General features: G+C 40.9%; 2 protein-coding genes, 1 long non-coding RNA gene and 3 pseudogenes across 4 annotated transcripts; 3 read left to right on the top strand and 3 right to left on the bottom strand.

Annotated features, from left to right (window-relative positions):
- The window catches only part of LOC121396574, a 21,335-nt pseudogene extending 9,471 nt beyond the window's left edge, over positions 1-11,864 (top strand).
- Positions 11,865-55,063: 43,199 nt separating this feature from the next.
- LOC121396573 lies at positions 55,064-74,940 on the bottom strand (annotated as a pseudogene).
- On the top strand, positions 69,543-69,714 carry LOC121396676 (annotated as a pseudogene).
- Positions 74,941-92,172: 17,232 nt separating the features above from the next.
- LOC398692 (uncharacterized) lies at positions 92,173-112,254 on the top strand. 2 transcript variants are annotated; one of them, XM_041570439.1, is made up of 11 exons: positions 92,173-92,326; positions 93,291-93,491; positions 94,547-94,674; positions 96,392-96,501; positions 96,629-96,825; positions 97,271-97,513; positions 100,220-100,503; positions 102,691-102,903; positions 108,675-108,777; positions 108,985-109,178; positions 111,983-112,244. In XM_041570439.1, the coding sequence occupies exons 2-11, from the start codon at positions 93,299-93,301 to the stop codon at positions 112,079-112,081; spliced, it is 1,764 nt and encodes a 587-aa protein (XP_041426373.1). In that variant the 5' UTR covers positions 92,173-92,326; positions 93,291-93,298; the 3' UTR covers positions 112,082-112,244.
- Positions 112,255-117,252: 4,998 nt separating this feature from the next.
- LOC121396169 lies at positions 117,253-121,913 on the bottom strand. The gene is made up of 2 exons (XR_005962871.1): positions 121,845-121,913; positions 117,253-117,824 (listed from the first exon to the last, which is right to left on the bottom strand). It is a non-coding gene; the product is annotated as an uncharacterized LOC121396169 (long non-coding RNA).
- A 12,920-nt stretch (positions 121,914-134,833) lies between these two features.
- LOC108705874 (fish-egg lectin) lies at positions 134,834-139,426 on the bottom strand. Its single transcript, XM_041571656.1, has 4 exons — positions 139,308-139,426; positions 137,228-137,455; positions 136,308-136,641; positions 134,834-135,414 (listed from the first exon to the last, which is right to left on the bottom strand). Exons 1-4 carry the CDS (start codon positions 139,354-139,356, stop codon positions 135,246-135,248), a joined length of 780 nt encoding a protein of 259 aa, XP_041427590.1. The 5' UTR covers positions 139,357-139,426; the 3' UTR covers positions 134,834-135,245.
- Positions 139,427-144,179: the final 4,753 nt, after the last annotated feature.

Genomic DNA, 144,179 nt, shown 5'->3' with positions numbered 1-144,179 from the left:
AAATGATCAAACAGCAAAAAATCAAGATAATCTGACAGAAGCCGAACAGCAAGACTGATTAATAATCAGAATATACAGACTGCACTGGGGTCCTGTTGTTGTCATGTAATCTAATGTGGTTTTTAAATAGTTTTTGTATTGTTTAATACAAACTTTCTCCAACTCTGCAGCAAAATAATCCTCCAAATAGAATCCCAGTTTATCTGTTTAATCTGGCTCCATAAATCTTTGTCCCTGCAGTGGAGAGTTGGAAACAGTAACAGGGATGAAAAGGCAAAAATAAAATCCAATACAAATCTCTACACAGTTGCCGACTGCTCTACAGGAAACAAATAAAAGCTGCTTGAGTTCTGCATGGCTGGGAATGTAAGACGGGGGCTTCCCCCTGCTGTTCATAAGTATGATTGTTTCCCTGCAGAGCAGTTAGGGGACTGTCTTGACAATTCCTATCCACAGCAGTAAATAAAGGGAGAATTTCACTGCATGACATCAGGGTTTCTTTTAAAAACGGCATACATTTTTAATTGAAGTATATTGGCACATAGGTAAAAATGGGATTTTATTTTTTTGCCTTTACATGACCTTTAAAAGGATTAAAAAAAGCTGCATGAAAAGTTAAAATAAATTGTCAATCCTACCAAGGTGTAATATGGGGTCCAAAATCAGTACAGGACACCACAAAATATATAGAAGCCGAGCATAATTTAGTGGAGGGTACAGGCAAATGGTGAGTGTGATAGTGTCACTATATACATCAACGATTGGAAATAACTACACAAACTTAAATCTAAAAATTAAATGTAATTTGAAAAAAAATTAAAAATGTTTTTTGAAAATGTAATTTAAAAAAAAAAATTTAAAGTCTGAGGTATATTTAGCCTTCCCCTGGTTTCCTAGAAACCTGTTTTTTAATTCTGTCTCCAGTGTCTAGTACCACGTAGTACCTCTGTAAGGATATTGTGGTGACATACTTCTTTCGTCTGTTAGTATCACAGGGTTTATCCTTCATTTAGTTTAAGGACTGTGCTCCAAGTGCCCAAGGGATTATATGTTAGTAGGAGCTATATTTTTTCCCTTTTTTATTTATGTTAGGGAATTTGGATAGGGAATAGAGTGCTGAATTAGACTTTTCCAGATTTGCGTGCAAGCCTCAGAAGCAAGGCTGAATTTGAGAATTTAAGAAACATTGACCTATGCATTTACCAAACAGAAAGTAAAATTAAAATTAAAGAATGTCTTTAGGGCTGACACTTTCAGGATATTTGTTACTCTGATTGAGTTATTAATTTGAATTAAAACAAACACCTATGACTGTGAGTAAAAATATATTCCCTGAGCTGTTAACTTTTATCGCAGTGCAACAAATGCACAAAGAGTTCCGACATTTTTGTAATCCCTCCTTATTTCAAATAATAGTCTTCTTTTCACACAGGAACTATTAGATGGAAAATGAAGGAATTTTCCGCACTTAATGAGAGCAAATCTACGAGCGTTGTCAAATTATCATTCAGGCAAATTAAGTGCAGCTCTGGACCAAAGAATATCCAGGGAGAGTTTTAAAACCTGGAGGACACATATTGTTTTTGGAAGAGAAGAGGACAATTATGGCAAAGTTTTGAACAGCCCACAGAAAGGCCTAAAGGTACTAAATATGAATATTAAAATAAAGCATTAGATAGAACAGGTCATGTAACACCTGCAGTCAATATTTCCTGTTAAAAGTCTTGTGGGCAACTTTTTTATTTGTCTCAGCGACTTTTTGTCAAAAGCATTAAAGTCAATAGGCGCTTTTTCTCATGGCGACTTTTTGTCTCTGCAACAATTTTGTCTTAGCGACTTTTTCTCGGTCGTCCCTAGGCACCCACAGGGCACTCGGGGTTAATACACCATTCCCTTTAGGAGGCAGGATGGAACTAAACTTTTGATCCCTCTGGGGGATCCTCCTCTTCCTTGTATTGAACCCCGCCTACTTCAGTTTTTTTTCCATCCTGCAAGGAGGTAGGATGTGTGGGAGCAGTGGCTCCCATTAATTTTATTTTTATTTAAATTGGTTTTGGAAATTATCACAGGAGTTATCCATCAGGTAAAAAAGGGGTAAGTTTCAGCGCTCCCGCTGGTTGATTTGTCAATTTTTGACATAGAGGCAAGCTTGCAGCGCTGCCTAGTTGCGTTACAATCACATTGTCAAGGCAAGCTTCAGCGCTGCAAGTGCGGTTTAGGCGAAAGGCATGCCTTAACGCTGCCGGAACGCCGTCGCTCATAGAGAAGCCGATTCAGCCAGCATTACACTGAAGTCAAATCTCGTGCAAGCCACACGTCGCGCACTTCCGGCCCGCCATTTTGGATGCGCATATGGGTAGCAGGGAGTGATATACCTAGCCCCCGCGGCCATTATCCGCTACAGCACTGCAGGGGTGACGCGTCGGAGATTAAGGGAACCAAATTCAATAACGGCTATTATCAGTTACTACTGGTACGGGCTTATATTTTCTCCTTTTATCTGGTGCTACCCTTTCTCTCTCTCTTTCATTGGCACCCCATAGCCTAACATGGTGTCTGACCTTAATAAAGCAAACTTATCTATACAAGATAAGATAGACACTCAGTCAGGCTCAGATACAGCCCTCAGTATCTGTGAAAAGAGACATAAGGATAAAGAAGTACAACAATTACCAGAAAAAACGCAAGCCACAGAAGTGAGAGCTGATTTCAGCAGCACCTTCTGTTTCACAAATTGCAGATTGGTTTCAGCCATTTCATGCATCATTGTTGACGTAATGTCATCTGCTATTGAAAAGATAGCAGCTAACCAGATATCTCAAACTCCACAAGTAGTGGCTTCAAAACCCACCTCAAGCAGAGGTGGATTTGGCATTCCTCAGAGGAAGAAGGGGTAATTCCTGAGGACGATTCAGACTGGGAAGATGAGGAGCACACTAATCCACAACTAGAAAGCTCCCACAAATCAAATCAGAACTATTCACTCACTGTTAGCAGACATGTTCCATACTCTAGGCATTCAAGAGGAACACAAAGAATCCAACAAGCTGGATAAACTGTTTAGCCCCACTATAAGGAAACAAAGATTTTTTCCCTATACATGAGACAGTGCAGGAGGTCATTAATAAGGAATGGAAGCTCCCGACCGCAGGGCAGTCAAAGATAAGAGAATGGATATACTGTATCCTTTCAGCCAAGCTCATAGAGATAAATGGGAAACAATACCCAAGGTTGACGCCCCGATAGCTAGATTTTGGTCTAAACGTACGACTATACCTTTAGAAGACGGAACAGCGTTCAGAGATCCATGGACAGGAAGGCGGAAAATTCTTTTAAAAGCTGTTTTGCCTCATCTACAGCGGCATTTAAACCGTTCAATCGCAGCAGCATGTGTTGCGCGAACTATGACCCTGTGGCTAGAAGAAGCGTTATCAGGCTGTTCTGAGATTCATTTGACATGCTAGTCCCTCTCTCAAAGGGTGCTTAATGCGGCACACTTTTTATGCGATGCCTCTATGGACACCCTTCAATTACAAGCCAGGGCCTCTGCATTTCAGTAGGTGTAGAAGAGCACTTTGGCTCAAATCTTGGGAGTGCGGATCCAGCCTCCAAGAAAAATTTAGTTACTCTGCCATTTTTTAGGGCTTCACTCTTCGGGCCGGAACTACTGTAGATACTTTGATTAATAAGATCACGGGAGGAAAAAGCAACTTTTTACCACAAGAAAAAAAATCTAAACCTCTCAAACACACAGTCAAGAAGGCCATTTCGTCAACGAATTTTGGGAGACCTTCCCGCAGCATTCAGACAACAACCCTACTCTAACCAAAAAGGTAAATTTCGTCCCTTCCAAAAAAACCCTCCTGGAACTTTCAGAGGCGCAATACCGACGGGTGCAACAGACAAGACCGAGACGCATGAAGGGGGGAGCTCCCCCGATCTTACGGGGGCGATAGGGGCGCGCCTCTTAAAGTTCAGGGAAACCTGGCTACCACAACTTCGACACCTGGGTTCTCAACATAGTTTCAAGGGGCTACAGGCTAAATTTCACAGGTACCCCCAAACCCGATTCATTCGTTAAAAACCCTGCGACCCCTACAAACAAAAAGAGAGCTTTAATCCCGGGGCAATCCAAAACTATGCTCAAAGCCAAGTCGATAATAACCGTTCCCACAGATCAACGGGGGCTAGGGTTTTATTCAAACTGTTTCTAAATACCCAAAAAGATGGTTCACAACGTCCTGTATCAGATCTAAATTTCTCAACAAGTTTCTCTTGTCCTTCATTCAAAATGAATCTCTGAGATCCGTGATCGAAAAGGGTGGAAAAAGGAGATTTTCACGACCATTAAGATCTAAAGGACGCTTATTTTCCCACGTCCAATTCACGTGGGAACCCCTCAAAGTTTCACGCTTTGCAGTTCAGGTATCCACTACCAGTTTCAAGCTCGTTCCCCTTTGGGCTCGCCAACGGCACGCCAGAGTTTTCACGAACTTTTTGGCAGCTCTGGTGCCACCTTAAGACACTGATATTGTGTGCTGCCATACCTAGACGATTTTGCAAAATTCGGGCACCTACATACACAACGGCCTTCAGCCCAAAAAACCTTGCAAAGAAGTTTTAGAATTTTCAGGGCTGGAAGTTTCCACTTGTTCAAAAAGTATTTTAAATTTCCCAACTCAGCCATCATTTTTCCCTTGGGATCCAAACTTCGACTCTGGGCAGCAAAGGTTTTTCTGACGTCAAAAGCAATCAAACTTCAGGCTGCGGCAAACCCAGGCAATATCCAAAGGTCAATCTCGGCAGGGAGCTGCATGCGGTTTTACTAGGATCTAGGGACCTCAGCCATAGAGGTCGTACCTTTTGCTAAAAGCCCACAATTGAGAAACCTCCAGCTGGGATTTTCTCCAAAAATGGGGGGAGGAGATTAAAAACAATTTGGACTATTAATTTTTCAAATCAGAGGAAACCCAAAAATTTTCTTTTTCGGGGTGGATTAAAATAGAAAAAAAATCAAGAAAGGAAAACCTATGTTCCATTGCCAACTGGGCAATCCTCACCCAGACGCAGTCTCTACAGGCTGGGGGCGGGGGGTATTCGACCACAGGTCTGTACAAGGTCGGTGGTCACAGAAGGAACCCTCACTCCACATAAACGTACTGGAACTAACGGGCGGTTTACTGGCGTTAAGACACTGGTCGGATCTTCATGGGGGGATACCCAGTAAAAGTCAGGTCAAAACAACGCTAAAACAACGGTGGCGTATAAAAACCACAGGGAGGCACTCCAGCAGGGGCGATGGAAGGAAGTGTCCGCTCCTAAAAAATGGGCGGAAGACAATTTCCGGTGCAGACTAGCGGCCGTGTAATTCCGGGCCCATTAAATTTGGGGGAAAGGGCAGACTTTTTAAAGGGGCCGGGAAACCACTCTCGATCCGGGAGAAGTGGGGCACTGCACACGGAAGGTTTTTTCAGCAACTTACGGTCAAGTGGGGGAACCCCACAGGTGGACCGGGAGGGCCAAATTCAATCACGAATTTCCCGGGATTATTTTTCCAGAGTATCACGACCCAAATGCTTGGTCAGTGGATGCAATGACGTAGATTGGGATTTTTTCAACTGGCTACATTTTTCCAAACCCATACAATAAATCCAGCCCTTTTTTCTCCGTCGTCTGTGTCTGTTTCGAACAACAGCAATAGTGATCGCACCCTTTTGGCCCAGGAGGGCTTGGTTTTCAGATCTAAAGAGAAATTTCAATTGCTCAAAACCCCTGGCCACTTCCCTCAACGGCCAGAATTGCTGCAACAGGGCCCCCGTTTTGGGAAACCCCTCGTTGGACAGATTTTCCTGACGGCGATGGCTATTGAAAGCTCCCATAGGAAGGGAAGGGGTTCTCAGACAAGGTCACCACCACCCTGTTTAGGACGCAAACCAACAAACTCACAACCGCCATAGGTCATTACATTGACTTTGGGTAAACAAAACGCTCTGATTTTTCACCCTGCACGGTTCCCCTAATCCTGGATTCCCTTTAGGATGGGATGGATAGGGGGATTTGGGGGTCCCAAATTTGTTAGGTTCCCGATTCAAACATTTCGTGTCTTCACTTCACTAGCATCGTTTCCTTTATTCAGGGCTTTTATCCAAACCGCCATCATATCAGGCCTCCATATGAAAAAATTCTCACCCCTGGGAAATTTGGAAAAATTTAACTCCAAGTCTGCGGGTCGGGCCCCTTTCGCCATGCTTTTGTAGATATAATTTTTTACTTGGAAAGGGTTTCCCTTTTTGGGGGGCTATTCTCGGGGAGACGAGTTTCGGGGGGATTGGGCTCTTTGCTGTAAAACCCCCTTTCTGCATTTTTCCACGAGGGCAAAGTGTATTTCGAAATCCCATCTTCCCCAGCAAGGTGCTTCCCCAAATTCCCTCAACCAGGAAAATTTTCCTTCCCCCTTTCTGCCCAAACCCAACCCTCTGAGCTGAAGAGACGTTACAAAAACGCTAGTGTGGTTTGGGCGCTTTAAAATTCATTTTCATAGGGGGAAAGCGTTTAGGAAGACAGACCTCTTTTTTTCTTGTCCACAAGGGAGAAAGGGGAAACGGCTTCCAAGATGTTTATTGCTAATGGATTAAAAACTTAATTCGGAATTTTCAAGCTCAAGGCTACCCCGCCTTTTTAAAAAGGTTTAGCCATTCAAAGGGGCATTGGGTTCAAGGGTTTTATAATCAAACTTCCATGGATCAGATTTTTTAAAAGGGGGGGTACCTGGGCGTCTTACACACATTTACGAAGTTTTATAAGTTCAACGTTTTGCTTCCCGGGGGGCAAAATTTTGGCAGAAAAGTTCTCAACCCCGTAGTTTAAAAAAAGGTCTTTTTGCACATGTAGTTTCCTTTCCACCTTAATTTTTTTTTTAGTCTCCCTTTTTTACTTTCTTCCCCCCCCTTTTACTTAGCTTTGGGCCCCACCCCGTGCCTGTCCTAGGGGCGGCCGAAAAAAGAATTTTTTTCATACTTACCCCCGGGGTAATCTTTCCCGGGGGGGCCCCTATAGGCAGCACAGGGAGTTTTCCCCCCTATTTTTTTTGTTCCCATACTACTTTTAAACCCGTGCTAGGGGAAAATGGAGTAGGGGGGGGTTAATAAAGGAAAAGGAGGCTCCCCCGAGGGATCAAAGTTTTGGGGTTTCCTCCTGCCCCCGGGGGTGATTACCCCACGATCCTGTGCGCCTATACGGGGCTGGGGGAAAGAGATTTATTTGGTAGTAGATACAATTCCCCTTTTGTCGAGGTTTAAATTTTCGGAGGGGGTTTCCAGGAAAAATTTTCCCCCCTTTAAACCGTATCTTTTTATTTCCCCCGGGTTTTGGGGCCTTTTAAAATTACAAGTTATTCTATAAATAAATTCAAATAACTACTTTTTTTATTTTCTTGGAAAACAGAGCCTTGAAGTACTACAGGAATTTATGAATAACCTGAAGGCAATTGAAGCTACCATCCTCCAAGCAGATGAGAGCCTAACAGCAAAGGAAAAACAGATTGCAGGTGCATAGAATAGGGCGGGAATAGTAGAGAAGGTAGTAGTTCAAGGAACTTACTCTTTATATGTATCTTGCCAGCTCAAAGTTATACTTCTGGATATGCTGCTGTATTTTTAGAGGGAGCCATGGGCAACTTGATGAGAGAAATGGCTGCGAGGGTGGTGCAGTTTCTTGATAAACTGATATTCATAATGATTTATATCCCCTTCAGAGAGTCAGGCTGAGGCAGAGGCAGCAAAAACGCAAAGTCAGATTCTTAAAAAGCATAAGAGGTCCCTACACAAAAGCCTGGCAAATCAGAAGAAGAGTTATGAGCTGCACAAGAAGATGCTAATAGAGAAGATGGAAAGTGATAGGCGCAACTTAATAGCAGAGAATGAGCGGGTGATCGACCAGAAGCTGCAGGTACAGTTAACCCGGTTACAGTCTGTTTGATGTGCTTAGAGCAAAGTTCTATTTGCTGTTACTTAGTTTACTCCTAATCTTTGTAATTATTTGTTTGAGTATGGCAAACTATGTATCTGGTACTATAAACATTTAATTATCATTATCCCATGGGATGAGGCAGGCTTGGTCAAAATGGTTTACAGGAATATGGAAAGAAATCATAGAGACGATGTAAAATAGCTACTTGTCTGGCTTCATTTCTCCTACAGAAATGAGCATTTGTAGCACTAGATGGGGTATTAATATAAAGGGGCAAAGACAAAGAAAAAGTTTTGGAAGGGTTCCTACCTGCTGATCTTTTATTTCCCTGACAAAAATAAGCATTGGTAGCTGAAGACATACAGTGCCACTTCCAATGCAGTGCTTCCATGGAGCCCTATTGCCTTTAAAGTAACACTGAGGCCAGCTATGGGCCCTCAATATGGGTCTGCTGGTTCATTTCCTGCTAGTCTTTCTTGTGTTCCTGCCTGTCTTGGTGATTTGACTTGCATTCTATTTCTGCTGTTATTGGTATTACACATGCCAAAGAATCACATGGCTAATGTTACTTAAGACAAAACCAAAGCTCAGGAGAGTAAAGGTGGTGTGCCTGGGCTGTGGGTCTGGTTCTCAGCTTCTTGGATGCCACCAGATCTTACTGCACAAAAATCCAGTTACTCCCACTAAGGCAAGTGAAGAACCCAATGTAAAAATGAAGAAGCTGATAAGGACAGAACTAAGCATTTCAGACGGAATGTGGCAGAACTATAAATCTCAGAAACTGACCAGATCAAAGCCAGGAGGAGATCAATACAAAGGAAAGGACCAGGGTGGGGTAGGAATCAGGAACCTAAGAAGCAGTAGCAGGCCTGGACTGGGAGTCAAAATAGGCCCTGCCATTCCAAGTGCACAGAAGCCCAAACAGCCTCCTTCTAGCCCACTAAATACTGACTTTCTATGGAACCATACAGCAGCCCCTCTGGCATTTGCCAGAACCCACAGATTGCCAGTCCAGGCCTGAGCAGTAGGATTCAGAGCACCAAGTAACAAGCTAACTTGGTCTACAATGGACAGTGAATGAACTCACAGCCTGTAATTGCCTGAAATGACCATTTTCTTGGGCACAAAATATGCAGGGAGGCAATGTTTGTGAAAAACAGTACTTCTAGTGAAAAAAAACAGTACTTCTAGTAAAAAACAGTTCTTCTATTGAAAAAAACAGTACTTCTAGTGAAAAAAAACAGTACTTCTAGTAAAAAACAGTACTTCTAGTGAAAAAAAAACAGTACTGTAATTGCCTGAAATTACCACTTTCTTGGGCACAGAATATGCAGGGAGGCGATGTCTGTACAATACTTCTAGTAAAAACAGTACTTCTAGTGAAAAAAAATAGTACTTCTAGTGGAAAAAAACAGTAGTTCTAGTGAAAAAAACAGTACTTCTAGCAAAAAACAGTAATTCTAGTGAAAACCAGTACTTCTGGTGAGAAAATAAGGAACTTCTGGTGAGAAAAACAGTACTTCTAGTGAAAAACAGTACTTCTAGTTAAAAAAAAAAAAATTTACTTCTAGTGAAAAACCAGTACTTCTAGTGAAAAACAGTACTTCCAATGAAAAAAAACAGTACTTCTGGTGAGAAAAAACCAGTACTTCTAGTGAAAAAAAACAGTACTTCTAGTGAAAAAAAGTACTTCTAGTGAAAAACAGTACTTCCAATGAAAAAAAACAGTACTTCTAGTGAAAAAAAAACAGTACTTCCAGTGAAAAAAACAGTACTTCTAGTGAAAAAAAACAGTACTTCTAGTAAAAAACAGTACTTCTAATGAAAAAAACTGTACTTCTAGTGAAAAAAAACAGAACAGTACTGTAATTGCCTGAAATTACCACTTTCTTGGGCACAGAATATGCAGGGAGGCGATGTCTGTACGATACTTCTAGTAAAAAAAAAAAACAGTACTAGTGGAAAAAACAGTACTTCTAGCAAAAAACAGTTCTTTTATTGAAAAAAACAGTACTTCTAGTGAAAAAAAACAGTACTTCTAGTAAAAAACACTTCTTCTATTGAAAAAAACAGTACTTCTTGTGAAAAAAACAGTACTTCTAGTGAAAAAACAGTACTTCTAGTAAAAAAACAGTTCTTCTATTGGAAAAAACAGTACTTCTAGTGAAAAAAAAACAGTACTTCTAGTAAAAAAACAGTTCTTCTATTGAAAAAAACAGTACTTCTAGTGAAAAAAACAGTACTTCTAGTAAAAAACAGTACTTCTAGTGAAAAAAAACAGTACTGTAATTGTCTGAAATTACCACTTTCTTGGGCACAGAATATGCAGGGAGGCGATGTCTGTACAATACTTCTAGTAAAAACAGTACTTCTAGTGAAAAAAATAGTACTTCTAGTGGAAAAAAACAGTACTTCTAGTGAAAACCAGTACTTCTGGTGAGAAAATAAGGAACTTCTGGTGAGAAAAACAGTACTTCTAGTGAAAAACAGTACTTCTAGTTAAAAAAAAAAAATACTTCTAGTGAGAAACCAGTACTTCTAGTGAAAAAAAGTACTTCTAGTGAAAAACAGTACTTCCAATGAAAAAAAACAGTACTTCTGGTGAGAAAAAAACAGTACTTCTAGTGAAAAAAAACAGCACTTCTAGTGATAAAACAGTACTTCTAGTGAAAAACAGTACTTCCAGTGAAAAAAACAGTACTTCTAGTGGAAAAAAAACAGTACTTCTAGTAAAAAACAGTACTTCTAGTGAAAAAAAAACAGAACAGTACTGTAATTGCCTGAAATTACCACTTTCTTGGGCACAGAATATGCAGGGAGGCGATGTCTGTACGATACTTCTAGTAAAAAAAAAACAGTACTTCTAGTGGAAAAAAACAGTACTTCTAGTGAAAAAAACAGTACTTCTAGCAAAAAACAGTACTTCTAGTGAAAACCAGTACTTCTGGTGAGAAAATAAGGAACTTCTGGTGAGAAAAACAGTACTTCTAGTGAAAAAAACAGTACTTCTAGTGAAAAAAAGTACTTCTAGTGAAAAACAGTACTTTCAGTGAAAAAAAAACAGTACTTCTAGTGAAAAAACAGTACTTCTAGTGAAAAACAGTACTTCTAGTGAAAAAACAACACTTCTAGTGAAAAAAACAGAACTTTTCCAATCAATGAAAACCAATCAGTGACTAGGGGGTCACATGGGTCATAACTGTTGCTTTTGAATCTGAGCAGAATGCTGAGGATCAATTGCAAACTCACTGAACAGTTATGTCCCATGTGGCCCCCCTTATAGTCACTGACTAACTCAGAGTTAGAGAACTGAAAAGCAGGAAGTAGTGTTCTGGCTATTATGTTACACATCCAGTCACTCCAGCCTTTATACATTACATTTTTGCCTAACTAACTATATTAGATACATTTTTTATTTTGCACAGCCTATCTATTTACCCAGTTTTTATTTTTACACTGAACTGTTCCTTAAAGGTGTTACTTGTGCAGAATTGGCACCAGGCCCATATCTGTAGATTCTTGTAGATACCAGAGAGGCTGCTGTAAGATGCCACAGACAGTTACTGTTGGGCCTTACTGTACTTGTAATGCCAGGGGTCTATTTTGAATCTCAATCCAGTCACGACTAATCTATTCTTAGAAATAAAATCTGGTTGGAAATCTAAAAGTCTTTATTTTTTATAATAATACATATCTTACCTTGTTCTTATCATCTTGTGTTTTGTCACGTCTGTTTCCAGGAACAAAGTGCCATGATAATTGCTGGATTTAAAAGCAATGTGGATGCTCTACAGAAAGAGATTAATGAGCTAAAGGAGAGAACCTGCATTTTATGCTCTGTGACAGATTCTGTTTCAGGTTAGGAGCATGCTCAGTAGGGCCTGAAGCTTCTGAGAAATGTATTACATGTTTAATAAAATATGTTTTTTGAAAGCTTTTGAAATATGTAATTATTTTTTGGTAATATCTCTCATCTTAATAATTGTTAACAAGTAAATCCCTACATCCAACATGGTTATTATATATTATATATAGAATTATAATAGTTCTGCAGACATTGACAATTTATTTACCCATGGAAAAGAATTCACTAACGAGAATTTTACTAACAAAAAAAGGAACAGTAATGTCCTGTTGTCCTGCCTTTTTTTTGATTTTTGTGCCCCTGATGAAGACCTCTATAGGTTGAAATGCGTTGGGCGACATGCTGTTGCCATGTGGGGTAACTAGCATGCAATAAAATTCGTTTTTTATTTAATTACAGAGTGTGCTTTCCTCTTTTTTTGATTTTCGTCCTGCACTGGTATAACTGGTGTATTTGCTTCAGAAACTCTACTAGTCATCCAAGCACAGGATACACAGTAGATAACAGATACGTACTACTATAGTTTATATAAACAAGCTGCTGTGTAGCCATGGGGGCAGCCATTCAAGCACAGGATACACAGTAGATAACAGATAAGTACTACTATAGTTTATATAAGCAAGCTGCCGTGTAGCCATGGGGGCAGCCATTCAAGCACAGGATACACAGTAGATAAAATATAAGTACTACTATAGTTTATATAAACAAGCTGCCGTGTAGCCATGGGGGCAGCCATTCAAGCACAGGATACACAGTAGATAACAGTTCTGAAGAATCCCATTGTATACTACAGTGCTTACTTATCTGTTATCTACTGTGTATCCTGTGCTTGAATGGCTGCCCCCATGGCTACACAGCAGCTTGTTTATATAAACTATAGTAGTACTTATCTGTTATCTACTGTGTATCCTGTGCTTGAATGGCTGCCACCATGGCTACACAGCAGCTTGTTTATATAAACTATAGTAGTGTTTCTGAAGCAAACATGCTAGTATTATCAGTGCAGTGCAACACTATATTATATTTTCATTACTTTAAAACACTTAATTTTTTGGTGTTACTGTTCCTTTTATTATAGATGCAACAGAATTTATCAGCTAGAATAACAATTAATAGCACTGTTTCAGTCATATAGCTGTTACATAATTACATAATTACATTATTAAATTGGGTTGAAAAAAGACAAAGTCAATCAAGTTCAACCCCTCCAAATGAAAACCCAGCCCCATACACACACCCCTCCCTACTTTTATATAAATTCTATATCCCCATATCTATACTAACTATAGAGTTTAGTATCACAATAGCCTTTGTATTATGTCTGTCCAAGAAATCATCCAAGTCCCTCTTATAGTCATTAACTGAATCAGCATCACAACACAACAACCTTGTCAGTCTCCCCTCATAATTTAAGTCTTCCCTCCCTCTAACCAGTTTAGTTGCACTTAGTCTCTGCACTCTCTCCAGCTCATTTATATCCCTCTTAAGGACTGGAGTCCAAAACTGCCCCCATACTCCAGATGAGGCCTCACCAGGGACCTATAAAGAGACAGAATTATGTTTTCATCCCTTGAGTTAATGCCCTTTTTTTATACAAGACAGAACTTTATTTGCTTTAGTAGCCACAGAATGACACTGCCCAGAATTAGACAACTTGTTATCTACAAAAAACCCAAGATCCTTTTCATTTAAAGGGATACTGTCATGAGAAAACATGTTTTTTCTAAATGAATCAGTTAATAGTGCTGCTCCGACAGAATTCTGCACTGAAATCCATTTGTCAAAAGAGCAAACATATTTTGTTATATTCAATTTTGAAATATGACAAGGGGCTAGACATATTGTCAGTTTCCCAGCTGCCCCCGGTCATGTGACTTGTGCTCTGCTAAACTTCAGTCACTCTTTACTGCTGTACTGCAAGTTGGAGTAATATCACCCCTCCCCCTTCCCCTCAGCAGCCAAACAAAAGAACAATGGGAAGGTAACCAGATAGCAGCTCCCTAACACAAGATAACAGCTGCCTGGTAGATCTAAGAACAACACTCAATAGTAAAAGTCAAGTTACATTGAGTAGGAGAAATAACAGCCTGCCAGAAAGTAGTTCCATCCTAAAGTGCAGGCATAAGTCACATGACCAGGGGCAGCTGGGAAACTGAAAATATGTCTAGCCCCATGTCAGATTTCAAAATTGAATATAAAAAAAATCTGTTTGCTCTTTTGAGAAATGGAATTCAGTGCAGAATTCTGCTGGAGCAGCACTATTAACTGATGTGTTTTGAAAAAAACATGTTTTCCCATGACAGTATCCCTTTAAGGAAACTCCCAACACACTGCCATTTAGTGTATAACTTGCATTTATATTATTTTTGCCAAAGTGCATAACCTGCATTTATCAACATTGAACCTCATTTTCCAGTTTGCTGCCCAGTTTCCCAAAAATGCAAAAATAGAAACAGTACTTTCAATGGCCACCTCCAGGTCATTAATAAACAAGTTGAAAAGCAAGGGACCTAGTACAGAGCCCTGCGGTACCCCACTACCTCACATTAGATTATAGTTTGTTTTGGCTTCATGATATTACACTGGAATCAAAAATGGGGATAAAGGACAGACTTGTTCAGTGCTGGGAAACTGGGCTTAATGTTTCCAAATCCAGTTGTAGGAACAACTTTTGTTTTAGGGTGGGCTCATGTCTAGGACATTAGAGGATCTCTTTTGTCTTTATTTTGCTTCCTTGGACATGTGTAATAATAAGTGGCCACTTCAAGCAGTTGCACCAACATCTCTAATAAAGACATAAATATGACTTATATGTACCCGCCCTATTCAAATTGACCTAAGCGTAAGAGTACTAACGAAGTTTCGGCAGATATAAGCGTTAGTGAAAGTTCGCTATGAAATGCTCACCAGCATTTGTCTGCTGAGAGGCAACTTTGAATTTTAGTGAATTAGCGTAGTGGTAACGAATTTGCACCCGGTGAAGTGGAGCAAATGTGGAGAACCCTTCTCAGGCGAAAATTTGGCCTTTAGTGAATTTGCCGCTTTGACAACTCAACCCACAGTCCCGGGTTTCTTGGTGAGATGTCCCGAGTTTCTCCTGCACTGACGCCAGAAAAAGATACAAAGTTTCTGAAACTTAATTAAAATAAAAGGCTTTTTGGCAGAGAACCCAGAACACTGAACAGCTGCACCTACTGTAGATACATTTGTAACAATTTAAAATAAGTGTAGCACACCCTTGAGTGTACTTTTGCTGTGTATTAAGGCTGTGTGTGACCAGGCTAACACTGCTTGTAGTGTGCCCCAGACCCCCAGTGTACCCGTGCAACTCCCTGCAACTCCCGGTACCTGGAGTAGATCAATGCAGCAGGATATTCAGCCAGACAGTTTCTTTGCAGTAAACTATAACTTGTTTATTAACAGAGAACAGGGGCAAGGTTGTAGTTCACAAGCACTTCGATGTTCACAGTAATTATAGAGTAGCTTCAAACAGTAGTATTCCCTCCAGGGAGGCAAGGTGCAGCAGATGGCTAATATTCAATATATATCAAAGTTACAGCAACAGTAGACTTGGGGAATAGTTACCACTCTCACTGGGCACTATCCCTTTGGTGAAGCACTAAGGCATGGGTTTCTCAGCCTGAGGTCTTGTATCTTGGCACCGGACTTGATCCTCACCTCACCCACTGTATTCAGCCTGGGATCTTGGGTCTTGGTATCCTATCTGGTCCTCAACTCACCCACTGTAGTCCCTGCACTAGTGGTTCAAATACCACGGGGTCCTAACCCCACTATTTCTCCTCGTTGGAGCCACATCTGCTCACTAGCTACCCTGTGCTGACTTTCACTCCTAGAGCGACTCTTACTGTAATACTATCACTATCTTACACTTAACTAACTTTCCTGGCAGACCTGGACCTGTAGTACCTCACACTGAGGCAAAGTCCCAGGACAGACCCAGACCGCATGGTGCTAAACCCTTTTATATTATCAAACAGTGCCATCTAGTGGACAATCCCCAGGTACTAGTGTGGACCCAGCTAGGGACATAGCTGCCTGAGTTAACTAAAGAACCCTTAGGTGTCCAAATACTAAAGAGGAATGCCTGAGATAAATACACCCAAATCTCAGGGTCTCTACATTCTCCCCCCACTTAGAAACGTCAACGTCCCCGTTGACAAACTAAACAGTTACTTTCAAGTGCACAATAAATCACATTTTAAACAACATTTACTATTTGTACATCACGCTTCAACAGCCTCTCCAGAGGACTGCCCATGGTACAATGGATCCTGTAAACAAAATATTGCAAACATGCATTTTTCCTGAGCACTGTATCAATACTTAAAATGCAACCTCATACTGGGTCCACGGCCGTGGCCCTAAATCCTATTACCTCGGGATTAACCCTTCTATTACCAACACTGTACTTAAATCATGTATTCACATTTCTTTTATTTATGCACTTAGGAGGGAAAAAGGGAATTGGGATTTTGGGACAAGTGTCCCTTAACTATTTACAGTCTCTGGGTTGTTTGCCAAAGTCCTCCTTCCAGGTGGGTGCGATTCACCCCTAGAGTGGCTAAAAATAAAGAACCCACTACAGAGTCCAACATGGTTTCAGTCATGCTGCAGGTCAAACCTGAGTCTCTGTTCTTTAAAAGTCCTGACTCCAGGGGAAGCCTCCCCAACTTGAAGTGTCTCAACCCAGAGGTTAATAACAAAAATACAGCTCCATTCCTTGAAGTCAATTGAAAATATGGTAAAGCAATAAACAAAATTCAACCAAAAGACCTCCAGTGGTCAACTTCAACTTAAGCTGGGGGTGGTTACTTCACCCTCCCCCCACAACAGAAAAACAGCACCCTCCTGGGTGTGGCTCCTAGCACGAGGCTACAAATGACAAGTCCCACAGATGCCGGCTTAAATCATGTAGGTGAACCGCATCTTAGTGTCCTCGTAACTTATATAATATTTTGGGTGCGGCTTCTCCACGGTGCCCCCTTCTGGAACTGGAACATCCACACTGAAATAACGTGGGGTAGGGTTTTTCTTCCCACAGCTGTGGACAGCATGGCGCCAAAATGGTGCGTCCCCACCACCACACATTCTCCAGAGACCGCACAAAGCTCCAGGCAGCTGCACGCCTGGCTTGATCAGGGTGGGAGAGAGTATTTCCAATTGTCTTTTCTTTTGCCACAATCTCCTCCACCACCCACTCATCCAGATTTTCCTCCACCTGCTCGTAACCCACAGCAGTGCGTAGGGCATATAATACCCCCATTTCCTGTACACACGGAAGTTTATGACCCGCTGTACCCGGGAAACCCTGCAGAAAATCTCAGGATTGGCTCGGCCGGGTACTACCCAGAAGTGTTTCTCTTCAGCCCGGGTAATTTTCTTAGGGGCCCAGAAACTATGGGGCAATTTGAACAGAGGCCGGTCGGTGGCTCCATCATCTTCCGCCTCATCCACTGTTCCCTCCATGCCGCTTGACGCACCCTGAGTGACCCCTCTGCTTGGCATATCTGCTCCCTTTGCGGGCCCATCCCTCTTTGCTGCTAGCCTCGGGGTATGGGGGGGGTCCTTCCCTCACGGGTGGCTCTTGGGGGCCCCGGCTGGGGATATTAACACTTACCCCCTCTGGGCGGTTGGAGCGGCGGGAAGGTGGGCGTTGTTCCTCGCGGGTGGCATCCTCCGCTTCCTGGGAACCTCTAGAGTGGATCTCCGGCTGAGGCACTTCCTCCGGTTTGCTTTTCACTGGCACCATAATGCTCTCCGCAGCCGCGGGCAGAACTGGTGCTGTTTCAGGTGGGACGGAGGCCTCCGTCACTGCACGAACATGCGGGGTGCTGCCCTCCAGGGGGGTCTCTTCCTCTGGACGGTCGGTGATCGTGAGGAGGGCGGTTCTCACTGCCAGCTCTCGGTGAGGGTTAGCCACCTCTGGATCTGTCGATTCGGACTGACTTGCACCCTCCGTAAAGTAGCGCTCCTCATTGGCCATGAGGGCGATCAGTCCTAGAACAGCCTGGGGTGATCCTTGAACTTTGTCATCCACATAAGGTCCAATCCAGCAGCTTTGCTGGCAATGTGGACATCGACCCCTAACATCATGGAAGGCTGGGTATGCTTCATGTCGACATCGGCCGCAGATGGGAACCATCACCGAATCACCCGAGTCGCTCACCTTTTGAGCAAACACTCCACCCCAGGTATAACGGTGGCTCGTGTCTTTCAGCACGCCAATCGACATCATTGCTGAGGTAGAGCGGAAGCTACCCTGGTCACTGTCAGACATACTGGACCCTTCTGATGCTTGTTGAAGTTTCAACTGCAAGGCTCGCTGCATACGTCTTCTCCTCTGGCCAGCTACTCTCGCACTCATTCGCAAAATGGCCGCCATGACGTCAGTATGGCAGGGGCTCCTCCCTGCTCCCTTTTGGCGCCGAATTCTGCACTTCTAATTGGCTGATGCCCCACCTCCTGGTGTCAGAGGAGGTTGGGCTAAACCGGGTGGTACTGCAGACAATTAGGGCCACGTCACTCACTCTTGTTTCGCGCCTTTCTCTGGCGCCAATTTACACGATCCTGATTGGTTCTCCCCACCAATCTGGAAAGGTGGGCACAAACTTTCCAGTCAGCCCTCTCCTTCAGGCAACAGTAAATTTAGGGCGGTCGGAACTCAGGCTGCTAGCTGCGCTAGGCCAAGATGCCTTTTTCCTCTCTGGTCCGGCACTGCAGCGCCTGTCACACTTTTCTCTCACAGCAATGAGTTCAATAAAAAGATCCCGGACGAGCCCCCAAATGTAGCACACCCTTGAGTGTACTTTTGCTGTGTATTAAGGCTGTGTGTGACCAGGCTAACACTGCTTGTAGTGTGCCCCAGACCCCCAGTGTACCCGTGCAACTCCCTGCAACTCCCGGTACCTGGAGTAGATCAATGCAGCAGGATATTCAGCCAGACAGTTTCTTTGCAGTAAACTATAACTTGTTTATTAACAGAGAACAGGGGCAAGGTTGTAGTTCACAAGCACTTCGATGTTCACAGTAATTATAGAGTAGCTTCAAACAGTAGTATTCCCTCCAGGGAGGCAAGGTGCAGCAGATGGCTAATATAATATCATAATATATATCAAAGTTACAGCAACAGTAGACTTGGGGAATAGTTACCACTCTCACTGGGCACTATCCCTTTGGTGAAGCACTAAGGCATGGGTTTCTCAGCCTGAGGTCTTGTATCTTGGCACCGTACTTGATCCTCACCTCACCCACTGTATTCAGCCCGGGATCTTGGGTCTTGGTATCCTATCTGGTCCTCAACTCACCCACTGTAGTCCCTGCACTAGTGGTTCAAATACCACGGGGTCCTAACCCCACTATTTCTCCTCGTTGGAGCCACATCTGCTCACTAGCTACCCTGTGCTGACTTTCACTCCTAGAGCGACTCTTACTGTAATACTATCACTATCTTACACTTAACTAACTGTCCTGGCAGACCTGGACCTGTAGTACCTCACACTGAGGCAAAGTCCCAGGACAGACCCAGACCGCATGGTGCTAAACCCTTTTATATTATCAAACAGTGCCATCTAGTGGACAATCCCCAGGTACTAGTGTGGACCCAGCTAGGGACATAGCTGCCTGAGTTAACTAAAGAACCCTTAGGTGTCCAAATACTAAAGAGGAATGCCTGAGATAAATACACCCAAATCTCAGGGTCTCTACATAAGCAAAAAAACAACTGTAACAATTTAAGATAAGCAGATTTCTTGGGAGAACCTTGACTCACAGCTTAAAGGGCAATTCACTTTCATTAGCAAAACATATAAAACATGAGCCTAAAACTCCCAGAAATGTGTTGGGCGAATTTCTCCTGTTTCCCTTGCTGAAAAATTCGCAAATTTCCAGCAAAATGATTCCAAACAAATATTTGTGAAGCTCAAATTTTGACGCCCGCGTCAATTCACGCCAATTTTGACGCCAGTGTTAAAGTCAGTGGGCATCCGAATAGTGTTGACGCGTGACGGTTTTGACGCAGGCGACTTTTTCACGCATCAAATTCGATGGGAGTTTCGGGAATTCATTTACCGGCTGCGAAATGCGGAAATACGGTCCTGCCACCTGCTGGGCAAACTTTGAACTGTAATCGTCCCAGGAAAAGGGACATAACTGTCTGGGTGAATCAAATGACCACTTATGTGTCCAAATACAGGGGAAACTGAGTAAAATATACCTAAACCTTAGGGTCTCTACATTTAATTCCAGTCTGAGGTGACAGGCATATTTATTTTCCCTGGATTCTGAACTTTCACTTTCATATCTAATTCCTGGTTTCCTGTAAATGACTTGCAGTTATGACAATTGTTGGGGTGGGGGAGACGGCTGCAGGGAAGAGACAAATAATAGATTGTTTAATGTATGGGAAACATAGAATTTAGCAGACAACAGACAACCACAACATTAAAGGGAAAGTATATGCACTTTTTTCAAAATTGTTGCAATAATTAGGACTGCAGAACCTTTATAATGAGCTTCTCTTTATCTAAAGTGAGAAAAGGCTGTAGCTGGGGAAGGGAGGGGTTTGTTTATGCAGATGCTTCTGCATATTTTTCAAGCTCCCAAAATGTCTAAAGGTTGACCTATTTTACCAATATTTATTGAAATTGTATATGAATTAGAGCCTCATGGGGCCCCTATGCCTCCTGGGTCCCCCTGCTGCTGTAGGGTCTGCTTCCTCTGTAGTTACACGCTTGGTCGGCTCTATGCCTGTTGCAATTATAGCTACCAGTTCAATTCAAACCAACGTTCGAAGAGTGTTGTAATAGTCGCTCGCGTCAAAACTATCACACATCAACAATATTCGGACACCCATTGACCTTAATGCGGGTGTCAAAATTTACGCAAATTGACACAGGTGTCAAAATTTGCGAATTTTTTCACAAGAAATTATAGAATTTTTTCGGCGAAACAGGACAAAGTCACCCATCACTGATAGAGACCACTGATTAACAGGTCCACTGTATTTAAAATTGGTGTTAAGACTGCATGACTGTTAGTGAGCCAATGAAACAGTTGTAGCAGCAACCGGCAGTACTAATGGGATGCTTCTCGGCAATACACCCCATACGCTTGAATCAGCCTCTCATCACCAGCCCAATGCCCTCCTAACTGATCACTGTCCCATTTTTGTGAGCGCTCCAATGCCCTGCCTATAGAAACTAAAAAGAAGATCGAGTGCGCCTCAAAAGTCACATGACTGTGGCCATCTGGGAAACTAACAACATGTCTAGCCCCATGTCAGATTTCAAAATAAAAGATGTGTTTACTCTTTTGAAAATTGTATTTCTGTGCAGAATTCTGCTGGAGCAGCACTATTCACTATTAAAAAAAACCACGTTTTCCCATGACAGTATCCCTTTAACATAGAAGGGTGAGTTTGGTTTATAAAGAAAGCTTTTTAATCGGGAGCAATTAGGCAAAAATTAGAACCCCCCCAAAAAAAGCTTTAACTACAGAAATGAATAATCTGACATATATTTTTATTTATAAGCAAAATACCATTATTTAGTACATTCAATCTTGCCTTCTTATTGATTTGATACATTAGCAATTTATAAGTTATAAAGATATGCTTTTATGTTTCAGATCATGTCATTCTTCAGCCTGGGAATTCAAATTTCCGCTTACTCTTGGCAGAGCTTATGATACCGTATAACACAGCCCTGTGCATTTTTTAAAAACGAAAGAAACCGCTTAGCTATAGGCAATCCATGATTAATGAGCCAATCAATAAGCTGAAAAGCTAATTTAACCAGCCAAATCAGCCAATCCAACAAAGCCCTAAACACCTTCACTAAAGTAGATTTGACACTCAGTGAGGAATTGTGGCTCTCAGCTTTTTCTATGTAATCGTCAAATTCCGGGACAAGCTCAAGAGATGTTTCCATCTCATTAGAGAGTTGAGTTTGAGCAAGTTCTGATTCTTCTTTAGTGGTTGGAAATGGCTTGTTTTCATATTCAAACTTCGCCTTGTTTTTGTCCGGATATTTCAGGTTTTCGGTTAGGAGTTTGAGATTTTCAGGGTCCAAATTTTTCTATTGAAAAAAAGGAAAGCAGAAACAGCATTATGAGCATCAATCAGCATGGCTTTATGAAGGATAGGTCATGTCAGACAAATGTGATTGCTTTTTATGCGTTTGATTCTGTGCCCCAAAAACGTCTGCTTTCTAAACTAAGGTCTGTTGGGCACATAGATAGGAAACTGGCTACAGGATCAGGTACAGAGGGTGGTTGTTAATGGCACATTCTCTACTTGGAGTAAGGTTCTTAGTGGGGTCCCTCCGGGCTCGGTATTGGGTCCACTTTTATTTAAGTTGTTCATTAATGACTTAGGGGAGGGTGTTGTAAGTAATGTATCAGTGTTTGCAGATGACACAAAATTATCCAGCCCAATTAATTCCATCCAGGATGTGGCACTTACAACAGGATCTTGACTAACTGGCAATCTGGGCAGCTAAGTGTCGTATTGAGATTCAATGTTGATAAATGTAACGTCATGCACCTGGGATGTAAGAATATCCACTTATACCCTTAAAGGATAAGTAAACCTTTAAAATAAGTGAATGTAAAATTGATGAGGGGGCTATGCTAAGCACTTTTGCAATTTACATCCATTATTTATTTTGTTTTTATTCCAAGATATTAAGGAATACATGTGCTGTTAATTTGAATGAATTTTGTTGCAACAGCGCCACCTGCTGGTCAGTTTCCCACCAGTCTGACCACCAAGTAGTCAAGGAAGTTGTCAGGAGAAAGAAAGAGGCTGCTCTGATGTTCTTCTGCTTAGGAAAGATTTGAGAAAGGTTTCTAATTGTTTTCCTAAGCAGAAGAATATCAGAGCAGCCTCTTTCTTTCTCCTGACAATTTCCTTGACTACGTGATGGTCAGAAAATGACCAGCAGGTGGCGCTGTTGTAATAAAATTCGATCATAATAACAGTACACGTATCCCTTAATATCTTGGAATAAAAAAATAAATAAATATGAATGTAAATTACAAAAGTGCTTAGAATAGCCCATTGTAAATTTTACACTCACTTATTTTAAAAGGTTTACTCCTTTAATGGGACTTCACTAGGCAAATCCATAATGGAAAAGGACCTTGGAGTCCTTGTAGATGATAAACTTGTCTGTAGCAAGCAATGCCAGTCAGCAGCATCAAGGGCAAATAAGGTCTTGAGTTGTATTAAATGGGGCATAGAGTCACGGGAGGAGGGGGTCCCACTGTATAGAGCACTGGTAAGGCCCCATCTAGAATATGCCGTACAGTTTTGGTCTCCATCACTCAAACAGGACATTATTGTATTAGAGAGGGGACAAAGAAGGGCAACTAAGCTGGTAAAGGGAAAATCTTAGCTATGAGGAAAGACTGGCCAAATTGGGGAGGTTCACGCTGGAGAAGAGGCGCTTAAGGGGAGATATGATAACTATGTAGAAATATCTAAGGGGATCATATAATAATCTCTCTAATGATTTATTTACCAGTAGGTCTTTCCAGCTGACACAAGGTCACCCATTCCGATTAGAAGAAAAGAGGTTCTGGCTAAATATTGGGAAGGGGTTTGTTACAGTGAGAGCTGTGAAGATGTGGAATTGTCTCCCTGAATCAGTGGTACAGGCTGATACATTAGATAGGTATAAGAAGGGGTTGGATGGTGTTTAGCAAGTGAGGGAATACAGGGATATGGGAGATAGCTCATAGTACAAGTTGATCCAGGGACTGGTCCCATTGCCATTTTGGAGTCAGGAATTAATTTTTCCCCCTCTGAGGCAAATTGGAGAGGCTTCAGATGGTTTTTTTTTGCCTTCCTCTGGATCAACTGGCAGTTAGGCAGGTTAAAAAAAGTAAAAAGGTTGAACTTGATGGACGTGTGTCTTTTTTCAACCTAACTTACTGTGTTTATGTTACTATGACAGAAGTCAGATACATGAATTAGAATTGTGTATAGAGGCTCAGAGTTGGCCAATGCCGGATTTACATAGCGGGCACTCCTAGGCCATTCCTAGGGTTTCCTATTCATGCAAATTTTCATCATTGGGACCGGAGCAATGGGGATTGGCACACAAGAAATTAAAAAACTATTTTATCTCCTGAGCATTCCCAGTGTTTCTGAACCAATAAGGGTGTGGTTGGGCAGCATGCCGCCCCCTAAAATCCTGCCGCCTTAGGTCCGGGCCTCAGTGGCGTAACTACCGGGGGAGCAGGGGGTGCAATTGGGCCATGGCCCGCACCCCCGCAGGGCCCCCCGGCAGTCACGCACCGTCTGGATTCTGCAGCTGCCGCACGGATGATGGTGGGGGCGGGGCCCGGCTTGCACCGCCCACACCAGGGCCCGCCCCCACCTAGTTCCATCACTGCCGGGCCTTGGTGGCCTTTCCACAAATCCAGGCCTGGAGTTGGCAGGTTTAGAAGGACATAGAAATAGTTTTCATGGCAAGAAAAGTACCAAGTAGATATTTGTTTGTTTAAAGGTGGCCATACACGAGCCAATAAAAGCTGCCGACAGACGGGCTTCCCCGATCGATATCTGGCAGGGTTAAAATTCCCACTGGATTGCGGACCATAGTCCTGCATCATGATCCAATCATTGGGCCCTAGGGTCTAGATCAGTATCGGGGAGAGATCCACTTGTTTGGCAGCATCACTGTCATGCCATCTTACTCACATCAGGGTACAACTCTGCCCAAAGTTGTATATAGAGGTTGGTCAGGGGGCTGTTGTAGGCACAGACCTGCAGATAGACATGAAAAGGAATAAATCTGCCCAGGAGTAGGAATGAGCAAATCTGTTTCGCTTCCATTCATCAAAATTTTTTTTATATGCACAACTTTTTAGTCCAAATGCATTAAAGTGAATGGGGCATCAAAAAATTTTCTGTCACAGCAATTTTTTCCACTGCAAGTTCTTGAAAAAATTTGCAGGTGGCGAAGTGTATAAATTCGGTGTGATCCATGCCTGGTGAATAAATTCGCCCATCACTACCCAGGAGTGTAGTGTATTATAATGTTGTACCCTTCAAAAGCGTTCCAGCACTAATTCAGGCTGAGAACAGAATTCCCTTTTAATAAAGGCACCAAATTATCTGGTTGCCAATATGCAGGCGCCATGTCAGACATTAAAGATTCACGATAGATTAAATAAAGTAGTGCATAGAGGATTTACCTTGTGTCGAGTACATAGTGAATAAAGTACCCCTATTTAGTGATGGGCGAATTTGGGGCGCTTCGGTTTGCCGAAAAATTTGCGAATTTCCGGCAAAATGGTGAAAAATTAGTGAAACGGCGCCGGCGTCTCGTTTTTGACGCCGGCGTCTGGTTTTTTTGCCGCCGGCAAATTCGCTGGCGAAAACGCATGTCCATTTTTTTGATGATGGCAAATTTTCACAGCGGTTTTGCGAATTTATTCGCTGGAGGCGAATCGCGGGAATTCACTGTGATTTGCGCCTGGAGAATAAATTCGCCCATCACTACCCCTATTGTAACATATAAGGATATTAAGTCACTGAGGAGTTCCATGACCATATAAAAATACGAGGCCGAAGGCTGAGTCATGGAACTCCGAGGTGACTTCTATTATCCTCATATTTTCCAACAAGGGGCACTTTATTTATTATAATACACAAGTTTTCCGTGAGTCATGTGACAAAAATGACATCACTAAGCTCAGTTTTTAACTGATGACATCACTAAGAGCCGTTTATAAGGATATAAATTACATGATAATTATGGCTTTTGTGTATTATATATTTATAAATGCCCCATTATCTTCTTATAGGGTGAGATACAATATATGGGGGAGATCAGTTTTTGATGCTTATACAACATGGTTCTGAAGTTCGATCAGATAATTAGTTTTAAAAGTAAGTATTTTATCATCAGAGCAGTCAGTGTGTTGTACTAAAAATAAAATACATACCAAATCATCGAAATTCTTCATCAGACTGAAAATCATTTTTACGCTTTGCCGTCAAAGACTGTTCCACCTACAAATGAAATAAGAAAAGGGCATATTTGATGTATGTGAACACGATTATAGGTGTGACTTACAGGTTATAAATAACACACGTTTCTTGCAAACATTCAAAATAAATAGAGGACATTTGATAATTCTAAAGAGAAAGATATGACCAAATTTTTTCCTGGATAATGGAATTCCCTATGAAGAAAGATGATTATACGTTGAATGCTGATGAGGATTTGTTTCCCTGGCATTTCTAGACCTGAATCCTCCTTCACTTCTTCCGGTCTCTTAATATTTACTCCACTTGGAATTTAAAGATGTATTTAAAAGGCATCAACAAGAAGGCTTTGTTATCAGTTTGTAGCAGGATTGTAAGAGACTAAAGTATAATAGATACCGGTAATTTGCAATTTGATCAGTAGGTGGCAGATATGGAGGTCAGAAGAACATCAGAGCAGCCTCTTTCTTTCTCCTGACAACTTCCTTGACTACTTGTTGGTCAGACTGGTGGGAAACTGACCAGCAGGTGGTGCTGTTGTAACAAAATTCATTTATATTAACAGTACTTGTATCCCTTAATATCTTGGAATGAAAAAAGAATAAATAATGAATGTAATTCACAAAAGTGCTTAGAATAGCACTCTCATCAATTTTAAAATCGCTTATTTTAAAGGTTTACTTATCATTTAAAATGCAGATTTATCAAGGGTCGATATTCGAGTTTATGGGATTTATATTAAACTCCCACAAACTTAAAATTCTGGAAAAAAACGACCAATTGAAATGTATTTCAAAAATCTAATTTTTTAAATTCGGGTGAGTAGGATTGACCTGCAAACTCGAACTGAATTCAAATCGAATTTGATCAAATTTGATTACAGTTTTTTCAAAAAAGATTTTTTTTCAAAGGCAATCAAATGACTCCAAATTGGTTCAAAGAGGTCCCCTATAAGCTAAAACAGCAATTTGGCAGGTTTTAGATGGTGAATAGTCGAATTCGAATTGTTAAAGAGACAGTACATGAAACATTTTGGAATTCGAATTTTTTTAAAACTCGAATCGAATGTGGACTATTCCGCAGTCGAATTACACTAAAATCAGATTGACCTTCGAATTTAAAATGTAAAATTTTCAATTCAAACCTTGATAAATCTGCCCCGAAGTATTGTGTAACCATGCCCTTATTTTATACTTTGGTCAAGATCCATGCTTTGGTCATGTTAGTTTTGGAGACTTTATTTGATGTTCCCATTTAGTGTAAAGAGTATCTCCCTTATGACAAGGGGTTAGTTGACATCTCTGCAAAGACAAAATGCGACAGCCAAAACCAAAAGGGTAAATAGTGGCCTATTTGGTGGCTTAATCCATTAGACAATGGATTAAGCTTGAAAAATATCACTCATTTCCAAATACATCCCATGGCTACTATAGGCATGATTTCTCCCTACTATACCTACTATACCACAGTAACAGTTCCTTCCCAGAGACTATTATCCCACTGTTACTATAGGCATTGATTTCTCCCTACTATACCTGCTATCCCACAGTCACACTCCCTTCCCAGAGGACTAATATCCACTATTACTATAGGCACCATCTCCCCTACTATACCTGCTATCCCACAGTCACACTCCCTTCCCAGAGACTATTATCCACTGTTACTATAGGCACCATCTCTCCTTACTATACCTGCTATCCCACAGTCACACTCCCTTCCCAGAGACTATTATCCACTGTTACTATAGGCACCATCTCTCCCTACTATACCTGCTATCCACAGTCACATTCCCTTCCCAGAGACTATTATCCACTGTTACTATAGGCACCATCTCTCCTACTATACCTGCTATCCACAGTCACACTCCCTTCCAGAGACTATTATCCCACTGTTACTATAGGGCACCATCTCTCCCTACTATACCTGCTATCCCACAGTCACACTCCCTTCCCAGAGGACTATTATCCACTGTACTATAGGCACCCTCTCTCCCTACTATACCTGCTATCCACAGTCACATTCCCTTCCCAGAGGACTATTATCCACGGTTACTATAGGCACCATCTCTCCCTACTATACCTGCTATCCCACAGTCACACTCCCTTCCCAGAGACTATTTCCCACTGTTACTATCCGGCACCATCTCTCCCTACTATACCTGCAGAGACTATTATCCACTGTTACATCATCTCTCCTACTATACCTGCTATCCCACAGTCACACTCCCTTCCCAGAGACTATTATCCACTGTTACTTATAGGCACCATCTCTCCCTACTTATACCTGCTATCCCACAGTCACACTCCCTTCCAGAGGACTATTATCCACTGTTACTATAGGCACCATCTCTCCCTACTATACCTGCTATCCCACAGTCACACTCCCTTCCCAGAGACTATTATCCCACTGTTACTATAGGCACCATCTCTCCCTACTATACCTGCTATCCCACAGTCACCAGCTCCCTTCCAGATACTATTATCCCACTGTTTACTATCAGGCACCATCTCTCCCCTACTATACCTGCTATCCCACAGTCACACTCCCTTCCCCCGAGACTATTACCACTGTTACTATAGGCACCATCTCTCCCTACTTAACCTGCTATCCCACAGTCACACTCCCTTCCCAGAGACTATTATCCACTGTTACTATAGGCACCATCTCTCCCTACTATTACCTGCTATCCCACAGTCACACTCCCTTCCCGAGAGAGTATTATCCACTGTTACTATAGGCCCCATCTCTCCCTACTATACCTGCTATCCCACAGTCACACTCCCTTCCCAGAGACTATTATCCACTGTTACTATAGGCACCATCTCTCCCTACTATACCTGTTATCCCACAGTCACACTCCCTTCCCAGAGACTATTATCCACTGTTACTATAGACACCATCTCTCCCTACTATACCTGCTATCCCACAGTCACACTCCCTTCCCAGAGACTATTATCCACTGTTACTATAGGCACCATCTCTCCCTACTATACCTGCTATCCCACAGTCACACTCCCTTCCCAGAGACTATTATCCACTGTTACTATAGGCACCATCTCTCCCTACTATACCTGCTATCCCACAGTCACACTCCCTTCCCAGAGACTATTATCCACTGTTACTATAGGCACCATCTCTCCCTACTATACCTGCTATCCCACAGTCACACTCCCTTCCCAGAGACTATTATCCACTGTTACTATAGGCACCATCTCTCCCTACTATACCTGCTATCCCACAGTCACACTCCCTTCCCAGAGACTATTATCCACTGTTACTATAGGCACCATCTCTCCCTACTATACCTGCTATCCCACAGTCACACTCCCTTCCCAGAGACTATTATCCACTGTTACTATAGACACCATCTCTCCCTACTATACCTGCTATCCCACCAGTCACACTACCTTCCCAGAGACTCTTATCCACTGTTAATATAGGCACCATCTCTCCCTACTATACCTGCTATCCCACAGTCACACTCCCTTCCCAGAGACTATTATCCCACTGTTACTATAGGCACCATCTCTCCCTACTATACCTGCTATCCCACAGTCACACTCCCTTCCCAGAGACTATTATCCACTGTTACTATAGACACCATCTCTCCCTTACTATACCTGCTATCCCACAGTCACACTACCTTCCCAGAGACTATTATCCACTGTTACTATAGGCACCATCTCTCCCTACTATACCTGCTATCCCACAGTCACACTCCCTTCCCAGAGACTATTATCCACTGTTACTATAGGCACCATCTCTCCCCTACTATACCTGCTATCCCACAGTCACACTCCCTTCCCAGAGACTATTATCCACTGTTACTATAGACACCATCTCTCCCTACTATACCTGCTATCCCACAGTCACACTCCCTTCCCAGAGACTATTATCCACTGTTACTATAGGCACATCTCTCCCTACTATACCTGCTATCCCACAGTCACACTCCCTTCCAGAGACTATTATCCACTGTTACTATAGACCACCATCTCTCCCTACTATACCTGCTATCCCACAGTCACACTCCCTTCCCAGAGACTATTATCCCACTGTTACTATAGGCACCATCTCTCCCTACATACCTGCTATCTCACAGTCACACTCCCTTCCCAGAGACTATTATCCACTGTTACTATAGACACCATCTCTCCCTACTATACCTGCTATCCCACAGTCACACTCCCTTCCCAGAGACTATTATCCACTGTTACTATAGGCACCATCTCTCCCTACTATACCTGCTATCCCACAGTCACACTCCCTTCCCAGATACTATTATCCCACTGTTACTATAGGCACCATCTCTCCCTACTATACCTGCTATCCCACAGTCACACTCCCTTCCCAGAGACTATTAACCACTGTTACTATAGGCACCATCTCTCCCTACTATACCTGCTATCCCACAGTCACACTCCCTTCCCAGAGACTATTATCCACTGTTACTATAGGCACCATCTCTCCCTACTATACCTGCTATCCCACAGTCACACTCCCTTCCGAGAGAGTATTATCCACTGTTACTATAGGCCCCATCTCTCCCTACTATACCTGCTATCCCACAGTCACACTCCCTTCCCAGAGACTATTATCCACTGTTACTATAGGCACCATCTCTCCCTACTATACCTGCTATCCCACAGTCACACTCCCTTCCCAGAGACTATTATCCACTGTTACTATAGACACCCATCTCTCCCTACTATACCTGCTATCCCACAGTCACACTACCTTCCCAGAGGCTATTATCCACTGTTAATATAGGCACCATCTCTCCCTACTATACCTGCTATCCCACAGTCACACTCCCTTCCCAGAGACTATTATCCCACTGTTACTATAGGCACCATCTCTCCCTACTATACCTACTATCCCACAGTCACACTCCCTTCCCAGAGACTATTATCCCACTGTTACTATAGGCACCATCTCTCACTACTATACCTGCTATCCCACAGTCACACTCCTTTTCCCAGAGACTATTATCCACTGTTCTATAGGCACCATCTCTCCCTACTATACCTGCTATCCCACAGTCACACTCCCTTCCCAGAGACTATTATCCACTGTTACTATAGGCACCATCTCTCCCTACTTATACCTGCTATCCACAGTCACACTCCCTTCCCAGAGACTATTATCCACTGTTTACTATAGGCACCATCTCTCCCTACTATACCTGCTATCCCACAGTCACACTCCCTTCCCAGAGACTATTATCCACTGTTACTATAGGCACCATCTCTCCCTACTATACCTGCTATCCCACAGTCACACTCCCTTCCCAGAGACTATTATCCACTGTTACTATAGGCACCATCTCTCCCTACTATACCTGCTATCCCACAGTCACACTCCCTTCCCAGAGACTATTATCCCACTTTTACTATAGGCACCATCTCTCCCTAATATACCTGCTATCCCACAGTCACACTCCCTTCCCAGAGACTATTATCCACTGTTACTATAGGCACCATCTCTCCCTACTATACCTGCTATCCCACAGTCACACTCCCTTCCCAGAGACTATTATCCACTGTTACTATAGGCACCATCTCTCCCTACTATACCTGCTATCCCACAGTCACACTCCCTTCCCAGAGACTATTATCCCACTTTTACTATAGGCACCATCTCTCCCTAATATACCTGCTATCCCACAGTTCACACTCCCTTCCCAGAGACTATTATCCACTGTTACTATAGGCAACCATCTCTCCCTACTATACCTGCTATCCCACAGTCACACTCCCTTCCCAGAGACTATTATCCCACTGTTACTATAGGCACCATCTCTCCCTACTATATCTGCTATTCCACAGTCACACTCCCTTCCCAGAGACTATTATCCACTGTTACTATAGGCACCATCTCTCCCTACTATACCTGCTATCCCACAGTCACACTCCCTTCCCAGAGACTATTATCCCACTGTTACTATAGGCACCATCTCGTGAGTAACATGTTCCTCTCCAACCCCTTGGATGTTGCTCCCAGTGGCCTCAAAGCAGGTGCTTATTTTCAAATTCCAGGCTTGGAGACAAGTTTTGGTTGTATAAAAACCAGGTGTACTGCCAAACAGTCTCCTGTAGGCCACATAGGGGCTACCAAATGGCCAATCACGGCACTTCAAGAACATTTTTCATACTTGTGTTGCTCCCCAACTCCTTTTACTTCTGAATGTTACTCACTGGTTCAAAAGGTTGGGGATCCCTGCCTTACACCATCATTTAGAAGTAAATACAGGTATAGAATCTGTTATCCAGACAGCTCAGAATTACAGAAAGGCTGGCTCCCATAGACAAACAAATAATCCCATTATAATCAAAAAATCCAAATTTTTAAAAGGATTTCCTTTTTCTCTAATAATAAAAGTATCTTGCAGAAAGATCAGATATCCAGAAAAACTCAGGTGCAGAGCATTCTGGATAACAGGTCCCATACCTGTACTGATAATCTGGAGAACCTATGAGAATCAGCTTTGGTGTTCAATGATTCCCTCAAATTGGCCAACTGACTAGCCTTTAACAGCCAGCCATCACTGTGCTCTTTGCTTTCCCCCTTTGCTCTCACATTCATTTCATTGTTCCCCAAATTTCTTTCCCAAGCGCCTTTTGTGCTCCCCCAGCAGTGTGTTCTAATATAGATTTGCAGAAAAGATTCACATAGACTGTTCACGCCACATTCATATAAAGGAGATGCACATTTCATTAAGCAGGAAATTCAAGATATAAAGCTAACCTGCTACTGGCATTGCTCTCCTATTAAACCGTTAATAATAGAGTTATAGCAATACTCTTTTTGAATTATCATACAGGGAACGGGAACTTCCAACCCTACTGCCTAAAGTCCCAGCAGCGAAGTTATGGGTTATTAAAGGGGAACTCCGGATTCCAAACCAAAATTTGATAAAAAGGCTCAGATAACACAACCCCTAATATACCCATCACAGTTATTGGTTTCTTCAAAAAGTATGAATAAATGGCATTTTCTATGCTGAAATCCAACTGTTTAACAGTTATTCTCTTTCTGTGTCATTTGAAATCCTGGCAGGGAAGGAGGGACTAAACACTGATGTTACAAATTTAACAGACAACATGCAGGAACTACATAACCCACAATGCATTGCACTGTGATGTTCTGTTCCTTATTGGAATCACATGTGCAGGGAATTGTGGGGTTTGGAGGATGCAGGCTGAGGACAGATGGCTGTTGATACAAAGTAACAGTAGTCAGACAGCTCAGCAAAGTAGTCAGACAGATCAGCAGGGGTTTAGGGAACTGTCAGAAGCCATTAAAAATCATGAAAAGTCTGCATATTTTTTTTTTTCAAAAAGCTTAAGTTGTTTTTGTGGAGTTCCCCTTTAATGTTATAGCCCATGTTAATGATCGGTCGTTCTTACTCCAGTCCATGGCACCCATCGACTAGGCAAAAGCTGTCCTATACATCTCTGCACTGATTAAGCCATGGAGGGGGTAGGGGCTAATGAGTGGGACACATGGATTTGGGATTGTGAACCTCTGCATTTATAATAAAAAAGAAAACCCTGTCATTGGATTTGAATCCAGGAAGGAGCAGCCTGATTTAGTGCAACATGCACTGAACCACCAACTGCTTCCCACAGATCACTGATCTCATAGCAAGGGGGCAGCTGGGGGATGCAGGGTTGGCTATTTTCCAACCAAATTGGGCTACTAATTTAGAGCCCAGGTGGGTTTGAAAGTACAAACTAGCCAAGGTACAGATTTGGGCTCCTTTTCAGGCCTTTGTTCTTTAGAAAGCCCTAATGTGCCAATCATGTGTCTCCCAATGCATGTTGGGTAATGTAGTTTTTATTTAACAATTTTCCAAGTTTAATGTAAGACTACAAATACCCAGCATGCAATGGGACAGACTTGTGTAGAAGTCGGGAGTCACCAGATTTTGGGCTCTGTATTCCAATCTCCCTTCCCTTTTAAACATTCTCACGTTTTCTAGTGATTTTCCTCAATTTCAGACAATTCTAAGGCAAAAATCCACTGGCCACCAAAATATCTAGAGGTTGAGCTGTTTTAACAATATTTATTGAAATTGTATATGAATTAGGCCTTATGGGGCCCTGAAACCTCCCAGGCCCCTAGTGACTGTCAGGACTGCCAGACGTACCCGGCCCAGAAGTATCCGCCAGCACTGTTTACATTCCCGGCGGTCACAGTGAAGATCCAAGATGGCGGCGCCCCTGCTGAACACATGGCTGCAGCGTCGCTGTATGATGATGTCATCACTGGTGCCGGGATCTCATCATAAAAGGGCGCCCAAAACACTGTGACGGCGCCCAAGAATAGGATTTGCTGCCATTAATCCTGGGTTCCTGTTTGTGTTTCCTGATTCCTGCTCCTGCCTTGGTTTTGACCCCCTGCCTGGACTCTTGTTATTTGATCCTGATCTGCCTGCCATTGAACTCTTGCCTGGACTTTGACCTTGATTCTGCTTAACCCTTTGGATACCGCGACCTTGCTCCCTCAAGAGGGCTTCCTCCTTGATCCAGACTACCTCCCTGGAGGGAGCTCCCGGCTCCCTGACATTATTCTTGGGCCATGGATCCCACTGAGGAAGCTCAGCCAGATTTCGGCAGGGCCTTTCGAGGTCTGCATACTCGCATGGAGGCGTACGAATCTCGGCAAAATGATGTTGGACGCACGCTGGAGGCGATTTTGGAAAAGTTGTCTATGCTGACGCCGACTACTCCAACGCCGACAACGCCCACGCTAGTTGCTGCCGACATGGCTACACAGTCCTCCACTTCTGGTCCACGTATTCCTGCACCGCCTCTCTACAGTGGCGACCCTCAAGCCTGTCGTGGTTTTGTGAATCAGTGCCAGATTCGGTTCGCCCTGCAACCTGCAGAATTTAACTCTGAGCGAGCAAAGGTTGGTTTCGTGATCACTCGTCTGGCAGGGAAAACGCTCGAATGGGCATCTCCGCACTGGGAGAAGGAGTCTCCTTTAATTGATGATTCCAAAGCCTTCCTTCAAGAATTCCGGACTGTGTTCGATGCTCCTGGTCGGGTGGCGACCGCTGCTTCTCGTCTGTTCCAGATCCGCCAAGGAAATCGCAGTGTTGCAGAATATGCCATTGAATTCCGTACTCTCGCTGCAGAGACTTGTTGGAACAATGATGCCTATCATGCTGCCTTCTACAATGGTCTCTCTATCCGCCTCAAAGATGACCTGGTCTCTCGTGAATTACCCACGCAGGTTGAAGACCTCATTGCTTTGTCTGTCAAGGTGGACACCCGTCAGAGAGAACATCAAGCTGATAGGGACCGAGTCAAGAAATTTCAACCCATGTTGGCTCCTCGCTTTCAAAGACCTCTATTACCTCCTACCCCCAGCAGCCTTCTGTTATTCCTCCGGAGGAACCTATGCAAGTCGGAAGAGCTTGTCTCTCTGAACAGGAGAAACTCCGGAGACGTACGGCTGGACTTTGTCTCTACTGTGGGGGTCAATCTCACTTTGCCAACGCCTGTCCTGTGAAGCTTCAGAGTTCCTCTCTTCAAGGTAACCTTGGAAAGACTCATGTAGGGGGCGTTACTCCCAAGTCACAAGAGAACTCTCACAGGTTTCTTCTGCCTTTACAGATCCGTCTGTCCACTAAGACCATTGTTGGCTCAGCTTTTATTGACTCTGGAGCTGCCGGAAATTTCATGGATGCTCTCTTTGCCAAGCATATGAATGTTCCCCTGTTTCCATTGACTCCTCCACTTCGAGTAACCGCCATTGATGACCGACCCCTTGAATCCGAGTTTACCTCTATGACGACTGGGGAATTGCCTGTGCAGGTTGGGACTTTACACAAAGAAAGTTATCGTTCCTGATTATTTCCTGTCCTTCTGTTCCAGTCGTCTTGGGGCTTCCCTGGTTACGCCTGCATAACCCTATCATTGATTGGTCCTCGGGGCAGGTTTCCCGTTGGAGTCCATACTGCCAACAGCATTGCCTTCCTGCTGAACCCATCCAGAGGGTGAATATTTCTACGTCAGATTTGAAGACGCTTCCCTCCTTCTACAAGGAATTCTCTGATGTCTTCTGTAAAAAGTCTGCAGAATTTATCCCTCCTCATCGTCACTACGATTGTCCAGTTGATCTCCTGCCTGGAACCATGCCTCCTAGAGGTCGCACTTATCCTCTCTCCCCAGCAGAGACCGCTTCCATGAAGGAATATATCCAAGAAAATCTCCAGCGGGGGTTTATTCGCCCTTCTACTTCTCCTGCAGGGGCTGGATTCTTCTTCGTGGGGAAAAAGGATGGAGGCCTACGTCCTTGTATTGACTACCGGGGTCTTAATAAAATCACCGTTAAGAACCGGTATCCTTTGCCTCTGATCGCAGAACTTTTTGACCAACTGAAGGGGGCTAAAATCTTCACTAAGTTGGATCTCCGTGGGGCGTATAACCTCATCCGCATCCGTGAAGGTGACGAATGGAAGACAGCATTCAACACTCGTGATGGGCACTATGAGTACCTCGTAATGCCCTTTGGTCTCTGCAATGCCCCCGCTGTCTTTCAAGAATTCGTGAACGACATTTTCCGGGATCTCTTGGGAAAGTTTGTGGTCGTGTACCTAGATGACATCCTGATTTTCTCCAAGGACCTTGCAAGCCATCGCTCCCAGGTGAAGGAAGTACTCTCTCGTTTGAGGAAGAACTCCTCTTTGCCAAACTGGAGAAATGTGTGTTTGAAGTGTCCAAGATTCCTTTTCTGGGCTATATCATCTCCCCAGAGGGTTTCGAGATGGATCCTGTGAAAGTGTCTGCAATCCAAGAGTGGCCCCTACCGCTGAGCATTAAAGCAATCCAGAGATTCATTGGTTTTGCCAATTACTACCGGCAATTCATTAAGGGGTTCTCTTCTCGCATTGCTCCTATCCTGGCCCTCATCCGAAAAGGGGGTAAACCCAGCTTGTGGCCCCCGTCTGCTATTGAAACCTTTCAATCCCTGAAGGATGCCTTCACTTCCGCTTTGGTTCTCCGCCATCCTGATCCGGAGTTACCTTTCTTCATCGAGGTGGATGCTTCTGAAGTTGGAGCTGGAGCTATCTTGTCCCAAAGACATCCCTCTGATGGAAAGTTGCACCCATGTGCATATTTCTCTAAGAAGTTCTCTCCTGCCGAACATAATTATGATGTAGGAAATCGAGAACTCCTGGCTGTCAAGCTTGCCTTAGAAGAGTGGCGTCACCTCCTCGAAGGTTCCTTGATCCCAGTCACGATCTACACAGATCATAAGAATCTTGAGTTCATTCAATCTCTCAAGAGGCTGAATCCCAGACAAGCAAGGTGGGCTCTCTTATTCTCTCGATTTAACTTTGTCTTGACTTATCGCCCTGGCTCCAAGAATCGGAAAGCCGATGCTCTGTCTCGAAGTTTCACTCCGGTGGATCGTACTCCTGAAAGACAAGAGCCAATTATTCCTCCTGTCAAGATCATCGCTTCTTTATACCCTCAATTTGCTGATCAAATTCTGGCTGGTCAATCTTCTGCTCCTCCTGATACTCCCATCGGAATGGCATTCGTACCTCCTGAACTTCATCTGCCTATCCTGCAACAGACTCATAGCTCCAAGCAAGTGGGACACCCTGGTCCTGCTAAGACTCTAGAACTTTTACGGCGTCTAGTCTGGTGGCCGACTATTCGTAAAGATGTCAAAGACTTTGTTGCTGCTTGTACCGTTTGTGCCACTTCCAAGCCTAGCCATTCTCGCCCTAGCGGGTTACTACAGCCTTTGCCTGTCCCCTCTCGTCCTTGGACGCATTTGGCAATGGACTTCATAGTCGAACTTCCTCCCTCCAGTGGGAACACCGTGATCTGGGTCGTCATAGATTGTTTTAGCAAGATGGCCCACTTCATCCCTTTACGGAAGCTTCCATCTGCAATGGAGTTGTCACAGTTGTTTATTCAATTCATTTTCCGCCTGCATGGCTTCCCGGCGGAGATTGTCTCTGACAGAGGTTCTCAGTTCACGGCGAAGTTTTGGCGTTCCTTATGCAAGGTCTTGGGTATTGCTCTCCAATTCTCCTCTGCCTATCATCCCCAAACGAATGGGGCAGCGGAGCGAGTGAATCAAGCCTTAGAACAATTCCTGAGAAATCATGTCTCCCTCTGCCAAGATGATTGGTCTGATCTTCTCCCGTGGGCGGAATTTGCTCATAACAACGCCTGTCATTCATCCACTGGAAGATCTCCATTCATGTCTGTGTATGGCCAACATCCTCAAGCCTTTCCGCAAGACTTTGTTTTGACTGATGTCCCAGCCGCTGATGACCATGCGGCCCATATGTCCGCTATTTGGGCTGCAACCAAGTCTAATTTGGAGAAGAGTGCTCTTGTGCACAAGACCTTCGCGGATCGGAGACGTAGGTCCTCTCCTCTCTTCAAGGTTGGTGATAAAGTTTGGCTTTCTTCCCGAAACATTCATCTGAAGGTGCCATCTCCCAAGTTGGGTCCGAAGTTTGTGGGTCCATTTCCCATCTTGGAGATTATCAATCCTGTGGCTGTCAGACTTCAGCTTCCCCCTGAGATGCGAATCCCCAACGTGTTTCATGTCTCCTTGGTGAAACCCGCTACCTCCAACCGCTTTTCTATTGACCAGTCTCCCCCTCCTACTATCTCTGTGGATGGTCAACAAGAATATGAGGTGGAAAAGATCCTTGACTCCAGAATCTCCAGGGGTTCTCTTCAGTACCTCATCAAGTGGAAGGGCTTTGGCCCTGAAGAATGCTCCTGGGAAGGACACTCTGATGTTCATGCTCCTCGTCTTGTGAGGGATTTCCACGCCAGGTTTCCCCAAAAGCCTTGTCCTGGTGGTCCAGAGGCCCCCCGTGGGGGAGGGGGTACTGTCAGGACTGCCAGACGTACCCGGCCCAGAAGTATCCGCCAGCACTGTTTACATTCCCGGCGGTCACAGTGAAGATCCAAGATGGCGGCGCCCATGCTGAACACATGGCTGCAGCGTCGCTGTATGATGATGTCATCACTGGTGCCGGGATCTCATCATAAAAGGGCGCCCAAAACACTGTGACGGCGCCCAAGAATAGGATTTGCTGCCATATCCTGATTCCTGCTCCTGCCTTGGTTTTGACCCCCTGCCTGGACTCTTGTTATTTGATCCTGATCTGCCTGCCATTGAACTCTTGCCTGGACTTTGACCTTGAGTCTGCTTAACCCTTTGGATACCGCGACCTTGCTCCCTCAAGAGGGCTTCCTCCTTGATCCAGACTACCTCCCTGGAGGGAGCTCCCGGCTCCCTGACAGTGACTGCCGAATCTGTCCCATGTTGCTTCATGGGAAAAATTTTAAAAAGGAGTATTTTAAATTAGGTTTTAGATTCTTTTCACTGCACAAATTGTGCTATTTTTAGGCTGGTTTTGAAATTTAGACCTGGAAACACTGGGGGGATGGGAACCCCAATTTAAAGGGGGGATGGGAACCCCAATTTAAAGGGGGGATGGGAACCCCAATTTAAAGAGGGGATGGGAACCCCAATTTAAAGGGGGGGATGGGAAACCCAATTTAAAGGGGGGATGGGAAACCCAATTTAAAGGGAGTTTTGGGGAAACTACCTCAAAAAAATAACAGTTAGTAGAAATCCCAGGAAGCTGCACACGGGGGAAGCGCTGGCAGTTAGTGGAATAAGGTGGCTCAGGGCAGGACGCGCCTCACAATTAAGCGGCAATACAAGTGAATCGTATTAAAGTTCTATTAGAGCTACAGACAGTCACGTGCCGCTCACTAAAGAGACTGAGGGCCCCGGTCCTACACTAGAGTCTTCCCTACAGGGAGCCACGCGCCGCCTCAGTCTCACCGCACTGACCGACAACGAGGAGCTCGCATTACGGCTTTACATCCGGGCAGCACGTGTCCTAACGCCCCACCGCTCGTATAAACGGTCGTAGCGTGCTCTCCTCCTCTCGCAGGGCCTAAAAGAATAGCTACCGACCCCGCTATGCCCGCGCCAACCCCAAAAACCCACAGTCCTTTCCGTAGAGAAGACGGCCATACCTTTGCGCTAGCTCGCAGTCAAGAGGAAAGGGGGGAACGGGGTTCTTCTTCTTCTTCTTCTTTGTTTTATTGGCGGGTTGCAACCAACTTTAATAGGTGCATATCGCCACCTACTGTACCGGGGTGTGTAATATCAGGGTTTCTTTATTCCTACTTCCTCAAAAAAAAAAAAAAACACTTTGTCCTGTTTCTAATCCTGTATTTTTAAGAAATACAAGTACTGCTCTACTACTTTCCCTTGTTTTCTCCCAAGTCCCTAGGATCCCTAGTAGACTCCATTCTCTTTCCAGTTCATACATTTTATCTTGTAATATCTTCCTCTCTGCATTATATTTTTTACACCATAAAATAACATGCTCAACATTTTCAGAGACATTGCATATATCACATTTATCTGTACTGCATTTTCCCATCTTGAAAAGTGTTGATTTAAGTCCAGTATGTCCTAGTCTAGTTCTTGTAATAATCACTTCTTCCCTTCTACTATTTCCATTAAAAGCTTTTACCTTTATTGACTTCTGTATATTATAGTAGTGTCTCCCTTTGCAATCTGTGTCCCATATCATTTGCCATGAGTTCTCTACTGCTGTTTTAATTATTGACTTGGCCTCGCCTTTCCCAAAGGGAATTTCCATTATTTCTTCATTCTTTAGTTTTAATGCTTTCTTAGCTATTGAATCTGCTTTCTCATAACCCTCCACGCCAACATGTGCCGGCACCCAACAAAACTGTATTAAAGTTCCAGCTTTTTGTATTCGTAGTAATGTCATTGATATTTCCTTCAACAAGTCATCTCTTTTTGTTTCACTAGCTGTCAGACTCCTAAGCGCTGCACTAGAGTCTGAGCATATGACTGCTCTCTCCGGTTTTATTTCTTCTATCCGCTGTAAACCTAATATTATGGCAACTATTTCTGCTGTGAATACTGACAATTTATTATTGATTCTTTTGTTTATGATTATATTGAATTCAGGTACAGTGGTGTGAAAAACTATTTGCCCCCTTCCTGATTTCTTATTCTTTTGCATGTTTGTCACACAAAATGTTTCTGATCATCAAACACATTTAACTATTAGTCAAAGATAACACAAGTAAACACAAAATGCAGTTTTTAAATGAAGGTTTTTATTATTTAGGGAGAAAAGAAATCCAAACCTGTGTGAAAAAGTAATTGCCCCCTGAACCTAATAACTGGTTGGGCCACCCTTAGCAGCAATAACTGCAATCAAGCGTTTGCGATAACTTGCAACGAGTCTTTTACAGCGCTCTGGAGGAATTTTGGCCCACTCATCTTTGCAGAATTGTTGTAATTCAGCTTTATTTGAGGGTTTTCTAGCATGAACTGCCTTTTTAAGGTCATGCCACAACATCTCAATAGGATTCAGGTCAGGACTTTGACTAGGCCACTCCAAAGTCTTCATTTTGTTTTTCTTCAGCCATTCAGAGGTGGATTTGCTGGTGTGTTTTGGGTCATTGTCCTGCTGCAGCACCCAAGATCGCTTCAGCTTGAGTTGACGAACAGATGGCTGGACATTCTCCCTCAGGATTTTTTGGTAGACAGTAGAATTCATGGTTCCATCTATCACAGCAAGTCTTCCAGGTCCTGAAGCAGCAAAACAACCCCAGACCATCACACTACCACCACCATATTTTACTGTTGGTATGATGTTCTTTTTCTGAAATGCTGTGTTACTTTTACGCCAGATGTAACGGGACGCGCACCTTCCAAAAAGTTCAACTTTTGTCTCGTCGGTCCACAAGGTATTTTCCCAAAAGTCTTGGCAATCATTGAGATGTTTTTTAGCAAAATTGAGACGAGCCTTAATGTTCTTTTTGCTTAAAAGTGGTTTGCGCCTTGGAAATCTGCCATGCAGGCCGTTTTTGCCCAGTCTCTTTCTTATGGTGGAGTTGTGAACACTGACCTTAATTGAGGCAAGTGAGGCCTGCAGTTCTTTAGATGTTGTCCTGGGGTCTTTTGTGGCCTCTCGGATGAGTTGTCTCTGCGCTCTTGGGGTAATTTTGGTCGGCCGGCCACTCCTGGGAACGTTCACCACTGTTCCATGTTTTTGCCATTTGTGGATAATGGCTCTCACTGTGGTTCGCTGGAGTCCCAAAGCTTTAGAAATGGCTTTATAACCTTTGAAATTGAACTCAGGTGAGATAAACCACAGTTAAGTTATTTTTTAACAAGGGGGGCAATCACTTTTTCACACAGGCCCATGTAGATTTGGAGTTTTTTTTCTCCCTTGATAACGTAAACCTTCATTTAAAAACTGCATTTTGTGTTCAATTATGTTATCTTTGACTAATAGTTAACGGTTTTTGATGAGCAGAAACATTTAAGTGTGACAAACATGCAAAAGAATAAGAAATCAGGAAGGGGGCAAATAGTTTTTCACACCACTGTATGTACACTCCGGCTCCAACAAGGTTGTTTTCTGGGTCTTTAGACCCATCAGTGAATACTTGCAAATAATTATAATATTTCTTTTTAACATACTCTGATACCAAATATCCAATATTATCTATATTATTTTCAATCCATTCTCTTTTTTGTTCTATAAGTTGTAAGTCTACATCCGGAACTGGCAATATCCATGGAGGTACATTACCCCATACAGTATTGGGTCCGATTTTTAACTTGTTTAGCCCATATTTTTCTGCTACCAAATTAATATTCCAACCAAATCCTGAGTTTTTTCTTTTTTGTGAGTATTCCCAGCAGTCTTCTATCACCTTCGTCGCGGGTTGCTCCTCTCCTGATCCCTTTAGCTTAACCCAGTATGATAATGCCAATTTTAATTGTCTCAGATGCAGTGGTAATTCTCCAGATTCCACCAGCAATGCATTGGTCGGAGTTGTTTTAATAGCTCCAATACTAAGTCTTAGAGCTTTATACTGTATTCTATCTAGTTTTTCTAGATTACTTTTTGCTGCTGCTCCATATACTATACATCCATAATCAATACTGGATCGTATTAAGGCCCTATATATATCTAGTAGCGATTGTTTATCTGCTCCCCAATTATATCCAGAGACCGATCTCATAAGGTTCAGCACTTTATTACATTTTGTCATAATCTGTTTAATATGTGTTTTCCATATACATTTCTCATCAAACCATAACCCCAAATATTTAAATGTTGTTACCCTTATCATATTTTGACCGTATAGTTTAATTTCGATATTGTCTAATCTTCTCTTTTTGGAGAATAACATGTAACATGATTTTTCAACTGACATCTTAAAACCCCATTCATATGACCAATTTTCAACCTTTATTATGGCACTCTGAATACTCTTAATCACATGTTTAGCATTTTTCCCTCTTTTCCATATAGCCCCATCGTCTGCATAAAGTGAGGACCCTATATCTATGCTAACATTGTCAAAGATATCATTTATCATAATGTTAAATAAAATAGGGCTAATAACACTACCCTGCGGAACACCATTCTCAATATTAAACTCATCTGATACAGCATCTCCTACCTTAACTCTGATTGTTCGGTTAGTTAAAAAATTTAATATCCAATTGTACATTCTCCCACCAATACCCATCTTATGAAGTTTAATCAACAGTCCTTCTCTCCACATTGAATCATACGCTTTCTCTATATCAAAATACACTATAGCCATAACTTCCTTTGTGCTGATTGCTTTTTCTGCCTCATTGCTAACTTTCACTAGCGCATCAATAGTAGATCTACCTTTTCGAAAACCATTTTGATATGTTCTAATCAATTTCCTTTGCTCCAAGTAATGTGTTAGTCTGTGGACAATCACCTTTTCCATCCATTTGCACAAATGCGATGTTAGTGCTATAGGTCTGTAATTTCCTGCATTATCTGGTGTAACACCCCTATCTAAAGCAAGAAACATGAACAATTGCTGCATAGACAGTCTACAGGACTACATATCCCAGCATGCCTCAGAGCTGAGGACCTGGCTGGGGCTTTAATCCACCAATGATAAGAAATGGCGCAAAATGTTTTGAGGACCACACTGCTGGACTATAAAAAAGGGAGAGAAGTGTGTGCCTGGGGAGAAAGAAACTGCTGACTGCTGCCTACCTGCTGTACCTGCCCTGCGTGGGAGAGCTGCCAGAAGGGAGAGACATCTGCAGGGATCCTGCCCCAGGAGAAGCTGCTACTAGGAGAAGCTGACCCTGCTATCCCAGTCCTAGACTAGCACCTGTAAAAGAGCTATCAGTGCTAGCCAGAAAGGGAGCAGGGGTAGACGGCCTGTGGTTGGTGGGAGAGTCCTAGGCTGACATGCTGCAGAGAGGCCCCGGTGATTTCAGCTGCTAGAGAACAGAGCTGCCTGCATCCCATCTGAGGTCTGTTACTAAAGGTGATACAGAGTTTGGAGCACAGACTGTGAGTAACCTGCAACACCACACACTATTGGGGAACTGTGTTTTATCAAACAATAGGAGCTAATCCATCTGTTGCTGAACTATACACTCTGCCAAGTCATTTCTCACCTGAGAGGAAAGTGTTTCTTCACTAAGTTTATAGAGTTATACTGCTAACCGACAGAGGAAAGGATCAGTGCTATTGGCCAATAAGCTAAACTCAATAAGGGCCCCAACGTGCACAAATTATCTGGGACTGTGACAGGGAAATTAAGTTACAACATTTAGTACATATACTTTCTGCATACTTTGTATTAGCAATTTAAATGGTGTCATTGTTTGTTGGTGTATTGTTATACATATATATCTTGTTTTAATAATTTAAATCGTAGTCAGATCCCTGCTGATTATTTGTTATGCTTAATAAAAAAAGGGATATCACTCTTTATCATTATTGTGGTCCGTCAATGGGGTGTCACTGAGTGTGCTGGAGTTACCCATATATATATATATTAGTCTCACTCAAGGGTGTGCTACATTTGGGGGCTCGTCCGGGATCTCTCCACCCACGTTACTGACTCCGCCCCTTTTCACCAGTTGCATAGCCTCCTGCCATAAGAAGCGAAGATGGAGCTGCAAGCCGTGCTAGAGTGGTGTCAGGACCGTCAGGCAAACCCCACATATTGCCTAGCTCTGATAATAGCAGAGGCAAACTTAAATTCAAGGCAGATTTACCAGCTACCTAATAGTTGATAGGAAAACAGATAACAGGGATGTAAAGACATGTGTTTTGCTGCAAATGGAGGATCCTATAAATCCTGATGATGTCCCATTCATGATGACATTTGGCAGTGAGAAATATCAGTGTAACTTGGTTTTACCTGCTTCACCAGTTTCAGTTATCACATCAGACGGAGATGTTGAACATCCAGCAGCCGGAAACGAAGAAGTTAAAAACCCATCCCTCGCAGCAAATCCATGTGGGCCCTCTGCTGCCATCGGGGCAGATATCCTTACTGCACTAGGAAACTTAGTAGAGAAGTGTGTTCGGCCTATACAGCCTCACAGCGGGTTTGGATACAGAAAACTACACTTTTTCTTAGGAAAACAACCTACGCCAGAAGGGGAAGATGACTTTGAAGCCTGGATGGATCAAGCCACCCAAGCCCTGGAAGAATGGGATGTTCCAGAGTCACAGAAGAAACAGAGAATCACAGAGAGTTTGATGGGTCCAGCTGCGGATGTAATTCGGGCCCTGAAGCAGAGCAAAAGGGATTGTTGTGCCACTGATTACTTGCAAGCTTTGCATGATGTGTATGGCCGAACTGAGAATGTGGCTGAGCTCATGTATCAGTTTGAACACACCTACCAAGAGAAAGATGAAAGGATGTCTGATTATATCCCACGGCTAGAGAAGATACTCCACCACATAATATTAAAGAAAGGAATGGATCCCTATATGGCTGACCAGCTTAGAGTAAAGCAAATCTTGAAAGGAGCTCAACCGAATGATCCCATCATGTGGAAACTAAGGATACCAAAGGAAGACCGTGCAGTACCCACTTACCCCCAACTAATCAAACAAGTACGGGAGGAAGAGGCCCTTATGGAAGCCAAGTTGCTGCCTACCAGTAAAAGCATGACTTCAAATAAGGTGAAACCAGGAGGGGAAGCCACCCGAATTGTTCAAGCTAGTACTGGAATTATAGTCCCAGAGCAAAGTGAGATTCACAACCGGTTGGATGCTCTGAGCGAGATGGTTGAAAGGATAGCCAAAATTCAACTGGCTGCATTAGAAAAGGACACTAAGTGCAGGTCAGATATTGTATGCTGTGAGAAGCCTACCTCTAGCCAGGCTCAAGATTGCCATCTTACATATGAGAATACCCCAGCACCTGGGCCCCCTCAACTAAATAGGACAAAAGGAGTACTGGGGTTCTGTCATCGTTGTGGTGAAGATGGCCATTACAAGAGGCAGTGCCAAAATGCTGAGAATGCCCAGAAGGTAGTAGCAAAACTTCTGGCTAAAGAGAGGGAAGGCTCAGGGAAACTTCAGAGGGCCCCAGTGAAGGAGCAAACTGGAAGCCCGCCTAAGAGAAGCTCCAATAGATTTAAACAATGGGTAGACAATGGCAAGGAGGCCTTCAACACCCAAGCAAGACAGGTGCCAACTGAAGGTGCACTATACCATACCAGTATGGAAAAGTTCAAAGGACAATTTCCTCCCCGTACCCAGAAAGCGGTTAGAGAAGCTTGCACATGGTGGGGACCTGAATTGCCTAAAGGGTTGGCAGGTCCATCTCCAGTTGTTCCAGTCCAGATTGAAGGAATCTACGGAGATGCTCTATTAGACAGTGGGGCCCAAGTGACTATACTATTTCAGGATTTTTACAAGAAATACCTGAGCTACATCCCTTAGAAAACCTTGAATTATGGGGCCTAGGTGATACAAAGTTCCCTTATGATGGCTATATTAATATCAAGTTGGAATTTCCGCCTTCAGTGTCCGGATCTAAAGAGGCTGTTGAAGCATTGGCTTTAGTGTGCCCTAGACCAGGAGGATCTAAGACTTCCATAGTGGTAGGCACCAACACTGATCTGATAAGGCGAATGCTTGCTGGCCTGTTGGACTCAAGACAAAGACTGGATTTTAAGAAAGTTAACGTTCACCCCATGCTGCAGTCCGTACTGGTCTCCAGGCACAAACAGAAGCGGGAACCAAAAGACTGTGTGGGAAATGTATGGTTTATACAGAGAAGAGAGCAAGTAATACCCCCTGGGCAAATAAAATGCTTGAATGCTCGGGTAAAGATGCGCTGGGAGGACTCAGTCCCTGACCTCATGATTGAAGGGGAACAAGGTGCTGACTTGCCTCTTGGAGTTGAACTTATTTCAGAAGCTTTGCCGGCGGAATGCTTAAAGCGAAAAAAGGGACACATAAGAGTAGGTCTCAGGAATACGACCAGTGTACCAGCTATACTACGTCCCCATGCTCTGCTTGGTAGAGTCCATTCAGTTTGCCCTATCACTGACACTGCCCTAACTTCAGATGCCTGGGAGTTAAAGCCAGAAGATTTCAAATTTGGTGACTCACCTATCCCAGAAGATTGGAGAAACCGATTGCAGATTCAGCTGTTTAAAAAAAGTCAAGTGTTCTCCAGAAGTGACCTGGATATGGGCTGCTCTAATAGCACTCAACATAGGATTCGTCTCAAGGAAGATAGACCCTTCCGAGAGAGGTCTCGGCGCATAGCTCCCGGTGACCTAGAAGATTTAAGGAAACATCTAGAAGAGCTGAAGACAGCAGGGATCATCAAGGCATCAAGAAGCCCATATGCTTCTCCGATCGTGGTGGTGCGTAAAAAGAATGGGTCCATTCGAATGTGTGTGGATTACCGAACTCTGAATCGGCGCACCATACCGGACCAATACACTACCCCTCGGATAGAGGAGGTCCTGAATTGTCTTGTAGGAAGCAAGTGGTTTAGTGTATTGGACCTTAGAAGTGGATATTACCAAATACCAATGCATCCAGATGATAAAGAGAAAACTGCTTTTATATGCCCTCTTGGATTCTATGAATTTGAACGGATGCCGCAAGGTATCTGTGGAGCACCAGCCACCTTCCAAAGGCTTATGGAGCGTACTGTGGGAGACATGCACCTACTAGAAGTGTTAGTGTACCTGGATGATTTAATTGTATTTGGAAGAACTTTGGAAGAACATGAAGAAAGGTTGATGAAAGTTCTTGATCGGCTCCAGAAGGAAGGCCTGAAGCTATCACTTGATAAATGTCAATTTTGTCAACCTTCCGTGACCTACATAGGACATGTGGTGTCTGCAGCTGGAATTTCTACTGATCCCAGTAAAATAGAGGCTGTGTCCACCTGGCCAGAACCCAGAACCTCTACTGAGTTACGTTCTTTCCTTGGATTCTGCGGATATTACAGACGATTTGTAGAAGGGTTCTCCAGAGTGGCTAAACCTCTCAATCAGCTTCTGCAGATCGACACAGATAAAGAGAGTGAAGACAAACCCAGGTCGATAAGAAAATCAACCACTTTGGGGTGGACCAAGGAATCCATAGAGGACAAGTGGACAGAAGAATGTGACCAAGCATTTAATCAGTTAAAATATTGCCTCACTCATGCCCCAGTTCTGGCTTATGCTGATCCCAGTAAGCCATATACCCTTCACATCGATGCCAGTAGAGACGGCTTAGGAGGTGTGTTATACCAAGAGCATGACAAATTGTTGAGGCCAGTTGCATTTATCAGCAGAAGCTTATCCCCCGCAGAAAAGAATTATCCTGCGCATAAGCTAGAGTTCCTTGCATTAAAATGGGCAGTGGTTGATAAACTCCATGATTACTTGTATGGCACTGAATTTGAGGTCCAAACAGACAACAACCCTCTAACGTATATCTTAACAACGGCTAAACTGGATGCAACGGGGCACAGATGGCTAGCTGCCTTAGCTAATTATACATTTAGCCTACGCTACCGTCCAGGTCGCAGTAACGGAGATGCTGACGGGTTGTCCAGACGGCCCCATGAGACCCTGCACCCTGATGATGAATGGGTTGAAATTCCAGCTCCAGGTGTAAAGACTGTATGTTCAGCAGTGTCCAATGAATGTCGAACAGGTAGCATGGCTGAGAATATAGGCCTCAAGCTGGAGGGAGTTCCGTTACTCTACTGCAATATTACCTCTATTCAGGCTACCTCACTACCACCTCTCTCTAAAGAAGATATAATGAGGGATCAAAGAGATGACCTTCTTTGTAAAGTAGCCATGGAAGCTCTTAAAAAGAGACAAGTAGAAGTACTTAAAGCTGACTCTCATCCCCTTGCTAAGCTTTTGATAAAGGAATGGGAAAAACTAACATTGAGAGATGGAATGGTCTATAGAAGGGCTCCCAATAAACAAAACCAAGAGAAATGGCAGTTACTGCTTCCACAAAAACATAGAGAAAGTGTCCTGGTGTCATTACATGATGAACATGGTCATTTGGGCTATGAAAAGACTTTAGGACTAGTAAGAGACCGTTTCTACTGGCCTTGCATGAAGCAAGATGTGGAAGATTACTGCAGGTCCTGTTTGCGGTGTATACAGAGAAAGACTTTACCAACCCGGAATGCCCCTATGGGTCACATTGAAAGTCAAGGGCCCATGGACCTTGTGTGTATTGACTTTTTATCACTTGAACCAGATAAAGGTGGCATCAGCAACATCCTAGTAATCACAGATCATTTCACTAGGTATGCTCAAGCATTTCCAACTAAAGATCAACGAAAGTGCTTGTTGAAAAATTCTTTGTTCATTATGGGCTACCACATAGAATACATTCGGATCAAGGCAGAGACTTTGAAAGTAAACTTGTCCATGAACTGTTACTGCTACTGGGAGTGCATAAATCCAGAACAACTCCGTACCACCCACAGGGGGACCCACAGCCTGAAAGGTTTAACAGAACTTTATTAGATATGATGGGTACCCTAACCTCAGAACAGAAAACACATTGGAGCCATCATGTGGCCACCCTAGTACATGCATACAATAGCACTAAGCATGACGCCACAGGCTACTCACCTTACTTCTTAATGTTTGGACGTGAAGCTAGACTTCCTATAGATATGGCCTTTAGAGTTACTGCAGATGATACCCCTGTTAATTCACACCAAAGTTATGTGGAGAGACTAAAAAGAAACTTGCAACAGGCCTTTGAGAAGGCTCAAGCAGCATCAGGGAATAGAAATCAGCAGAATAAAGCCCGGTATGACCAGAAAGTGAAATTCCATGATTTACAGCCTGGAGACAGAGTTCTCCTAAGAAATTTGGGGATACCAGGAAAACACAAACTAGCTGACAGATGGGGATCGCAACCGTATATAATTTGTTCTCAACTTCCAAACATTCCGGTATATCAGATCAGGCCTGAAGGAAAGAATCATCCTATTAAAACATGGCATAGGAACCATCTACTCCCTATTGGCCCAACAGTAAGAGAGCCTAGATCCGTAGATGATAAACTTAAAAAAACCACCAGACCCAGAAGGTCAAAGAGAATTCAGAGTCAAACTCCTACTGTACCTAGGGCTGACTGTCGCATCTACTCAAGTGAAGATGAATCTGAAGAAGAGGAATGGGGCTTAAACTATTTCTTCTATGAAACAGACTCAGAGAGACCTGCTTTAAATAGTGAGGAACCCACTACAGAATTAAATTTAAATGCTCCAGAGTTTATTCCAGATAATCCTGAGTTAATTGAAAATCTAGATGATGTACCTTCCCAGGTGTCAGAGGTTGCTCCTGACACCTCTATCACAAATGGAAACGAATCTGTACATGAACTGTCAGACAACCTACCGTCTACACTAGAGACTGATACTGATGTTGGCTCCAGAGTTGACTGTGATGAAGAACAAGAGTCAAGAGTGTTTAACACTAGAGAACCCAGAGTAATCAGACCACCTCAAAGGCTTACTTATGATTCCCTGGGCAATAGTACAGAAAAGACTGTGATTGCGGCCCATAGAAATGCCTACGCCCATGTTCCCTTTACTGCACACTCTTCAGGTGACATCCCAACTCAGTGTAGATCTGTGGTGTATTTTCAATGTCCTTACTTGGTAGTTATACAAATTTGAGTTATGTTACTTATACATGTATGTACCTGTCATATATTATGCATCGCTAATTATGCTAATTATGCTAAGAGGTTGCTCTTGAGAGGACTCAAGATTTGTGGTGGGGGGAGAGTGTAACACCCCTATCTAAAGCAAGAAACATGAACAATTGCTGCATAGACAGTCTACAGGACTACATATCCCAGCATGCCTCAGAGCTGAGGACCTGGCTGGGGCTTTAATCCACCAATGATAAGAAAGGGCGCAAAATGTTTTGAGGACCACACTGCTGGACTATAAAAAAGGGAGAGAAGTGTGTGCCTGGGGAGAAAGAAACTGCTGACTGCTGCCTACCTGCTGTACCTGCCCTGCGTGGGAGAGCTGCCAGAAGGGAGAGACATCTGCAGGGATCCTGCCCCAGGAGAAGCTGCTACTAGGAGAAGCTGACCCTGCTATCCCAGTCCTAGACTAGCACCTGTAAAAGAGCTATCAGTGCTAGCCAGAAAGGGAGCAGGGGTAGACGGCCTGTGGTTGGTGGGAGAGTCCTAGGCTGACATGCTGCAGAGAGGCCCCGGTGATTTCAGCTGCTAGAGAACAGAGCTGCCTGCATCCCATCTGAGGTCTGTTACTAAAGGTGATACAGAGTTTGGAGCAGAGACTGTGAGTAACCTGCAACACCACACACTATTGGGGAACTGTGTTTTATCAAACAATAGGAGCTAATCCATCTGTTGCTGAACTATACACTCTGCCAAGTCATTTCTCATCTGGGAGGAAAGTGTTTCTTCACTAAGTTTATAGAGTTATACTGCTAACCGACAGAGGAAAGGATCAGTGCTATTGGCCAATAAGCTAAACTCAATAAGGGCCCCAACGTGCACAAATTATCTGGGACTGTGACAGGGAAATTAAGTTACAACATTTAGTACATATACTTTCTGCATACTTTGTATTAGCAATTTAAATGGTGTCATTGTTTGCTGGTGTATTGTTATACATATATATCTTGTTTTAATAATTTAAATCGTAGTCAGATCCCTGCTGATTATTTGTTATGCTTAATAAAAAAAGGGATATCACTCTTTATCATTATTGTGGTCCGTCAATGGGGTGTCACTGAGTGTGCTGGAGTTACCCATATATATATATATATTAGTCTCACTCAAGGGTGTGCTACACTGGGTTTTTGCCAGGCTTACTAAAAGGCAGTATTAAGGCACTTTTCCAATTATTAGGCATTACGCCTTCTTGCCATATCCTGTTAAATAGTTTTTGTATAATTTCTAAGGCTTCATCTGATAGTTCTCTGAACATTGCATAGCATGGGGAACGGGGTTTCCCGCACGGTGAAAAAGGGGTAGCGCGCTTACGTCACTCTGCACGTACGCCGAAGATTCTAATTGGTGAAGTGGAAGCTTCCGCTTTGGATTACGCCCTCCTTGCGTTCTTAGCCTTATTTTGATACAGAAACGTATGAATGTGATTTCGAGCGATAATGGATTTAGGGCGAATTTTTTTCCGTTTTTTTTGTGATTTTTGGCCGAGTAATGTCTGATGTCTAAAGAAGCTTAATTAAGAATAAAATGCTGTCATTCCTCGTTACCTGAACTCTTTTATGTCCTCTAACAACTCCCTGCTAAATTCTCATTCCCACAGCTCCCTGCCAACTTCTAATTCCATCCCACAACTCCCTGCTAACTTATCATTCCTACAACTCCCTGCCCACTGCTCCTTTGCTGCTGGCTCATAACGCCCTACTGTTGTTGTCCCACTCCTCACCTTCCACAGCTCCCTGACTTATTGCTTTGATGCATTAATAAAAAGGGAAGTCTAAAGGAACAGTAACACCAAAAAAAAAAAAAAAAAAATTAAAAATTCTTTCAAAGACAATATAATGTGGTATTGCCGTGCACTGGTAAAACTGGTGTGTTTGCTTCAGAAATACCAATATAGTTTATATAAACAAACTGCTGTGTAGCAATGGGGGCAGCTATTCAAAGCTGAAAAAAGAGAAAAGGCACAGAATACACAGCAGATAACAGATACGCTCTGTAGTATACAATGGGATGCTTCAGAACGTATCTGTTATCTACTGTGTATCCTGTGCTTGAATGGCTGCCCCCATGGCTACACAGCAGCTTGTTTATATAAACTATAGTAGTACTTATCTGTTATCTACTGTGTATCCTGTGTTTGAATGGCTGCCCCCATGGCTACACAGCAGCTTGTTTATATGAACTATAGTAGTACTTATCTGTTATCTACTGTGTATCCTGTGCTTGAATGGCTGCCCCCATGGCTACACAGCAGTTTGTTTATATAAACTATAGTAGTACTTATCTGTTATCTACTGTGTATCCTGTGCTTGAATGGCTGCCCCATGGCTACACAGCAGCTTGTTTATATAAACTATAGTAGTACTTATCTGTTATCTACTGTGTATCCTGTGCTTGAATGGCTGCCCCCATGGCTACACAGCAGTTTGTTTATATAAACTATAGTAGTACTTATCTATTATCTACTGTGTATCCTGTGCTTGAATGGCTGCCCCCATGGCTACACAGCAGCTTGTTTATATAAACTATAGTAGTACTTATCTGTTATCTACTGTGTATCCTGTGTTTGAATGGCTGCCCCCATGGCTACACAGCAGCTTGTTTATATGAACTATCGTAGTGTTTCTGAAGCAAATACACCAGTTTTACCAGTGCAGGGCAACACTACATGATATTTACATTACTTTTAAACACTTTAATTTTTTGGTGTTACTGTTCCTTTAAACTGAAACCGCAATTTGGGAATGCATTAAACTTTTGCATAAGCACAGTTTAACTTAATATTCACTCAAATTGCACAGGGTTTTAGTTGCTATATAAACGAGGCAATTCATATGCATAGAAATTGGCTTTTTCTGTCCTAGTAGGTTCAACATAGCGTAGATCTCATAAATGATGACTTTTAGGGGCAGATGCATCAAGGGTCGAATATCGAGGGTTAATTAACCCTTGATATTCGACTGGGGAATGAAAATCCTTCGACTTCGAATATCGAACTCGATGGATTTTGCGCAAATACTTTGATCGAACGATCGAAGGAATAATCCTTCAATTGAACGATTAAATCCTTCGAATCGAACGATTCAAAGGATTTTAATCCAACGATCGAAGGATTATCCTTCGACCAAAAAAAGTTCGTCAAGCCTATGGGGACCTTCCCCATAGGCTAACATTGAGTTCAGTAGCTTTTAGGTGGCGAACTAGGGGGTCAAAGTTTTTTCTTAAAGAGACAGTACTTCGACTATCGAATGGTCGAATAGTCAAACGATTTTTAGTTTGAATCATTCGATTCTAAGTCGTAGTCGAAGGTCGAAGTAGCCCATTCGATGGGGGAAGTAGCCAAAAAAAACACTTCGAAATCTGAAGTTTTTTTTCTTCTATTCCTTCACTCGAACTTAATGAATGGGCCCCTAAATGTCATTTCTTAGTAAAGTCCAACCTGTTTCTCCCGTGCTGTGTATTATAACATGTCAGACACCTTGGTTTAACTGAACTTTTTACTCTACTTAAAGGAGAAGGAAAGGTTAAAACTAAGTAAGCCTTTTCAGAAAGGTCCACCTAAATATACTAGTAAATCCTCAAAGTAATGCTGCTCTGAGTCCTCTTTCAAAAGAAATATAGCATTTCTTTCCTTCTATTGTGTACTCATGGGCTTCTGTATCAGACTTCCTGCCTTCAGCTTAAACCTCTTTGCCCAAGGCGTGAGCATGCTCAGTTTGCTCCTCTTCCCCTCCCCCTCCCCTCTCTGCTGTAATCTGAGCCCAGAGCTATAAGTGAGCAAGGAGAGATTCAGGCAGGAAGTGATGTCACACCAAGTTAATACTGCAGCTTCTATCCTAAACAAACAGAGAGCTTCTAGAGCTTTTTACTCAGGTATGGTAAAACATTCTACAGAATAAATATAGCATTCTAGCTTGCACTATTGTGGCTAATCTATTGGCAATAAAATGCCACCGTAGCTTTCCTTCTCCTTTAAATCCAATTTCAACTGTTGGTATTGTATCTCTGGAAGTGCAGTCAAACCCCGATATTACATTTTCTGAAGGACCAGAAAAAAAGTAAAATCCAGGAAAACATAAAAGAAGGGTACATTGGGGTTGACTGTAATACAGTAGTGCATGTTTGTCAATTATGGAAAAGACACACAGTATATTTATTATAATGACATGTTCCCTTAGCATGCTCTAGTCCTACTACTACATCTGCTGCTTGGATCATGTACCTTTAGCTTCTCATTTATCATCCATTCATTTTGCGCAATCATCTTTTTCTTCTCCTCTTCCATCTTTTCTTCCAGCATTTTCTTCTGTTCTTTCAAGCATTTCTTCTGATTCTCCATGTCTTTCTCTAAAACTCTTTGTTTTTCTTCCAATATTTTATTTTTCCTCTCAGACACTTCTGTCCGGGCTCTCTGTTCTGAATGTAGGATAATTGCATTTCCATTAATAGAAAAAAATGGTATTGTTTATCTTAGATTAAAAGTGAGCACATAGGGGGCAGTTGATATCCAGAGTGTCAGTCTCTTCAACTCACCTTCTATTTCCTTTTCTTAAGCTGTAAGGGACTGATCTGCATGTAAAATTGCATCTTCCACCTTTTGCTTTTCATTGAGATATATCTTTAGCATTTCTGGGGCCTGTAATTTATAAGTAGGGGGAAGAGCAAAAAAGTAATGTTATCTGAAACAATACAGCAGGGCTGGGTCAAGCCAACTGGGTACCATAGGCAATAGTGATGTGCAGGCCAACCCTGCAATACAGTAAACAACATCAGGGGTCATTTACAGATCTCAATGGTGCTTTTTAGCCCCTACCTGCTGAACAGATGGTGTTGGGGAGCCAAAGCCTCAGTAAAGCATAGTGTCCTAAAGAAACCATCCCTCCAGAGAAGTTGGGGAAACCCCCAGAACAAGGTATTTAGACAGTGTCGGACTGGGATGCCAGGGGCTAACCAGAAAACCTTAGACTGTGGGGCCTCCTCACTAGAGATGTCGCGAACTGTTCGCCGGCGAACTTGTTCGCGCGAACATCGGGTGTTCGCGCTCGCCGGAAGTTCGCGAACGTCGCGCGACGTTCGCCATTTTGGGTTCGCCATTGTTGGCGCTTTTTTTTGCCCTCTCACCCCAGACCAGCAGGTACATGGCAGCCAATCAGGAAGCTCTCCCCTGGACCACTCCCCTTCCCTATAAAAACCGAAGCCCTGCAGCGTTTTTTCACTCTGCCTGTGTGTGCTGAAGAGATAGTGTAGGGAGAGAGCTGCTGCCTGTTAGTGATTTCAGGGACAGTTGAAAGTTTGCTGGCTAGTAATCGTTTTGATACTGCTCTGTTATTGGAGGGACAGAAGTCTGCAGGGGTTTGAGGGACATTTAAGCTTAGGTAGCTTTGCTGGCTAGTAATCTACCTTCTACTGCAGTGCTCTGTATGTAGCTGCAGTGGGCAGCTGTCCTGCTTCTGATCTCATCTGCTGACTGCTGCAATAACAGTAGTCCTTGTAAGGACTGCTTTTATTTATTTTTTGTTGTTTTACTACTACTACTACTACTACTACTATAAGAGCCCAGTGCTATTAGTCTAGCAGTGTTGGGGAGTGGGACTGGTGTGCTAATCTGCTGCTCCTAGTAGTTCAGCAGCACCAACTTTAATTTTTTTTTTTTAATATTCATTTTTTTTTTATTTACTTTTTTTATTTTACTACCGCTGTAGTAGTGTATAAGTTGACCTTTTAGGCATTATTTGCCCTGTAGGCATTATTTGCACAGTGTTTTCTTCAACCCGCCATCGAGCTGTGTGACCTTGTTCACATTCTGTCTAAATATCCATAATATTACCGTCTCCAGAAAAAACACCGGAGTCACTTTTTTCAAGCAGCCATAATATATTTTACGTAATCCGTATCCACCGCTGTAGTAGTGTATACGTTGGCCTTGTAGGCATTGTTTGCCCAGTTTTTTTGGCCACAGCCACTGAAGCACAGAGGCCAGAAAAAATATGCCATATAAATGCTGAAAATAGTCATTTTTTGCCATACGTTGACTCAACGTATATGGCAAAAAATGACTATTTTCAGCATTTATGTGGCATATTTTTTCTGGCAACTGTGCTTCAGTGGCTGCAACCAAAAAAACTGGGCAAACAATGTCTACAAGGTCAACGTATGGCGAAAAATTACTATTTTCAGCATTTATATGGCATATTTTTTCTGGCAACTGTGCTTCAGTGGCTGCGTCCAAAAAAACTGGGCAAACAATGTCTACAAGGTCAACGTATGGCGAAAAATGACTATTTTCAGCATTTATATGGCATATTTTTCTGGCAACTGTGCTTCAGTGGCTGCGTCCAAAAAAACTGGGCAAACAATGCCTACAAGGTCAACGTATGGCAGTTGTTTAAAGAGAACAGTAGATTACTAGCCAGCAAAGCTACCTAAGCTAAAATGTCCCTCAAATCCCTGCAGACTTCTGTCCCTCCAATACAGAGCAGTATCAAGCAGATTACTAGCCAGCAAACTTACTATCATCTGTCCCTGAAATCACTAACAGCTCTCCCCCTACACTATCACTTCCAAGCACACACAGGCAGATTTTTCAGATACATTTTTGCCCTTGATCCCCCTCTGGCATGCCACTGTCCAGGTCGTTGCACCCTTTAAACAACTTTAAAATCATTTTTCTGGCCAGAAATGTCTTTTCTAGATGTTAAAGTTCGCCTTCCCATTGAAGTCTATGGGGTTCGCGAACCGTTCGCGAACCGCTCGCATTTTTGCGCAAGTTCGCGAATATGTTCGCGAACTTTTTTTCCGACGTTCGCTACATCCCTACTCCTCACCCAACCTCTTTATTCTCCTAGTCTTTTATATCTACTTACTATTCTCTTCCATTATTATGCATTTTTCCCATAAAGAAATATGGAATGACCATGAAATTGGCCAAATGGTTAGAAGCAAAAGGGCCCATTGACACCTGGGCCCACCGGGAGTTTTCCTGGTATCCCGGTGGGCCAGTCCGACTGTATTTAGACAGTGATCGCTATAGCACCTGTAATAGCACACTCAAGGAATTTAAGGCAGATAAACAAGAGCAGAACTGAGCTCCAACATAGCATTGATATATTGGAGGTATTTCTCCCAGGTGATACTCTGCCTGATAGTGAAGTCATGACAGATTAGGAATCCACTCAGGTTAGAACTGTCTCCCTGAGATTTCTGTGGTGTTTATACAGATGGCCTGTAGGTGTCACTGTGGACAAGAGTTATACTGTGTACATAGTGCTTTCTATACTGCTTAAAAAAGTATTAGAGTTGAAGTTACTGTTGAAGTGTAATGGCTGCATGAGCCTGCTAATAAAGCACTGTTATACTTTACTCATCCTCGGCTACCAAAACGTAACAATTTCCACTGTAGGGGAGCTGGGCCACTAAAGAATATCTGAGAAAGTAAATCTCCATAGTGGTGGCAGTATTTTCTGCTCTGTGATTATTACTACATCAATATACCTCTATGACAATACTGTACTAACTTTAGTGCTACATAAAGCTGTGTTTATGGTTAAAAACTTATGTTGTCCATTATCCTGTTTGCAGCAAGAAAGGTGTAGTACAACAACACATCTCCCTTCTTTCACACAATAATGTGAGGGTCTAGCTAAGAGATGGGATGATAGCGTAAATGTTCTCAGCTTCACAGTACCTAGAAATCTTGTTTTGGACCAAGAAAGAATAACACTATGCTCAAGTCCGGATACCTTTCTGCGGCGCCCCAAGGCCGCGTCGCGCTGAAGGTTCCTAGTGCTCACCAATTTTCACCCGTGACCCCCTGCCTTCTTGCTGGAGCGCCTGCATGCCCAGCCGCTTTTTAGAATGCGGCTGGGCGGCATGCAGCCCCCACAGCCTTGCCGTCCTAGACCCGGGCCTTTGTGGCCTCGCCAATAATAACAATAGCGAAGTTCTTAAGAGCAGATGATTAATTTTTTCCCAAGTTGAACCACAATCTATTCTAAATATTATGTCTATATAATAGACTATTAGGAAACTGTACTGTACCTTAACACCTTTGCCTTTGGTTCCATTGTATTCATCCACCAGCAAGTTCTTCTCTCCAAGGAACTGTTGATATCCGCCTGGTTTGGAGAATTTCCCCTCCGATATATCTCTCTCCAGATTCTCACTCAGTTTCTCCAGGATGGCTTTGCACTTTGTGGCAGATTCCTCTTCATTGTATAGAGAATATTTGGACTTTTTCTCTCCGAGGTCATCCTGTAAATATATAACAAACAATTCTTTGTTGTTCAGAACCAGTGGTCTTAAGGAAATAGAAAATAATTTCATTATTTTTCAGGCATATTACAGGTATTGGATCAGTTATCCAGAATATTGGGACCAATAGGGTTGTTTTGCCACCAACACAGATTCATGCAGCCTTTTTAGGATCAAGTACAAGGTACTGTTTTATTATTACTGAGAAATAATAATTAGAATTATTTGCTTCAAATGGACTCTATGGGGCAGATTCACTAAAGGGCGAAGTGGCCGTCACTAGCAACAATTTGCCAGTAATCCCATCTGCAGGGATATCGCCAATTTACTAACAGGTGTAGAGGACAATTCACTAGTGTTAGAGTACATCACTAGTGAATTTTATCGCCCTATCTCCAAATGAATTTTCTATCAGGCAAATTATCATTACTCCGCAAATTCACTAAAGTGCGAATTTTACAGAACGTTACCCCTTTCCCAGAGTTTCCTTCACCAGCATAGACCTGGCAAACTGATAAGATGAAGCTGCATCCTCCTCAATCTTAAGTCAGTGACATCATATCCTGTATGCCGAAAAGTTGTAAAAATGATAAAATACACTGGTGTTTTTTCATATTTTAAAGCTGGATCATCTTTAATGTTTCGCTATAGGTAGAAATGAAGGTTTACAAAAGTTCGCTATGAAATGCTCACGCTGACAAATAAACTCTTGCAAAACTTCGCCAGCGTTCGCTGCTAAGATGCAACTTTGCATTTTAGTGGTAGAGAATTTGCACCTGGCGAAGTGGTGCGAAGTCTGGCGAAGCCTTTGCAGGTGACAATTCTCCCTTTAGTGAATTTGCCACTATGGGTGATGTCCTTCCAGTAATTTGGAGTTTTTTAGATAAAGGGTTTTCAGATAATGGATTGCATAGCTGCATTAAAATGCTATCAAATTCTTTGATCTTGGCCCCACCTTTGCTTAAGCAAAATGTGTAGAAGGATCGCAAAGGTTCCATATAGGATGTTTAATACACGAGTGCTACTTTGCACACATTTAATAAGTGATTACAGTATTTGGGTTAATAAACTCACAATGAGCTGGTTTTGATAATCCCTATTCTCATCCTTGAAGGACAGGTCCATAAAGACCTTTGTAGCTCCTTTTTCACACTCCTGGTGAAGATTGAGAAACTCTTCCTGTGTGTCTGTAGGGAATTTCCCAATGTTCTTGTTCATCTCTTCCTCATACTTGGACAGAGCTTCATTCACAGCTTCAGAATTCTCTCTATCTGCCAGGGCTTTTACTGCATTCTCCATACAGGGAACAGAACCACTCAGTATTGCCTCGGTATATAAATCTGCCAGATTGCCCAAATCTTATGTAGGAGACATAGAAAAGATAATTGTGTTAGGGTATTTGACTACAGGTTATGAAGGCATTCTTATTTATTTATTTTTTTACCAAACTCACGTCTCCCTGTCACTGTGTATCCACCCACTAGAGTTTTAGCATTACAAGTCTCATATATGTAAGAGCAAAACGTTGTTGTTTTCTGTATAAAATCAGGCTCTAATTCTGATCTTGAAGTTCTTCCAGTCTATGGAGAGCAGATTTTGTTGCAGGTCGGTCAAACACAAAACATTTGTGGGAATGAAAGTAATGACGGATACACTGACGAGGCAGGTTGTAGTCTTGCACATGTCTGCCAATCCCTGAAAAACAACATTTTTGAAATGTATTTGGTTCAATCATTTAAATAATATTCTTCCTGTGACACCTTTCTTGTTACTTATGCTTTCCGCTTCACTCCCATCCATCCTAACTTTCTTCCTAATTTGTTTTGAGTTTTCCCTTGTCATCTTATCTCTAATTTGTCTCTTACACCTATTCATGTATTTTTTCATTTTACCTTCATTTCCCTTTTATACAGTAGGCCTTTGCCTTCCACCACCCCTCTAAAGTCTTTTTATCCTATTCCTTTCTTTATTATGTTACTAAACAGGCTGCTGCCAGTAAAAGCAACTAAAGAAATAAATCAACACAAAAGGATAAATAAATTGCCACTTTAGACGATAGTGTTAGAGCACCAGAGCAACAGATTGCAACAGTGCGGTCAATTGACAATCTTGAGAGGAGTCTCTTGCTCACTGAGCAGGACCTAGCGGGGTCAGATAGTTTGAGGAGAAAAGAACAGCAGCAGGATGATAAGGCAGTTAGCTGGGTGACAGTTAGAACATCTGGTGTGGGCCAAAGAAAAAGGGAGGCTGCTCTGGGGTTTATACATCTGGAGGCCAGATTGTGTAAAGAAGATGGAAGTGTGAACTCTGGATTGGCAGTTCAAGATGGGACTGATCTCTCTAACAGTCGGGAGACCAGTTTCTATATTAGTGGTGGGCAGCATTGCAGGGCCAGGCCTAAAAAGATTGTGGTTGTAGGAAATTCCATTTTCAGGAAAGTGGATATGGTAATTTGTCATCTGGATCGCTACAACCGAACAGTTTGCTGTCTTCCTGGTGCCAGAGTTAAAATGCTATCAAATTCTTTGATCTTGGCCCCACCTTTGCTTAAGCAAAATGTGTAGAAGGATCGCAAAGGTTCCATATAGGATGTTTAATACACGAGTGCTACTTTGCACACATTTAATAAGTGATTACAGTATTTGGGTTAATAAACTCACAATGAGCTGGTTTTGATAATCCCTATTCTCATCCTTGAAGGACAGGTCCATAAAGACCTTTGTAGCTCCTTTTTCACACTCCTGGTGAAGATTGAGAAACTCTTCCTGTGTGTCTGTAGGGAATTTCCCAATGTTCTTGTTCATCTCTTCCTCATACTTGGACAGAGCTTCATTCACAGCTTCAGAATTCTCTCTATCTGCCAGGGCTTTTACTGCATTCTCCATACAGGGAACAGAACCACTCAGTATTGCCTCGGTATATAAATCTGCCAGATTGCCCAAATCTTATGTAGGAGACATAGAAAAGATAATTGTGTTAGGGTATTTGACTACAGGTTATGAAGGCATTCTTATTTATTTATTTTTTTTACCAAACTCACGTCTCCCTGTCACTGTGTATCCACCCACTAGAGTTTAGCATTACAAGTCTCATATATTTAAGAGCAAAACGTTGTTGTTTTCTGTATAAAATCAGGCTCTAATTCTGATTCTTGAAGTTCTTCCAGTCTATGGAGAGCAGATTTTGTTGCAGGTCGGTCAAACACAAAACATTTGTGGGAATGAAAGTAATGACGGATACACTGACGAGGCAGGTTGTAGTCTTGCACATGTCTGCCAATCCCTGAAAAACAACATTTTTGAAATGTATTTGGTTCAATCATTTAAATAATATTCTTCCTGTGACACCTTTCTTGTTACTTATGCTTTCCGCTTCACTCCCATCCATCCTAACTTTCTTCCTAATTTGTTTTGAGTTTTCCCTTGTCATCTTATCTCTAATTTGTCTCTTACACCTATTCATGTATTTTTTCATTTTACCTTCATTTCCCTTTTATACAGTAGGCCTTTGCCTTCCACCACCCCCTCTAAAGTCTTTTTATCCTATTCCTTTCTTTATTATGTTACTAACAGGCTGCTGCCAGTAAAAGCAACTAAAGAAAATAAATCAACACAAAAGGATAAATAAATTGCCACTTTAGACGATAGTGTTAGAGCACCAGAGCAACAGATTGCAACAGTGCGGTCAATTGACAATCTTGAGAGGAGTCTCTTGCTCACTGAGCAGGACCTAGCGGGGTCAGATAGTTTGAGGAGAAAAGAACAGCAGCAGGATGATAAGGCAGTTAGCTGGGTGACAGTTAGAACATCTGGTGTGGGCCAAAGAAAAAGGGAGGCTGCTCTGGGGTTTATACATCTGGAGGCCAGATTGTGTAAAGAAGATGGAAGTGTGAACTCTGGATTGGCAGTTCAAGATGGGACTGATCTCTCTAACAGTCGGGAGACCAGTTTCTATATTAGTGGTGGGCAGCATTGCAGGGCCAGGCCCTAAAAAGATTGTGGTTGTAGGAAATTCCATTTTCAGGAAAGTGGATATGGTAATTTGTCATCTGGATCGCTACAACCGAACAGTTTGCTGTCTTCCTGGTGCCAGAGTTAAAATGCTATCAAATTCTTTGATCTTGGCCCCACCTTTGCTTAAGCAAAATGTGTAGAAGGATCGCAAAGGTTCCATATAGGATGTTTAATACACGAGTGCTACTTTGCACACATTTAATAAGTGATTACAGTATTTGGGTTAATAAACTCACAATGAGCTGGTTTTGATAATCCCTATTCTCATCCTTGAAGGACAGGTCCATAAAGACCTTTGTAGCTCCTTTTTCACACTCCTGGTGAAGATTGAGAAACTCTTCCTGTGTGTCTGTAGGGAATTTCCCAATGTTCTTGTTCATCTCTTCCTCATACTTGGACAGAGCTTCATTCACAGCTTCAGAATTCTCTCTATCTGCCAGGGCTTTTACTGCATTCTCCATACAGGGAACAGAACCACTCAGTATTGCCTCGGTATATAAATCTGCCAGATTGCCCAAATCTTATGTAGGAGACATAGAAAAGATAATTGTGTTAGGGTATTTGACTACAGGTTATGAAGGCATTCTTATTTATTTATTTTTTTACCAAACTCACGTCTCCCTGTCACTGTGTATCCACCCACTAGAGTTTTAGCATTACAAGTCTCATATATTTAAGAGCAAAACGTTGTTGTTTTCTGTATAAAATCAGGCTCTAATTCTGATTCTTGAAGTTCTTCCAGTCTATGGAGAGCAGATTTTTGTTGCAGGTCGGTCAAACACAAAACATTTGTGGGAATGAAAGTAATGACGGATACACTGACGAGGCAGGTTGTAGTCTTGCACATGTCTGCCAATCCCTGAAAAACAACATTTTTGAAATGTATTTGGTTCAATCATTTAAATAATATTCTTCCTGTGACACCTTTCTTGTTACTTATGCTTTCCGCTTCACTCCCATCCATCCTAACTTTCTTCCTAATTTGTTTTGAGTTTTCCCTTGTCATCTTATCTCTAATTTGTCTCTTACACCTATTCATGTATTTTTTCATTTTACCTTCATTTCCCTTTTATACAGTAGGCCTTTGCCTTCCACCACCCCTCTAAAGTCTTTTTATCCTATTCCTTTCTTTATTATGTTACTAACAGGCTGCTGCCAGTAAAAGCAACTAAAGAAAATAAATCAACACAAAAGGATAAATAAATTGCCACTTTAGACGATAGTGTTAGAGCACCAGAGCAACAGATTGCAACAGTGCGGTCAATTGACAATCTTGAGAGGAGTCTCTTGCTCACTGAGCAGGACCTAGCGGGGTCAGATAGTTTGAGGAGAAAAGAACAGCAGCAGGATGATAAGGCAGTTAGCTGGGTGACAGTTAGAACATCTGGTGTGGGCCAAAGAAAAAGGGAGGCTGCTCTGGGGTTTATACATCTGGAGGCCAGATTGTGTAAAGAAGATGGAAGTGTGAACTCTGGATTGGCAGTTCAAGATGGGACTGATCTCTCTAACAGTCGGGAGACCAGTTTCTATATTAGTGGTGGGCAGCATTGCAGGGCCAGGCCTAAACAGATTGTGGTTGTAGGAAATTCCATTTTCAGGAAAGTGGATATGGTAATTTGTCATCTGGATCGCTACAACCGAACAGTTTGCTGTCTTCCTGGTGCCAGAGTTCGGCATGTGGTTGATTGGGTAGAAAAATTATTGGGTGGGGCTGGGCATGACCCAACTCTCTTAGTAAATATTGGTACTAACAACAAAATCAATGGTAGATGGAAGACCTTAAATAGTGAGTTCAGGGTTCTAGGCTCTAAGATTAAGGGAAGGTCTTCCAATGTAAGTTTTTCGTAAATTTTGCCCGTGGCACATGCAAGTTTAGGAAGACAGTGGCAGTTTAGGGAGCTAAATGCGTGTCTCAAGTCTTGTTGAAGGAAGAAAGGGTTTGGGTTCCCAGAGCACTGGGCTGATTTTTCCTTAGGGTACAATCTATTTAGTTGTGACGTCTGGCACCTCAACAGAAGGGGGCAAAGAATGGCTATGAGGTTGGAAGAGTTTACCAGCTAAGGAGGTCCCTCTGTTACAATGAAAACGGGCTAATACTAATTTAAATTTAATTCTACATTAAGTAATGTAAATTTCAAAAAGAAAGTAATAATCTCTCCTGTATGCTGGCAAATGCATGGAGTTTGTCTGGTAAAATGTGAGAGCTAGAGTTCATTGCATGCTCTTAAAATTATGATATAATTGGTATCACTGAGACCTGGTGGGATGACTGTACTGTGAATTTTAAAGGATTAAAAAGGTTGGAGGAGTGTGTTTGTATGTAAAGCCTGAATTAAAGCCATGCACTAAAGAAATAACTATAGCTGGCACTGAAGAGGGAGTGGAACCCCTTTGGGTAGAGATTCAATTCAAAAAGTTTACAAAGAAAATTATCATTGGTGAATGTTATAAACCACCTTGTATAAGTGACGAGTATGAAGCCCTGCTACTCAAATAGAAGTGACTTCACAACTAGGTCAAGTTATTATTATCTGGATATTATAAATTATCCAGACATTGACTGGGGTAATGGGGTTCAGCTTGTTCAAGAATCTACTAGAAGTCAGTCTCTTTTGGATCTTGTAATAAAGAATAATACCAAACTCATCGCTTGCATTTGTGTGGGTGAGCAATTAGGGAATAGACATGGTCTCCTTTGAGATTCTGTTGCCGAGGCAACTCTACAAGGGAGTACGTTTTTTGTGAGGAAGGCATCCAGTGTTGATCCCAGTAGTGAACGGGGTTAACCAACCAATATTTTTGGGGGTCCGGGTGCTCATGCCCCAGACCTTCAGCTTTAGGAGGTGATAGACACACTTTTTGTCTCTGCTCACAAGGCTTGAGACGCGTAAATCTACATATTGAGATGTTTTTCTCTTAAATATTTCACTTTTTAACTACATCAACTATTGGATTGAAGACAAGTGTGTGCCAGCCTACAATCAAATGAAAAAGTGTGTCTATAAAGGATTAACTAAAACACAAAATTTTAGATGTGCAAACTTTGACAGGGCATCTCTGCAACATATTAAATGGGAAAGGCTTTTCCCAGGGTTAAACATGGAACCTCTTAAATGCTCTTAAAATGCTGCTTAATAAATAACCATGTCAGTATATTCCTCTTGTAAGCAAGGAACGTAGTTGCAAAACAAAACCTTTGTGGTTCAATAGAAGTGTTGATGTTGAGGTTGGCAAAAAAAGACATGCTTTTAAGGCTTTTTAGTTAGCTGGGACAGCCGAAATGTTTATCGAGGAGGCCAATAGTACAAGGAGGCCAGTAAATCAGGCAAAAAAGACAGACAGGCTAAAATCGATATTGAAAAGGATATTGCAGCTAGCAGTAAAAAGAATCCAAAATTATTTTTTAAATATGTAAATTGTAAAAAAATAAAGCAGGAAGGAGTGGGACCCTTAATATCATTGGGGTGGGGGTCAGCTGGTTGATGAGAACAGAAAAAAAGCTAAGATTCTGAACTGTTATTTTTGGTCTGTCTACATGAGGAACCAGTTAATGAAGGTTTCCATATTAATAGTCCCAATTATAGTAATACAACTAATGATGATTAAATTATGAGGGTAGACTATCTCGGTTGGGGTTGTTTTCTCTGAAAAAAAGGTGCTTGCGAGGGGACATGATTACACTTTACAAGTACATTAGAGGACATTATAGACAAATAGGAGGGGACCTTTTTACCCATAAAGTGAATCACTGTACCACAGGCCTCCCCTTCAGACTAGAAGAAAAGAACTTTCATTTGAAGCAACGTAGGGGGTTCATCACAATCAGGACAGTGAGGTTGTGGAATGCACTGCCGGGTGATGTTGTGATGCTGATTCAGTTAGTGACTATAAGAGGGACTTGGATGATTTCTTGGACAGACATAATATCAAAGACTATTGTGATACTAAATTTAAGTTAGTGTATGAGTATATAGTTTATGTGAGTGTATAGAGGGGTCAGTGTGTCTATGTATGTGCGCTGGATTTCATTTGGAGGGGTCGAACTTGATGGACCTTCGTCTTTTTTCAACTACTGTATGTAACACTCTTCCACTGTTCTCTCTCTTCCCTAGTCTTTTCTTCTCTCTTGAATATTCTAATGCTATTTCTTTGCCTATTCTTTTAACCCACAATCCTCTGTTCTCCTTTCCTTTATCGATAATGGCAGACTGACAATTTCAACCCACATTCAAAGTTAATCAGATTTGCCATCAAGCACTGTGTCCTCTCTGTGCCTTTTATTACATATGGGGTAAGATGCATGCTCTTGCATCTCATAGTGCTCTAGACCCTTAGGGGCAGATTTATCAAAGGTCGAGGTGAATTTTCAAATTCAAAAAATTCGCAATTCGAGCTATTTTTTGTGTACTTCGACTAGGGAATGGTCCAAATTCTATTCAAATTTGTAAAAAATTAAAAAATTCAAATATCAAAATTTATCATGTACTGTCTCTTTAAAAATTCGACTTCGACCATTCACCTTCTAAAACCTGCCGAATTGCTGTTTTAGCCTATGGGGGACCTCCTAGAATCTATTTGAAGTCAATTGGTAGACTTTGAAAAATCAAGGTTTTTTTTGGGAAAAACTTTGATACGAATTCGATCAAATGAGCTATTCCTTTGATTTGTATTATTAAAATTTGGCAGAATGCGGACCTATTTGATCGAAAACAGACCTATTCAACCAAAAAAAAACACTTCAACTTAATTTCGGTTGGTCTTTTTGAATTAGAATTTCTAAGTTTTTCAAATTCGACCCTTGATATATATGCCCCTTAATGTCTAATGTAATGGCTGAATAACAGGGGGCAGGTGCCTTTTAAAACCCATCTTGGAGACGGCTACAATGGATTTACTAACCTCTCATTAATTGCAGTGCATCTAGTAAGTATTGATCCTCAGTGATTGGCACGCCTTCCTTCTCTAACTGTAATGTAAAGTCCCTCACGCACCAAATGAAAGATGGGAAGAACCGTTTGAATTCTCCAGACTTATTCATGTTCTCAGCTCGTCCTTGAGCTGATGTAATCTGTATGCGCTCTGTTAGTTCTGTCACATAACTGTGTGATATTTAAGGCCATAACACATATACAGTATAACACACGTATCGGAGCAAAATTATTATCCCTTCAATTGCTGAATGAAAATGTTAATTCAAAAATAAGCATTATGGAAAACGGATTGTGTTATATGATCATTCTTTTCCTTTGTCTCACAAAGCAGCATTTGTGTGGTGCTTCATGGCTTGGATTTAAAATATATTTATAGAAGAGCATTCCGACTGCATTGCTTAAAGGGAAGTCCAAAAAATGAATATGGCTAGAAATGTTTGGCCATTTGTTTTGGGCAAAAAAACATCCAAAGCTCTATAGAAATGAAGGTGTGCTTCTCTTAAGATGCCTGCAGTAGCTCTCCACCTTTGGTCTTACCAAACTACTGCACATGCTCAGTCTCTTCTTGGCTGATGTCAGTGTCCTGAGCTTAGGGACCAACAATATTTTTTCCTCAATCTGCTTGCTTTAGTTACTGCTTATTCACTATTAAACATGCATACAAGCTAACCAATCCCAGTGCTGTCTGGCTGCTCACTAATTAAAAAATACTAAAAACCTGAACCTGGAGCTGGATTTTATTTAGGACATGTTGGACATTATTAAGGGTTTAGTTGAAGAATGAATATGTATGGGGAGAGGAAACCCATATACAAGTACAGGTCTTGGAGAGGAGTAGAGAGGATGAGAGAAACCATTTGCAGTCCATGTGATAATAATAATAAATTGATATGGCTTTATTGGGCAGTAAGATTCACATTTCCAATGAAGAGTTGTCTTCAGGTCAGGGTTTTACACTACACTATTTCCTTTATACTTTTATAAGTTAGCAGAGGCCCCCAAATTTAGCCCAAACTTACATGAACTAAAATCAGCTTAATTATTTTAAAGCATTATATTGCATAAGAATAGATCTGGTCTATCATTTACATGGCATAGAAATCAAACACTATATAAAAAAAGATAATATATTAAAACACAATTATAATGGCCAATGCAAAGTGAAAGGGGGTTTATGTACAGCCAATTTAACCAGTTTGCTTATGCAAAACAGTCCTTCTGGGAAAAAATGCCCCTTTGCAAAGGTTTCCCTGTAAGTAATACGCTTATTTGCATATTCACCTTGTGATTTCCCCATATCCAATGAGCAGTGCATTCATGTCAAAAGTAAAATTATCTTAATTGCACATCAAAGTATTTTTTTCAGTTTTATCTCAGTGTTAGTTTCAAGCTAGGTACCTGCTTTATTTTAACTGCTTCTTGGCCATTTGGCTAAGATCAAGTGTAGTATCTGTTCTTATCAGTTTACTATCAGGGTCTGCCAGTCCCTACTGATGGAACAGAGAACTTGGCCAAGGCCTGGAGTTGAATTGCCAAGTCCAAGCCTTATTGTGCCCCAGGCAGGCACGTTTCAGGCATCAACCCCTGAGGCGGCATTTGGCATGCTGCCCCCACCTGCCCGTCGCGCTTACCTTAAGATTTCCAATGGGGGTCCGGTGGGGGTCTGCTAGCGCAGAGTGCAAAATATCGCTCTCTGCACTAGAAAAGTCTAATTTCCGTTTAATAACCGGAGATCCGGCTCTTAAAATTTCCAGGAGTGGCTTTTTGCCGCCCCTGGTAACATCTGGGAAGCTGCCGCCTGAGGCAATGTACTCATCATCTTGCCTCATGGCAAAAACGGCCCTGGCCCCAGGGATGAACTACCTGGGGTGCCTTATCATCACAGTGGGATAAGACACTGAGATTACTGGCACTATGCACTTGGTTTTTGCAACCTTTTATTCTTTTAACCCCAGCCTTTTGGCACCGGGTGTTAAAGAAAACATTGTAATCCGGTGTGACCAGGCTGGGGCTGGTCACAGCAACTCTCTATCATTTTTGCTATCTATTTATTTATTTCACCTGTTTTATCACCTTTCACTTTTTTATGTCTTTTTCACTTTGATCTGGTACATGACCTGTAACGTGTCCCAGCATGGATCTAGGGGGAGTATGTGTGGCCTTTTTGGCTCCTTCCTCCCCTGAACCCAGCCCAGTCTTGGGCACAAGGTCTTTGGGACTTTCCTTGGAGGTCTGATTGTGGTCCTGCCCCCTTAGAAGGCTGGAGGGGAATGGATAAAGGTACCACCCTAGCCTTGCGGCAAAGGTGGACCCTTGCCCCCGTCTGTGCCTTTTGTGCCGAAGGGGTCGGTGATAAAGGAACTTCCCCTAGCTTTGTCGAAGGGGAGTCTGAAGACTCATTTTCATTGTAGGCCTTTTGGCCGGGTGACTAAGAGGCATTTTGGTACTCTTTTGAGATGGGTCCAATGCACCCTTGTTGCACTTTGCGTTATTAAATCATTGCTTGGGCTTAAAAAAAAAAGACCTGCTTTGTAATAACCTGTATCTGTGATATACCTGTGCCTATAAACCTGTATCTGGTCAGTAGAATTAATGGGAATTCCTCCAGGATTCATTTTCTTGATGCCACCTAGTTCTGTTTAAAAACTGTATACAATCTCAATTTTAACTGTAAGAGAATTGACCTGTGGGAATGCTAATTAGATTACCAGCACTATGTCAGCCACCTTGCGGTTATCTTCTATACATAGATAATTGTTTTATGTTTGGCTTCATTATATTATACTGGAATCAGACATGGGGATAAAGGACAGACTTGTTCAGTGCTGGGAAACTGGGCTTAATGTTTCCAACTCCAATTAGAGGAACAAAGAACAGGGAGTCAGTTTTACACAATTAAACAGGGATTCTTATTGGAGGATTATTTTGCGTATTAAGGTCAGTGCTGGCTCTGGAGAGTTGGGGAAGTTTAATTAAACAATACAATAAAAAATCCATGTTACTTCTGTTACATGGCAACACTAGTGCAGTCTGCATATTCCGATTCTGAATATTAATAAATCTTGCTGTATCAGCTTCTATGGCAAATGTTACTTGACTTATTCTAGTTTGATCGCTTCGGACAATCCCTAACTCAGCCTCCCAACAGCAGCCCAGAGCACACTGAGCATGTGCATGGCTGCCAGTCACTCGTACGATTGCCAAACAAAGACATAAGATAGCAACCCACTATGGACAACTTTGAAAGCATAAATCATTAATTTTATTAGGATTCTATCTCTGCGCTGGGGCACTAAGTTCAGAATGTTTATGTTTTGTATATAAAATACAGCATTTCTAACACTATTGGTTTCCAATAAAGCCTTGGAAGAATGTTTGAAGTTAAAGCAATTTACCTGCTAGTAGCGATGAGAGAAATATTTTGCCACATGTCTCCACAAAAAACTGCCCACTCTGTTAAACCAGAGTGATTTCTTAGACAAACCCCTTTTCCCTGTAGCTAAGCCAAGAGTTTGCTCATTCCATGCCTTTGCATGCTTCAGCATACTGATACTCGTTATAAGGGGGGAAATGAGACTAAATAAAGTTAAAAAGCACTCAAAAACAGGAAAGGTGGCTATTCATTCTGAAAGTGTTTCTGAGGTGTTTCAGTTTCTATTTAAATATTTAAATAATGCCCTATATAGTGAATGTTCCCGAACTATGAAGGAGACTAGTAGTTTCCATTTATTATAGAAACATGTAGAACTCCAATACTTCATTGAAAGGATACTGTAGATTATCCATGGCTTGTTGATCAATTGTCCCCATGCTGTTGTACACCAGAGTGCTGCTGAGTAAGATAGCCAGGGAGAAGATCCATGCATCATTGTTGTTGTCTCCCTTGTTTAAGAGAAGAGAAGACCAACATGTTTATACTGTAAATCTGTTATACTGACCATACAAATTTGTTCAAGCAGTTTGGCAGATTTAGCCTTGCTTACAGACTGTCTTAGCAGGTACAGTATCCCAGGGAGGTGGTTTACTCTTGACAAGTCATTTTGCAAACGCATTGGCTTCAGGCTGATCAATGGATAAACTCACTTTACCAACACTGGGAAAATGTAACGATGAGCAGTATGTTATGTATGGTATCCCAAACTCAGAACTAACGCCAAGGTTTCCGATCACAGCTCACTTTTCCGCTTATAACAGTCACCTTTTGCTTCGGGAGGAACCCAGGGAGGTGGTTTACTCTTGGCAAGTCATTTTGCAAACTCATTGGCCTCAGGCTGATCAACGGATAAACTCACTGGGGGTCATTTATCAACACTGGGAAAATGTAACCATGAGCAGTATGTTACGTATGGTATCCCAAACTCAGAACTAACGCCAAGGTTCCCATCACAGCTCACTCTTTCGCCTATAACAGTCGCCTTTCACTTCGGGAGGAGCCCTCCGCTACTCGGATGCCACTAGGTCTGAATGTGAGAGGACCAAGGAGAGAGTTCTGAGGCGAGGGAAATGTATAATTGCAACAGGAATAGAGAACAAGAAGTGTGGTCAATGGACAGGCAGAGTCGATACCAATCAGTCAGAGCAATACATAATTTGGACACAAGAGCGTAGTCGAGGTCACAAGCCGGGTCAATAAACCAATATTGCAGTGCTAACACAGGATCCCCGAGAGTTGTCAGTACACGGGCAAAGGTCAGGACAGGCAGAAAATTAGACAAGGTCAGGGAAAGACATGGTCAAGAACAGATCAGAAACACTGATATTGACACTGAAAATAGACCTACGTTGGGCAATGAGTTACCGACTGTGGGTCCTTTAAATATTTGAATTTCGATCAAATGCACAATAATGTCAGACGCAGCACGCATCCGCCTCGGGAGTGGGGCAAGCTTCCATGCCGCACCACCGCTAGACCACCAGGTACTCTTACACAGTAACCCACAGCAACCAATTAAATTGCTGCATTCGTTGTTCTACTTGCAGCTGGCTTTAAAAAGTTAATCACTGATTGTTTGCTATAGGTAACTGCCCATGGGCAAATTTACTCAGTGTTGATAAATGAGCCCCACTGAGTTACACTGGCTAGGCCTATAAATGTATTGCATCCCCATTCATGGGATTCAAAAACTCTTGTTTGATAAATCTGAAGTAGCACATGTTGAGGCCAAAGTGAACATTGCCAAGTTGTGACCGTCTGGCCCTGCCACCATCTAACAAACACTAAAGCATTCCCTATTGTTTTCACGGGAAACATTAATAAAGCGTACAAAGTAGGGAGCAGGGAGAACTACAGCAGGCAAATTGCCTTGTGTGTCCAACCACTTTCTATTTTAATATCACATGGTTTTAACAGTCTTTTATAATTTTATAGTTTGCTAAATGGCCTAATTCGTATACTGCAATCAAGCTTTTAGAAAGTATTTACAGATGGAAAAAAAGTTCACCACTGGGAATTCTACTGACGAAGGCATAGTTATAGATGCAGGATAATTCATCAGTGAGAATTAATTTTTTTTCAACCTAGCTTACTTTGTAAGAATGCTGGTGTCCGTTATATTGCTGTTACATAAAGAGATTATTATGATTATTATGTCATTCTGGCTTTTTTACATTACACTGGAATCAGACTTGGCAATAAAGAACACACTTGTTCAGTGCTGGGAAGACTGTGTTCAATGTTTCCAACTTCACTTTCAGGAACAAAGAACATAGAGGAGATTAAACAAATCAGACAGAATTTTATTGGATTATTATGTAACCCCATGTCTACCCCCTTGCTATCCTTCCTAGCTGGAGCCAGGCTGCTCTTGCTCACTACTTCTATCTGCCTCACTTTCCTAAAAAGTGCTTTACAGGGAACTACCCTGTCCTGACTACACCTCATTCACGGGGTCCTTGTATCCCCGACTTCACCAAAACCTTCCCTTTACTGTGGCCTAAGCTCCAGGCTCCCATTACCATCCACGCCCTACTGGAGTGACAGGAGAAAGAGGAAGCCCCACCCTCTGCCCAGCACTATACTGAAGTGTGACAGGAACTTGTTATCAGCCTCTGGGCCAATGATACATATTATGCTAATAAGCAAAAGTAGATAAAAGGTATTTTGCCAAGCAACCAGAGAACAAGGACATGTAGTCATTTAAAGACATATGAGAGCATTAATCCTATGGGTCTCTGCATCTATTTTGCATTTTAATACAGCCACTGGACCTGCAGAGCCTGGGAAAAGTTTTACCAAACAATAATGCTTTAAGAAAACAACCCTGATATTTAGGGGCGGCACACCACCCAGCTACATCTGCATTGGTTTTGAAGCACTGGAGAAATGCAGGAGATTTTGAACTAGGGTGTGTCCATGGTTAGTGGGGTGAGGCAAACACCACATCCAAATCCCTTTAGTCTTTGACTGGACAGTTGATCCCAGTGCAAACCCTGCAGAAATAAGATTATACAGAATAACTGGCAGACCACTCACAGCAGCACAACAATCCATTCGTGGGTGCTGACCTATTGGTTAACCAGAGCACATACAAATCTTAACCAGTTTAGACAAAAGATTCATGGTTATGTCTAGTAAGAAATTTAAGGGATGAGTAGATTCATTGCCTGAGTGTTCAATCACCATTTCTGTGCCCCGCTAGTTTGTTCAGAAGATAGGATTTCCCAGTTCGATATTTCCCAACAATCGCCACAACCACCACAGGCTGAGTGATTTCATATAAGATCTCTAGGGCCTCCTGGTTTACTATTAGTCCTTCACCTCTCTTGTTTTCTATGAGGCACACGGGTTCTTCCATTGGGAACGTTGCCATCCTGTATATAAAAGATTGGTAATATCAGTGAAAAGTATTTTGTTTAGTGGACTTTTCATGACTTGGATCAGATGGACCAGGTTGGCCTTTGGAAGTGATCTTTTTCATCTTAAGTTCTTTTTACCTCTGCATTCTCTAGTCGTTGCCTATTCACTATTAAGCATGCATAAAAACTAACCAATCATAATTCCGCATATCTGCTTTATGAAACGATAGCTCTGCTATGGAGCTTTGGCCCTCTGCTCATGTCTCACTGGTATAAGGGGCACAAGAAAACTGTGTGACTTTCCGCTATAAATTTGTTTCTGATTTCGTCTCCTTGTTTTTTTTCTGAATTCAGCCGCTCACATAACTACAGGGAAAACGCTCTCTCATGTATACAAGTGTAGCTTTTCAGGAATATATGAAATATGGCCAATACCATGTATGCATTTGCCTATTTGACAGGAGGGAAAGTAGGGGAAAAGTCTTGCAGGCCTTGCTTGGCCCCCTTAATGGAGTGAACAGTTTCTAGGTGCCCATGAGGCCCTTCTAGAAACTGTTCAAGGTTATGTGTAACATCTGTGAGAAGGTTCGTATTACTGTTATGTTTTTGTTCTCAGTAACAAGGTGCAATATCTTTGAAGCTTGCACATAGTGGTACTCCCTTTATTTTCACATAACTAGCTAATCACACTGACTTGTACTCCTCCTCACTCCCTATACTCCCTTCCGTACTCCTTTCACATACCATTCCCATGAAGTTCCCCACCAGAGGGTATATAATGTGTGGTCAATCTTTTGTTTCTCAGTTCTGACCTACTTGTGTATCAGAACCCACGGAGCTCGTGTATGTTTATTATATAAATAATAAACTTGGATTATTCCTTTTACCTCGGTGATCTCCGGTCTTTGGATTATTCCCTAACAAAAGAAATCAAGCATTATCTAGGGGTTTGAACAGTAGGATTAGTGATGTGAAAATTCGCCGAAATGCGTTGAAGTCTATGGGTGTCAATAATTTTTTGATGCGTGACAAATTTTTGACGCGTGACCAATGTTTTCACCCATTAGAGTCTATTGGCATCATTTTTGCAGCGAAAAAAATCGCTCATTACTAAGTAGGATCTTGGTTTCAAGTAATGTCTTTGGGTTGGGATGTCATATCCTCCCTCCTACAGACTTTATTTTGAATCAAGTTGCAACAGAAGCAAACTCAGTAAGACAGATGCCAAATAGAGACAGGTGAAAAGCAAAATTTTTCCAATCTATTTACTTATTACGTGACTAAAATCTCTGTAAACCACTGTGAAGACACTAATGTATGCAACCTAGGCAGGGCATGTGCTAAACAAGAGAAAGCGGTGTTGGTCAGTTGTGTAACTTATAAGGGAGAGTTAATTGTCGCTATTACACATGCATGTGACTGAGGAGGCAACTGCAGTTACTCTGTGGACAGAAGACGGTGAAAGCTACTAAGAATCCAAGTGATTTTAATTAGTTTATAATTTCAATAATCTAATAATTCTCATATTGAAACATATTTTCAAAAATGCTTCTCCCCTAATTCAAACTCACAACAATGGCTATCATAGGCCTGTTCATTATCATTACATCTAGTGACCTTGACCCAAGTGCTCTCCATAAGCCTTAAAACTTTTATTTAAATGGGTCACTGGTTGCTGATCTGAGCATGATCACTGTCTAGGACACCAAACTCAAATGCGGCCATACAGAGGGGGTGGGGCCTGGCTGCGCGTCATGCACCAGTGCCCGCCCCCCTCTAGGATTGCTACTGGTGACTTGTGCTGTGATAAACTTCAGTCACTCTTTACTGCTTTACTGCAAGTTGGTGTGATATCTAATCATTTGTAAAGTGTTATACAACATCTTTAAAAGTTGATTGCTCTAGTCCACAATTATTAAATGAAATCCCTGCATACTTTGGTTTCTCCAAGGTGTGCAGGGATTTCAATTGTATTGAATGTTTGCAATAAAAGGAATTGACTTGACTGTTTGAGAAATATGTAAATATATATAAATGCAGTTCCATATAAATAATGTTTAAAGAGTTCACATAAGTGTTAAACAATTAGACCTGTTTCTCTTCTTTCAATTGAAAGTTCGACAAATAGGTTTTAAGAATCCAGTTAGAATTAATTTGTAGATATATATTAGCAATTATGTGAATGGCTTAGCTTCTGTATTATATTACTGACTTTTCAGTCAACTTTCCCCATAAGTTTATGGATAAATTCCTTTTTATTCATCTAGAGTTGTAATATAAATTGACCATCTACGTTTAATTTTATAATAACTTCTTGAATACCTATATAATAGAAATATGAAAGTACATCTTTCAATGTTGAGGGCTTCTCTCGAATCCAGCACAAAAATATAGATTTCCGAGTGGCTGCCATTACTAACCAGCAGAAATCAAGACTATCAAATGGAAAGTTAGAAGAAGAAAAATTATTTACCAAATGAGTCTTTCATATCTAATAATGCAAAATGCGGATTCAATGTAATATCTAAGTCAATTGAGTTTTTAATAAAACACTCAATTTTCTCCCATACGTTTTTAATAAATGGAGACAAATGTAATGGACAAAATCGACATTCTGCTCATTACATTTTGGACAAAAGAAATCTTCTGGAGAATCCTGGAATAATAATCCATAACTAAGGTGAATAAACCGAAATTGTTGGTCGTTCCAACCCTCAGAATTGATATATTTTCTAAAATTTTGAAAGGATTTCAGGAGATCCTTGGATGTAATACTGTAATTCCAAAAAAAGAAGACCATTTTTCTCTTGATTTAGTTAAGGTGGCCATACACGGGCCAATAAAAGCTGCTGATAGACCGAGTCGGCAGCTTATTGGCCCGTGTATGGGGCCCCCCGACAAGCTTCCTCGATCGAGATCCAGCCGAAAATCAGCCAGATCTCGATCGCATGGGACTAAAAAACCCGTCGGATCGCGGCCACATCTGTTCGTTGATGCGGTCCCGCAATCCGACCACCAGTAAAGCCACCGTTAGGATCCGATCGTTGGGCCTCAAGGTGGGCATATCGGGGAGAGATCCGCTCGTTTGGCGACATCGCCAAACAAGCGGATCTCTCCATGTATGGCCACCTTTAGTGGATCAACATCTTTGGACAATGTATTGAATAGATATGTTGATATATCTGTCTTCTATTAGTTGCAATATTGATTTGTAAAACAATTTCTTTAATTGTGACTTTATTTTGTTACTAATTTGTTGAAAACTTTGTTTAATCTGTGAATAATTTAGTCTCTCTTTCTCTGGAAGATTATATATTACTTTAATTATTTTCCAAGGAAAAGGACCTTCCAAATCTAGATCTATGAAATGCCTAATTTGAGATATACGAAATTTTCTCCACTTGTAAGAAAACTGATTTCTTTGCTTTTTAGCAAAACCTTTAAAAAAGAATGGAGAAAGGAAGGGTGAAATATTATAATTTAGATTATTCTGTTTGCATAGAATGTAATGATTGTATCTCTGTAAACCGAATTTCTTTTATTTTATTCCACATGCTGATCAGATCAATTTTTGTGAAGAGAAGAAATAATGTGCTTTTTTGAATCTAAGAATAGTTTCAAGTCAAGATTAGTGAATTTCTCTTTACCAGATAACCTTTCTAAAATATATTTGCTGCTATGTTAAATTTCTTAAAATCTGGAACATTATGCTCTCCTGAACATGTAGGGGCACATTTACTAAGGGCTGAATATCGAGGGTTAATTAACCCTCGATATTCGACTATCGAAGTTAAATCCTTCGACTCAGAATATTGAAGTCGAAGGATTTACCGCTATTCGTTCGATCGAATGATCGAAGGAATAAACGTTCGGTCGAACGATTAAATCCTTCGAATCGAACGATTCGAAGGATTTTAATCCATCGATCGAAGAAATTCCTTCGATCAAAAATTTGCTAGAAAGCCTTTGGGGACCTTCCCCATAGGCTAACATTGATGCTCGGTAGGTTTTAGATGGCGAAGTAGGAGGTCAAAGTTTTTTTTAAAGAGACAGTACTTCGACTATCAAATGGTCGAATAGTCAAATGATTTTTAGTTTGAATCGTTCAAGTTGAAGTCGTATTCGAAGATTGAAGTAGCGAATTCGATGGTCGAAGTAGCCAAAAAAACACTTCGAAATTCTAAGTATTTTTCATTTGAATACTTCACTCAAGCTTAGTAAATGTGCCCCTCAGAGTTCCTCTATTTAATAAAAGAGATTTTTGTTTTTTTGTTATGCCAAATAAAATTGCTTAAGATTTGGTCTTTTGCACATCTAAATGTTTTAACAATAATGGAAGATTAAGGATGGGATACGCTATTTTCGGAAACATTAACATTTTAAATAGTGTCACTCTTTCCATTAAATTTAGCAGGCTATTAATCAATTTTATTGCAAAGGGCACTCATTTTCTGAATTAAAGGGGTATGGATTTCACTTTTTAACTTGTCATAGTTGTGAGAGTCCTGTTCATTCAGGTGAGACATTTTGGGGCTTGCCTGTCAAGTAAGGAGCTAACACATCTGCCCATTTACTGTATTTTGGGGTAGATTTTCTATTGTTGCCACTCTTACAGATACACATCATCTGCCAGTATCATCTTTTGCAGACACTTTTGCACTACTTTATGGACAGTTATTTGTGCTTGCAACAGAGCCGTATCTATGGGGTGCCGTTTGTCCCAAATACATTCTGTATACAAAACTATCCCTAATACACAGAATGAATGTCTCTCATGTTATATAAGTATTTGTGACCATACACAGAGAAAAAAATATACAAAAGACTTATTTCTATTAAAGAATGAAAACAAAATCTGGTTAGTGCACAAAAGGATGTCATTTTATCACAAACTCCATTCTGTACAATTGTACTGGAAAGTCCCTCTTTTCTCTGCACTGAACAGCCAGAAAAAGAAACAAAATTTCTAACTTACAAGAAGTCATCTGTAGTGTGGGTACTTCAATGTGGTAAACAAATTACTCACCACGTAAGGGAAATGGCCCAGCTGCACTGCCCTGAGCACTCAGCATAGGGGGCGGACGAACCGAAATGTAAAAAGGAGCAGGCACTCAATGAACGCAGACTTCCAGCAGGCACCAATTCAAAGATCTTTATTGTGTCCAAAATTTCTAACTTAATTGGCTTTTGGCAGAGAGGCCAGTACAGCTAACAGGTGCAACTAAGATACTTTGTAACAATTTTGAGATAAGAAAATAAGTAGTTTTAACAGTTTAGATAAGGAGAAATATTTTCAAACTTTTATAACCTGCCAAACTTTGTAAAATGAACATGGTAATTATGGGGTGTGGCCACAAAAATGGGTGTGGTCAAAAAAATGAGCCGCGCCACATGACAAAAAAATTTTTGTCCCTCTTTTTACTTCCAAAATGTTGGGAGGTATGACCACGCATTCTGTATAGTATGATGTGTAGGTTATATGAGCAGCCACTCCTGAGTACTGTGTGTAAACAAAAGGGGGTCATTTAGGCAGGGGCAATTTTAGGGGATCATAATCTATTTATATAGAAGCAACAAGCTGTACAATGCTTTATATTTATTTATAACAAAGACTCTAATGATGCCGTCCCCTTACCTGCCCAGTGCTTAACCCTTTCACATGAGAGTGGGTCGAGGGGAGCACAATACTAGAGCAGAGAGCACAACTGCGCCCATGTCACATGCATGTCCAGGGCCGCCAGCAGGGGGGACAAGTGTTCCCAGGCCTGAAGGGGGGGCCCAGAAGTGCTGCATTTTTCAAAGAGCCGGGTCCCCTTTACGAGCGCCCGAACCATGCGGGCATTTCGCATATTACAGAATGCGGAAGTGCCGAAAAGACAAAGCTGAAGTCCCGAAGCGGCGTAAAGACCCGAATTCACGAAAGGAGGTGAAGTTGAAGTCCTGAAGCCTTTTGTTTACACACAGTACTCAGGAGTGGCTGCTCATATAACCTACACATCATACTATACACAATGTGTGTGCACATGATCAGTCCCAAGTCTCAGGCTAAAGCTATTATGTAGTAGTTGAACTATAGCTAAGCACATTATTAAGAGACTACTACAAGCTAATTGGTGCAAGGGTACAGCTAGGAGGAGACATTGGAGTTTAACTATCATATACAAAACTTATAACTGACTCTGAGAGTAGGGTTGCCACCCGGCCTGTATTTTACTGGCCTAGCCGGTAAAATACATGCCAAGGCCGGGGCCGGTATTACAAATTTACCGGCATTGTAGCTGCCGGTAAATTTGTAATACAATCAAAAGGAGCCCTCGGCCTGCCCCCAATCCCCTGCAACTTACCTTTTTTTTTTTCCTCTTCTAGCGTCCGCGGGTCTCTGTTGCGTGGCCCCGCCCCCTTTGCCATCACGCTCCACCCCTTTTGACATCACATCCCGCCCCTTTTGAGGCCCCGCCCCCAGCAGCCGGTAAAATTTTTTATAAAAGGTGACAACTCTATCTGAGAGTCAGGCAAAGCAGCCAGACAAGCACAGTAACTTCTGGTACATTTAAAGGATAAGTAAACCTTTAAAATAAATGAATGTAAAATTAATGAGAGTTCTAGTCTAAGCACTTTTGTAATTTACATTCATTATTTATTCTTTTTTCATTCCAAAATATTAAGGGAAACATGGACTGTTAATATAAATGAATTTTGTTACAACAGCGCCACCTGCTGGTCAGTTTCCCACCAGTCTGACCAACAAGTAGTCAAGGAAGTTGTCAGGAGAAAGAAAGAGGCTGCTCTGATGTTCTTCTGCTTAGGAAAACAATTAGAAACATTTCTCAAATCTTTTCTAAGCAGTAAAACATCAGAGCAGCCTCTTTCTTTCTCCTGACAACTTCCTTGACTACTTGGTGGTCAGACTGGTGGAAAACTGACCAGCAGTAACAAAATTCATTTATATTAACAGTACATGTTCCTGTTAATATCTTGGAATGAAAAAGAATAAATGATGAATGTAAATTACAAAAGTGCTTAGACTAGCACTCTCATCAATTTTACATTCATTTATTTTAAAGGTTTACTTATCCTTTAATACATCGCAGGTGGGCGTGGCCTGTCCCATAATTACTCTCAGCTTAGACAGGAAGAGGAACAGGAGTGAGTCATAAGATAATGGCAAAACAGCAGGAATGCCCTTAACCAAAATGGCCACACAAGCAGGTTGCTACAATAAGAATAGCCATATCACCTAAAATGATCATATTTATATAAGTTTTGCATACTTTTCTTTCTCATTATAAGTGCAGCATTATATTTCTCAGCCATTTGTAAAAACTTCCATTTATGAACCTGTAGTGTTTAACAGCAGCTCTTTAAGGAAAGGTTCGTTCATGTTTATTACTATGCAGCACAGGGGACATTAGAGGCGCCTCTATAGCAGGCCAGATACTTTGCCTTAGCCATGTGGAGCAGAGCTGGCCACTTCTCATCTTGTTTGTATATGGCAATAAGCTTTGTTCTTATTGGTTCAGGAATGTGACTGACAGTGTTGCTTCACAGAATGGTTATTTTATCTGTTTTGTGAAACAAAACTGTCATTTTGTGGAAAGAATGAATCCTGTACTATAAAATCTTGCTTTCTGTCACAGATATCTATTTTGTCAGTCAAATCTAGCTTGACAAGCACTAGTTAGTTACACTATTATATATTATGTCCAACTTTGTTTTTACATAATTCATTCTGTAAGTAGCTTTGCACATAAGTGTGTCCGTTACATGGAGGTTATACATTTGTGAGACAGATTGCTTGTTAAACTGTACAGAATGGAGTTTGTGATATAATGACATCCTTTTGTGCACTAACCAGATTTTGTTTTCATTCTTTAATAGAAATAAGTCTTTTGTATATTTTTTTTCTCTGTGTATGGTCACAAATTCTAATATAACATGAGAGACATTCATTCTGTGTATTAGGGATAGTTTCGTATACAGAATGTATTTGGGACAAATGGCACCCCATAAAAAAAGAGGCTGCTCTGATGTTTTTCTGCTTAGAAAAGATTAAAGAAATGTTTCTAATTTTTTCCCTTAGCAGAAGAACATCAGAGCAGCCTCTTTCTTTCTCCTGACAACTTCCTTGACTTCCTTGAGCATAGGTCTGATCTGTGATTTGTTCAGCTTCTCCTATTTCATCCTCTCCCTCCACCTGAGAATACATAGGAAAGACAGGTCAAGTTAAAACATAAATAATCACTTATTAATCATTGATTGAACATTTATTCAATGACCTTGAATTACGTTTGATTTATTAGCAAACTGTATTTCTTTATTTACTTACACAGACAGATGAGCTTATTTCCTCCTGTATATTGACTTCTCACTTGGATTTTGCCTGTTCCTGAGAATGTCACCTTGATGCCTAAACCTGTTGTTTGTCTCTCCTGCCTGTAGTCTGCTCCAAGCTTATTATTATCTAGCCTATTCTTTGGCAATCACACCCGAAACCTTTCCCCCTAATCATTCTCACTCTAGGCACTTTGTAATATGACCTAGGACTGCAAGGAGTTAGTCTGACTAGTGACTAGTGAGCTCTGGACTCATTTTATCCATATACTACATGTATGTGAATATATAATGGCCAGTTATAGCAACTGAGTAGGGATGGGCGAATTTGAACCATTTCGCTTCGCCAAAAATTTGCCGCCAGCGAAATGTCGCCGACACCTATTAAAGTCTATGGGCGACACAAATTTTTGCCGCATGGCGAAATTTTTTGACGCAAGGTTTTTTTTGTCGCACATCGCCTGTAGCTGCCCGCCCAAGCCAATCTAACATTTGAACTGCATAATTCATTGTGACTGTTAATATAAGAGAAGTTTATAGCAACTTAGCGCTAGTTTGCAGTATAGAACAATATATACCTCTATACGCTCTGTTGTATGGCAAGCAGAAAAGTTATTCCTGCTGTTAAAGTTCATTTGTGTTTAGAGTAACAGCCAGCAGCTATAATATAGCCAGCTAAGCACAAGACATTACAGGGTTAATTTGAGTACTCCAGCCACCTGACAGTCTAGTCCAATCAGAACCCAGCCTCACTCTGAGATCTTCTAGAATCTAGCCAGACATGCCAGCAGCCATCTTAGAGACAGAATCTTCAGAGAGCAGAGAGTAGAGAAACTGCCCTTAAAGGAATTGTTCAGTGTAAAAATAAAAACTGTATAAATAGATAGGCTGTGCAAAATAAAAAATATTTCTAATATAGTTAGTTAGCCAAAAATGTAATGTAGAAAGGCTGGATTGATTTGATATATAACATGTCAGTCAGCACACTACTTCCTGCTTTTCAGCTCTCTTGGTTTACACTGACTGGTTACCCTGGTTACCAGACAGTAACCAATCAGAGACTTGAGGGGGGCCACATGGGTCATATCTGTTGCTTTTGAATGTGAGCTGAATGCTGAGGGTCAATTACAAACTCACTGAACAGTTATGTTCCATGTGGCCCCCCTTATAGTCACTGACTAACTCAGAGTTAGAGAGCTGAAAAGCAGAAAGTAGTGTTCTGGCTGTTTTATTAGACATCTGTTCACGCCAGCCTTTATATATTACATTTTTGGCTAACTAACTATATTAGAAACATTTTTTATTTTGCACAGCCTATCTATTTACACAATTTTTATTTTCACACTGAACTGTTCCTTTAAGATCCTATGAGGCAAAAATAGGTGAGCTATCTTTGTTTATGTGTACTGATTAATGCTGCTAATGACAATGTTAGTGATTTTATGTTAGAATATATACTGAATGCTCCTTTTGTATGTTTGCCTCTAGTTCGCCACGCATTCTACGTGCACTTACTGCACTTATATCGCACCAATATTGCTAAAACTCATCATCTTTGTTCCTGATTCCCTATCCTGATGATGTTACCAATAAAGAAAGTTATTTTCATACCAGTGGTATGTTCTTAAAGTCTTTCAAGGATCCGAGGACAGTTACACCGCCATACAAGTCTATGGGCATAATTTCTGCAGCGAAACAAGGCTAAAAAATGTGCCCATCCCTACAAATGAGCCTCTTTGTATAAAGGGAAAGGTACATGGTTTTACTTTTTGTCAAAAAAATTTTTTGTCAACAATGTTTCTAAAAGTAAATGCTCTAGGTCCAACTTCAAGGTATTATTTTAAAATAATATAATTTTTAACCAAAGTCCAAAAGGGTTACATTGTTTCTCAATGATCTCTGCATTTAACATGGTGTTTCACCCCCGATACTTCACTTGAAGATTTATACAGCCATTTTATACTTACAAACAACTTGATTAAAGGAACAGTAACACCGAAAACTAAAATTTTTTTTAAAGGAATGACAATATAATGTACTGTTGCCCTGCACTGGTAAAACTGGTGTATAGCTAAACAAGCTACTGTTTACCATTGGGGCAGCCATTCAAGCACAGGATACACAGTAGATAACAGATAAGTACTACTATAGTTTATATAAATAAGCTGTTGTGTAGCCATGGGGGCAGCCATTCAAGCACAGGATACACAGTAGATAACAGATAAGTACTACTATAGTTTAGATAAACAAGCTACTGTTTAGCCATTGGGGCAGCCATTCAAGCACAGGATACACAGTAGATAACAGATAAGTACTACTATAATTTATATAAACAAGCAACTGTGTAGCCATGGGGGCAGCCATTCTGAAGAATCCCATTGTATACTAAAGAGCTTATGGACCCCTTGGTTGGATGTCAACCCCCAGGTATCATTGTCAGACAATTAAACTTTGACTGCAAGCTGCGATATATTGAATTGGTAATGTCAATCACTGTGTTATGATATCACTTGTACCCAGTCTTCTCTGAAAATGCCAAGTATGATTATTATTATTATTGTTAATTTTTATTGTTTTCTTTTATGTTTAAAATGCAAAAATAAAAACCTTTAAAAAAAAAAAGAGCTTATCTGTTATCTACTATGTAACCTGAGCCCTTTCTCCTTTGAATGGCTGCCCCCAAACCTAAACCTTTGGGTCTCTACATTTAAATCCAGTCTGGATTCTGAGCTTTCACTTTCATATCAAATTTCTGGTTTCCTGTAAATGACTTGAAGTTATGAGAATTGTTTGCGGTGGGGGAGACGGCTGCAGGGAAGAGACAAATAATAGATTGTTTAATGTATGAGAAACAGAATTTAGCAGACAACCACACCATTAAAGGGACAGTATATCTACTATTTTTTTAAATTTTTGGATGTAGGGTGCTGTGTGCAGGTCTGTATGAGTATCACTGGGGAAAGACAAAAAATAATGAGCCACTTCCCACCATGATTGTCCCTGATTCTCTATCTAATGGATAAAACTAACTAAATTAACTTTTACTAATGTAAACCAGGATACACAGTAGATACCAGATAAGTTCAGAAGAATCCCAATGTATACTACAGAGCTTATCTGTTATCTGCTGTGTATTCTGTACTTTTTCTCCTTTTTCAGCTTTGAATGTCTGCCCCATGGCTACACAGCAGCTTGTTTATATAAACTATAGTAGTACTTATCTGTTATCTACAGTGTATCCCTTGCTTGAATGGCTACACCCATGACTACACAGCAGCTTGTTTATATAAACTATAGTAGTACTTATCTGTTATCTACTGTGTATCCTGTGCTTGAATGGCTGCCCCCATGGCTACACAGCAGCTTGTTTATATAAACTATAGTAGTACGTATCTGTTATCTACTGTGTAACCTGTGCTTGAATGGCTGCCCCAATGGCTACACAGCAGCTTGTTTATATAAACTATAGTAGTACATATCTGTTATCTACTGTGTATCCTGTGCTTGAATGGCTGCCCCCATGGCTACACAGCAGCTTGTTTATATAAACTATAGTAGTACTTATCTGTTATCTACTGTGTATCCTGTGCTTGAATGACTGTCCCCATGGCTACACAGCAGCTTGTTTATATAATCTATAGTAGAGTGTCTGAAGAAAACACACTAGTTTTACCAGTGCAACACAAAAGTACATTATATTTTCATAACTTTAAAGCACTTTAGTTTTTGTGTTACTGTTCTTTTAAGCTGTCCTATTCATCACTCCTACAGATTTAACTCCTATTTTGGTTTGATTTGTCTCTTTATCTTCCTAGGGCCTGTTTATTCTTTCTCTATTTAAGAATTTTCTCCCGTTATTTTTACCTCTGTTCACATCTTTTTTCATTTCACTTTAATTTTACCTCTCCATATTTATGTTTAGTCCTCTCTTACAGAGTGTTAAAACTCTTGGATAACAAAATCACTGCATCTGTTATTTCCCTTAAGGCTCTCCTATACCCTTTTGGGGGGGGGCAAACTACTAGAAATCAAACCCCATTCAGAGTTAATAAAAATCAATACCAAGTGCTGGGTCCTACCAATGACACACATATACATCAGAAATGGAGCACCATGCATTTTTGAGCAGTATGAGCCTGTCACTAGATCTAATAATCAATATATAAGCAATATTTATTTATAATATTTAAGCAGGTTACTACTGACCAAAAGGTAATTTGGCAATTATTTTTGTACTGGTTGGTACAAGAACGCTTTCCTCTTTGTATTGACAGATAAAAGTACATATGTAAATGCATTGACAGTTTTATTGGTAACGATAAACTGAATCCATCATTTTTGGATTTTGTTGAATACTCAAAATACAAATGCTCAACAAATGATTTGGTTGAATACTAAACTGGATGCAATCAATAGCTGGCATCGAGATCCTTATCATCTCTGGGCAGCACTAACAAATTTAGAAAAAAGGGTTGTACCCCACATACCCTACTCTCTAACCCAGTGATCCCCAACCAGTGGCTCACAAGCAACAAGTTGCTCCCCAACTCATTGGTTGTTGCTCCCAGTGGCCTCAAAGCAGGTGCTTAGTTTGTGAATTCTTGGCTTGGAACAAAGTTTTTGTTGCATAAAACTAGATGTACTGCCAAACAGAGTCTCCCTTAGACTCCAAGTCCACATAGGAGCTACCAAATAACCAATCACAGCCCTATTTGGCACATCCAGAACTTTTTTCATGCTTGTGTTGCTCCCCAGCACTTTTTACAGTTGAATGTGGCTTGTGGGTAAAAAAGGTTGAGGATCCCTGCTCTTACCTTTTAAGTACTGATAAACAGGAGTTGGATAGTGCATTAAAAAGTCCCCTTGCAAGAGGCTACACATGAATTTACTTACCTTTCTTTAATTCCAGCGCATCTAGTAAATATAATGGAGTCTATGGGGCAGATTTACTTGAGGGTGAAGTGACTAACGCTAGCGTCAAGAGATAAACGCTAGCGGTCATTCACACTCTATCGCCTGGCGACACTTCATTCTGGCGAATGGACGTTACTCCGCAAATTCAATGAAATGCGGATTTTACTGAACGTTACCGTTTTCGCTAGACTTGCCTTCGACCAGCTCAGACCAAGCGAAGTGCACTGGAGTGCATAGATCTTCCTCAATCATCTGTTATTTACATCATATTTTTTAGTGGAAAAAGTTTCAAAAGTCCCAAAAAAACTCTGGCGTCTTTTCATTTTTTCAGAGAGTCTGCAAAAGTCCTTAAATTTTTTTTTGGGTGACCGGGTTCCCCCATACATTTTCTAACATGGAACATTAACCATACAGTGGGCTCATGTGTAGGGCATTATATCAAAGGTTCCAGGGAACCTTTATTAAGGTTCCCTGGACTTGTGTAATGTATTTGTTACAACAGAGAACAGAGAAGGAGAAAAAAATCTGATTTAGTACATTCAAAGAGAAATTTCAGTGGTAGTCATTTATAATAACATATTACTTAGTAATAACTGGGCCCCTCATTAGAGCCCTCCCTCTCTCCAAATCACCCTCCAAAATCCAACCATGCAACTACCTTGTTCTGTAACAAGACTGACACATTCTCTCACCACTTCAGGTCCTCTTTTCATTAATCAACCACACTAAGGGGCAAATTTATCAATGGTCGAATAGTAAATTCAAATTCACACATTAGAATTTAAATCCCCCTACTCGAATATAAATTTGAATGTGAGATTTATCACACCTGGACCATGAAAACAGTCCTAATTCGAATATTTACCACCTAAAACCTGCCGAGTTCATGTACAAGTCATTGGCAGAGGTCTGCTGAGTCAATTGGAGATAATTTTCCTTCCTGATATTCAAGTTTTATTTGGGGAGAAATATTTGATTCGTACAAATCGAATGTAATAAATCAGTTGTTGTTTCAATATCTGCTTTTAAAATTTCTGGAACAATCTTGTCCACTCCTGGCTCCTTGCCTTCCTTGATCTCTTCCAGTGCGATTTTTACTTCTGAACGTGTTGAAGGTGATAAATTTATTGTTGAGTCTTCCTCTATGGTTTCATTTCCATATATTTCATCTGCATTTTGGTTCTTCCCTTGAGACAATGTTTCTGAAAAGTGTTCTCTCCATCTTTCCAGTTGTTCTATCTCTGTTGTTAGGATTTGCCCATATTTATCTTTTACTGGTTTGGATCTTCTAAAATCTTTGATAGTTTCCTAGTAATACTATAGAGCTCTTTTAGCTCAGCCTCCTCTGCTCGTGCCTGTGCTTGTTCGTCTATCCAAATTCTTTGGTCTCTTCTAGTGATGGGTGAATAAATTCGCCTGGCAGGAATTCGCGGCGAATTCCCTCACTTTGCAGCTGGCGAATAAATTTGAGAATCTCCTGCGAAAATTTGCCGGCGTCAATTTCTGATTTTTACGATTTTTTAGTGAAAGCATTAGAATTGCTCGATTTTTTTAGTGAAAACGTTAGAATTTCGCAAATTTTCCGTGAAAACTTCAAAATATCTTTCAGGAAAACTTCCGAATTTTTCGCCGTTTCACGAATTTTGCAGGATATTCGCGAATTTTCCGGCAAAGCAAAATGGGAGAGATTCACCTATCACTAGTCTCTTCTTATTCCCCTCCCTTCCAGTTGCGCTTTTGCTTTTTGTTGTCTTGTTTGGCTTTGATTTTAAGTTGTTTCCTGATTTGTATATTTTCCCATGTATCTTGGGCTATCCATTCTTTCTTCAAGGGTTCTCTTTACCAACTCCTGCCAATACATATGGTTTTAACAATGACAATAGCACCCAATTCACTTAGCACCATCAGGCTGCATCTATGCAAATGGTACCCTATAATTACTGCCACGTCCAGGCTGGTTGTAACTACAGGGTTCCCTATTTGTCAAAGAATGAAGTTAGAGATCACCACAGTCTGCTGGAGCGAAAGGTGTATTTATCAAAGGATGAACTTTCACTTTTACCCTTTGATAAATACGCCTTTAAAAATCCCATAAAAATGAATAGAGAGAGGCGGCATTTCACGCTAGCGGACTGCGTCCCCTATGTGTGCACATAAGAGCAGGTTGGGCACTCCCCGCACCCTTCCCCTTGTAACTTATGATATATTTTAACTTTTGGTTTTGTAAAAGATTAACCTCCTTCTGATTGCTAATTCTTGCTTTCAGCTCCTAGTTTGCAAACATGATGGGCAGCGAAATTACTCTTTATATTCTAAGTGCGTTGCATTTTGGTTAAGGTGTATTTCCCTACAATTGCAGCTGGAAGAGCCCTACAGTAATTTGAATAAACCCTTCATTGCACTGCCGTCCATCTTTGCCATGGAAACAATTGTAAACAAGAGGTCCTGGCCTTGGTTCATGCAGTTCTAGTAACTCTAAAAGCCGCATTGAGATTGAAATTAAAACTTTGTTATTCCAAGAATATGCTTGCCTGCAAAAGGTTACAAACCACTATTTTGGATTCGGTCGAACCCCCGAATCCTTCGCGAAAGATTCGCCGAATACCGAACCGAATCCTAATTTGCATATGGGAATTATGGTGGAAAGGGGAAAACTTTTTTTACTTCCTTGTTTTGTGACAAAAAGTGACGCTATTTCCCTCCCCACCCCTAATTTGCATATGCAAATTAGGGTTCAGATTCGGTTCGGCCAGGCAGAAGGTTTCGGTGCATCCCTATTAGCATGTGAGGGAATACAGGGATATGGGAGAAAGCTCATAGTACAAGTTGATCCAGGGACTGGTCCCATTGCCATTTTGGAGTCAGGAAGGAATTTTTTCCCCCTCTGAGGCAAATTGGAGAGGCTTCAGATGGGTTTTTGCCTTCCTCTGGATCAACTGGCAGTTAGGCAGGTTATATAGGATGGGATTAAAGGAGCATGTCTGGGCACAAATACCTTTTTGAATAGTTAAGTAGTTGATCCTCTAGAATGAAAGGTGTTTCCCCAATCCGGCAATCAGCAGGGCTCTCCTCCACCCTCAAAAGACAATTTCCACAAGAGATTGCTGTATTCCTCAAAAAACCACAAGGTTTTGAGGGGGAATAAAACAGATAGACGGTGAGAAGCTCTGCTGCATTGGTAAAGAAGCGATCGTTTGGAAGTGAGACTATCGCTCATTTGGATGAAGACATTCGGCGAAATGCGTCAGCGATAGGAGGAGAGTGTGGAAGCGGCAACCGGTGACCCGAGGAAACTATACTGGACTAAGGCGAACATATCGGAACGGTTGAGTTACACAAAGGACTCGGAACAATAGACCGGAATGCCACATGGGTTTTAAAGCATTTTTATTGGAGGAATGCTTGTGAGTGCAATTTTGAATTATTTATTAAAGTTTTTATAATGCTTCCACACATGTTTCTTCCTTTTTACCCACTAAAGTATTAAGAAGATTGAAAGCGGACTGAGATGCTCAAATTACATATGCCTGTATCAACTTACTTCTTGTAAGTATAAACACCTGCCAGACAATCTAGGATCGGAGTGTGGGCTTCTGTGCAACTATAACTCTAACATCACGGGTGTCAAAACATAAATATATAGCCAAAAACACTTCTAGCACCACTTAAGTTACGGACTTTTACACTGGTTAAATATTAACTCCTGATGGTGGTGCATGATTTTTAAGTATAATTATCCACATGCGGGTATTTTTGAACATAGCAAGTTCACTAAAAATATCATAATTTACTTTGAAATACTGCACTATATATATTTTATGTGTTTTATTCCCACTCAAAACCTTGTGGTTTTTTGAGGAATACAGCAATCTCTTGTGGAAATTACCTTTTTGAATCGAGTTGATAGTTTAGTGTTGATGTATTCTCAGTTTTTTTATCCAAACTAGCCTTTTGCACTTTATAACTGTTTCTTCTTACTGATACTGATACATTCCTCTGCATCACTCCTCTCACTCCTCCCCTTGCAAAAATTCAGTTTCACTTTCATTTGAAACATGTGAAGGCAATAAAAGTGTGAGCAAGAACAGACTGGCACACAAAACATACTGAGAGAGAAAAGGAACAGAGAAAGATAGAACCGAGGATACAAAGTAGGTAACTCTTCTCTCCGTCTTTTTCATTTAATTGGTGTGTGAGAATGTTTAAGCAACTGTCTCCCAGCCTAAATCATTTTAACTAAGATGAAGATTCTTATTTGTATATTTTACTGAGCAATATGAAGATACAGAGAAATGTTTTTTAGTGTTTTTCAGAGAAGGACTTGAAGGATATGAAGCTATTGTAAAAGCAATGCCAGAATCCACAGTTAAAGGGGTGGTTCTCCTTAAAGTTAACTTTTAGTATGTTATAGAATGGCCATTTCTAAGCAACTTTTCAACGGGTCTTCATTTTTTATTTTCACCATTTTTTCCGTGAAAATCTCAGATTTTTGAGATTTTTGAGTGAAATCCTTCAAAGTTCACGATTTTTTGGTGAAAACATTCGAATTTCACGATTTTTTCAGGAACTTTCCTATTTCACGATTTTTCGAGAATTTTTCGGCGAAGCGAAACGGGACAAATTCGCACAAAACAATTTCTCTATAAGGCTACAAATGTATTATTATTGTTACTTTTTATTACTCATCTTTCTATTCAGGCCTCTCCTATTTATAGTCCAGTCTGTGTATGGTTGCTAGGATAATATGGACCCTAACGACCAGATTGCTGAAATTGCAAACTGGACAGCCGCCGAATAAAAAGCTAAATAACTCAAAAACCACAAAAAATAACAAACAAAACCAATTGCAAATTGTCTCAGAACATCAATCAAGCTAAAAGTTAACTAAAAGGTGAACAAACCCTTTAAAATAATTTATTTCTAGCCTGTATAATGACTGCTGTTAATGCTAAATAAATAATATGAGAAGAATCAGTTGTCCATTTTTGAAAGGCATTTATACCCAATATATTTTAGCTCCATTTAAAACTTAATTGTCACTTTTTATATAATACTAATTATATATGTGATTTTTTTTAACTGTTTTTAACTGTTCTTTTTAATCGTTAATGTTACTCAGATATAAACATGAGCGCAAAAATCCATATGAAGGATCCGATCTGCCTGATAGAGAACAGGAATGGCCATGAGTTTTTAATTAATGCAGAAGCAGAAGAGATTCTGTCTCAGATCACGGATCCGGTGGTTGTTGTGGTGATTGTTGGGAAATATCGGACAGGAAAGTCTTATCTGATGAACAAATTAGCAGGAAGTAAAACTGGTAAGTACAGTCAATTCTTGAAATCTTAAAGGTATTCTGTCTTGTCTCTGCTCCTTATACTTACAACTTTGTGGCTGTTAAAAGACTATGGCCGCCAGAATCCCCTATCAGTTTTGTATATATAGCTCTTAAAGGGATACTGTCATCGGAAAACATGTTTTTTTCAAAACGCATCAGTTAATAGTGCTGCTCCAGCAGAATTCTACACTGAAATTCATTTCTCAAAAGAGTAAACAGATTTTTTTATATTCAATTTTGAAATCTGACATGGGGCTAGACATTTTGTCAATTTCCCAGCTGCCCCTGGTCATGTGACTTGTGCCTGCACTTTAGGAGAGAAATGCTTTCTGGCAGGCTGCTGTTTTTCCTTCTCAATGTAATTGAATGTGTCTCAGTGGGACATGGCTTTTTACTATTGAGTGTTGTTCTTAGATCTACCAGGCAGCTGTTACCTTGTGTTAGGGAGCTGCTATCTGGTTACCTTCCCATTGTTCTTTTGTTTGGCTGCTGGGGGGAAAAGGGAGGGGGTGATATCACTCCAACTTGCAGTACAGCAGTAAAGAGTGATTGAAGTTTATCAGAGCACACTGACAATATCAGAACTGACAATATGTCTAGCCCCATGTCAGATTTCAAAATTGAATATTAAAAAATGTGTTTGCTCTTTTGAGAAATGGATTTCAGTGCAGAATTCTGCTGGAGCAGCAATATTAACTGATTCATTTTGAAAAAAAATTTTTTTCCCATGACAGTATCCCTTTAAAGAGCTTGTGTTCCAAAACAACAATTTGATTTGTTGCACCCCTTTATACCACTTGGCACTAACTGTTGACTCTTAAAGCTTCATTCCCCTTACTACCTCTGTGCACCCAATCTCCATCTCTATCCACCCTGTATTGCCCCACCTTATATTCCTGTGCTGACTTTTGATAGAAATTTGAATGATGTAAAATTACCAGCACTAATGCTAAAACATGATATTTTTCTCTTTTTTTGTCTATTGCCTAAAACAATATGTTTATTAAATGTTTATTAAAATGTTTTTCTCTCTGTAGGTTTCCAGCTAGGGTCCACTATTCAATCAAAGACTAAAGGGATCTGGATGTGGTGTGTTCCTCATCCTGTCCAACCCTCTCATACCCTGGTGTTGTTGGACACAGAGGGACTGGGGGATATAGAAAAAGTGAGATATCATTCAGTGCTTTGTTGTCTCAGCTCATGAACACCGAATTGGGAAAAATCGGTAGCTACCCCAGAACTCAATTGTGATAGAGAAGCTGCCACCCTTCTAGAGTAAATGTGTTGATTTATTCATAGTAGGATAAGAGACAAGGGTTAATGTTCCTTGCTCTTTGTCATGGATTACGGCAACCTATCGTTGGGCAACTCATGCCCTGTGCTAAATCAGTTTCCATTAAATAAAACAAAAATGAGTAGAAGTCTTCAATGATTACTCAGCAAGTCTATTTCTGTAAGAATTACTTATTCTAGATATACCATGACCTGTTCTGGACGAATGATAGTCTTAATAGTCATACGTCATATCTGGCTCAGTCTAAATAACTGACTCACCCATGGTCTGTATTCAGGCCCGGATTTAGGGAAAGGCCCCCTAGGCCCGGGCCTAGGGCGGCAAGATGTTAGGGGCGGCAAGAAGGCGCCCCCTAACATCTTGTGTAAGTCGGCTGCTCCTGATAGATCCGGCTGGCTTTAGGACCGCTCCTCCAGCCTATCTCCCGCTGTGGCTCCGCCCCCTCCCACTCGTCTCTGTGCTCGTGCTGCTGCTGCCTCTGCTGTGCTGCGTGTGTCCCAGCAAGGTGATCTGTTCCTGGTATGTACATTTAATATTTCCCCTGCAGATCTGCTGTATATCGGCCATGTAGAGAAATATGTCATAGTCAACTTGCAGATTTGCTGGAGGTGCAGAATCACAAGTGTTCTAACTTCTAAACCTGTTACAGATTTTTTTATGTCCCTTTCCTGCTTCCTACAAAATGAAAACCATTTCAGTTCTTGTATTATAAGGGATAATGTACCCCCTACTGTAAATGATAAGGATATTAGAAGTCACTGAGGGGTTCTATGGCCATATAAAGGCACAAGGCTGCAGGCTGAGTTATACAGGGAACTCGGAGTATCATCATGTATTATAAGGGATAATGTACCCCCTACTGTAAATGATAAGGATATTAGAAGTCACTGAGGGGTCCAGTAACCATATAAAGGCACAAGGCTGCAGGCTAAGTTATACAGGGAACTCGGAGTATCACTCATGTATTATAAGGGATAATGTACCCCCTACTGTAAATGATAAGGATATTAGGAGTCACTGAGGGGTTGTTCTGTGACCATATAAAGGCACAAGGCTGCAGGCTGAGTTATACAGGGAACTCGGAGTATCACTCATGTATTATAAGGGATAATGTCTGCTGAGAAATAGGAACTACAAAGATTATGATGCTGCCAAGATTTGACTTTTTTATTTTATAATAAATATTTAACTGATGCTGCGGCTGCCCACTGTAGCACAACTGACAAACTTATCAAAACAAGGGACACATCTCTCTCTGCATCTATGTATAAAAAGGTGTCTATATATAGAGAATATATATAGATATATCTCAAACAAGCCTAACTGCTAGTTGATCCATCTGATCCACTTTTGCATAAATGTCCTGATTGGAAAAAGATTCACATCCAGAAAATGCGTGCGGGGGGGGGGGGCGGCACAGTAGCTGGGCCTAGGGGGGTAAGGAGGGTAAATCCGGCCCTGCCCACTCGGTCCATTATAGAGCAGCCTTTTGTAATTGAGTCCTACTGATTCTAGTGGAAATCAAAAGCTTGCAAATTAGGGAGCTTGGTTTTCACTCTGATGTATTGATGCATTTCATTTATTTCAGGGTGACAGCAAAAATGATGCCTGGATCTTCTCTCTGGCAGTTCTGTTAAGCAGTAACTTAGTATATAACAGCATGGGAACCATCGACAACCACGCAATGGAGCAGCTACAGTATCCTTTCCAGTAACATATCTTACGTTGACATTTCATTTGTCATTAATCTGTGTGACATTGGCTTGGCCTTTTAAAACGATTTTGCGTTTTTGCTCTTCTTTAAGTTTTCTTTAATATGTCTCAGCTACGTGACAAACCTGACAAAACTGATAAAGCTAAAGACAAATCCAGAAGGAGAGGATAAAAATGAATCTGGTGAATTCAAGCGCATATTCCCATCATTCACATGGTGTGTGCGAGATTTCAGCCTCATATTAAAGATTGATGAAAAGGAAATCACAGAAGATGAATATCTAATGAACTCCCTCATACTCAAGAAAGGTATTAATCGCCAAAACACGAAGGCACCTAGTAAATCACACACTACTTGTATTTCTCATGCTACACACATTCGTGTGCTGAAAATGACAACATTTGTATCCATGTTGAAATCGCTGCACTGCATGGTGATTTAACAATATGGATGCTAATAAGCATTAGGCAAACATGCAGCCAGTATTGTTGGTAAAAAATAGTGATTTACATGTGTTTTTGTGCCTTACACTTGCATTCACAAATCAATATTTTAAGTCCCTTTAAGTATCCCCTAAATCCCACAGGATTCCCAACCAGACATTGCCCCTTGTCAAACCCCAGCTAATTAAATAAGGACCTATTTTCTGTGTACATGCTGTATGACTTCCACTCATACCAATGTTTTCCAAGTAATTATTCACTTACACAGTTTATACCTATAAACATAAATATGTGACTTTACTTGTACCAGGTACTGATAAGAAGATTCAAGATTACAACCTGCCAAGGGAGTGCATCCTTCACTACTTTCACTCACATAAATGTTTTGTGTTTGACCGACCTTCGTCTAAAAAAAACCTTCAACGTCTGGAGGAGCTAGAAGAGCGGGACCTGGAAGAAGAATTTGTGGAACAAACTCAAAAGTTCTGTGATTATATACACAAACAAGGGATAGTCAAAACTCTTCCTGGTGGTCTCTTAGTCACTGGAAGAAGTAAGTAGTGTTCACAATAAGGCCAGTGGGACTATGTAATCTCCTGTATTCTGTCTGGGGATTGCCTTAATTTTAAGAGAACCTTAGATGACATCCTGGACAAACAACATATCCAAGGATGTTATGTTTTGGCTAGCCGAGGATGAGTAGAGTATAACAGTGCTTTATTAGCAGGCTCTCATGCAGCCATTACACAACAGTAAGCTTTCACTTTTTAAGCTGTCAGGAAGTAAGCACAGTATAAATTTGAGTACAGTGACATCTACAGGCCATTTTTATAAACACCACATATTCCCCCTATAGTAGGAAAGCATTTGGACAACTATAATAACAGCAACAATGCATCTTAAAGTGATAACACACATTATTCACATCACATAGTCCTGGGTCCATGCAGGTAGTTTTCTGATTCTCTCAGTACGCCTTATAGGTTCACTTTCTTCAGGCCTATTGCAGTTGACATCAGGAGTAGGAAAATGTCTTCATCAAATGGAGTTTCTCCAAAGTCATATCTCACAGGAGCAAGACGACTTGCATTCCATATGCGTCCATCAGACAATTCATATGTGTATGGTCCTTGCTGGCGTCTCACTTCAAGTGGTGTAGTAAATTTATATTGTCCTTGTTTCAGTATTTCTGGTTTCTTAATTCTGACTAAAGATCCAGGCTTAAAGTGCACTTCTCTTGCACCACGTTTTCTGTCAGTATAAGCCTTGCATTTGGCTTGGTGACGTTTCACAACGTCAGCAGTAGATGATTCATATGTGTATGGTCCTTGCTGGCGTCTCACTTCAAGTGGTGTAGTAAATTTATATTGTCCTTGTTTCAGTATTTCTGGTTTCTTAATTCTGACTAAAGATCCAGGCTTAAAGTGCACTTCTCTTGCACCACGTTTTCTGTCAGTATAAGCCTTGCATTTGGCTTGGTGACGTTTCACAACGTCAGCAGTAGATGATTTTGTAGGCACAGTATTTTGTAGAAGTTTGATGTCTGCAACATGTAACTTAGTGGGCATCTGTCTGCCATGTAATAATTCATCAGGAGATGATTGAGTTGTTGTATGGCACTTTGCTCAGTAGTTATGTAGGAACTCTGTTGTAAATACTTTCCAAGATTTCCCAGTAAGATTTGCTGTCTGTAGTGGATGAGTAGAGTACAGTGCTTTATTAGCAGGCTCTCATGCAGCCATTACACAACAGTAACTTTCACTTTTAAACAGTCAGGAAGTAAGCACAGTATAAGTCTGAGCACAGTTACATCTACAGGCCAGTTGTATAAACAGCACAAGGGATACAGTGATTTTGAAGCTCAAGGGTTTCTGTTAGTTTGTATGTATTGGCTTGTTCTTCATTGTCAAGATTGCTCCTAATTTCTGACTACACATCCTAAGCTAGTGTAGCCTTGACAGATGGTATTATCTGGATGGATCCAGATAAGGTTTAGAAACTATTCTGATAGACCAAACAATCCCAGCAGATTGTTGCCTCCTAACCCTTTAGCACAGGTGTGTCCAAAATGTACATTGGGATCTACCAGTAGACCTTTAGCTGGTGATCAAGACACTGTCAACAAACAGCTTGTCTGAATCTCCCTCCTGTTTGCATTCAGAAAACAGAAAACTTCCTCCTTTTCATTCAGATATTGTTTATGTTAAGGTTACTTAAAAAATAAATGTTTAAATATAACAATATACATTTTCCCATAAATTAATATTTTTTTTTTAAAGGTTTTTATTTTGCATTTTCAAAACAAACAACATATACAAATAAAGCAAACCAACATGCTTGGCACTTGCATTACTACTGTTTCAATTATTTTATGTTTAATGACAGTTCTAATACAGAAAAATTAAGTGACATATTCACCAGTTTGGGCCAGTCTAACACTCTAGTCATCTGGTTGGAGTGCATGAGGGTTGACCTCTAACCAAGGTTCCCATATTTTCTCAAATTTCTGGGGTGTTCCTCTAGCATTGTAAGTCAATTTGATTAGAGGCAGTGTCCCATTTATGAGGTCAATCCATTGCTGAAGTGTAGGGGGGTAGGGGTTCATCCATTTCATTATTACTAGCTTTTTTGCATAGAACAAAATAGATCTTAATAGTGTTCTGGATTTTTGTAAGGGCACTACTTCATCTATAATACCCAATAAGCAAGTCTCAGGGGACTTAATTCCAGGAAAAGATAGAGATATATTAGTGTATCGGATTACTTCCGACCAGTATGTTGCCACTCTAGGGCAGTTCCATATCAAGTGGAAGAATCCAGCCTCTCCCCTCATAAATTAATATTTAAGTAATATTTTACATGGAACAGAATGCTAACAAAAGTAGACCCAACATTAGTACAGTATGGGCACTCCAGCTTTACTACATGCCATGAGCCCAATTAGTTTTTTTTCTAATACAGTTATTAAATCAAAAGACTTTTACAGTTATTGAGCTGTCTAATTGTTGTCTTAAACACATTATTATAATTGTAACCCCAACCTGAAGGGGACTTAAAAATAAATAGAATTCAAGTCAAGTTGAAGAACTTTTATCTCTGTTTTCAACACTATGCTAATTGGAAGAGCTGCCAGAGGAATTGCCTTGCTAAAAATAACAGATAAACGAGTAAAGTAGATATTAGAGCCTGTTTTGCAGACACTGGCCTTTTTTAATACATAAAAAAACAATAATTTTTTATTTTTCTATTCTGTCTCTAGTGCTGGCATATCTTGTTAACCTTTACATAGAGACCATTAAAAGTGGATCAGTCCCCTGCATAGAGAATGCTGTCCTTGCACTGTCAGTAAAAGAGAACACTGGGGCTGTGCAGGATGCCTTGAAAATGTATGAAACTTGCATGAATGATCAGGTGGCCAGATTTCCGACAGAGACACTGGAGACGTTTCTGCAGATGCACCAGGATTGTGAGAAGGAGGCTCTGAAGGTCTTTATGAAACGTTCCTTCAATGATGAGAATCAAAAGTTCCAACAAGAATTCAAGGTCAGTTATCTAAAGTTACAGTAACACTGCAATGAAAAATTTTGAATGCTAGATATCTATAAATCTGCTTGATACCAGAGTATCTTTATAGCAATTTTCTAGGGCATTGTCCGCTAAACATTTATTCATTTGAATGAACAAATCAATTGATATATAAGTTAAAAAAATACTCATAATTAATATAGTCTTGGCCCTCAATTAGTTTCACCATGGTTTAACATTCTTAAAGTCAACATTTAGGCCTCAAACATTTTTATATTCACTATTTACATATATATTATTCAACTATGCAGAAGTGCAAGGACTGCTCTTTGACTCCAGAACCTTAATGAATATTTTATAACATCTGTGGTCAACTTAGCACAGCTGCAACTGCACTTGCAGTCATAAATGACACCTACTATTGAGAGTACTGTACTACTCAATATATTTCTAAAGAGGACTGCAATAGAATTGCATCACTACAAAGTTACTGAAGAACAAGGAGCAGATTATGAAAAACTGGTACACCAGGAACTCAAACCTACCATAAGGGCATTGAGGCTTTAAAACATAACCTTGTTTAAAGAAGTAAAGTCTAAAATAGAATAAGGCTAGAAATTCTGTATTTTGTATGCTAAACATAAAAATGAACTGACTGCACCACAAGCCTAATCAAACAAATGATTTATACTCAAAGTTGGCCACATGGGGTCATCGTCTTGTAACTTGTAACATCTTTGCAAGACCAAGACTGTGCACATGCTCAGTGTGGTCTGGGCTGCTTAGGGATCATCATAAATGATCAAAACAGCACAAATCAAATAATCTGACAGAAGCCGATACAGCAAGACTGATTAATAATCAGAATATACAGACTGCACTGGGTCCTTTGTTGTCATGTAATCTAATGTGGCTTTTATAGTTTTTGTATTGTTTAATACAAACTTTCTCCAACTCTGCAGCAAAATAATCCTCCAAATAGAATCCCAGTTTATCTGTTTAATCTGGCTCCATGATCTTTGTCCCTGCAGCTGGAGTTGGAAACAGTAACAGGGATGAAAAGGCAAAAATAAAATCCAATACAAATCTCTACACAGTTGCCGACTGCTCTACAGGAAACAAATAAAGCTGCTTGAGTTCTGCATGGCTGGGAAGTAAGACGGGGGCTCCCCCTGCTGTTCATAAGTATGATTGTTTCCCTGCAGAGCAGTTAGGGACTGTCTGACAATTCCTATCCACAGCAGTAAATAAAGGGAGAATTTCACTGCATACAGTCAGGTTTCTTATAAAAACGGCATACATTTTTTAATTGAAGTATATTGGACATAGGTAAAAATGGGATTTTATTTTTTTGCCTTTACATGACCTTTAAAGATTAAAAAAAAAGCTGCATGAAAAGTTAAAATAAATTGTCAATCCTACCAAGTGTAATATGGGGTCCAAAATCAGTACAGGACACCACAAAATATATAGAAGCCCGAGCATAATTTAGTGGAGGGTACAGGCAAATGGTGAGTGTGATAGTTCACATATACATCAACGATTGGAATAAACTACACAAACTTAAAATCTAAAATTAAATGTAATTTTAAAAAATTAAAAATGTTTTTGAAAAATGTAATTTAAAAAAAAGATTTAAAGTCTGAGGTATATCAGCCTTCCCCTGGTTTCCTAGAAACCTGTTCTTAATTCTGTCTCCAGTGTCTAGTACCACGTAGTACCTCTGTAAGGATATTGTGGTGACATACTTCTTTCGTCTGTTAGTATCACAGGGTTTATCCTTCATTTAGTTTAAGGACTGTGCTCCAAGTGCCCAAGGGATATATGTTAGTAGGAGCTATATTTTTTCCCTTTATTTATTTATGTTAGGAATTTGGATAGGGAATAGAGTGCTGAATTAGACTTTTCCAGATTTGCGTGCAAGCCTCAGAAGCAAGGCTGAATTTGAGAATTTAAGAAACATTGACCTATGCATTTACCAAACAAAATAAAATTAAAAATTATGAATGTCTTTAGGGCTGACACTTTCAGATATTTTGTTACTCTGATTGAGTTAATAATAGAATTAAAACAAACACCTATGACTGTGAGTAAAAATATATTCCTGAGCTGTAACCTTTTATCGCAGTGCAACAAATGCACAAAGAGTTCCGACATTTGTGTAATCCCCTCCTTATTTCAAATAATAGTCATTCTTTTCAACAGGAACTATTAGATGGGAAAATGAAGGAATTTTCCGCACTTAATGAGAGCAAATCTACAGAGCGTTGTCAAATTATCATTCAGCAATTAAGTGCAGCTCTGGACCAAAGAATATCCCAGGGAGAGTTTTTAAAACCTGGAGGACACATATTGTTTTTGGAAGAGAAGAGGACAATTATGGCAAAGTATGACACAGCCCCACAGAAAGGCCTAAAGGTACTAAATATGAATATTAAAATAAAGCATATAGATAGAACAGGTCATGTAACACCTGCAGTCACATATTTCCTGTTAAAAGTCTTGTGGCAACTTTTTTATTTGTCTCAGCGACTTTTTTGTCAAAAGCATTAAAGTCAATAGGCGCTTTTTCTCATGGCGACTTTTTTGTCTCTGCAACAATTTTGTCTTAGCGACTTTTTCTCGGTCGTCCCTAGGCAGCACAGGGCACTCGTGGGTTAATACACCATTCCCTTTAGGAGGCAGGATGGAACTAAACTTTTGATCCCTCTGGGGGATCCTCCTCTTCCTTGTATTAACCCCGCCTACTTCAGTTTTTTTCCATCCTGCAAGGAGGTAGGATGTGTGGGAGCAGTGCTCCCATTAATTTTATTTTTATTTAATTGTTTTGGAAATTATCACAGGAGTTATCCATCAGGATAAAAAAAGGGGTAAGCTTCAGCGCTGCCCTGGTTGATTTGTCAATTTTTGACATAAAGGCAAGCTTCAGCGCTGCCCTAGTTGCGTTACAACTCACATTGTCAAGGCAAGCTTCAGCGCTGCCAAGTGCGGATTAGGCGAAAGGCATGCCTTAACGCTGCCGGAACGCCGTCCCTCATAGAGAAGCCGATTCAGCCAGCATTACACTGAAGTCAAATCTCGCGCCACACGTCGCGCACTTCCGGCCGCCATTTTGGATGCGCATATCGTAGCAGGGAGTGATATACCTAGCCACGCGGCCATTATCCGCTACAGCACTGCAGGGGTGACGCGTCGGAGATTAAGGGGAACCGATTCAAGTAACGGCTATTATCCGGTTACTACTGGTACAGCTTATATTTTCTCCTTTTATCTGTGCTACCCCTTTCTCTCTCTCTTTCATTGGCACTGCATAGCCTAACATGGTGTCTGACCTTAATAAAGCAAACTTATCTATACAAGATAAGATAGACACTCAGTCAGGCTCAGATACAGCCTCAGTATCTGTGAAAAAGAGACATAAGGATAAAGAAGTACAACAATACCAGAAAAAACGCAAGCCCACAGAAGTGAGAGCTGATTCAGCAGCACCTTCTGTTTCACAAATTGCAGATTGGTTTCAGCCATTTCATGCATCATTGTTGACTATGTCATCTGCTATTGAAAAGATAGCAGCTAACCAGATATCTCAAACTCCACAAGTAGTGGCTCAAAACCCACCTCAAGCAGAGGTGGATTTGCATTCCTCAGAGGAAGAAGGGGTAATTCCTGAGGACGATTCAGACTGGGAAGATGAGGAGCACACTAATCCACAACTAGAAAGCTCCCACAAATCACAATCAGAAGCTATTCACTCACTGTTAGCAGACATGTTCCATACTCTAGGCATTCAAGAGGAACACAAAGAATCCAACAAGCTGGATAAACTGTTTAGCCCCACTATAAGGAAACAAAGATTTTTCCCTATACATGAGACAGTGCAGGAGGTCATTAATAAGGAATGGAAAGCTCCCGACCGCAGGGCAGTCAAAGATAAGAGAATGGATATACTGTATCCTTTCAGCCAAGCTCATAGAGATAAATGGGAAACAATACCCAAGGTTGACGCCCCGATAGCTAGATTGGCTAAACGTACGACTATACCTTTAGAAGACGGAACAGCGTTCAGAGATCCCATGGACAGGAAGGCGGAAAATCTTTTAAAAAGCTGTTTTGCCTCATCTACAGCGGCATTTAAACCGTCAATCGCAGCAGCATGTGTTGCGCGAACTATGACCCTGTGGCTAGAAGAAGCGTTATCAGGCTGTTCTGAGGATTCATTTGACATGCATAGTCATCTCTCAAAGGTGCTTAATGCGGCACACTTTTTATGCGATGCCTCTATGGACACCCTTCAATTACAAGCCAGGGCCTCTGCATTTTCAGTAGGTGCTAGAAGAGCACTTTGGCTCAAATCTTGGAGTGCGGATCCAGCCTCCAAGAAAAATTTAGTTACTCTGCCATTTTCAGGGGCTTCACTCTTCGGGCCGGAACTACTGTAGATACTTTGATTAATAAGATCACGGGAGGAAAAAGCAACTTTTTACCACAAGAAAAAAAATCTAAACCTCCAAACACACAGTCAAGAAGGCCATTTCGGTCAACGAATTTTGGGAGACCTTCCCCGCAGCATTCCAGACAACAAACCTACTCTAACCAATCCAAGGGTAATTTTCGTCCCTCCAAGAAACCCTCCTGGAACTTTCAGAGGCGCAATACCACGGGTGCAACAGACAAGACACGAGACGCATGAAGGGGCAGCCTCCCCCGATCTTACGGAGGCGATAGGGGGGCGCCTCTTAAAGTTCAGGGAAACCTGGCTAACCACAACTTCAGACACCTGGGTTCTCAACATAGTTTCAAGGGGCTACAGGCTACAATTTCACAGGTCACCCCCCCAACGATTCATTCGTTCAACCCTGCCATCCCTACCAAACAAAAAGAGAGCTTTAATACTGGCAATCCAAACTATGCTCAAAGCCAAGTCGATAATAACCGTTCCCACAGATCAACGGGGGCTAGGGTTTTATTCAAATCTGTTTCTGATACCCAAAAAGATGGTTCACAACGTCCTGTACTAGATCTAAAATTTCTCAACAAGTTTCTCTATGTACCTTCATTCAAAATGGAATCTCTGAGATCCGTGATCGCAAATGTGGAACAAGGAGATTTTTTCACGACCATAGATCTAAAGGACGCTTATCTACACGTCCCAATTCACGTGGACTCTCAACAGTTTCTACGCTTTGCAGTTCAGGGTATCCACTACCAGTTTCAAGCTCTTCCTTTCGGCCTCGCAACGGCACCCAGAGTATTCACGAAACTTATGGCAGCTCTGGTGGCACACTTAAGACAACTAGATATTGTGGTGCTGCCATACCTAGACGATCTGCTAATTCGGGCACCTACATACACAACGGCCTTAGCCCACACAAACCTCTGCAAAGAAGTTTTAGAATCTCACGGCTGGAAGATCCACTTTTCAAAAAGTACTTTAATTCCAACTCAGTCCATCATCTTTCTGGGAGTCCACTTCGACTCTCGGCAGCACAAGGTTTTTCTGACGACTCAAAAGCAACTCAAACTTCAAGCTGCGGCAAATCAGGCAATATCCCAAAGGTCAATCTCGGCCAGGGACTGCATGCGGCTACTAGGACTTATGACCTCAGCCATAGAGGTCGTACCTTTTGCTCAAGCCCACATGAGAAACCTCCAGCTGGATTTTCTCCAAAAATGGAGAGGAGATTACAACAATTTGGACTATTCAATTTTTCTATCAGAGGCAACCAAAATTTCTCTTCAGTGGTGGATTCAAATAGAAAACATCAAGAAAGGAAAACTATGTTCCATTGCCAACTGGGCAATCATCACCACAGACGCCAGTCTCACAGGCTGGGGCGGCGTATTCGACCACAGGTCTGTACAAGGTCGGTGGTCACAGAAGGAAGCCTCACTCCACATAAACGTACTGGAACTACGGGCGGTTTACCTGGCGTTAAGACACTGGTCGGATCTTCTGAGGGGATACCCAGTAAAAGTCAGGTCAGACAACGCTACAACGGTGGCGTATATAAACCACCAGGGAGGCACTCACAGCAGTGCAGCATGGAAGGAAGTGTCCCGCATCCTACAATGGGCGGAAGACAATTCGTGCAGACTAGCGGCCGTGTACATTCCAGGCCAGTTGAATTGGGAAGCAGACTTCTTAAGCCGGACCACTCTCGATCCGGGAGAATGGGCACTGCACACGGAAGTGTTTCAGCAACTTACGGTCAAGTGGGGGATCCCACAGGTGGACCTGATGGCCAAATTCAATCACCAAGTTCCGGATTATTGTTCCAAGTATCACGACCCAAATGCTTGGTCAGTGGATGCAATGACGTCAGATTGGGACTTTCAACTGGTCTACATTTTTCCACCCATACCAATGATCCACCCTGTTCTCCGTCGTCTGTGTCTGTTTCGAACAACAGCAATAGTGATCGCACCGTTTTGGCCCAGGAGGGCTTGGTTTTCAGATCTAAAGAGACTTTCAATTGCTCCACCGTGGCCACTTCCTCAACGGCCAGACTTGCTGCAACAGGGCCCCTGTTGGCACCCATCGTTGGACAGATTATCCCTGACGGCATGGCTATTGAAAGCTCCATATGGAAGGGTAAGGGGTTCTCAGACAAGGTCACCACCACCCTGTTGAGGGCACGCAAACCAACAACAAGCTCTACCTATCACCGCATATGGTCATGCTACATTGACTGGTGTAAACAGAAACGCTCTGATTATCAGACGTGCACGGTTCCTCTAATCCTGGAATTCCTTCAGGATGGCATGGATAGAGGATTGGGAGTCAATTCGCTTAAGGTCCAGATCTCAGCATTATCGGTGCTCTTTCAACTTCAGCTAGCATCGTTTCCTGATGTCAGGACTTTTATCCAAGCCGCCACTCATATCAGGCCTCCATATAAAGATCCTTTACCACCATGGAACTTGAATTTCATACTCCAAGTACTGCAGGGTCGCCCTTTCGAACCACTAGCTTCTGTAGATATGAAGTTTCTTACTTGGAAGGTTGCCTTTTTGGTGGCTATCTCGTCGGCGAGACGAGTTTCGGAGATTGGTGCTCTTAGCTGTAAACCACCTTTCTGCATTTTCCACGAGGACAAAGTAGTACTGCGAACTATCCCATCTTTCCGACGCAAGGTGTCTTCCGAATTCCACCTCAACCAGGAAATTGTCCTTCCCTCCTTCTGTCCAAAACCAACATCTGAGCTTGAAAGACGCTTACACACGCTAGATGTGGTTCGGGCGCTCAAATTCTATTTGCATAGGACGGAAAGCGTCAGGAAGACAGACGCTCTTTTTGTTCTCTATGGTCCACAAGGTAGAGGGAATACGGCTTCCAAGATGTCCATTGCTAGATGGATTAAAGACTTAATTCTGTACATTTACAAGCTCAAAGGTCTACCCACGCCTTTAAAAGTTGGAGCCCATTCAACAAGGGGCATGAGTGCTTCATGGGCTCTTTATAATCAAGCTTCCATGGATCAGATTTGTAAAGCGGCTACCTGGTCGTCTTTACACACATTTACGAAGTTCTATAAGTTCAACGTTTATGCTTCTGCGGATGCAAGTTTTGGCAGAAAAGTTCTTCAAACTGTAGTTAACAAGTAAAGGTCTTTCGCACATGTTAGTGCCTTCCACCTTAATTTTTTCAGTCTCCTCTTTCTTACTTATCTTTCCCCCCCTTTCACTTAGCTTTGGGACTCACCCACGAGTGCCCTGTGCTGCCTAGGGACGACCGAGAAAAGAGAATTTGTTATCATACTTACCGATAAATCTTTCTCGGAGTCCCGTATAGGCAGCACAGGGAGTTTCCCTCCCTAATTTTTCTCTGTTCTATACTACTTATAAGCTGTGCTAGTCGAAACTGAAGTAGGCGGGGTTAATACAAGGAAGAGGAGGATCCCCCAGAGGGATCAAAAGTTTAGTTCCATCCTGCCTCCTAAAGGGAATGGTGTATTAACCCACGAGTGCCCTGTGCTGCCTATACGGGACTCCGAGAAAGAGATTTATCGGTAAGTATGATAACAAATTCTCTTTTCGTCGCAGTGAAATTTTTCGTGGAGCAGTTTCAGGAAATTCTCCACCTTAACCGTATGCTTTCCTTATCCCTTGGTTACTCGCACTTGTAAAAATTACAAGTTATTCTATAAATAAATTCAAATAACTACTTTTATTATTTTCTTGGAAAACAGAGCCTTGAAGTACTACAGGAATTTATGAATAACCTGAAGGCAATTGAAGCTACCATCCTCCAAGCAGATGAGAGCCTAACAGCAAAGGAAAAACAGATTGCAGGTGCATAGAATAGGGCGGGAATAGTAGAGAAGGTAGTAGTTCAAGGAACTCACTCTTTATATGTATCTTGCCAGCTCAAATTTATACTTCTGGATATGCTGCTGTATTTTTAGAGTGAGCAATGGGCAACTTGATGAGAGAAATGGCTGCGAGGGCGGTGCAGTTTCTTGATAAACTGATATTCATAATGATTTATATCCCCTTCAGAGAGTCAGGCTGAGGCAGAGGCAGCAAAAAGGCAAAGGCAGATTCTTGAAGAGCAAGCGAGGTCCCTACAAGAAAGCCTGGAAAATCAGAAGAAGAGTTATGAGCTGCATGAGAAGATGTTAATAGAGAAGATGGAAAGTGATAGGCGCAACTTAATAGCAGAGAATGAGCGGGTGATCAACCAGAAGCTGCAGGTACAGTGAACCCGGTTACAGTCTGTTTGATGTGCTTAGAGCAAAGTTCTATTTGCTGTTACTTAGTTTACTCCTAATCTTTGTAATTATTTGTTTGAGTATGGCAAACTATGTATCTGGTACTATAAACATTTAATTATCATTATCCCATGGGATGAGGCAGGCTTGGTCAAAATGGTTTACAGGAATATGCAAAGAAATCATAGAGACGATGTAAAATAGCTACTTGTCTGGCTTCATTTCTCCTACAGAAATGAGCATTTGTAGCACTAGTTGGGGTATTAATATAAAGGGGCAAAGACAAAGAAAAAGTTTTGGAAGGGTTCCTACCTGCTGATCTTTTATTTCCCTGACGTAAATAAGCATTGGTAGCTGAAGACATACAGTGCCACTTCCAATGCAATGCTTCCATGGAGCCCTATTGCCTTTAAAGTAACACTGAGGCCAGCTATGGGCCCTCAATATGGGTCTGCTGGCTACATTTCCTGCTAGTCTTTCTTGTGTTCCTGCCTGTCTTGGTGATTTGACTTGCATTCTATTTCTGCTGTTATTGGTATTACACATGCCAAAGAATCACATGGCTAATGTTACTTAAGACAAAACCAAAACTCAGGAGAGTAAAGGTGGTGTGCCTGGGCTGTGGGTCTGGTTCTCAGCTTCTTGGATGCCACCAGATCTTACTGCACAAAAATCCAGTTACTCCCACTAAGGCAAGTGAAGAACCCAATGTAAAAATGAAGAAGCTGATAAGGACAGAACTAAGCATTTCAGACGGAATGTGGCAGAACTATAAATCTCAGAAACTGACCAGATCAAAGCCAGGAGGAGATCAATACAAAGGAAAGGACCAGGGTGGGGTAGGAATCAGGAACCTAAGAAGCAGTAGCAGGCCTGGACTGGGAGTCAAAATAGGCCCTGCCATTCCAAGTGCACAGAAGCCCAAACAGCCTCCTACTAGCCCACTAAATACTGACTTTCTATGGAACCATACAGCAGCCCCTCTGGCATTTGCCAGAACCCATAGATTGCCAGTCCGGGCCTGAGCAGTAGGATTCAGAGCACCAAGTAACAAGCTAACTTGGTCTACAATGGACAGTGAATGAACTCACAGCCTGTAATTGCCTGAAATGACCATTTTCTTGGGCACAAAATATGCAGGGAGGCAATGTCTGTGAAAAACAGTACTTCTAGTGAAAAAATAAACAGTACTTCTAGTAAAAAACAGTTCTTCTATTGAAAAAAACAGTACTTCTAGTGAAAAAAACAGTACTTCTAGTAAAAAACAGTTCTTCTATTGAAAAAAACAGTACTTCTAGTGAAAAAAAACAGTACTTCTAGTGAAAAAAAACAGTACTTCTAGTGAAAAAAAACAGTACTGTAATTGCCTGAAATTACCACTTTCTTGGGCACAGAATATGCAGGGAGGCGATGTCTGTACAATACTTCTAGTAAAAACAGTACTTCTAGTGAAAAACAGAACTTCTAGTTAAAAAAAAAAAATTACTTCTAGTGAAAAACCAGTACTTCTAGTGAAAAAAAGTACTTCTAGTGAAAACCAGTACTTCTGGTGAGAAAAAAACCAGTACTTCTAGAGAAAAAAAACAGTACTTCTAGTGAAAAAAAGTACTTCTAGTGAAAAACAGTACTTCCAATGAAAAAAAACAGTACTTCTAGTGAAAAAAAACAGTACTTCTAGTGAAAAACAGTACTTCCAGTGAAAAAAACAGTACTTCTAGTGGAAAAAAACAGTACTTCTAGTGAAAAAAAACAGTACTTCTAATGAAAAAAACAGTACTTCTAGTGAAAAAAAACAGTACTTGTAATGAAAAAAACAGTACTTCTAGTGAAAAAAAAACAGAACAGTACTGTAATTGCCTGAAATTACCACTTTCCTGGGCACAGAATATGCAGGGAGGCGATGTCTGTACGATACTTCTAGTTAAAATAATAAAAAAAAACAGTACTTCTAGTGGAAAAAAACAGTACTTCTAGTGAAAAAAACAGTACTTCTAGTGAAAAAAACAGTACTTCTAGTGAAAACCAGTACTTCTGGTGAGAAAAACAGTACTTCTAGTGAAAAAAAGTACTTCTAGTGAAGAACGGTACTTTCAATGAAAAAAAAACCAGTACTTCTGGTGAGAAAACCAGTACTTCTAGTGAAAAAACAGTACTTCTAGTGAAAAAACAACACTTCTAGTGAAAAAACAGAACTTTTCCAATCAATGAAAACCAATCAGTGACTAGGGGGTCACATGGGTCATAACTGTTGCTTTTGAATCTGAGCTGAATGCTGAGGATCAATTACAAACTCACTGAACAGAAATGTACCATGTGGCCCCCCTTATAGTCACTGACTAACTCAGAGTTAGAGAGCTGAAAAGCAGGAAGTAGTGTTCTGGCTATTATGTTAGACATCCACTCACTCCAGCCTTTATACATTACATTTTTGGCTAACTAACTGTATTGGAAACATTGTTTATAGTGCACAGCCTGTCTAATTACCCAGTTTTTATTTTTACACTGAACTGTTCCTTAAAGGTGTTACTTGTGCAGAATTGGCACCAGACCCATATCTGTAGATTCTTGTAGATACCAGAGAGGCTGCTGTAAGATGCCACACACAGTTACTGTTGGGCCTTACTGTACTTGTAATGCCAGGGGTCTATTTTGAATCTCAATCCAGTCACGACTAATCTATTCTTAGAAATAAAATCTGGTTGGAAATCTAAAAGTCTTTATTTTTTATAATAATACATATCTTACCTTGTTCTTATCATCTTGTGTTTTGTCACGTCTGTTTCCAGGAACAAAATGCCATGCGAATTGCTGGACTTAAAAGCAATGTGGATGCTCTACAGAAAGAGATTAATGAGCTAAAGGAGAGAACCTGCATTTTATGCTAAGAAAACTTTGCTCTGTGACAGATTCTGTTTCAGGTTAGGAGAATGCTCTGTAGGGCCTGAAGCTTCTGAGAAATGTGTTACATGTGTATTGTATTTGCAATATTAAATCCACAAAACTGCTGGATGTTTAGTGAGTAAGTTTAATAAAATATGTTTTTTGAAAGCTTTTGAAATATGTAATTATTTTTTGGTAATATCTCTCATCTTAATAATTGTTAACAAGTAAATCCCTACATCCAACATGGTTATTATATATAATATATAGAATTATAATAGTTCTGCAGACATTGACAATTTATTTACCCATGGAAAAGAATTCACTAACGAGAATTTTACAAACCAATAACTTAAAGGAACAGTAATGTCCTGTTGTCCTGCACTGGTAAAACTGGTGTATTTGCTTCAGAAACTATACTAGTCATCCAAGCACAGGATACACAGTAGATAACTATTAGTACTACTATAGTTTATATAAACAACGCCGCTGTGTAGCCATGGAGGCAGCCATTCAAGCACAGGATACACAGTAGATAACAGATAAGTACTACTATAGTTTATATAAATAAGCTGCTGTGTAGTCATGGGGGCAGCCATTCAAGCACAGGATACACAGTAGATAACAGATAAGTACTACTATAGTTTATATAAATAAGCTGCTGTGTAGTCATGGGGCAGCCATTCAAGCACAGGATACACAGTAGATAACAGATAAGTACTACTATAGTTTATATAAACAAGCTGCTGTGTCGCCATGGGGGCAGCCATTCAAGCACAGGATACACAGTAGATAACAGATAAGTACTACTATAGTTTATATAAACAAGCTGCCATGTAGCCATGGGGGCAGCCATTCAAGCACAGGATACACAGTAGATAACAGTTCTGAAGAATCGCATTGTATACTACAGTGCTTACTTATCTGTTATCTACTGTGTATCCTGTGCTTGAATGGCTGCCCCCATGGCTACATGGCAGCTTGTTTATATAAACTATAGTAGTACTTATCTGTTATCTACTGTGTATGCTGTGCTTGAATGGCTGCCCCCATGGCTACACAGCAGCTTGTTTATATAAACTATAGTAGTACTTATCTGTTATCTACTGTGTATGCTGTGCTTGAATGGCTGCCCCCATGGCTACACAGCAGCTTGTTTATATAAAACTATAGTAGTACTTATCTGGTTATCTACTGTGTATCCTGTGCTTGAATGGCTGCCCCCATGGCTACACAGCAGCTTCTTTATATAAACTATAGTAGTACTTATCTGTTATCTACTGTGTATCCGGTGCTTGAATGACTGCCCCCATGGCTACACAGCAGCTTGTTTATATAAACTATAGCAGTACTTATCTGTTATCTACTGTGTATCCTGTGCTTGAATGGCTGCCCCCATGGCTACACAGCAGCTTGTTTATATAAACTATAGTAGTGTTTCTGAAGCAAACATGCTAGTATTATCAGTGCAGTGCAACACTACATTATTTTTTAATTACTTTAAAACACTTTCATTTTTTGGTGTTACTGTTCCTTTTATTATAGATGCAACAGAATTTACCAGCTAGAATAACAATTAATAGCACTGTTTCAGTCATATAGCTGTTACATAATTACATTATTACATTATTAAATTGGGTTGAAAAAAGACAAAGTCCATCAAGTTCAACCCCTCCAAATGAAAACCCAGCCCCATACACACACCGCCTCCCTACTTTTATATAAATTCTATATCCCCATATCTATACTAACTATAGAGTTTAGTACACAATAGCCTTTGTATTATGTCTGTCCAAGAAATCCTCCAAGTCCCTCTTATAGTCATTAACTGAATCAGCATCACAACATCCCCGGCAGTGCATTCCCCAACCTCACTGTCCTGACTGTGATGAACCCCGCTACTTCTGTTCCTTTAAATGAAAGTTCTTTCCTCTAGTCTGGAAGGGGAGGCCTCTGGTACGTGATTCTCTTTATGGGTAAAAAGGTCCCCTGCTATTTGTCTATAATGTCCTCTAATGTACTTGTAAAGTCTAATCATGTCCCTCACAAGCGCCTTTTTTCCAGAGAAAACAACCCCACCTTGTCAGTCTCCCCTCATAATCTCCTCCTCTAACCAGTTTAGTTGCACTTAGTCTCTGCACTCTCTCCAGCTCATTTATATCCCTCTTAAGACTGGAGTCCAAAACTGCCCCCATACTCCAGAAGAGGCCTCACCAGGGACCTATAAAGAGGCAGAATTATGTTTCATCCCTTGAGTTAATGCCCTTTTTTATACAAGACAGAACTTTATTTGCTTTAGTAGCCACAGAATGACACTGCCCAGAATTAGACAACTTGTTATCTACAAAAAACACCAAGATCCTTTTCATTTATAGGGATACTGTCATGAGACTACATATAGGTCATATTTATGTCTTTGTTAGAGATGTTGGTGCAAATGCTTGAAGTGGCCACTTATTATTACACATGTCCAAGGAAGCAAAATAAAGACAAAAGAGATCCTCTAATGTCCTAGACTTGCATTGCATTTATATTATTTTTGCCAAAGTGCATAACCTGCATTTATCAACATTGAACCTCATTTTCCAGTTTGCTGCCCAGTTTCCCAAAATGCAAAAATAGAAACAGTACTTTCAATGGCCACCTCCAGGTCATTAATAAACAAGTTGAAAAGCAAGGGACCTAGTACAGAGCCCTGTTGTACCCCACTATCTCACATTAGATTATAGTTTGTTTTGGCTTCATGATATTACACTGGAATCAAAAATGGGGATAAAGGACAGACTTGTTCAGTGCTGGGAAACTGGGTTTAATGTTTCCAAATCCAGTTGCAGGAACTACTTTTGTTTTAGGGTGGGCTCATGTCTAGGACATTAGAGGATCTCTTTTGTCTTTATTTTGCTTCCTTGGACATGTGTAATAATAAGTGGCCACTTCAAGTATTTGCACCAATATTTCTAATAAAGACATATATATAACCTATATGTACCCGCCCTATTCAAATTGACCTAAGCGTAAGAGTACTAACGAAGTTTCGGCAGATATAAGCGTTAGTGAAAGTTCGCGATGAAATTCTCACCAGCATTTGTCTGCTGAGAGGCAACTTTGAATTTTAGTGAATTAGCGTAGTGGTAACGAATTTGCACCCAGTGAATTGGAGCAAATGTGGTGAACCCTTCTCAGGCGAAAATTTGGCCTTTCGTGAATTTGCTGCTTGACAACTCAACCCACAGTCCCGGGTTTCTTGTGAGATGTCCCGAGTTTCTCCTGCACTGACGCCAGAAAAAGATACAAAGTTTCTGAAACTTAATTAAAATAAAAGGCTTTTTGGCAGAGAACCCAGAACACTGAACAGCTGCACCTACTGTAGATACATTTGTAACAATTTAAAATAAGCAAAAAACAACTGTAACAATTTAAGATAAGCAGATTTCTTGGAGAACGGTGACTCACAGCTTAAAGGGCAATTCACTTTCATTAGCAAAACATATAAAACATGAGCCTAAAACTCCCAGAAATGTGTTGGGCGAATTTCTCCTGTTTCGCTGAAAAATTCGCAAATTTCCAGCAAAATGATTCCAAACAAATATTTGTGAAGCTCAAATTTTGACGCCCGCGTCAATTCACGCCAATTTTGACGCCGGTGTTAAAGTCAGTGGGCATCCAAATAGTGTTGACGCGTGACGGTTTTGACGCAGGCGACTTTTTCACACATCAAATTCGATGGGAGTTTCGGGAATTCATTTACCGGCTGCGAAACGCGGAAATACGATCCTGCCACCTGCTGGGCAAACTTTGAACTGTAATCGTCCCAGGAAAAGGGACATAACTGTCTGGGTGAATCAAATGACCACTTATGTGTCCAAATACAGGGGAAACTGAGTAAAATATACCTAAACCTTAGGGTCTCTACATTTAATTCCAGTCTGAGGTGACAGGCATATTTATTTTCCCTGGATTCTGAGCTTTCACTTTCATATCTAATTCCTGGTTTCCTGTAAATGACTTGCAGTTATGACAATTGTTGGGGTGGGGGAGACGGCTGCAGGGAAGAGACAAATAATAGATTGTTTAATGTATGGGAAACATAGAATTTAGCAGACAACAGACAACCACAACATTAAAGGGAAAGTATATGCACTTTTTTCAAAATTGTTGCAATAATTAGGACTGCAGAACCTGTATAACGAGCTTCTCTTTATCTAAAGTGAGAAAAGGCTGTAGCTGGGGAAGGGAGGGGTTTGTTTATGCAGATGCTTCTGCATATTTTTCAAGCTCCCAAAATGTCTAAAGGTTGACCTATTTTACCAATATTTATTGAAATTGTATATGAATTAGAGCCTCATGGGGCCCCTATGCCTCCTGGGTCCCCCTGCTGCTGTAGGGTCTGCTTCCTCTGTAGTTACACCCTTGGTCGGCTCTATGCCTGTTGCAATTATAGCTACCAGTTCAATTCAAACCAATGTTCGAAGAGTGTTGTAATAGTCGCTTGCGTCAAAACTATCACACATCAACAATATTCGGACACCCATTGACCTTAATGCGGGTGTCAAAATTTACGCAAATTGACACAGGTGTCAAAATTTGCGAATTTTTTCACAAGAAATTATAGAATTTTTTCGGTGCAACAGGACAAAGTCACCCATCACTGATAGAGACCACTGATTAACAGGTCCACTGTATTTAAAATTGGTGTTAAGACTGCATGACTGTTAGTGAGCCAATGAAACAGTTGTAGCAGCAACCGGCAGTACTAATGGGATGCTTCCCAGCAATACACCCCATACGCTTGAATCAGCCTCTCATCACCAGCCCAATGCCCTCCTAACTGATCACTGTCCCATTTTTGTGAGCGCTCCAATGCCCTGCCTATAGAAACTAAAAAGAAGATCGAGTGCGCCTCAAAAGTCACATGACTGTGGCCATCTGGGAAACTAACAACATGTCTAGCCCCATGTCAGATTTCAAAATAAAAGATGTGTTTACTCTTTTGAAAATTGTATTTCTGTGCAGAATTCTGCTGGAGCAGCACTATTCACTATTAAAAAAAAACAAGTTTTCCCATGACAGTATCCCTTTAACATAGAAGGGTGAGTTTGGTTTATAAAGAGAGATTTTTAATCGGGAGCAATTAGGCAAAAATAAGGACCCCCCCCCAAAAAAAGCTTTAACTACAGAAATGACATATATTTTTATTTATAAGCAAAATACCATTATTTAGCACATTCAATCTTGCCTTCTTATTGATTTGATAGATTAGCAATTTATAAGTTATAAAGATATGCTTTTATGTTTCAGATCATGTCATTCTTCAGCCTGGGAATTCAAATTTCCGCTTACTCTCGGCAGAGCTTATGATACCGTATAACACAGCCCCGTGCATATTTTAAAAACGAAAGAAGCCGCTTAGCTATAGGCAATCCATGATTAATGAGCCAATCAATAAGCTGAAAAGCTAATTTAACCAGCCAAATCAGCCAATCCAACAAAGCCCTGACCACCTTCACTAAAGTAGATTTGACACTCAGTGAGGAATTGTGGCTCTCAGCTTTTTCTATGTAATCGTCAAATTCCGGGACAAGCTCAAGAGATGTTTCCATCTCATTAGAGAGTTGAGTTTGAGCAAGTTCTGATTCTTCTTTAGTGGTTGGAAATGGCTTGTTTTCATATTCAAACTTCGCCTTGTTTTTGTCCGGATATTTCAGGTTTTCGGTAAGGAGTTTGAGATTTTCCAAAGTCCAAATTTTTCTATTGTAAAAAAAGAAAAGCAGAGACAGCATTATGAGCAGCAATCAGCATGGCTTTATGAAGGATAGGTCATGTCACACTAATTTGATTGCTTTTTATGATGAGGTAAGTAAGATGCTGGACAGTGGGGGGGGGGCAGTAGATGTGATCTATTTGGATTTTGCCAAAGCGTTTGATTCTGTGCCCCACAAACGACTGCTTTCTAAACTAAGGTCTGTTGGGCACATGGAAAGGAAACTGGCTACAGGATCAGGTACAGAGGGTGGTTGTTAATGGGACATTCTCTACTTGGAGTAAGGTTCTTAGTGGGGTCCCCCAGGGCTCAGTATTGGCTCCACTTTTATTTAACTTGTTCATTAATGACTTAGGGGAGGGTATTGTAAGTAATGTATCAGTGTTTGCAGATGACACAAAACTATCAGCCCAATTAATTCCATCCAGGATGTGGCACTTGCAGCAGGATCTTGACAAACTGGCAATCTGGGCAGCTAAGTGGCAAATGAGATTCAATGTTGATAAATGTAAAGTCCTGCACCTGGGATGTAAGAATATCCACTTATACCCTTAAAGGATAAGTAAACCTTTAGAATAAGTGAATGTAAAATTGATGAGGGGGCTATTCTAAGCACTTTTGCAATTTACATCCATTATTTATTTTGTTTTTATTCCAAGATATTAAGGGATACTTTTAATTTGAATGAATTTTGTTCCAACAGCGCCACCTGCTGGTCAGTTTCCCCCCAGTCTGACCACCAAGTAGTCAAGAAAGTTGTCAGGAGAAAGAATGATGTTCTTCTGCTTAGGAAAGATTTGAGAAAGGTTTCTAATTGTTTTCCTAAGCAGAAGAACATCAGAGCAGCCTCTTTCTTTCTCCTGACAACTTCCTTGACTACTTGATGGTCAGACTGGTGGGAAACTGACCAGCAGGTGGTGCTATTGTAACAAAATTCATTTATATTAACAGTACATGTATCCCTTAATATCTTGGAATAAAAAAAAAAAATATATGAATGTAAATGACAAAAGTGCTTAGAATAGCCCATTGTAAATTTTACACTCACTTATTTTAAAAGGTTTACTCCTTTAATGGGACTGCACTAGGCAAATCCATAATGGAAAAGGACCTTGGAGTCCTTGTAGATGATAAACTTGTCTGTAGCAAGCAATGCCAGTCAGCAGCATCAAGGGCAAATAAGGTCTGGAGCTGTATTAAATGGGGCATAGAGTCAAGGGAGGAGGGGGTCATTCTTCCACTGTATAGAGCACTGGTAAGGCCCCATCTAGAATATGCCGTACAGTTTTGGTCTCTGTCACTCAAACAGGACATTATTGTATTAGAGAGGGTACAGAGAAGGGCAACTAAGCTGGTAAAAGGCATGGAAAATCTTAGCTATGAGGAAAGACTGGACAAATTGGGGATGTTAACACTGGAGAAGAGGCGCTTAAGGGGTGATATGATAACTATGTATAAATATATAAGGGGATCATATAATAATCTCTCTAATACTTTATTTACCAGTAGGTCTTTCCAGCTGACACGAGGTCACCCATTCCGATTAGAAGAAAAGAGGTTCCAGCTAAATATTGGGAAGGGGTTTGTTACAGTGAGAGTTGTGAAGATGTGGAATTGTCTCCCTGAATCAGGGGTACAGGCTGATACATTAGATAGGTATAAGAAGGGGTTGGATGGTCTTTAGCAAGTGAGGGAATACAGGGATATGGGAGATAGCTCATAGTACAAGTTGATCCAGGGACTAGGATCAACCATTGTCATTTTGGAGTCAGGAAGGATTTTTTTTTCCCCTCTGAGGTAAATTGGAGAGACTTCAAATGGGTTTTTGCCTTCCTCTGGATCAACTGGCACATATGCAGGTTAAAAAAAGTAAAAAGGTTGAACTTGATGGACGTGTGTCTTTTTTCAACCTAACTTACTATGTTTATGTTACTATGACAGAAGTCAGATACATGAATTAGAATTGTGTATAAAGGCTCAGAGTTGGCCAGTGCCGGATTTACATAGCGGGCACCCCTAGGCCATTCCTAGGGTTTCCTATTCATGCAAATTTTCATCATCGGGACCGGAGCAATGGGGATTGGCACACAAGAAATTAAAAAACTATTTTATCTCCTGAGCATTCTCAGTGTTTCTGAACCAATAAGGGTGTGGTTGGGCAGCATGCCGCCCCCTAAAATCCTGCCGCCTTAGGTCCGGGCCTCAGTGGCGTAACTACCGGGGGAGCAGGGGGTGCAATTGGGCCATGGCCCGCACCCCCGCAGGGCCCCCCGGCAGTCACGCACCGTCTGGATTCTGCAGCTGCCGCACGGATGATGGTGGGGGCGGGGCCCGGCTGCACGGCCCGCACCAGGGCCCGCCCCCATCTAGTTCCGTCACTGCCGGGCCTTGGTGGCCTTTCCACAAATCCAGGCCTGGAATTGGCAGGTTTAGAAGGACATAGAAATAGTTTTTATGGCAAGAAAAATACCAAGTACAGTAGATATTTGTTTGTTTAAAGGTGGCCATACACGAGCCAATAAAAGCTGCCAACAGACCGAGCAGGCAGCTTATTGGCCCATGTGGGGCCCTCTGACGGGCTTCCCCGATCGATATCTGGCAGGGTTAAAATTCCCACTGGATTGCGGACCATAGTCCTGCATTATAAACCGATCATTGGGCCCTAGGGTCTAGATCAGTATCGGGGAGAGATCCGCTTGTTTGGCAGCATCACTGTCATGCCATCTTACTCACATCAGGGTACAAAAGTTGTATATAGAGGTTGGTCAGGGGGCTGTTGTAGGCACAGACCTGCAGATAGACATGAAAAGGAATAAATCTGCCCAGGAGTAGGAATGAGCAAATCTGTTCCGCTTCCATTCATCTAAATTTTTTTTATATGCACAACTTTTTAGTCCAAATGCATTAAAGTGAATGGGGCATCAAAATTTTTTCTGTCGCAGCAATTTTTTCCACTGCAAGTTCTTGAAAAAATTTGCAGGTGGCGAAGTGTATAAATTCGGTGTGATCCATGCCTGGTGAATAAATTCACCCATCTCTACCCAGGAGTGTAGTGTATTATAATGTTGTACCCTTCAAAAGCGTTCCAGCACTAATTCAGGCTGAGAACGGAATCCCCTTTTAATAAAGGCACCAAATTATCTGGTTGCCAATATGCAGGCGCCATGTCAGACATCAAAGATTCATGAAAGATTAAATAAAGTAATGGTAATTACAGTGCTGAGGTTCCTTAGTACTAATTCTTGCATAGAGGATTTACCTCGTGTCGAGTACATAGTGAATAAAGTACCCCTATTTAGTGATGGGCGAATTTGGGGCGCTTCGGTTTGCCGAAAAATTCGCGAATTTCCCGCAAAATTTGCAAAATGGTGAAAAATTAGCGAAACGGCGCCGGCGTCCGTTTTTTTTTGCCGCCGGCAAATTCGCTGGCGAAAACGCGTGTCCATTTTTTTGATGATGGCGAATTTTCACAGCGGTTTTGCGAATTTATTCACTGGCGGCGAATCGCGGAAATTCACTGTGATTTTGCGCCTGGAGAATAAATTTGCCCATCACTACCCCTATTGTAACATATAAGGATATTATAAGTCACTGAGGAGTTCCATGACGATATAAAAAAAAACGAGGCCGAAGGCTGAGTCATGGAACTCCGAGGTGACTTCTATTATCCTCATATTTTCCAACAAGGGGCACTTTATTTATTATAATACACAAGTTTTCCGTGAGTCATGTGACAAAAATGACATCACTAAGCTCAGTTTTTAACTGATGACATCACTAAGAGCCGTTTATAAGGATATAAATTACAGGATAATTATGGCTTTTGTGTATTACATATTTATAAATGGCCCATTATCTTCTTATAGGGTGAGATACAATATATGGGGGAGATCAGTTTTTGATGCTTATACAACATGGTTCTGAAGTTCGATCAGATAATTAATTTAAAAAGTAAGTATTTTATCATCAGAGCAGTCAGTGTGTTGTACTAAAAATAAAATACATACCAAATCATCGAAATTCTTCATCAGACTGAAAATCATTTTTACGCTTTGCCGTCAAAGACTGTACCACCTAGGAAAGAAAAAGGCATATTTGATGTATGTGAACACGATTATAGGTGTGACTTACAGGTTATGAATAACACACGTTTCTTGCAAACATTCAAAATAAATAGAGGACATTTGATAATTCTAAAGAGAAAGATATGACCACATTTTTTTCCTGTATTGTCACCTGGATAATGGAATTCCCTATGAAGAAAGATGGTTATAAGTTGAATGCTGCTGAGGATTTGTTTCCCTGGCATTTCTAGACCTGAATCCTCCTTCACTTCTTCTGGTCTCTTAATATTTACTCCACTTGGAATTTAAAGATGTATTTAAAAGGCATCAACAAGAAGGCTTTGTTATCAGTTTGTAGCAGGCTTGTAAGAGACTAAAGTATAATAGATACCGGTAATTTGCAATTTGATCAGTAGGTGGCAGATATGGAGGTCAGATCTCAATTTGGGAAAATGACCAGCAGGTGGTGCTGTTGTATCAAAATAAATTCATGTTTAATAGTACACATATCTTTTAATATCTTGGAATTAAAAATAATAAATATACATAGAAAAAGTGTTTAGAATAACACCAATCAATTTTGCATTGACTTATTTTTAAGATATACTTATCGTTTAAGACCCTGTTACTTCTACTACTTCTACTACTTCATCTGCTGATATCTCTCCCTCCATTCCTTTCTCACACATCCCCCCATTAGGTTGAATTGACAAGTTACATACCGTATGGGTGCGGAAGAAACAACGAAATGTTTTGCTTTTCTCTGGCTACATTTATAAAGAGTTTAGGCAGGTTTACTGTAAATCTGATGGCATTTTTTAAAATCTACATTAAAGGATAAGTAAACCTTTAAACTAAATGAATGTAAAATTGACGAGAGTGCTAGTCTAAGCACTTTTGTAATTTACATTCATTATTTATTCTTTTTTCATTCCAAGATATTACGGGAAACATTTAATGTTAATATAAATGAATTTTATTACAACAGCGCCACCTGCTGGTCAGTTTCCCACCAGTCTGACCACCAAGTAGTCAAGGAAGTTGTCAGGAGAAAGAAAGAGGCTGCTCTGATGTTCTTCTGCTTAGGAAAACAATTAGAAACATTTTTCAAAACTTTTCTAAGCAGAAAAACATCAGAGCAGCCTCTTTCTTTCTCCTGACAACTTCCTTGACTACTTGGTGGTCAGACTGGTGGAAAACTGACCAGCAGGTGGCGCTGTTGTAACAAAATTCATTTATATTAACAGTACTTGTATCCCTTAATATCTTGGAATGAAAAAAGAATAAATAATGAATGTAAATCACAAAAGTGCTTAGAATAGCACTCTCATCAATTTTAAAATCGCTTATTTTAAAGGTTTACTTATCATTTAAAATGCAGATTTATCAAGGGTCGAATTTCGAGTTTATGGGACTTATATTAAACTCCCACAAACTTGAAATTCTGAAAAAAAACGACCAATTGAAATGTATTTAAAAAATCACATTTTTTAAATTCGGGTGAGTAGGATGGACCTGCAAACTCGAACTGAATTCAAATCGAATTTGATCAAATTTGATTACAGTTTTTTCAAAAAAGATTTTTTTTCAAAGTCCATCAAATGACTCCAATTGGTTCAAAGAGGTCCCCTATAAGCTAAAACAGCAATTTGGCAGGTTTTAGATGGTGAATAGTCGAATTCGAATTGTTAAAGAGACAGTACATGATACACTTTGGAATTCGAATTTTTTTAAAACTCGAATCGAATGTGGACTATTCCGCAGTCGAATTACACTAAAATCAGATTGACCTTCGAATTTAAAATGTAAAATTTTCAATTCAAACCTTGATAAATCTGCCCCGAAGTATTGTGTAACCATGCCCTTATTTTATACTTTGGTCAAGATCCATGCTTTGGTCATGTTAGTTTTGGAGACTTTATTTGATGTTCCCATTTAGTGTAAAGAGTATCTCCCTTATGACAAGGGGTTAGTTGACATCTCTGCAAAGACCCATGCGACAGCCAAAAACCAAAAGGGTAAATAGTGGCCTATTTGGTGGCTTAATCCATTAGACAATGGATTAAGCTTGAAAAATATCACTCATTTCCAAATACATCCCATGGCTACTATAGGCATGATTTCTCCCTACTATACCTACTATACCACAGTAACAGTTCCTTCCCAGAGACTATTATCCCACTGTTACTATAGGCATGATTTCTCCCTACTATACCTGCTATCCCACAGTCACACTCCCTTCCCAGAGACTAATATCCACTGTTACTATAGGCACCATCTCTCCCTACTATACCTGCTATCCCACAGTCACACTCCCTTCCCAGAGACTATTATCCACTGTTACTATAGGCACCATCTCTCCCTACTATACCTGCTATCCCACAGTCACACTCCCTTCCCAGAGACTATTATCCCACTGTTACTATAGGCACCATCTCTCCCTACTATACCTGCTATCCCACAGTCACACTCCCTTCCCAGAGACTATTATCCACTGTTACTATAGGCACCATCTCTTCCTACTATACCTGCTATCCCACAGTCACACTCCCTTCCCAGAGACTATTATCCACTGTTACTATAGGCACCATCTCTCCCTACTATACCTGCTATCCCACAGTCACACTCCCTTCCCAGAGACTATTATCCACTGTTACTATAGGCACCATCTCTCCCTACTATACCTGCTATCCCACAGTCACACTCCCTTCCCAGAGACTATTATCCACTGTTACTATAGACACCATCTCTCCCTACTATACCTGCTATCCCACAGTCACACTCCCTTCCCAGAGACTATTATCCCACTGTTACTATAGGCACCATCTCTCCCTACTATACCTGCTATCCCACAGTCACACTCCCTTCCCAGAGACTATTATCCCACTGTTACTATAGGCACCATCTCTCCCTACTATACCTGCTGTCCCACAGCCAAAGTGCTTTCCCAGAGGCTATTATTCCCATGCTTACCTGTATTAGTTCACAGCACTTTAAATTCTGGTCCTGCAAATGAAATGTTGTCCTTATTTTAAGGACAAAAGCTATAAATGTTCTGACGCTTATCTCCTCCAAACAATTAGCATTGCAATGCAAAACATACAACAAAAAGCAAATATGTTTTGTGTTTTATTACAGCAATGTACTTCTTCATTGTGATTATGGGCTATATTTATCATTGAGTGAAGCACTATGGGGTTTATTTCAGGTGATCATGTAGTACTTTGCACCCTGCCTTCCTTCTTGTAAAAAAAGTCCTTAATTAAACTGTTTCAGGGCATAGACAAGGAATGTTCAGGTTCCTAGGGAACAAAACTGATGTGGACACATTACCTATAGAGGAACAAAAGCTAATGTTAAAGTCTTGACATATACACACACACGCAGAAGGATTTGATTGTAGGATTAGCTAAAGCTGGCCATAGATGTAAAGATTAGTGATGGGTGAATTTGTCCCGTTTCGATTCACCGTGAAATTCGCAAATTTCCTGCGAAACAGGAAAAAAATTAACAAAACTCGAATTTTGACACACATTAAAGGCACATTTTCACTGCAATAATGCAAATTTATTCTCCAGCGGCGAAACATAAATTTGCTGCAAATTCGCACCTGATGAAGAAATTTGCAGATCCTACTCTGGGTGAATTTTTTCCATACAGATTAATGTGGTACGTATGGCTTAGTGAGGCAGCTGAGTGCCTGGGGCAACCCACTGGTGGATGGAGTTCAGCAGCACAGTTTTGTTGCAATATTCTGAATGGAATGCGCTACAATTTGCACAATTGTGTTTGGAAACAGATCAGACCCATCTGCAATTTTCTAAGTCAGATTTTGTCCAGTTTAGATCAAGAAATAATGATCTTAGATATTTCTTAGTTAGAACATTAGGCAAATACATATATATGTTTTGAATATTTCTTGTGTAGCGCTATAGTAAATTGAGTGCACCTTACTCTACTATAAGCTTCACTCCTAGTACATATGCTCTGGATGAGACCTATAATCTTAGGGAGTGAGCCTTCGCAGCGATGTGGAAGCAGGGTGTAGGGCAACTGTAACTGTATTCAGGGTGCAAATAATTGGGCGCCAGTGGTTCTTATAACTTAACCATAGAATAGATTTATTAGACACAATATACAAACCTCAGTGGATTGTACAATCAGCACATACAGGATCAACATTGGATAGACAATACTCACAGCACCTTTTGGTCAATATGATTCTCCTCGTGAACAAGAATAATACATGCAGCTTTGAGGAGCTTTTTCCCTAAGTTGAACCTAAGGGGAATACTCTCTACCCTAGGTCTGTACAATTAGTCCCTACTTTTTGGCAATTAGTACCCGGGATCTTAATCCCACTCACAATCCTCGGAAGAGCCTCAAACTGCTCACCTAAATAATCTAACTGTCTGTCACTCCTAGAGTGACCTATAAAGGTGAGTAGCCTATTCTTATTAAACCTGAGCTGTCTAGGTTCCACTCGAGCTCTGCCTGCCTGCTCAGGCTAGAGCCAGCACAAGATGGACGCTGAAAGCATGGCTTCAGAGCCTTTTATACTCTAGCACAATGCCATCTGCTGGTCACTGTGAGAAACAACAAGGAGCATAGCTTAAAGCAGGAATAGGAAACAGTTACCCCTCTCAACTGTATTTTAGAATCCAGTTAGGTTTCTATAACACTAGGGAAACTGCCTGCTAAATAATATTGGGGACGGCTATTCTACACATCCCTACACTTGCACCAGTGAACTATTTTCTATTTAAAAAGCAGAACAACCCCTTGGCAACCACTGCACTGAAAAATTCACCGAAACCCACCCACACCCAATAATCACCCTTCGTTTTGTGCAAATTCATAACATTTCAGGTATTACAAAGCTTCTAACTTTTCCATTGCCCAAACCTTTTCACTACTTTCCTGCTCAATGCCATATTGGCCACCTCCGTGACCAAATAACACCCAAACACATGTGGAACCTCATCTTCTTTAAAGGGGAACCAAACCCTGTTATAATAAAAATAGCTACACCCTACCCTACATAGTCAGCTCACGGGCACCATCTTCAAGCTCTTTGGTCTTCTTCGGGTCTTCTTCCTTCCATTCAGCAATTTCCGTCACTTTCGGTGCATGCGCAAAACCCTGAAGGTTGCTCCAACTGCACATGCCCCAATACGGCGTTTACTTTCTGAAGAAGACCGAAGAGCTGAAGATGGGCCCCTGAGCTCCGCTGCGCTGAATCTGCAAAGAGAGATAAGTAAAGACTTAGGGGCAATTACTGGAGTTTACACCTAGGTTGGGGGGAGCAGGGAGGGGGGACTATGTAGGTTGGGGGGGTAGGGGTTTTTATTTTATAGGGGTTTAGTTCTCCTTTAACCCCAATCTAAAAATTGTGAGAGGTGTGCTGAATTAACAGAGAGCCCCCATCCTGATGAGAACTACAATAAGCATTTGTATGGCCATAGCTCCCAAACACACTTAAGAAAAGGGAGTTTGAAACCACATTCATAGGCACCATATATAGTTAGAAGGCTTAGCACACCACCACGTAATGCTAGCAGCACTTTAAAGAGGATGTAAAGGCGAAAATATAATCCCATTTTAAATTTCTGAAATTAAATTACTGAAAAATAAAATCTAATATACTTCAATTATAAAATCTATACTGTTTTTATAAAAAAAAACCAGGATAAAACGTCCTCCCCTTGACTCACTGCTGCGGATACAAATCTCTATACGGAGAAACAAACAGAACGGCTCTAGTTTTGCCAGGCTGGGAAGGTGCAGGGGTTTATTGGAATAGAGGTTAGCTAAGGCAGGCCACATTGTGCAAACAAAACATACAATAACCCTGCACTTTGCTTCCCTCTAATTCAAAAGTATTGTTTCCCTGCAGAGTAACTGTCTAGTTTCCTATCTGCAGCTGTCAGAGCAAGAAAATCAAAGGGGGAATTTCCCTGCATACAGTCAGGTTTTTTATAAAAATGGTACAAATGTTTTAATTATTTTTCATTAAATTAAGTAAAAATGGGATTTAATTTTTTTGGCTTTACATCCCTTTTAAGTCTTCTTTTGCCTGACCTTTCTGTCATGGATCCAGACATTAACTCTGTCCTCTTGCAGAGATCAGGGAGACGATGTGTAGACTTTATAGATGTGACAATACAGAACAAGTATACAAATTTCCTAGATCAAACAAAAATACAAAATAAATGAATGTATCCATGCATTTGGCATATCTCACGGAAAAAGAGATCTACCTTGATATATTCATGCAGGTTTCAGGTCTAAAATTGTACATCTCTAGTGATGGGCAAATAAATTCGGCTGGTAAAAATTCACAGCGAATTTCCGCGTTTCGCCGTGAATCTCCTGCTCGAATTGCTTGATTATTTAATGAAAACGTTCAAATTACTCGTTTTTTTTCGTGAAAATGTTCAGATTGCTAGATTTTTTCTTGAAAACGTTCGAATTGCTTGTTTTGTTTCGTGAAAACATTGGAATTGCTCGATTTTTAAGTGAAAACGTTCGAATTGCTTGATTTTTCCGTTAAAAAGTCCGAATTGCTACATTTTTCTGTGAAAACGTTCTAATTGCTCGATTTTTCCGTGAAAACATTCTAATTGCTCGATTTTTAAGTGAAAACTTTCTAATTGCTCGATTTTTCCGTGAAAACGCTCGAATTACTAAATTTTTCCGTAAAAAAGTTCAAATTGCTAAATTCTTTTGTGAAAACATTCAAATTGATTTTTAAGTGAAAACGTTCGAATTGCTTGATTTTTCCATGAAAAAGTTCGAATTGCTAAATTTTTCCGTGAAAACGTTCTAATTGCTCGTTTTTTTCGTGAAAACATTTGAATTGCTTGATTTTTAAGTAAAAACGTTCGAATTGCTAATTTTTTTCGTGAAAACATTCAAATTTCGGGGTTTTTTGTAAACTTTCCGATTTCACGATTTTTCATGAATTTTTCGGCGAAGTGAAATTCATGCTAGGCGAATTTATTCTCCCATAGCCATAGAGGATGTTAACTACAGTAGAAGGGGCAGAGTTTCGTATTCAATTCCTATTCAACTAAACTCTAACCAAGCATTTTCTCCGAAAAAAACTCGAATGTCCCTGGACCTCTGCCATTGACTTCTACATGAACTCAGCTGGCTTTAGGTGGCGAATAGTATAATTTGTACCCAGGTATGATAAGTCTCGAATTCGATTTTGAGTTTGGATTATTCCGAACTTGAATTTGTGAGTTTTGACTAAAATCCAACTAGATAATTCGAATTTGAATTTACAATTTGACCCTTAATAAATCTGCCCCTAAGCAGCAGATTTATCAAGGGTCAAAGTGAAAATTCACAGTAAAACATTTAAATTTTGAGCTTTTTGTGTAATTCAACTAGGGAATAGTCCAAATTCGATTCGAATATGGAAAAAAATCAAAAATTCGAATATCGAAATTTATCATGTGGGGGTAGATTTTTCAATGGTCGAAGTGAAAATTAGAATTCAAAAAATTCAAATTTCGAGCTAATTTTTGTGTACTTCGACCAGGGAATAGTCCAAATTTGAAAAAAAAATTCGAATTTCGAAATTTATCATGTGCTGTCTCTGTCAAAATTCAACTTTGACCATTCACCATCTAAAACCTGCCGAATTGCTGTTTTAGTCTATGTGGGACCTCCTAGATCCTATTTGCAGTCAATTGGTGGACTTTGAAAAATTAAAGGTTTTTTTTGGGAAAAACTTTGAATCGTATGATTAGAATTCGCTATTACTTCAATTCGTAAGATCGGATCAAAATGGGCCTATTCGATCAAAAACTGACCTATTCAGCAAAAAAAAACTTCGATTTTAATTCAGTTGGTCTTTTTAAACTCAAATTTTTCAAATTCAAAATTCGACCCTTGATAAATCTGCCCCATACTGTCTCTTTAGACTTTGACCATTCACCATCTAAAATCTGCCGAATTGCTGTTTTAGCCTAGGGGGGACCTCCTACAACCCATTTGGAGTCAATTGGTGGACTTTAAAAATTCATTGTTTTTTTTTTTAAAAAAAACTTAGACTCAAATTCGATCGAAGACGATGTTACTTCGATTTGTACTATTCAAATTGGAATGAATACGGCCTATTCACCAGCAGAAACAAAATTAAAAAATTTTAATAAATTCCGGTTGGTCTTTTTTTATTCGAATAAGTTATGGGAGTTAAAAAAAACACCCATTGCTTCGAAATACGACCTTTGATAAATCTGCCCCTTGAGTTTGCCTAAATTTATATCATTTACACCCCAGTCAAGTGCATGGATTCCAGCTTTGTTTTGTTTTTGTGATCATAGACCAGGTTTCCCTTTTGATTTTAGGGTCATTTAATATATTATATATATATATATAAAAGGGATGCATCCTTTGCGAAAGATTCGGCTGAATACCGAACCGAATCTGAATTTTAATTTGCATATGCAAATTAGGGGTGGGAAGGGGAAAACAGTTTAACTTCCTTGTTTTGTGACAAAAAGTCATGCGATTTCCCTTCCGCCCATAATTTGCATATGCAAATTAGGATTCGGATTCGGATCGGCCGGGCAGAAAAAGGATTTCTACAAATTGCTAAAAATATGCGGTTTTTCTGTATTTCTTAAAAACTTTAAAATTTGAGATTTATTAAGTGTAAAAAGCTCTGATACAAAACTTTGCCAAGTTCTCAAGATCACATATAAGTAAATGGGGGCTGCACTGATTCTATTAATACAGATTTAATACATTTCAGACGTTTAAATGTTTACGTTTTTCACTAGTAATTGTCCGAAATTGTCCGGTTTTAGAGGTTACATAGTTACATAGTTATATAGTTAAATTGGGTTGAATAAAGACAAAGTCCATCAAGTTCAACCCCTCCAAATAAAAACCCAGCCTCATACAAACACCCCTCCCTACTTTCACATAAATTCTATATACCCATATCTATACTAACTATAGAGTTTAGTATCACAATAGCCTTTGATATTATGTCTGTCCAAGAAATCATCCAAGTCCCTCTTATAGTCATTAACTGAATCAGCATCACAACATCACCCGGCAGTGCATTCCCCAACCTCACTGTCCTCACTGTGATGAACCCCCTACTCTGTTCCTTTAAATGAAACTTCTTTTCCTCTAGTCTGAAGGGGAGGCCTCTGGTACGGTGATTCTCTTTATGGGTAAAAAGGTCCCCTGCTATTTGTCTATAATGTCCTCTAATGTACTTGTAAAGTGTAATCATGTCCCCTCACAAGCGCCTTTTTTCCAGAGAAAACATCCCCAACCTTGTCAGTCTCCCCTCATAATTTAACTCTTCCCTCCCTCTAACCAGTTTAGCTGCACTTAGTCTCTGCACTCTCTCCAGCTCATTTATATCCCTCTTAAGGACTGGAGTCCAACAATAAATAGTAGACCAATCTAAAAGCAACATATCACTATGTCACCCCTTTATTCTAGGAAGAACAGGAAACCTGAGTACAGAAATGTTTTAAGTCATTAGTCATTATTCTCCAAGAGAGGCACAGTCATTGGACACTTTTGAGATTGAGATGCAATTGATCAACCTTTAAGCACAGGATTCACTAAATAAAATGGAAATAAAATGGGCTCTACACACAACAAGGAAATATGAATAATGGTTTATTGATAGAAAAGTCAGAAGATCTGGGAAATACTTTAGAACAATGAGTAAATATAAATGCTACCTTTTTTACTTTGTGGAACATTGAAGTAAAGATGAAATGATTACCTCTGGTTGATGTACCAGTTGCGTTCCTGTAATAAACAAACTTTATTTTTGTCTTTTCTGTATGGTTTTCCATATGTTAAAATAGTTTCTAGATGGTTTAACCATTTGCCAGATAGATAGAGAGAGAGAGAGAGAGAGAGAGAGAGATAATAGACAGATAGATAAATAGATTGATAGATAGATAGATAGATAGATAGATAGATAGATAGATAGATAGATAGATAGATAGATAGATAGATAGATAGATAGATAGATAGATAGAGAGAGAGAGAGAGATAATAGACAGATAGATAAATAGATAGATTGATAGATAGATAGATAGATAGATAGATAGATAGATAGATAGATAGATAGATAGATAGATAGATAGAGAGAGAGAGAGAGAGAGAGAGAGAGAGAGAGAGAGAGATAATAGACAGATAGATAAATAGATAGATAGATAGATAGATAGATAGATAGATAGATAGATAGATAGATAGATAGAGATAGATAGATAATAGATAGATAGATAGATAGATAGATAGATAGATAGATAGATAGATAGATAGATAGATAGATAGATAGATAGATAGATAGATAGATAGATAGATAGATGATAGATAGATAGATAGATAGATAGATAGATAGATAGATAGTGAGAGATAGATAGATAGATAGATAGATAGATAGATAGATAGATAGATAGATAGATAGATAGATAGTTAGATAGATAGATAGATAGATAGATAGATAGATAGATAGATAGATAGATAGATAGATAGATAGATAGATAGATAGATAGATGATAGAAAGAGAGAGAGAGAGAGAGAGAGAGAGAGAGAGAGAGAGAGAGAGTTAGATAGAAATATAGACAGATAGAAACAAAATAAAAGCATACCTGTATCAGCTCACAGAATTGGATTTCTGAAAATGCAGCTGTTCCCTTTTTAAAGCTAAAAGAACAATAAATCATAAGATGCTGACTCATAGCAGCCATAAACAAGATAAGGAAACTTTAAGTTATTGTTTGTGTTTTATTGCAGCAGTTGCTTCCTCATCGTTATTATGTGTTTAGAAACATGTCCTGATGTGAACCTGGTTTATGTGCCTCACACATTGCTTATTGGCTCTGCATCCTCTGGGTGTCCTCGCCACATGCAAAATTTGTATTTGCCGCCAGGGAGGTCTCAGTAGGGAGATTCGGCAGGTAGATTCTTCAGAAAGATTCGTCAGGGAGCGGATCTGGCTGGCAGGGCCCACAAGAGCCGGGGGACCACCGGCCCAGTCTGACCCATATGTATTGTGGGACGTACTAGCAATGTGTGTGCATAGATGCCATAGACAGTCACAATTTATTGGGCTGGTACGTGCTATTTGGACCTCTGTGTGTATGAAATTCTAGGGCCTATTCTGAATCACAGTCAGAGTCTGGGGGGAATGCAGGTCTTTATGCTCTATTTTGGAACCTGCATTGTTACATAATCTATGACCCCTAGTGTTATAGTACACACCAGGTGTGTAAGATCAGGTGTAAGTCAGGGCTAGTGAGCAATAGCAGTCCTGCGCTCCAAAAGGAAAAGTAATAGGGTTAGTATTGCCCAATGACTGCTTTTCCTCTACTTGCTGCCCGTCTTGTCTGTATTTACTGCTTTTTTGGTGTTTGGAACAGATAAAGTGGTGTTGCCCCCCCCTCCCCCTTCACCATATACAGATATCATAATAACAACACCCTACATTGCTTGCATTCACCAGGCAGCACCGAGAAGCCAGTAGCAGGATGTGGGTGCCAGACATCAAGGGTGCAGACAGGAAGGAGGAGGAGGACAATTGACTTTACAGATGCAGGTTGGGAAGGTGGGTGCAGGCATCATGGGAGCAGGCAGATCGGAGGGTGTTGGTGGGAAGAACATGGTTCCGTGCTGGGTCTGGTCCCCAACTCACTCTGCTGTATATAGAATACACCACTGAACAGAGGTCTGAGCAAAGGTTTCTGTCCATGTGTTTCTATACAAATGAGCCTAAAAAGAAACTGGTTTGAGACTTCCTGTTGACTTCTATATATTTATAGTGGAATTATGGGGTCCTTTTTACAATAATAACCTTGTTACTGCTTCATCTCTTCAAGATGTCCTCATGACTCCATACACAACAGATCAGTAACTTCTCCCCTGCCCTATATTTTTCACACATATTTATACTCCTTGCTGTAGCAGAAAAAGAGTTGACGTGTAACAGGGTGTGATTGGACAGTTTTGGAAGATTGCTGGGAGAATGTAACACCAGGATTATATATATATATCTATATATACTGTATATGAAACACCAGTCACGCTTCCAGTCTTTAGAGATGCATGATGCCAGTTTTATTTCCATTCTTTGAGACAAACTCATCTTTGCTTTACCCAAAACGTTGCACAAAAATAATATTCATTACAACAGAAAAAAAGTGTAAGTCTTACAACATGCCAGAGTTTATTTACTGTAGTGATGGGAATGGGGTATAAAGGGAAAAAATCAGGTGCAAAGTGCCATGCTTTTCCCACCTTGCAGTCACCAAGATGCGCCTGTTGCTGACAAAGATTTGCGGCCCTGCAAGTACATGGGTGTTCCTAACATTCCTCTTGTTTTCAGATCTCTCACTAGGGGACATAAAGTACAAGGGAGCCCGTATTTAACATCCCCAGGCCTTATAGGATAAGTAAACCTTTAAAATAAGTGATTTTAAAATTGATGAGAGTGCTATTCTAAGCACTTTTGTAATTTACATTCATTATTTATTCTTTTTTCATTCCAAGATATTAAGGGATACATGTACTGTTAATATAAATGAATTTTGTTACAACAGCGCCACCTGCTGGTCAGTTTCCCACCAGTCTGACCACCAAGTAGTCAAGGAAGTTCAGGAGAAAGAAAGAGGCTGCTCCGATGTTCTTCTGCTTAGGAAACAAATTAGAAACCTTTCTCACATCTTTCCTAAGCAGAAGAACATCAGAGCAGCCTCTTTCTTTCTCATGAACTTCCTTGACTACTTGGTGGTCAGACTGGTGGGAAAATGACCAGCAGGTGGCGCTGTTGTAACAAAATTCATTCATATTAACAGTACATGTTTCCCTTAATATCTTGGAATGAAAAAAGAATAAATAATGAATGTAAATTACAAAAGTGCTTAGACTAGCACTCTCGTCAATTTTACATTCATTTATTTTAAAGGTTTACTTATCCTTTATGGATCCCATACAGCCTGTTCTGCTCTACACCTTGCGTCTCGCTGATATATAAGTGAGACGCAATTTGCCACGGGCACTGGGATAGTTGATTTCTGTATGGGCTCTATGGGGCTTGGTACTTGCACTCTTCTTTGCTAAATCAGCCCTGGCGTATAACAGTTGAAATTCTTGTTTTCTTCCTGCGGTGAGGGATCTAATTATTTATGTACATGGATCTGTTTCTGATGACAACTCTTGTATTTAAGCCCCTTCTCCTGATTACCAACCCCCAACCAAGGTCTCTATTCTACAATACAGGCTGAATAAATCATTCATGGACTATTTTACTATAAACAGCAATAGGACTGTATAATAATTATGTTCTTCGGATTCTTAAACCAAATCTGAGAGGCCCGTGCCTGGTATTTCACATTTTAAGATGTCCCCCTCGAGACTGAGTAACCACAAGGCTCCGGCATCATAAGTCACGTGTTTCACTTGTAGCAGGAAATTAAGGTTCACCCACGAGGTTCCAGTTGGTTTCTTATAGGTGATTCCCTCTCTGTAATGAAAATAATAATATAAATAAGTATATTCAGCTTGCATACACCCAAGAAATGTATATAAAATCTAATTCATCAATAAAAGTACTTGCATGGCAAACTATATAGCAAATAATGGGCTGTGAACTGTAATACATACTGATACAGTATTAGACTCTGTATCCTTTCATTCTGGTCATGAAACTCCAATATTCTTATTTTATATAGTAGGCAGTACAGCTTTCTGTCATGTCACACAAGACACATGTGATATGACCCACCATCTCTCCCTACTATACCTGCTATCCCACAGTCACACTCCCTTCCCAGAGACTATTATCCACTGTTACTATAGGCACCATCTCTCCCTACTATACCTGCTATCCCACAGTCACACTCCCTTCCCAGAGACTATTATCCTACTGTTACTATAGGCACCATCTCTCCCTACTATACCTGCTATCCCACAGTCACACTCCCTTCCCAGAGACTATTATCCACTGTTACTATAGGCACATCTCTCCCTACTATACCTGCTATCCCACAGTCACACTCCCTTCCCAGAGACTATTATCGACTGTTACTATAGGCACCATCTCTCCCTACTATACCTGCTATCCCACAGTCACACTCCCTTCCCACAGACTATTATCCACTGTTACTATAGGCACCATCTCTCCCTACTATACCTGCTATCCCACAGTCACACTCCCTTCCCAGAGACTATTATCCACTGTTACTATAGACACCATCTCTCCCTACTATACCTGCTATCTCACAGTCACACTCCCTTCCCAGAGACTATTATCCACTGTTACTATAGGCACCATCTCTCCCTACTATACCTGCTATCCCACAGACAATGTCCTATATAGCAGACATATAGGGCATTTTTGAAGTTTAAAATGTTTACCTTTTGTACACTTTTCCATCGGGGCTCAAGCCAAACACAGATCCATCTGTTCCAACTTCCAACATGGTGAGACTGCCTTCCACCCTCCACCATTGGCTGCCTTCACAAGCTGTTGGTTTGACATTGTAGCGGAAGTAGATATCTGAAGCATTGTTCACACCCCAGCATCCCAGGCGCCCACAGCTATAATACACAAGTCTCCCTGGTATTGTGGTGAAGTGTGTATATGGAGAACCGGAAATTGTGTCGTATCGGTTAAGGCAGTAAACAACTTCTTCTGTGTTCACTCCAGCCAGGTATTTATCACCCCCAGCATCTATTTGCTTCAGGAGTCCTGTGGGGTAAGGGATTGAGATACAAGCACTGGTGAGATATGGATATGAACAGAGTATTATATAATTTGCTCCGGAGACAAGAACTTTATTTCTGGACCTTGGAGCAGGAGGCTCTGGACTGCATTCTCATGGTTTACACAAGGTCTAGTAACCCATAACAACCAATGAGCAGGTGTCCTTTCCTAGATATTTTTGAAAGCAAACATCTGATAGGTTACTAGACCTGGGGCAGAAAATTGTTTTAATTAGGAGGGCAAATTTGGCACCAGGTTCTATTCTGCTCTAGTTTAGCCCTCTCCTGTAGTTGGGATATAGACAAGTTGTTTTCTTTCTAATTTAAGTCAGATTTAGTGATGGGTAAATCTGAACCGTTTATAATCTCTGAAAATTTGTGAAACAGCGAAAAAATTCACAAAATGCATTGAAATCTATGGGCAACAAATTTTTTGTGACGCGCAACATTTTGTTTTTCAACCATTCTTTTTTTTTGAGGAGAAACCTGGCAACAAATTTCACTCATCACTATTCAGTTTGCATTTTCCCAAAAAAACTATGAACAAAACTAGGAACAAATGTAAATGTTACCTGATACGCTCATCCAGTCGTTGTCTTGAAGTTTGTAAACCGAACTCCTTTTGTTGGTTGCCCACACTCCAGCTGGTCCCACACTTACATGAGCCATTTCTCCAGGAACCTGGACCCAAACATTCCTTTGCCACTTGTAAATACTTCCACTCGTTGTGACCCCATAAACCTCACCAGCACCAGCGTCCAATTGCTGCAGCTTGCCAGGAATGTCTGTACATGTTTGTCCTGGGTATGAAAAACAGAATATTATGTTGAGTATTGAGTATTAAAAAGCTGAGACTTCTGACTAAATGAGCTTTATTTTGTCACTTTGACTAATGACTTTAGAAAGCATTGTATAGTACAGTGAGTACTGCAGGCAAAGTGGATCTGTAAGTGGGAGTACTACAGTATGTAACACACCGAACTGGAACCACAGTGAATACTGCAGGTAGTGAGAGAGCAGATGATATTAGGGTTATTTTACAGCGCCCCCTGCTGTAATGTAAAAACACTGCAGTGTCCCTTGATGCTCAGTTACTTGTACGCAGCCTGATCCTTGCAGTTTGCTCTAAATCTAGTGCTACTGAAAGGGTTAAAACATGTTGCGTTTGTCTTTCTTTAAAAGGATTCCTATGTACATGTTCATATATGTTTAACCTTTGACCTAGGCTCATTGTTAAGGTATGCATATTCAGTAGTTTTACTCCAGCTTTACTCAAGTGTGCCCAGGGCCGGACTGGGGGCTGCAGGGCCCACCTCCCCAGGACCACCCCGCACCTGCCATGAAATGGCATTATATTGCTGGTCCGCACAATTGCGTGTTAAATCGACTCCGGCTGAATGTTTGTGGTCTCAGCGTTTGTTTACACAGGTTTACTTTTTATACAGGTACAGGTATGGGATCCATTATCCGGAAACCCGTTATCCGGACGGCTCTGAATTTACATAAAGGCCGTCTCTCATGGACTCCATTATAATCAAATTACTCCACATTTTTAAAAAATGATTTCCTTTTTCTGTGTAATAATAAAACAGTAGCTTGTACTTGATCCCAACTAAGCTATAATTAATCCTTATTGGAAGCAAAACCAGACTATTGAGTTAATTTAATGTTTACATGATTTTCTAGTAGACTCAAGGTATGAAGATCCAAATTACGGAAAGATCCATTATCCAGAATACCCCAAGTCCCAAGCATTCTGGATAACAGGTCCCATACCTGTAATAGAAACGTTTGCATTCCCTATTCTTGGCATGGTGGTAAGATCAGGGGAGGTGCAGGATCTTGCACTTATTTCTGATGCACAAAGACCTGCATCTGTGTACGTTTACTAAGGGGCAGGGTGCAAAGTGCAATAAACATGGGGACTCAAACCTGTTTGGAAATGACCCTTCAAGTGAGGTCAGTGGAGCTGCAATTACAGTAGAAGATACAACAGGTTTAATAAGGATTAATTATATCTTAGTTGGGATCAAGTACAAGCTACTGTTTTATTATTACAGAGAAAAAGGAAATTATTTAAAAAAAAATTTGGATTATTTGGATAAAACTGAGTCTATGGGAGCCTTTCCCTAATTCAGATAACGGTTATCTGGAACGGGTTTCCAGATAACGGATCCCACACCAGTATAAAATGTCAAAGCTCAGCCTTTATTCACTATAAAAAAAAAAAACTATAACCATGTTTTAATGACAGCTAGATGATCCGTTATCCAAAAAGCCATTATACGTTAAATTTCCCACGTGTTCCCTTTAAAGAACTTCTTTCGCTTTGACTGATTTGTTTTTGCCTGTAATAATAGGACAGTGCCATGTACCTGATGGAAACTAAGCAGCATTAGTCCATTTATAGATGGCAGAATAATCCTCTTTGCTCCTATAGGTGTCATGCATTCCACATAATAGATCCCATACCTGTATCTGTAGCTTAGTTATAAGGTAAGGGGGACAGACCAAATAATGGACTGTAGAAATAGGGACCAAAAGCAAAATCTTCTGGGCTACTAGATGAAATACACTTTCTTATTGGTTGGTGCCCAGTTTTGTGCAAGTGATTTAGAGATTACATTTGGTAAAATAAGTGAAGAAATGTACCTTTAGCAGCGCTGGCCCCCAGGAGGATCAGGCACAGAGACAGCAGCATGGTTCATCCAGTGGGTCACAATGTTCTGCCTTGTAGCCCAGCTCCCTTTATTCATTGATGCAGGCTCCTCCCTCCTCAGGGACTGACCAGCAGAACTAGTTACTGGCCATTGGAATCAGCACAGAAAGTTGGGACAGAGTTGCCACTGGTGTAGGGGAAGGTTATTTATTCCCATTACCATAACTTGCAAGTAAAATATTTGTCCTCACATGATGATGATGATTTTTGCCTTCAAGACGTTTTTTTTCTTTTACGAATCTCTAAGGGCTTTAGCACACGGGCAGATTCGGGGAGATTTAAGGTGACCATACATGGAGAGATCGTTTGGCGATGTCGCCAAATGAGCGGATCTCTCCCCAATATGCCCACCTTGAGGTGGGCAATATCGAGCTGATCCAATCGTGGGCCCTAGGGCCCAACGATCGGATCCTACGGTGGCTTTACGGCCGGTCGGATCTCGGCCGCATCTGTTCGCTGATGCGGTCCCGCGATCCGACGGGATTTCTAGTCCGGGGAAGGCCGTCCGGGGGCCCATACATGGGCCAATAAGCTGCTGACTCGGTCTGTCGGCAGCTTTTATCGGCCCGTGTATGGCCACCTTTAGTCGCCTGGCGTAGAGTCCTGAGCAGCTCCATTTTTTGGAGCCCATACTTGACCTGTACCTGTAACCGGCAATGCACAACCGGACCCTCGACCCACATTCTTACCCGCTTGGACCCGCTACCTGACCCGCAAGTACTTTATCCGCAACCAGGACCCGCGACCCGCTGACCATCAAGAATCAGGAAGTGCTGTCATTGTAAACCGGAAGTGATATCATTGGAAGTAGGCGTAGTCTTTCGCTATTGTGAAGACCAGCGCACCCGCCCCGTGACCCGCAGAACCTCCGACCCATGTCTATACCCACACCCAGAACTTCTAATCGAAACACGCAACCCGCAGGGGGATAATCTCCCCGAACCGCCTTCCGCCTGCTAAAATGAAAAATCGCCTGCCGATTTTTCATTTTAGCAGGCAGAAGGCAGTTCGGGGAGACTATCGCCCCGAAGAAGAAGAATCTCCCCGAATCTGCCCGTGTGCTAAAGCCTAAAATATTCATGTTTTTTCTATATCTCTTAAACTACTTTAATTAAAGATTCAAAGTGTATTACGTATACAAAACCATGTAAAACCGTAATACCAAAATCCACCAGCTAAAAGTTGTCGGGTGGACATTTTTTAATCAATTCGGCTTTTAGAAGTTTTGTTTTTGTATTTTTTTTCAGCTTGTTCAGCACTTTTTTTCCACTCGTATTTTATGTGATAATAATAAGTTCCATGACATTCGTGGTTTTAGTGAATGAAAAAGAGAATGGTTTCTTCCCATTTCTTACTGGGAGGCTGCAGTGCAGGGTTATATCTGTATGGACATGCTTTATATGTGTGATTGATTCTGAATAACCATCTCAGGATGCGTGTAAGGATGAAGCACTCCAATTTTTTTCAGCAGTTTTGCCTCGGTCACATTTATTTGCAGGAATTCAAAGCACAAACTTTCAGGGCACAACCCTTTCCTCAGTTGCTTTGAATTTCTGCAAATAAATGTGACGGAGGCAAAATTGCTGAAAAAAATTGGCGTGCTTCATCCTTACACGCATCTTGGAAGTTATGTTGGACTTGGAAGCCGTGCGGGATTGAATGCACCCTGTATAAGTAAATAAGTAAGTGGTGTGCTGCAAGATAATATTGTTAAGCAGCAAAAAGTTGTGAGTTTTCCCCAGAAGTAAAGACCCAAACGTATAATTAACAGTTCAAATCGTTTATTAGGACATACAGATAACCGCCTAATGTGTTTCATACCTACTGGGGCACTTACTTATAGATAATATTGTTGTTTAACCATCTCAAGACCCAGATCCATCCCCTGTCGGGCCCCCGCCCCCAATCGCAACTGCCCACTGGCTTGGAGGGCAGTTTTAAGGGGGATGGGGGCACTGGGCTCAGGACCCCTCACTCTGACCCTGAACCATCTGATAGACCAGTCCAACCAGTAAGGGGAGTTATTAAAGGGCTGCATCCCTGGGATAAGGGGTTACACTATGCACTAGATAGTGAAAATATAACATCCCCAGATAACTCAGTATATATTACGTTAATGGTGTTGTTCACCTTCCAAACACTTTTTTCAGTTCAATTATTTTTTACCATTTTTTCAGAATCTAAGTTTAAAGTTGAATGTTCCTGTTTCTGGTGTTTGAGTCGGGCAGCTCAGTAATTGAGGCGCAGACTCTAAACTATTAAAATTTTGCAACATTTAGTTGATACATTTAGTTGATGCATTTAGTTGATACAATTAGTTGCTACAATTATTTGATACATTTAGTTGATACAATTAGTTGATGCATTTAGTTGATATATTTAGTTGATGCATTTAGTTGATACATTTAGTCGATACATTTAGTTGATGCATTTAGTTGATACAATTAGTTGATCCATTTCTCAGCAACATCTCTGGAACATTAGCAACTATTGTATCAATTCTAACAGCTGCCTGTAATGAAACCCAGAGATTCTGCTCAGCAGGGACACAGATAAAAAATGTATCAACTAAATGTATCAATTTAGAACACTTTGCAGTTTCCTGCACACTTGTGTCTTTATATGGTCACAGAAGACAGAACAACCCCTCAGTGACTTCTAATATCCTTATCATTTACAGTAGGGGGTACATTATCCCTTATAATACATGAGTGATACTCAGAGTTCCCTGTATAACTCAGTCTGCAGCCTTGTGCCTTTATATGGTCACAGAACAACCCCTCAGTGACTTCTAATATCCTTATCATTTACAGTAGGGGGTACATTATCCCTTATAATACCTGAGTGAATCTCAGAGTTCCCTGTAAAACTCAGCCTGCAGCCTTGTATCTTTATATGGTCACAGAACAACCCCTCAGAGACTTCTAATATCCTTATCATTTACAGTAGGGGGTACATTATCCCTTATAATACATGAGTGATACTCAGAGTTCCCTGTATAACTCAGCCTGCAGCCTTGTGTCTTTATATGGTCACAGAACCCCTCAGTGACTTCTAATATCCTTATCATTTACAGTAGGGGGTACATTAACCCTTATAATACATGAGTGATACTCAGAGTTCCCTGTATAACTCAGCCTGCAGCCTTGTGCCTTTATATGGTCACAGAACAACCCCTCAGTGACTTCTAATATCCTTATCATTTACAGTAGGGAGTACATTATCCCTTATAATACATGAGTGATACTCAGAGTTCCCTGTAAAACTCAGCCTGCAGCCTTGTGCCTTTTTATGGTCACAGAACAACCTCTCAGTGACTTCTAATATCCTTATCATTTACAGTAGGGGGTACATTATCCCTTATAATACATGAGTGATACTCAGAGTTCCCTGTATAACTCAGCCTGCAGCCTTGTGCCTTTTTATGGTCACAGAACAACCTCTCAGTGACTTCTAATATCCTTATCATTTACAGTAGGGGGTACATTATCCCTTATAATACATGAGTGATACTCAGAGTTCCCTGTATAACTCAGCCTGTAGCCTTGTGCCTTTTTATGGTCACAGAACAACCTCTCAGTGGCTTCTAATATCCTTATCAATTACAGTAGGGGTACATTATCCCTTATATCATTTTAATACAGTGAAACCTCAATTTTACATGTCCTTTTTACATGTAACTTTTAAGTTAACTTTTAGTATGTTATATAAAGCAACTTTTCAATTGGTTTGCATTATTTTTTTGTTATTGTTTTTGAATTTTTTTCCTTCCTCTTTTTCATCTTTCCAACTTTCAAATGGGGGTCATTGACCCCATCTAAAAAACAAACGTTCTGTAAAGCTACAAATTTACTGTTATTGCTATTCAGGCCTCTCCTTTTCATATTCCAGTCTCTTATTCAAATCAATTCATGGTTGCTAGGGTAATTTGGACCCTAGCAACTGCTGAAATTCCAAACTCAAGAGCAGCTGAATAAAAAGCTAAATAAGTCAAAAACCACAAATAATAGAAAATGAAAACCAATTGCAAATTGTCTCAGAATATCCCTCTCTACATCATACTAAAAGTTAACTCAAAGACGAACAACCCCTTTAGGGGGGCCCAGTTGTAAATTTCTGTACCAGGGCCCTTAGGGGTCTAGTTACGCCACTGCCCGCTGCATTCCGCTTTCTTCCACTCATGGAGGCGCATCTACACTGGGTAATGCACTGAATCCTATTTCGGTATTGTATAATCGGAAAGGATACGGCCAAAGGCGGAATAACTGCAATGTGCATTATACACAACAGTTTTGGGTTATAAAAACCCTTTAACAAGTGTGTACTTGATAGCACTGAATCCTATTGTTGCTATGGGAAAGGTTATAGCAACTGGTGCAGAGTTAAATGGCAACTTCTCAGAACTGGCTAACGAGATGCATATCAGATTGGCATCAGCTGAATGTAATCATGTGATCAGCTACACTACCTGACTCTGCATTATGTTATAGTAGTGCAGAGACAGGTAATAATCTGGGAACTGACTAATTGGATGCATACCTGAGTTGTCTCACCTGAATGTAGACATGTGATTAACTACTCACTACCTGAGCTTCCAAAGAATTGCTCTGTGTTATGGCTGCTGCTGCTGCTGCTGCTGCGGCTGCTGCGGCGGCGGCTGCGGCGGCTGCGGCTGCGGCTGCTGCGGCTGCGGCTGCTGCTGCTGCGGCTGCTGCTGCTGCTGCTTAGCAGTGTGCTAATCTGAATATGGTTTTCTCTGCACTGCAGAGAGTCACTACTTGGTGGTTTACACACTTGGTAAACAG

This window comes from Xenopus laevis, chromosome 7S, assembly GCF_017654675.1.
Source record: "Xenopus laevis strain J_2021 chromosome 7S, Xenopus_laevis_v10.1, whole genome shotgun sequence".
Lineage (NCBI taxonomy): Eukaryota > Metazoa > Chordata > Amphibia > Anura > Pipidae > Xenopus > Xenopus laevis.
The sequence above is the reverse complement of the archived record's forward strand: the minus strand, read 5'-3'. Positions and strand labels throughout refer to the sequence as shown.

Excerpts from the sequence above, each read along its gene's own strand:
- LOC398692 (XM_041570439.1), top strand. The coding sequence starts at position 93,299 with ATGAGCGCAAAAATCCATATGAAGGATCCGATCTGCCTGATAGAGAAC. Across the intron at positions 96,502-96,628 it reads CACGCAATGGAGCAGCTACA|CTACGTGACAAACCTGACAA; the intron begins GTATCCTTTCCA and ends AATATGTCTCAG. Across the intron at positions 102,904-108,674 it reads CCCCACAGAAAGGCCTAAAG|AGCCTTGAAGTACTACAGGA; the intron begins GTACTAAATATG and ends CTTGGAAAACAG.
- LOC108705874 (XM_041571656.1), bottom strand. The coding sequence starts at position 139,356 with ATGCTGCTGTCTCTGTGCCTGATCCTCCTGGGGGCCAGCGCTGCTAAA. Across the intron at positions 137,456-139,307 it reads GGGGGCCAGCGCTGCTAAAG|GACAAACATGTACAGACATT; the intron begins GTACATTTCTTC and ends TTTCATACCCAG. Across the intron at positions 136,642-137,227 it reads CGACTGGATGAGCGTATCAG|GACTCCTGAAGCAAATAGAT; the intron begins GTAACATTTACA and ends CTTACCCCACAG.